Source organism: Magnolia sinica, chromosome 15 (genome assembly GCF_029962835.1).
Source record: "Magnolia sinica isolate HGM2019 chromosome 15, MsV1, whole genome shotgun sequence".
Taxonomy (NCBI): Eukaryota; Viridiplantae; Streptophyta; class Magnoliopsida; order Magnoliales; family Magnoliaceae; genus Magnolia; species Magnolia sinica.
In genome coordinates, this window is record NC_080587.1 from 59,342,611 (window position 1) to 59,486,789 (window position 144,179).

At 39.3% G+C, this 144,179-nt stretch overlaps 1 protein-coding gene across 2 annotated transcripts; it reads right to left on the minus strand.

Annotated features, from left to right (window-relative positions):
* Window positions 1–19,830: 19,830 nt before the first annotated feature.
* LOC131228193 (uncharacterized) lies at window positions 19,831–117,682 on the minus strand. 2 transcript variants are annotated; one of them, XM_058224057.1, is made up of 11 exons: window positions 117,373–117,682; window positions 97,087–97,155; window positions 96,684–96,779; window positions 96,360–96,484; window positions 74,118–74,313; window positions 73,171–73,346; window positions 65,551–65,680; window positions 43,237–43,397; window positions 28,787–28,863; window positions 28,589–28,703; window positions 19,831–20,215 (listed from the first exon to the last, which is right to left on the minus strand). In XM_058224057.1, exons 1-11 carry the CDS (start codon window positions 117,640–117,642, stop codon window positions 19,990–19,992), a joined length of 1,641 nt encoding a protein of 546 aa, XP_058080040.1. In that variant the 5' UTR covers window positions 117,643–117,682; the 3' UTR covers window positions 19,831–19,989. The 2 variants fall into 2 exon arrangements, with proteins under 2 accessions (XP_058080040.1, XP_058080041.1); XM_058224058.1 differs by having other exon boundaries at window positions 97,087–97,145; window positions 117,373–117,512.
* Between the last annotated feature and the right edge of the window lie 26,497 nt (window positions 117,683–144,179).

A 144,179-nucleotide genomic window follows, 5' to 3' on the forward strand; every position in this document is an offset into this window, starting at 1 on the left:
GTCGATTGACGGATGATTAGATCGACAACGCGCCTAGTTTTGCATAATTGCGCGATTTGTTTCCTATTTCAGGCGTAACACTATATAAATGGGTGTAATGTGGGATTAGGATAATCTTAAGTGATCGAGTGACTTGTTTTAGAGAGAAGCTAGGGTTTTGAGAAGTATTCTCGCATTTGTAAGTCGATTATATCTTTTGTACTTTCGTTTTCATAGTGGATTGTCTGTCGCTTCATGTCGTGGTTTTTTTCGTAAGAATTTTTTCATGTAAAATTATGTATTTTTTGCGTTGCTTTGTTTGCGCTTGTTTCTCACTTCTTTGATTGGACTCGTACTTACTTCCACAGTCTCCCAACAAATGGTATCAAAGCTATACATTGGGATTTGAGTTTAAATTTGAGACATGACGATGAAAGGATCAAATGTGAAGTATGAGATAGAAAAGTTCACCGAGAAAAATAACTTTCAACTATGGAATGTGAAGAAGAAACGCCTTCTAATTCAGCAAGGGCTACAACATGCACTCCTTGGTATAGAAAAGCGTAAATGATGAAGAGCAGGAAGAACTTAATTAGAGCACGATAACCTCGATTTAATTATATCCATCCGACGATGTCTTATATAATGTCATTGATTAGATGACCACCGTCCGGCTTTTGACGAAGTTAGAAAGTTTGTACATAACAAAATATCTTTCAAATCGTTTATAACTAAAAAATAATAATTCTATAATCTGAAGATGCAGAAGAGTAAGACTTTAATGAGCACATCAGCATGTTTAATTAGTTGCTTTACAAATTAACAAGCATGGAAGTTAAGATGAATGAAGAAGATAAAGCTCTAATGTTGTTGTTGTCTCTTCCAAAATTCTACAAGTATCTGGTAGATACTCGGTGTTGTGGTAAATATACCTTGGACATTGAGACCATTATCTCTACACTTCAATCGAAGCAGTTGAGAAAGAAAAATGATGGCGATGGATCTTTTACTAACGTAGTGTTTGTCCAAGACAAACGATTTGAGCAAGAGAAGAGAAAACCTCGATCTAAGTCTAAGTTAAAGGTCGAAGGGAAGATGAAGTGATGAAATTATGAAAAGTTAGGACATATGAAAAAGGATTATCAAAATCCTAAAACCTGAAAAGTAGAGAAGTCATATAATTCATCGAGGGAAGCCAACATAGTAGAATCTAGTGATGAGGCGGGTGGTTTTGATGTATTGACCACATTAAAATCTGGGTATCTCACCAACGAGTGAATTTTTTATTTGGGAACTTCATACCATATGACCTCTCACCGGAGTTGTTTCACTAGTTACAACGCGTACGAAGGTGGCCAGGTGTTTATCAGGAATGGCATTTCATGTAAGGTTGTTAGTATCGGATCGATGCGTATCGAGATGTTTAATGAGATGGAGCGTATCCTGACGGATGTGAGACACATTCATAATCTAAGGAAGAATTTGATATCTTTGGAGGCTTTAGAGGCACTTGGGTGTAAATTCATCGGGTTTGATCATGTCCTAAAAGTTTTAAAGAGGTCACTCATTGTTATGAAAGCATAACAAAATGGTAATATTCATAAGCTGATCAAGAATATCGTATCTTGTGAAGTTGCAGTATCTATAATAAAGTTCACATCGGCACGTTTGTGGCATGCACGTCAAGGCAACATGAGCGAACGTGGTATGAAGGTACTTTCTGATCATTATTTGATTCATACATTTAAAAGTGTAGATTTTAATATGTGTGAGCATTGCATATATGATAAATAGTCACGGTTGTCTTTTAAGTCTACAGAATATATAAGTAAATGTATACTTAATTATGTGCATTCGAATGTATGGGGGTCATCACCTGCAGTTTATGGGGAAGGATCGTCATTCTTTGTCACATTCATTGAAGATTTCTCCAGAAAGGTATTGCTTTATTTTCTGCAAGATAAATCCAATGTTTATGTCACTTTCAAGATGTGAAAGGTGATAGTAGAAAAACAGTCAGGGCGGAAGTTGAAAATCTTAAGGACAAACAACGGGGGAGAATTTACTTCTAGCGAATTTAATCAGTTTCGCAAAGATAAGGAGATAGTGAGGCATAATACAGTAAGTCATACACCAGAGTATAATGACATAATAGAACACATGAATCAGACTCTCTTGGAGAGATGTCAAAATATATTGAGTAATGTTGTATTGGGCAATGAGCTATGGTATGAGGCCATTAATATGGCTTGTTGCGTTGTGAATCAGTCCTCGTCTATTATCACATATTGTAAAATTTTAAAAGAAGTTTGGAGTATTGGTCATGATGTAGATTACTCAAGGCTGTGAGTATTTGGTTGTGATGCTTACTTTCATGTATCATCAGTTGAGAGAGATAAGCTTGACTAAATGGCAAAAAAGTACACTTCTGTGGGCTATGATGATGGTGTGAAAGGATACAGGGTTATATAACCGAGTCACACAGAAGATCACAATTAGCCATGATGTCAGGTTAATGAAGATTACTTATTCCGCAAGGGTAAACACAAGGAAATGAAAAAATAACATTGATTGATGTTGAAATTGATGAGGGTAAGACACTAGTAGAAGCTAAGCTGCAGGAAGAGGTACAAGAGCAGGTGAAGTAGCCACCTGTGAGGAGAAATTCACCAAGAAATCACAGCTTACCGGCAAGATATAGAAATGACTCGAATGTTGCATTCACTTTCATTGTGGATGAGGGGAGATCTGTCTATCTTTCAAGAAGCATTGAAAGACACAAATATTGAGAAGTGAATGGCGGCGATGTAGGACGAGACAGACTCTTTGTATAAGAATGAGACGTGGGAGCTGGTGGAGCTTTCCCTTGGACGGAAAGCGATCGGGTGCAAGTGGATTTATAAAAAGAAATAGGATAGGTACAAGGTGAGATTTGTTGCGAATGGATATATTCAGAAAAAAGGCGTCAACTTCAGTGAAATATTCACATCGATTGTCAAGTAAGTATTTATCAGATTTTTGTTGGTGTTGGTTGCCCAATACAACCTGGAACTAGAACAAATGGATGTGAAGACTTCTTTCCTATATGGGGAATTGAAAGAGCATATTTACATGAAGCAACCTAAGGGGTTCGAGGTATAGGGGCATAGAATAAGGTTTGCAAGTTAAGGAGGTGATTGTACGGCCTAAAAAAAATTTGATTCTTTTTTGATGAGTATGCGGTTTACTAGGAGTAAATTTGATTATTATGTCTACTTTAGATCACTAAGTGATGATGAATTCATTATACTAGTATTGTATGTTGATGATATACTTATTACTAGTCATAACATATCTGAGATTAACATATTGAAGGTTCAGTTATCCAAGACATTCGAGATGAAAGATCTGGGGGATACAAAGAAAATTCTCGGCATCAACATATAAAGAGACAGCGAGAGGAGCAGGCTATATAGTTGTTTCAGGTAGAATACAATGAGAAGGTCTTGGTCAAGTTTGGGATGGACTAGGGTAAACCGGTTAATACACCCCATGCTGCTCACTTTCTTCGGAACGATATCCTAAAACAGATGAAGAAAATCAGTATGTCTCGTGTGCCCTAATTGGGCACAGTTGACAGTTTAATGTATGCCGAGATCTCTACGAGACTGGATATTTTGCATGCTGTCGGTGTTGTGAGCAGATACATGTCAAACGACGGCAAGAACCATTGGGAAGCGGTAAAATGATTACTTCGGTATCTATAAGGTAGGAAGAACTACATCTTAACATTCAAAAAATCAGGAGATAAACTTGTAGGCTATTTGGATTTTGATTACTCTGAAAACATGGACAATCAAAGATTGAATTCTGGTTACTCATTTGTATTAACAGGTGGAGTGATCAGTTGGATATCGAAGCTTCAATCTGTGGTAGATCTTTTCACAACTGAAACCGAGTATATGACAGTGACGGAGGTATTCAAAGAAGTTATTTGGTTGAGAGGAATGGTGAATGAATTGTGGCTTCAATAGGAGGCCGTGTCGGTAAATCGTGACAGTGAAAGCATGATCAATTTGGCAAATAATTATGTATACCATTCTTAAACTAAATATATTGATGTTCTTCATCATTTTATTTGTCAAGTGCTTGAGGAAGGTTGTGTTACTCTTGAGAAGATTCGCACGAGCATGAACCCATCAAACATGCTTATGAAGGTTATTCCTTTAGAGAAGTTCAAATTTTGTTCGACTTCTCTGAGCTTGGCATTGAAACAATGAAGATGGAGTGTGTAGAAAAAGTGATTACGATGTTAATACTATAATGGAGATGATTAGGGATGGAGGATGAAGCTTGGAGTAGTAGAGCATGAGGATTAAATTTACGTTGGAGATTATTGAAATCGGGTGCCTTTAATCTATGATGAAATAGGGGTCATCGATTAATTGACTATTATTGATGAAAATTTCTTAAAATTTTTAGTTTGCTCGTTAGACACTTTTGAGCATGTTCGATTGATCGAACATGGAGCCTCAATCGATTGATGGTTAAATCAATGGTGCGCTCGGTTTTGCGTAATCACGCGATTTGTTTTCTATTATGGGTGTAACACTATATATATGGGTATAATGCTGGATTAGGGTAATTTTAAGTAATCAAGAGGCTTGTTCTAGAGAGAAGTTAGGATTTTGAAAAAGGGTTCTCATATATATAAGTCGATTCTATCTCTTGTACTTTTATTTTTATAGTGGATTGTTTGTCACTTTAAGTTGTGGTTTTTTTCCACAAGGAGTTTTTCACGTAAAATTGTGTGTTATCTGTGTTTCTTTGTTTGTACTTATTTCTTGCTTGTTTGATTAGACTCGGTTCTTGCTTCTGTAGTATCCCAACAAGCAATGTGCATCCTGTGGAAAAGTTATCGTGAAAAAGATAAACAAGCCCAAATTTGAGGGAGATGAAATACCCATTAACAAATTTAATGGACTTTTTGTATAACTAGGGTTAAAAGCATCCCTTAGATTCTTGTGCTTTGTGGACCCACTATGATGCATGTGGTATATGAACTATGTTCATCCATTTCCCTAGCTCATTTTAAGACAATGGCTTGAAAAATAAGGCAAGTCCAAAATTTAAAAAGGCACATAAATTTTGCAGTCTCATGTTTAAAAAATTTAGCTGGTAAAACTGATGGAGTGGATTAACACAAACATCATTGGGGCCTACAGAGCTTCCTATAACCCAAGTTACAAAAAATTCATGGCTCACGGTCCTCATGCACACATGTTAAATCTTAACCATAAGATCATTAGGTCATAAAAAGTTTTAGGGCATTAATGGGTTAAGTTATTATTTAATATTGCTAATGTCTCATCTAATAATGAATGTATTATAGGTGATATTTCCTTCAAAAAGTTTGATAACTATAAAATAATAATGTATTAGAAGAAAAAGGCTTCATGATTATACAACAATGAAGTTAATCATACAACAATGAAGTTATGTCTAAAAAATAATTGTGTGGATAACAACCATTATTCTCTTATGTATACCAATATAGAATGAGGACTGATGGACTTATAAGAGGTTCATAAATTATTTATATTTATGATTAAAAAAAGTTAGTGTAAGGACTACAAAATTCATTCATTTTTTTTTATTATTTTAAATTCAGAAGGAGCATTTTTCTATCCAAATGGCATTCCATTCCAATCATAATGTCCAAATGGAATGGTTAAGGCCGTCTTCTACTTGTCTTCTAGTTTTAGCTTAATTTGAATTTTTCATAAATCTTATTTAATATCAAATTTAAAAGAGACAATGATTTTATAGAGTTATTTTAATAGGTCAAGTTTGTTTATAATTGGATATCTAATCCATTGTAACACTTTATTTAAGGTTTTGTCAATTATTACAAATTTTGGAGCTCATCTTTTAAGTTTAGCTATATTCTCAAAAGTGTTGACAGTTCCATGGTGATGAGCTAGATCTTATAAACCCTTTTAAAGAAGATCTTTTATTTCTTGTTTCCATACTTCCAATAGTTTAGAATCATCTAGATTGGGCGAGCCTTAGTTATGATATTTATCTAATTAAAATATTTAAAATGTGAGAGTCTTCTTTGATGAATTGTATTATGTTAGAAGACAATAGGGATCTTAGAGCAGATTTCTTTTTTCATTTGATCTTAAAAGTCTTTAATATATATTTGGAAGGTTTCAAAATTAAGTCTTTTAAATATATGCTTAATGTAAAATCCTTCTCTTAATCATTAATAAACATTTCTTTTTGTTGGATTGAGTCTTTTAATTGACTTATTATAGAAACTTTTTGACTTTTCACAGAAATTGAAAAGTGATTTATGTTTCAATTCCTTCTTGATTAATGCTAAAATGTTTGATCATGGTGAGGAACGGAGTTCCTAAGAGCTTGTTTGGATTCATGAAAAGCACAAGAAAGGAAATAATGTTTCTTGGGAAACCTTATTTCTAGGAAACTATGGGAAATGAAATATTGCTTTCCTTGTTTGTTTTTCAATAAGATTTTTGTAGAAATTTAAAATTTATTTTCAAGTTTGTTATTTGAAAAAATTAAAAAATTTCTTGAATTTTTTTTTTAGCCACTAGCATGTGTTAGATTAGCACGTGGGATGCTTAGAGATGAATAGTGGGACATGTGGCATATACGACATATATAGATACTTTAAGCGAAATTATAGCATGTGTGAAGTGCTTGAAGTTTTACGGTGGCACATGTTGCATTATACATGTATTGACGCATTTGACATGTGGGCAGTAAAGTTAGATGACAACACTTGTGCACATTGGCACATGCCATATTTAGAGAATTAAAGATGGACAATGACATGTGTAGCGCATTGGTGCATGTGGGGTGCTTTGTGCATGTGGGGGCCCAAGTAAGATTAATGGTGGTACATGTGACACAATAGCACACGTGGGGCGCAATAGAAAATGGATGGTACACATGTGGCACATTAGCACATTGGGAGCTCTTTATACATATGAGGCATGAGATAAGATGGATAATGGCACAAGTGGCATAGTGGCACATGTGGCGTGTAACACCCCATCCATTCTGTACCATTTTCTATACATATCTACACGATGATCGATGCCCTTAGCTAGACCTGGATTGGCTATTCATAGTACACACCCAACTGACCGAAACCTCAAGACCTCGAAACCTATCTCATATCGACTGCCCCGTCGCCGCGATCGTGGAGGTACCACCCGCGCGTCTGTATACTCCGTTAGTGAGATACACTGTGAAGAATCATTAATATATCATGTGCGTAAGGCGCCATGTACTCCATTCCACACATGTGCACAACACATGCATGCACACATGCACATGTCACACATGGGTGAGAGAATCTCTACCCATGTGTGTCATACACCCATACCTCTCCTCTCTCATGTGCATGAAAAGTCAACTTCTCTCCATACCATATCCTATGCATGACATCATCACACCATGCCATCCCATGCTCTTTTAATCCACCATTAATTACAAATCATGAATTAATTGCTATAATCCTAGCCTAAGCTAATATTAATCATATTATCCTAACTTAACCAAATTTTTATCAATTTGTCTACAAATACCTCTTCATCCCTTAGCATTTTACATTTTTTCTACACATAAGAGAGAGAGAGAGAGAGAGAGAGAGAGAGAGAGAGAGAGAGGAGTGATCTTGGTGGGACATCAACTCTATCAATCCCATCCCTTTCATCCATCTCAACCATCCATCTAGTCCATTAAGGTGAGTACACCCACTCTACTCTTGGTTTGTTTTCTTTTTTATTATTTGCATGATTATTAGTGGTGACGATTTGATGTGATTAATGGTGTGGTTGATGAAGATATATGATTGATGGTGAAGATAATTGCAATAATAATGATGATGCTATTAATGGTGTGGATGCATAGGAGAAAACCTATAAATTCAATTTAGTATAGAGTTCATGTGGGACCCATTGATAGTGGGCCTCACCAAAATGTTTGTATGACATCCAAATCATCCAACCATTGGCTCATTGGGCTGGCCAAACGCACCCACACCTATGCACACACGTGCATGTATCAAAAAAAAAAAAGAGACGGGAGAGACGCTACTTGCTGGCAACAGCGTCCCAGCGGTCTAATATAAAGGAGGCAGGGGCTGTGGGCCCACAATGGGCCCCATCCATGATGAATATATTTAATCCACGCCGTTCATCCGATTCCCAAGCTCATTTTACGCATTGAGTCGAAAAACGAAGCCAATCCAAATCTCTAGTAGATCACACCATTAAAAATAGTATTTTAATAGTAATAATCTATTAGGCTCGCTGTGATGTTTCTATACATCGAAAAATACTGAATATTGGGCTTCTTAAATTTGTCTCAGGCGATAAAATCCAACGGATGGAGTGGATTGCCAGGATATGGGCCCCACCTATGAAAAACCATTGAAAAAAAAAATTATATATGCAAGGGGCAAGCTGACATCCAGTGTCATCTGGACGCTGCAGCTACTGTTGCTTGCTGGAACGAGCAGGGACAGTGGGTCCCACCACTGGTCCCACCATGATGCATCTCGACCATCTACGCCGTGCACTTGATGGTTCCCCTTTAAAAATGGGTCACCCCAAAAATCAGCCGTACATGGAACTCAGGTGGCTCACACCATCAAAAAAATAAATAAATATATGAAGCTGAATAAATCAGCAATATTCATGGCTCTGATCATGAGGTATATGTTATATCTAAATCGTCCATCCATTTGGCAAGCTTGGCTTAAAGCTTGAGAAGAAAAATAAGATAGATCTAGCTATCAAGTGGGCCACACTACAAAAGCAGTAGGGATTGAACGTCTATCATTGGACCCCTTTTTGGGTCAGAAGTTTTGGACCAATATGAAATTAGTTTTTCCCTTAATTCAGGTCCTTGTGACCTTATGATCAAATTAGATGGAAAGAAAACATTAAGGTGGGCCCTGTAAATTGTTTAACGGTGAAATCATTATCTCCACTACTGTTTGTGGTGAGGTCTAGATAATCTTTGGACATGATTCATTTTTGGATAATGCTATAAAATTATCTCTAAAAAATATATAATAAATAAATAAATAAATAAAAATAAAAAAATAGATGAACTGTGCAGATATAATAAATATATCACTTTGGGACCCATGTAACTTTGATCTCCTTGAACCGTTTGTACAACTTGGAGCTCAAGCACATAAAAACACTTGCCAGGGTCCACTTGAAATTTGGATGCATCTGAAACTGGGATTGAACCCTCTCAACTTTTGTGTGTGGCGTGGCCCACACAAGCCACAGATTAACTTGATTTGAAGCCAAGAGGCCCATGTAATGTCTACATCAGATCTGCACTGTACGTTGTCTTTGATAAACCATTTTAGTACATGAGCCTAAAAAAATAAAGGTAATCCAAATTTTAGGTAAGCTGCACCACACGAACAATAGAAATTGGACATTTACCATTAAAGCCTCCCTATGGGTCTACCATGATGCATCTAATTTATTGAGTCCATACATCATCCTTGACCAGTCCATTGCATGGTATGGTTTCAAGAATCAGGCTGCTCCAAGGTCCATAGACTATACCACCTGAAATAGTAAGGAACGAACTCTTATCACTAAAATTTTCCTAGGGCCTAGGTTAATGATCCAATGTATATCCATACCATCCATTGACTTCACCGGATTGTTGGAGCGGATCCTAACTTCAAGTGGGTCACACACAACTCAACCTCATGGGAAATCCCCATGGACTCCACCACATAGGACCCATTGTGAATTCCATTGGTGTATGGGCCCAAGAATGTTAAGGCCCATTTTGAGTGAACGCCATGTGGGCCCATTAGTGGTAGCCTTGTTTAGGCCAATCATTGGGCCTCTTCGACAAGAGTTTGTAATATCCATGTGTTGAATGTATGACGAACTGGTATTGTAATTTTTGAAGTAATAATGATTAATCCCTTAAATGGGCTGATTGTGGACAGTCCTTGATCACTTAACACTTTGGTTAGAGTGCGGCCCCAAGTAATAAGATCATGTGACTTGTGTTTAAACCCTTAAACATGTTTAATTAAAACAATTATGTAGACTCTAGTAGTGTGAGGGTGTGATATACCTATTTGGCCCATTAATCATGTGGGTATTTGATGTATGTATAACCACCTAATCATAGGCAATGGTGGAGTATATGTAGTATATGTAGTCATCTAACTATATGAATGTGAAATATATACAAGGCCACCTAACCGTATGAAATCAAGTGGCATTGATGGCCATTCAATAACGTAGGTTTGTGCTTATCGATATAGATACCGCCACTTGAATCACATATGACCAAGTTGTACACTAAACTGAATGTGATGTAGGGTTATGTTACCCAAGCTAATGCTATCAAGGTCCTGGATTCTATTCGATGTGACTTCTGAACCGTAAATGGTATGATGAAATGTGGATCTTAGCCCTTAACCATGTGAAACCGAATATGAGTTACTAACTATGTGACATGTGAAGTGGTTGTAGTATAAGACTCATCATAATTGGTGTAGCCTTGTATTCGTATGTAGGATTATGATTGCTCAATTACGTTTGGATATTTTAAAATATGGACACTAGATCATGATAGTAATCATATACATACTAAACTATGTGAAATTGTGGTACTGGCCGCCTGACTATGTGAAAGTTTAGTAAAGCGGTTACCTCATTAGTGCGGCCCATTGATGTAGCCCACTTATGTGTATGAGGCCCATTGATGCAGCCCACTTGATGCATATAAGGTCCATTATGATATATATGAGGCTCATGTTTATGATCCATGTGCTGAGGCCCATGTGATGTATATGCGGCCCGTATTTGAGGTCCATTATGATGTGTATTCAACTCTTGTTTTAGGCCCAATGTGATGTATATGAGGCCCATGTGATAAGGCCCATTATGATGCATTTGAGGGCCAGGCGATGGAGCCCATTATGATGTATATTTGGCCCTTGTGTGAGGCTATGGGTCCACTATATGTTAGGCTTTATGTGGGCCACTCATTGGGAGTAATGTTGGTTAAATGTCCACATTGACGGGCAATGATGGGTGAATGTCCACAATGTGACCTTCCCTTAGGCTTTGTTAGGCCTATTCTCACCAATTCCAATTATTGATGCCGATTATAAGTATATAACAGCATAGCATCATGATATATGCCCATACGCATCATCTGCATGTTTGTTATGAGAGGTGGTTGACCATTGCATATGTCATTGGGCATGATGTTATGAGACTCCTTGATAGGCGGAGATTATCTCACATGAGTACACGGTATGCCCCGGATTGATGTATGACTGGATTGTATGACTTATGCATCTTGCATTGTCATTACTATACGCCCTAGCGACATTAGGGCCGTAGCCTCCACAGGCATATCGTGGATAGCCAGATGGGACACCGAAAATCTGTTCTAGCATTGAGCTGTCATAGATGGTCCTGGGTGAAAATCCTTAAACCTTCTTGATACCAGAGGACGCTCTAACGTTGAGACCGAGTGGATATATGAGCGTACGAGGGTCGAATGCTAGGAGGCCGCGTCTCCCACTATGTCATGGTCGGTTAAAAAGGGATGTGGCCTTACTCACTCGAGGGTAGGGGGCATTACTAGGCTGAGTTTGAGCAGCTCGTGAATGGGTCCGCTATCGACGTGCCGGGTAGATATTGGCTGACTACTGGCCAGACAGATAGTGTGGTCTCTTCCACTTGCATGGTCGCGCGTCAGTGGGCGGTGATTTGCATGTAGAGTGTACTAGACCCCGGTGATGATCCCAAAGATGAACAGTACTGATATGTGGACTTATTGAGCAGGAGTTGCATACTCATTCATTCATTTATTCACTATCCACTCGAGCTGGTGGTGTGCAGTTATTTGTTATGTATACCTTCGTAATCGCTAGGATTTTGGTTGGGGTGTGCGACTAACCTGAGATCAGGAGTTTATCACATTGAATCTGACTATCCAAATTAGATATGAGATTGGTTTGGATAGAAGTCTTTTGTGATGGGCCCCATAGCCTGAGACACTACGTACTATCATCCCAACTTCACACTCCAGCATGGTCCTTCCATTCGCACGGCATATTGCATTACATCCACGGCATATAACATTTTGGGTTACTATTTTTTTACATTTAGATATGGCTGATGGTATTCGTGAACTCATCATGAATTGTATATTGCATTGCATCCTCGGCATCTGATATTTGACTCTTTATGACTCCTCATTTGCATAGCTGATCTGTATTACGTACTCTGATATTATATGATTATGACATGACAATATGATGATGATGATGTGATTACGGATGCGTGTAATACAGTTATAGCTGTGATATAGGAGAAATGAAAATATGACTTGGTGATGTTGGTAGCATTGACTTGGAGTATTACTATGATGCATATGTATTGCATTGACATTGACATCGGCATCATACCTTACATACTATACGCCTTTCACTATATATGATTTCTTGGTGACATATTTATCTTGCTTGCATGTAAGACACTGCACACACGTGTGTACTTACTAGGCTTTTTGCCTAAGCTTTCTATTTTCCATTTTTTTCAGGGCTGCAGTAACTTGGAAGACTTAGCTTTCTCGATGCATTGCATCTATTTTTCAATTTGGCAATATTGACGTTATGTACCTTTTGTAAAGCATTATACTTGTAACCATCAGGATTTATAATGGAGAGTGTTGCTTGGTATTTTGATGATGGATCATCATGCTCAGGTATTATATATATATATATATATATATATATATATATATATATATCAGTCAAAAATCTTCCTTGTGGTGCATCGAACTTGGGACTTGGTGTATGGAAGTTGAGTGTCAGATTCAGGGCATCATGGAAGTTGTCCGTCCCCGGGTTTGGGGTGTGACATGGGGCATGGTCGAAGATGGACAATGTCTCATTTGGCACATATGGCATATGTGAGACGATTGAACATCGGGGCGCATTTGGGCTTTAACCCTTGAGAAAATGTATTTTTCTGTCACCGTAGGAAAATACATTTCTTATGAGTGTAAGTGAGAAAATAAATGTATTTATTTTTCAACAAAGATAGAAAGTAGGAAATGGTGTTTCCCACAAATTTTCACAAAGAATGACTTAACAAACAACGAAAAGTGAATTTCATAGGAAATATTATTTCCTTTTCCACGCTTTCCATGATCCAAACAGGCCCTGAGATTAAATTTTGAAAATAAAGATAGTTTCTAAGTTTTCTTATTATAAATATGAGCATTGGGAATTTTGAATTCCATTTGAAGTCTTTTTATATTTGTCGTGCTTATTTTTTGAGAGATTTTCTCAAAATACTTCAATGAAATTAGTCATTCTTTATTGTTATTAATATCTATTCTAAAGTTTATTAACCCAGTTATTTCAAGATAAAATCTTTTATCGTAATTATGAAATGAGAATACCATTTATGTATTGAGATATTTTGTAATGTATTTACGAATTCATCGTTCTTTCAATCATCTTTATAGGGTGGTTGGGACGCCATAACTGTTTTTACTTTAGTTCTGCCTTGCCCATTTTTCTTGTTATCAGTAATCCTGCATGCTTTTCCAGAACTTTCTATTTGCATTCCACACCGAACTCTTTTTCATTTTTTCTGCTTGGAAATCTGCACTTTTCATCATACCTTTTTTTTTTTTTTTCAAGAATAGATATGCTATTTAATTTCAAGCATTTATATTTATCCTTTTGGAATATTTATTTATGATTTTAATTCATTTATTTCTCCTTTAAGGTCATAAATGGTAAGATGAGATGACACTCTTCCTACTTGGGTTTTTTTAAGGGCTATTTATTTTTAATTCACTCACGATAAATCCTTATAAAAAGGTCATGTAATTACCATAATATTCCCAATGCAAATGTTGAGAACTTACTTTTTGAATGTTAAAATCGACCAGGGGTATGGAATAAATGTGGGGCTCACCATGATGTATGTGGCTTATCCACACCATCCATTCGTTATCCCAAATAATTTTGGGTAATGAGTTAGTAAATGAGGTGGATCTAAAGCTCAAGTGGATCTCACCACAAGAAATAGTGGGAATTGAATACCTACCATTTAAAACTTCTTAGGGCCCCTAGAAGTTTTGGATCAAAGCTTATATCCATGTTTTACCCTTATCCATGTCTGTGTGACCCTATGAAAAGGTTACATGACAAACAAACATCAATGTGGGCCCTAAGAAGGAAACAACTTTAAATGATAGACATTTTAAGACCATCATTTCCTGTGCTGTGGACCACTTGAGCTTTGGATCTACCTCATTTTTTAGTTTATGCCCTAAAATATTATGGTAAAATGGATGGACGGTGTGGATATGTAACATACATCACGGTGGGGCCTGCAAATTTAAGTCAGCCCTTTTGGATCGATTTTCAAGATGAAAATACTCACGTACTTTCAAACAAGTTCATAGAGTAATAATGAGTTGTTTAATAGTATTTATAGAGGAAATGGAAAATTAAATAGCCCTTTAAGAATTTCATCAAATTGACAATGTTCTATTGAAGTCTTTCCTTTATCTTGATCTCAAGTGTGATGGGGTTTTTGTTAATGTAGTAACTTAGTTAAGTATTTTTTGTCATTTATTATTATCAGGAATTTCATCAATTATGTCTAAAATAATTTATTTTTCAGTTGTGAATAGATGTAAGTAATTGTCTGAGTAAGAGTCTTCAATTGAAGAGTTGCTATCACAACCGCATGGGTCGAAAATCTGCTCCTCGTTTTCTAAAGCTTATTGATTAATTACGTTTTGAACTTTAATTTTAAATTCTTCAATTTCTTTAGACTCAGGAATGTCTTCTTTTAAAAGCTTGTTTTATTTTTTCAAGTTTTGCTTAAAATATTTATTAGCGTAATGGTTTTTTTGTTTGCATTTCAAACAAGTGGGTTTAGTCCTTTCTACACATTTTTGTTTTGATATTTTATCCTTCTTATATTCTTTAGGGTTGTTTTTATGAAATTTTATTTTACTATATGTTTTTTATTAAGCTTTTACCTCTAACTACTTTCAGGGACAATAGGTGTGTAACCAAATTGATAGCAAAGTTTCCTAATTCCTTTTTACTATTCAGTTTTCTTTCTAAATTTGATTATTTATTTTAAAATTATTACGACAGGCTAATCCAACACTGTTAAAATTTTTAATAATTTTTCTTATGAAAAATTATCACAATTTGACTCTATACTCGTTTCTTAACTGATTTCTTACCCTCACACTGAATAAGGGTGGTAATCCTACAATAAACTTCTCTTTCCAAAACTCATGATGAGTTATGTAGAGAGAGAAAATTTGAATTAAGAATACATCCTTATATCATCTAAAGTCTATTAATGTTGGGTATCGAAGACTTATTAGATGTTCCTTAATTTTTAGCATAGGTGTCTTTAGATCTTTCTATAAAATGATAAATTATACTTGTACATAGAGCATAAATAGAACTTCCAATATATTGGCCTGAATCATTTAAAATTGGTTGTCCCTTAGGGTATCTTTTAACCGCATTCTCTATGTAGTCCTTTTGAGGTTGATCCCATCAGGCTCTTAATTGCTTAGAGAAACACAAAGTTATCATTCTAACTATAGCTTTTTAAATTATTTTTTTTTTCATATTTTACAAGCATTAGCATACATTAATCTATTATTATAAAGATTAAGAATCTAATACTCAAAATAGCAATATATATTCTATTGATATAACGTAGAACCATCAAAGCTAAGGCTTGAGGAGAGCATTGGTGTTTCTTCTAATTGAAGGTCAATCGAAGTTGGTTGTCTGTAGTAATTGTTTGAGGAATAAAATTAAGTTTGTTTATTTCTAGTGATTTATTATTAGAGGTATCTTTTTCCGGATCGCTGAACTCTTCTTCTGTTTTTGATAAAGCATAAATCAATTTAGATGATCCCGCCTTATCTTTGGGTTTAGTTATCTAGATAGTGGCTAATCTTGTTGTAATTTGATTAATTAATTCATTTGTTAGTTTCATTGGTTCTCTAGATAATATAATCCCATAAAGTAAAAAGTATGGAATTACCATAGAATTTTTTTTATCTTTTTTAATTTTTTTGAAAAAATAATAATTCAATTCTTCTTTATTTAAAAGAGTTTCAATTTTATTAATTTTTTAATTATAGTTTGCAAGTATATATTTATTATTTTTTTATTCTACTAATTGGGCTACTTAATGACCACTAACTAATCCGTCTTGGTCTTTTATTAAAGAACTATTGCTTATAGGGTTGATTTTTATCTCATCTTTAAATATTTTTAGTGACTTAAATAGTAGATGAATTGCTTCAATCTTTTTATCATCTTCCATTAACAAAGTTTTAAAGATTTTTTTATTTTTTTATTTTTTTATTTTTATTTTTATTTTTTGTCGTGACATTTACCTCAAGTTGGTTATAGGTTTATTCAAACTAGTCAAAGAAGAATACAATTTTCTTTTCTTTATTCATATAGTCATATTATAACTTTTTGATTAATTTCTTTTCTTCTTTAATTTTACTTTTAAGGAATTTAAATCTTTTAGGATTTGAATTGAACTCTCTTCTCAACATTTTCTTATTTATTTTGAACTCTTGTATCTGAAGAAGATTTAAATCAAAATCAACTTCATTTGGTTCTATTGGAGGTTGGTATGCCAGTTGATAGGTAGGATATGCTACCCTTGTAAGTAGTAAATTAGCTTTTAACCTTTCTTTCCTTTTGTTTTTATTAATAGAACAAATAAGTAAGAAGCACTTGAAGAATAGGGCTACTAATATTTTTTAATAAAGCTTTTCTAGAAAATGAGAACTTTATCTCTACTTGTCCTGAAGGATGTTCTATTATCCTTTCTACTCTAATATTTTCTAAATCCGTATTAGAATTTTTAGTTGTTAGAGTCTAGACATCTAAAAGTTTGACATCTTCTCCTTTTAATTGTTTTGAAAAATTTACATTATTCCTTAAGTTTGTCTAAAATAAAGTTATTTTACCATTTTCAATATTTCTGTTGGAATTTGGGCTTAAAGTATTTATTATTTTATAAATGTCTTTTTATTAAGTAGTTGAAAAAAATTCTTGTTGAGACATTAATGAGACCGTTCTTTTAATAATTTTGATCAAATAATAAGACTTGAGTTGGAAAAAAAATTCTCATTTTAGATTTCTTTAAGCGGTGCAATTAGTATCTATCAATTTTTAATAATCATTTTTATATCTGCAAAACTTATTTCTTCTGAATTTTTGATGTATATACTTATTTTAGATGAACTAGATGAAAAAGAGCCAACGGTGGATAATGATCTCAAGACTTTATCCATTTATCTTCTTGGGTTTTCGCGATAAGCCATTTTTATATCAATGTCTTATCGTGGAAACCCAATAATGCCTATCTTCAATAACCAGTCAGGGAAAAAAATGTTGCATGACAAGGGGCCTTGAACTCAAAGAGTATAAGATCATAAGATTAAAAGATAAAGTCTTAACAAATTTTTATAGTTTAGCTTGATGCAAATATAGAATAAGGATCGATATATGTTTTAAGTTTAGATTTCGCTATAGCGTTAGCAACTAAATTTTACTAAAGAAAACTTCCAAATTACAAGAAGAAACACTTACATATATTACACTGTGTAGAAGAGTAATACTCGGACTAGGATTAAAACACTCAGACTTTTCTCAAGACACTTTGGCTTTAGGTTTGGCTAGGCTTGGGCTTTGGCTGAAGATTAGAATAAGTTTGGGTCTGGGTGGGGTGTCTACTGTTTCCAATTGACTCGGATGAGTATTGAAAGTCACATATCAAAGTGATTCAAGGTATGGGCAATGCAAGGAAAGGCTAAGCAGATATTGGTTCAAGTCATCACCCCTAAATTATTTGGATCCATCTTGCACGCTGTTGATTGAAAGGGATAGGATCCTCTAATCCATGAGCTTTTGACATGATGATCAGAGAGTGGGCCTAGATGGAGAGATGGTCCAGATCGAAGTTTTGGAACATCAATGTCTAATGCACGTGATGGGTGTCTTAATACTGCATATGACAACCCGCAGCTTGTTTTTTTCTTTCTATTGCTACTATCTGCCTACCCAAAAGAAAACCGTCCTAAAAATTAAAAGAAGCATCACATGATAAACACGGATGGGGGAATTTGGACCACTCATCAGGTAGGGCCAATCATGATCATGCCTTGGCCAAAAGTTAGGTAGGCACAAATAGGTGGGGCCAACTTGACTCGAAAACACATGGATCTGGGTCCACGAGTCCGAAACAGTTACTAAATAGGCCGGGTCTAGGAGCCCTTGAGATCAACCCAACCAGTTTCCTACTCTGATCGGATTTGTAAATGGGTCCGATTTGCACAATCCTAAAATTGACCTGACCAAGAACTAGCTCAGGGATAAGACTCACCCAAACCCATGTATGTAGTTAATTACACAAGTCCTTTTCCTCTTCTTTGTAAAAGAGTTTATCACCTCTGTAAGTCCCTGCTAGCACCCCATTACAAAGAGAGTTGATCACCTATAGCTGGCTGCATGCGGCCCACTCACGTTGGACATGGTCCCAACATAAAGGTTACCTATCTTGAAATAAGGGCAATCCATTTTACTAGATGGACCATGTACTCCTGTAGCTCATTTGATTTTTAAACCTAGACACTATCAACATATTTTTTGGATTAAATTTCTCAAGACCCCACTATAGTATTTCACCTAGCCCAAACCAGACCCGGATCCTATCCATGATATAAATGGGCACGGACTGAACCCCCTTATACCTGGAAGCCGATTGCGTTGTGCCTGCATGATAATCCGTCCAAGCAGATCTCAGTGGGGCCACTGTGATGTGTGGGTTTTATCTACGCCGTCCATCCATTTTTCCAGTTCATTTTATGATATGAACCCAAAATTGAGGTGGGGGTTGAACTCCCACCATTAAAAACTTTTTGTGAGCTGAAGAAGTTTTGGATCAATCTGATATTTGTGTTTTCCCTTCATCCAGGTCCATATGACCTTGTGTACAGGTTGGATGGCAAATAAACATCATGGTGGCCCCTGGAAAGGTTTCAATGGTGAATTTCATTATTGCCACTGCTACCTGTGGTGCGGTCCACTTGAGCATTGGACCGCCTAATTTTTAGATTCATACCCTAAAATGATCTTTAAAAATGGACAGACGGTGTGGATAAAACCCATACATCACAGTGGGCCCCACAGAGCCCCTGCCTGGACGCTATCCGCTTCTCTTATACCCAGTGGGTCCCCTTATTTTGACTTTCACCCACCCTAGAGTTTAATGAGTTGGTTCTGGGGCCAAAACCAGACCCTATTGTCAAGTGATTGGGCCCAAGCCTCCTCTTGACCTGCCCCAGAGTTGAGTCTGTGACCAAAATACAAAGCCAATTATCAAATGGGTCAGGTCTGAGATTCCCCTCGACCTGACCCATTTGCGCCCTGCTGAAAACTCAAGCCAATCAACTTGTAAGGTGAATACAGACCGCCAGTTGTATATTTCCCAATTGTCGGTTTTTCTCAAATATGTGGTCTACCTCCTACCACACAAGTGATTCAATTTTTGGGCTAGGGCATGCTCGTGGTGGGCCTTACTTGGCAAATGGCCTGGATGTCGAACACATGCAACATCGGTGCATGTGCCACGCATTGCCCAATTCGAATTATCATTGCATGAATTGCTTAGCACTTCTCCAAAACAATTGATCTGGTACTGGTTATCAACTGCACATAAGATCAGAAAGAAAGGGGAAAAAAAAACACCAAACTCCTGAGTGAAATTTAATTTTGGTAACACTGCACTATCATATCTATATTTTTTACCTGTTTTGAAAGGAATGAATGAGATTGAAATGATGGGACCATACCAATCCACTATGTATGTGTATTACAGACATCATCGGACACTATAATCATTCACAGATGTTATTTGTTGATTTAGAAGCAGTGAAAGAGGGTTTCTGCTGTTGTAATAACTTGCAAGAATCAAACCTATCCATCAACGAAGAGAGACATGCCAAAACAAAAACCATAGAAACGGAAATCACAAGCAAGGGATCTGCTCTGCTATGGTGGGCCCACATTGGCACCGACGCTTCTATGCTGACCGATGAGAACCCAGTTCGAGATTGCTTTCGCCTGCAAATTGGATGGTTGTTAGAATGGCCTTCTATCAGATGTAACATAAAGTAAAAAATGTGATCCAGGAAACTAGGTTTATGATTTATGAAATTGGATGCACAGCTTTTGAAGCAGGAGTTTTCAGTTACAATAACCGGATACAACATGGGTATCATGGTTTGGCATGTGAAATTCGACAAATAAAATTGACGCCTCGGGGAAGTATTTAATTGGAGTTTTAATTGGAAGGTTTTGATTGTGGGTTACTTGAAGGCCAAGTAGCTCTCATGCTTGGATAAAACGATTCTTGAGTTACAAAACATTCTAAGAAAGAGGCATGAGGGTGGTCCTGGCTGCTGCCTTGTTTCCTACTTTGAAATTTCAGACTGATTTTCTTTGCTTAATGACAATCTATACCAGTTGCTTGCTCTCTCTCAGCTCTTCTTTTGATATCTTGTGTGGACTGGCTATCTTCATAGTAAGTTGCAGTTTGCATTACTGTTCCAACTTGCCAAATAAATCATATTAGAGGGAGGGAGTGGACTGGCTATCTACATAGTAACTTGAAGTTTTGATGAGGACATCGTGCACACGCACGCCCGCACACCACCACCCCTACGCACGTACATACGCAGAAGGAGGACCCCACCATCGATCTGGCTCGATGACGACGTCCAGGGAGGGCCTCCTAGCTAGAAGACAAGTTTTGGTTCAGAAAAGTGGCCCGATAGTCAAGAAAAGCCCACCATAAGATCTCATGATCGTGGCCCACTCGTCGGATTGGTTTTATATTTTAAGTTTTGCTTATTGTTATTATTTAGAACATCGTGAACGCTTTAGATTTTCTTGTTTGGTTTTTATTTTAGTTTACTTCGTCGCCAAGTAATAGGTGTCGCACATGGTGCGAGTTTTTGAGTATAGGATTTCTCCCTATAAATAGGCACCCCTTGTAGTTCTTTTCATTCATTGAAGTTAATAAAAAAATTCCTGCTTTATTTTTCTGCTCTCTTCGTGAGTTGTGGAAGAATTCAAAAGTTTGTGTCAAGACCTCACATTTCGAAGGGCTAACTACGTGGTGCGAAGCCACATCGATCCCAATTCACCCCCATCTTCCATCATCTTTTTTTCCATCTTCCCCCACCATCCGTACTTCGAATTTATCCTTTTGTTGCATCAGATTTCTTCATTACAGTAGGTTTCCAGATTTCGGTCCGCAGGCGAGCTGAAACTTCGGCGGAGCACCACGCATAAACCGTACATCGGATCAAGCTAAGATTTGGAGATTTTGGAGTCCATCCCTGGCCGACCAAGGCCAAGGTGGCCTTTTTCTGAATAGTGGGCTCCACACACGTGCGGCCGGGATCACACACACGTCCATCTGGACCATTGTTGCTGTCCACACGTAGGATCATCTTTTGGTTCAGGTTTTTATCTTCTTTTATCCTCTCATAGCCGTTTTTTTTCATGAATCCTAACCCTATATTACATGATCCCTAATTGATTTGCCCCTTTTTATCACCTTAGGGTTCCTTGAATTGAAATTAGGGAATCCCTTGGATTAGGGACTGATTTTTATGCATGAGTAGTTGATTTTATTTCCCTTTGACATTGTTTGGTTTATAATTTTATTGGTCCAGTCCTAGCCTGTGTCGGCTTGGACCAGCATAGATTCCCCTTTAATTGAATGTTTGGATTTTCATGTGGGATGTGGAAGTTGTGTGATTGTTTCTGAATTGGTGTGATCTAAGCCTGCAATCTTGCATATCATATTTAATTTTCCATGTCCTGCATCAAATTTGGTATCAAAGCCTAGGGTTCTTATAGGGGAATTCACAACATATTTAGGGTTTACTTTGAGTCCTTCATGCATTCAGTCCATCATATATAGCTGAATTTTAGTAACAGTGTGTAGTCTTCTTCATATAGAGTCTCGTAGGGTCATTTAGTTTTTAGACACATATAGTTGTCATAGAAGGTCCTTAGGTTGAGCAAGTCAGCGTATGCCCACACGTACGGGTCGCGGCTTCGGTTTGCACCCCACACTAAACATGGAGCAACTACAAGAAACAGTGGCCAAGTTAGCCCAGCAAGTTGAGTCCTTGAATAAGCATTTGGAACAACACATAGATAAACGTCTCGAAGAAATAGAGGCCTCCTTCAGGGCAAACCCCACCACTGGGGAGGATGTCCAATCTCAGGCAGTTGGTCGGGATGTTAGACCAAGGAATGGAGGCGGCCAAGGAGCTGGTCATGGGCGCGTACCTGTGCACCCACCCCGTGAGGGACATCATGATCAATATGACCCAGATGCACAACTCCTCAAGGGAGTTAGGGTAGATGCTCCTACTTTTGATGGTCACTTGGACCCTAAAGCTTTTTTAGATTGGTTGGCGGATATGGACTACTATTTTGAATGGTATGATATGTCGGATGCTCGACGAGTCCGATTCGCCAAGATGAAGCTTGTGGGTCAAGCAAAGAGGTTTTGGGCGACGGTTGAGCGAAAAAAAGAAAGAGCGAGGGAACTTCCAATAGTCCATTGGGGAGAAATGAAAGAAACGTTGAAAGAGAAGTACCTCCCTTTCTCTTATCGCATGCGGTTGATTGAGGAGTGGCAGTCTCTTCGACAGGGTTCCATGAGTGTTGCTGACTATATTGAGAAATTCGAAGAGTACTCGACCCGCTGTGAGGTTGATGAGGACCCCGTACTCACCCTTGCTCATTTTAAAATGGGCCTCCGTCCTGACATTAGGAGAGAATTGCTCGCCAAAGACATAGACACTATCGAACAGTTGTACCAACTAGTGTTAGATGTCGAGCAATACCTTAAAGCATCTGTGGGAAGGCGGTTTGACTTTCGCGAATCTGGTACTAAGGCCAACCCCTCTGGGGCTAGACCTAACACGGGATTCCAAAACAAACCTTCCCCTAATGTTCAGCCCAGACCTAAGGATGATAAGGGTAAAGAGATTGTCGGGTCTAGTTCACGTGGAAGTGGGGCTTTAGGTGTCAGGGGTTTGGTCATTTTGCTCACCAGTGTGGCACGAGAGAGGGCACCAAAGTACTCCTTATTGATGGACAAGTAGAAGTAGTGCCCCCAGAGAGTGATAGTGAGGAGGAGGAATATGAGCCAGTCGGAACCCCTAGTGATGAGGAAGAGGGAGCACAAGAGTCTGTGACCCTCGCAATTGTGCGTTGCGCCCTGACTCAAGCCAAGAACATTGATGACTGGCGCCGCAACACGTTCTTCTACACTTATGCAAAATGTGGGGAAAAGAACTGTAAGATGATCGTGGATAGTGGTAGTTATGCCAAAGTGGCATCGACTAGCAATGTGAGTCGTTTGGGCTTGAAGATGGAAGTCCATCCTCAGCTCTATAGAGTCTCCTGAGTTGATGAAACATCCATTCCAGTCTCGCACCGTTGTCTTGTCCCTATTCAGTTTGGATCTTATAACGACACAATTTGGTGTGATATTGTTCTTATGGATGTGGGCCATATCATTTTGGGTAGGCCGTGGCTCTATGACAGGGATGTGATCATATTTGGTCGTTCAAATGTGTGTACATTCTGGTTTGAGGGCAAGAAGGTCAAGCTAAATCCTCTACCACCCAAGAATACAACTGGAAAGGAGTTCACCACACAGAGTGGTGTGAGCGGCCCAAAAGAAGTGAAGGAGTCGAAGTCCAAGTCCAAACCGCTCCATATTTTGAATGCCAAAGACTTTGAGCGAGAGACGGAGGCGGACTCGATGATATACGCCCTTGTGGCTAGGGAGAGTGTACCAGAGACTAGCGTAGAGTTACCCACTGAGGCCATTCAGGTAGTACATGAGTTTCGTGATATTTTTCCTGATGATTTACCGAATGAGCTTCCCCCTATGAGGGATATACAGCATGCCATTGATTTAATCCCTGGGGCAACTCTACCAAACCTCCCACATTACAGAATGAACCCGAAGGAGCACGCTGAGTTGAAGAGGCAGATTGATGAACTCCTAGAGAAGGGTTTCATTCGAGAGAGCATGAGTCCGTGTGCCATGCCCGCCCTTCTTACACCTAAGAAGGATGGCACATGGAGGATGTGTGTTGATAGTAGGGCCATCAACAAAATTACAATCAAGTATCGATTTCCCATACCGCGTCTTGATGACATGCTAGATATGATGGCTAATGCTACTATCTTCTCAAAAATTGACCTCAAAAGTGGGTATCACCAAATCCGTATACGCCCTGGTGATGAGTGGAAGATGGCCTTCAAGACGAAGGATGGGCTATATGAGTGGCTAGTTATGCCTTTTGGGTTAACTAATGCCCCAAGCACTTTCATGCGTGTGATGACCCAAGTGTTGAGACCCTTCATGGGGAAGTTCCTGGTCGTATACTTTGATGATATCTTGATTTATAGCATGACTAAGGAGCAACACCTCAACCATTTGAGGCAGGTTTGTGGGATCCTTAGGGCCGAGAAGTTGTACGCCAACCTAAAGAAGTGCGCGTTCTTGTCTAGTAGTGTGATCTTCTTAGGTTTTATTGTGTCAGCTGAGGGCGTATCGGCGGATCCCGAGAAGGTCAAGGCCATCGTTAATTGGCCTGAACCCCGCAATATTCATGAGGTGCGCAGCTTTCATGGCTTAGCCACCTTTTATAGGCGGTTCATTCGAGGCTTCAGTTCCATTGTGGCTCCCATCACGGACTGCATAAAAAAGGGAGAGTTTCAATGGACAAAGGCCGCCTCGAAGGCCTTCAAGGAGATAAAGGTCAAGATGACCGAAGCTTCAGTCACCCGACTTCCAGATTTTTCAAAAGCTTTTGAAGTCGCATGTGACGCGTCAGAAGTCGGCATAGGAGGAGTACTTAGCCAGGAAGGGTACTCTGTTGCCTTTTTTAGTGAGAAACTGAATGAGGCGAAGCAAAGATATTCCACCTATGACAAGGAATTCTACGCGGTAGTGCAATCACTACGCCATTGGCGACATTACCTATTACTGCAAGAATTCGTCTTGTTCTCAGATCACGAGGCCTTGAGATACTTGAACTCTCAGAAGAAATTAAGCCCCAGGCACGCTAAGTGGGTTCAATTCCTTCAAGAGTATACTTTTGTGCTTAAGCACAAGGCCGGTGTAGAGAATAAGCTTGCCGACGCGTTGAGTCGTCGAGTCGCATTACTCAACTCCATGAGCATTGAAGTTACAGGCTTTGAGCGCATCAAAGAAGAGTATTCTGAGTGTTCAGATTTTGGGGTTGTGTATACGTCTTTATTAGAGAGTCCGTCAGGAGCTAACAATGAGTATTTGATTTTGAACGGATATTTGTTTAGGAGTGACTGCTTGTGCATACCACGCACCTCCCTTCGCGATTTTCTTATCTGGGAGTTACATTCAGGGGGGTCGCGGGTCATTTCAGTCGTGACAAGACCATTGCCCTAATGGAGGATAGATTTCATTGGCCAAGCCTCAAGTGGGACGTGACCAAAATTATAGGGCAATGCCGTACTTGTCAACTGGCAAAGCAGAGGAAACAGAATACAGGATTATGTACACCTTTGCCAGTCCTATTCGTCTCTTTGGCAGAACATCAGTATGGACTTCGTGCTTGGACTTCCCAAGACTATTCGAAAGCATGACTCCATAGTTGTTGTCGTGGACCGTTTCTCTAAAATGGCCCACTTCATTCCTTGTTGTAAGACTTCCGACGCATCTCATGTTGCCAAGCTATTCTTTAGTGAGGTCGTCAAACTGTATGGGTTACCAAAAACCATAGTGTTTGACCGTGACGTGAGATTCATGAGTTACTTTTGGAAGACACTATGGCACATGATGAATACTAGGCTCCAATTTTCTACCTACACCCTTAGACCGATGGCCAGACTGAGGTGGTTAATAGGAGCCTAGGGAGTTTACTTCGATGTTGAGTGGGGGAGCATACCGGGACATAGGACACCGTACTACCCATAACCGAGTTTGCATTCAATAGTTCAATCAATAGGTCTACAGGTCTAAGTCTTTTTGAAGTCGTTACTGGTTATAAGCCTAGGAAACCTATTGATCTTATCCCCATGTCATTGTCTCATAGGCCATCAGAGTCTGCAGAGTCTTTTGCGCATCACATACATTCATTGCATCAAGAAATCAGGCGAAAGATCACTACTAGTAATGAGCATTACAAACTTTCTGCAGACCTACATAGACGTTTCAAAGAGTTCAATATTGGGGACTCTGTGATGGTCCGTATCAGGCCCGAGCGGTACCCTCCAGGGGCCATTCGTAAGTTACACGCGCGTAGCGCTGGGCCCTTCAAAATTATAAAGCGAAACGGTCTCAATGCGTATGAGGTAGATCTTCCACCTTCCATGGGAATTAGTTCCACATTCAACGTGGAGGATCTAGTTGCTTTTCAGGGGACCACTGATACTTTGTTCGGCCCTTCGCCCACCCATCCTGATGTCCCAACCTTACCCTTTGATCCATGGCCTCTTCCCGACCTTTCATCTCAGCCTCTGCCTTCCATACCTAGCCTTCACACACCCAGAGAGGAAATAGAGGATATCTTGGACCATGAGATAATTTCCACGTCGGATGGCGGGTTTCAGAAATACCTAGTTAAATGGAAGTCACGCCCAACTTCGGACAGCACGTGGCTCACTGAGGAGGAGCTTCAGACACTTGATCCAAACATCCTAGAGCGGTTCAGGAGTTTTATTTCGCCAGTGGCGAAATCTTCGCAGCCGGGGAGAGTTGATGAGGACATCGTGCACACGCACGCCCGCACACCACCACCCCTACGCACGTACATACGCAGAAGGAGGACCCCACCATCGATCTGGCTCGATGACGACGTCCAGGGAGGGCCTCCTAGCTAGAAGACAAGTTTTGGTTCAGAAAAGTGGCCCGATAGTCAAGAAAAGCCCACCATGAGATCTCATGATCGTGGCCCACTCGTCGGATTGGTTTTATATTTTAAGTTTTGCTTATTGTTATTATTTAGAACATCGTGAACGCTTTAGATTTTCTTGTTTGGTTTTTATTTTAGTTTACTTCATCGCCAAGTAATAGGTGTCGCACATGGTGCGAGTTTTTGAGTATAGGATTTCTCCCTATAAATAGGCACCCCTTGTAGTTCTTTTCATTCATTGAAGTTAATAAAAAAATTCCTGCTTTATTTTTCTGCTCTCTTCGTGAGTTGTGGAAGAATTCAAAAGTGGGTGTGAAGCCCTCCCTTTTCGAAGGGCTAACTACCGTGGTGCGAAGCCACATCGATCCCAATTCACCCCCATCTTCCATCATCTTTTTTTTCCATCTTCCCCCACCATCCATACTTCGAATTTGTCCTTTTGTTGCATCAGATTTCTTCATTGAAGCAGGTTTCCAGATTTCGGCCCGCAGGCGAGCTGAAACTTCGGCGGAGCACCACGCACAAACCGTACATCGGATCGAGCTGAAATTTGGAGGTTTTGGAGTCCATCCCTGGCCGACCAGGGCCAAGGTGGCCTTTTTCTGAATAGTGGGCTCCACACACGTGCGGCCGGGATCACACACACGTCCATCTGGACCATTGTTGCTGTCCACACGCGGGATCATCTTTTGGTTCAGGTTTTTATCTTCTTTTATCCTCTCATAGCCGTTTTTTTTCATGAATCCTAACCCTATATTACATGATCCCTAATTGATTTGCCCCTTTTTATCACCTTAGGGTTCCTTGAATTGAAATTAGGGAATCCCTTGGATTAGGGACTGATTTTTATGCATGAGTAGTTGATTTTATTTCCCTTTGACATTGTTTGGTTTATAATTTTATTGGTCCAGTCCTAGCCTGTGTCGGCTTGGACCAGCATAGATTCCCCTTTAATTGAATGTTTGGATTTTCATGTGGGATGTGGAAGTTGTGTGATTGTTTCTGAATTGGTGTGATCTAAGCCTGCAATCTTGCATATCATATTTAATTTTCCATGTCCTGCATCAAGTTTGCATTACTGATCCAACTTGCCAAAGAAATCATGAGGGAGGGAGGAAGGACGCCCTTGTTTATTTGTTTATTATTTTTGTATTAGATGAATTGAACAAGAATTGACTGCAAGCAAGGAAAACCTCTTTGATCTGCGAGCAGATAAGAAAGGAAGCAACAGAACATCAATTAAGTGTCTATCAAATTGAATTGCAATCATTAGTCTTAAAAGGTAGACCTAACCAAACTAATATTTCCTTCAGAAGCATTCATGATAAGGGTTTGGGACCAAAATTGCAATTGCATTACTGTAAGTGGACTTGGAAGGAAAATGACTGCAATTTGTGTGCTACTTCCTCGCTAGGAGTAAACAGTAAGTTCATAATGCAACTCACTTGTGCATCCAAATAGAACAAATGATCTGATAACACAGCAACAATCAACATACCGCAAAAAGCTCTTAACTGAGCTCCACAAAGAAGAAACTTGTTTGACCCCCTTTCCCAGAACAGGATTTTCTCGGCTTCTCTTGTTATATTCATCAAGATTGCCTTTGATGGTTCCTGCAAACATGTGCAGCAGAAAACCTGAAGAATCTCTGGTGAAACTATGCAGCAATCCCTTTCAAGAAAATAGCAGTCATTACCCTCTGAAGGAACAGAATTGTCTCTACTGGATGTCTTGAGTGAAGCCAACTTCTCAACAAGTGAACGCTCTGCATCACTGTCATGAACATGATAAAAGTCAAAATACTACTAGTCATACTTGCAGACAAGAGGTGATAAGACAAGCTCAAAGAATATCTGAGACTGAGAGAAAGGCAGTTGATTTTTTTTATTTTTTATTTGAAAGGAGAAGGCAGTTGATTTAACTCAGTAAAATCATTAAGGTGAGCATAAATTGCTAAAAGACCTTCCCCAACCCATCATGGCATCATTAGGCATATGAAAAGCTGTACTGCATACTTGTAATGTCAATCAACAAGCACTAAAACACTCTTGCTGCATGGCTGTATCAGAGCAAGCCATGAACATGAAAACCTGAGGCTGGCTATAAATCCAGCAATTTCTCACAATCACACACTTGCAGAATGGTTTTGATACTCGGCCAAGTCAATCCAATTTTGGAGGTAACTGACATGAGCACATGTGCATGGAGGCTCACTTGTGCTCCATGTATGTCAACTGATACGTTTCATCAATCAGACAATTCACTGATTCATATTCATAGAGGTAGAGTTGGCTGAGTGACAATGATTATTGATGGTAACCAGCAGTAAGTTATATATTTTTCCCTTCTACTCAAGTTTTTCCTACAGACTCAACTGAGTAATGCTGAACTTTGCCTTTGCGTATCGATTTACACAGTTTTAAAAAGTTATTTAGGACCCATGAGCAGAAGAGGAGAGCAAACGGGAACAAGAGCAGGCGCAAGGGAGCAGAGCCAAAGGTTAGGAGCAGTGTTCGAAATATCAGTATCGATTTGTGTATTGCATCCTTGAGACACAGATACATATCGGTCATCGCACGGGATCTATCATTTATATCGCGTAATTTATCGCACTTTTTGGGAAACATGGGGAAACATTGGGAAAATAGTTGAAATTTTCAGTGAAACTTCAGGGATTATAAAAAAAGACCTTAGTCGACACTTTTAAATAATATCTCAAAAAAGAAGGTCACATAATAGGGTTCCTTTGTATAGGGTCCTAAGCTCTGCATTGTCTAATTGAACTAATACAACTATATTCAAATTGAATGCATAACATTTAGAGTGTATGTGATGATCATTTCATCAAACACTCCTAAATACTTCGAAATTAGTCTCAAATGACAGCTGGTTGAAGGGAAATGTCGAAAAGTAATAATATTTTAATATTTTTTAATTAAAAAATGATTTTTATTTTCCAAAAATTGGCAAGGACTTAACAAATCAGTAGATCAGCCCTCATACGTACTTGATTTCATGTTTGGAGTGCAACATTGCAAGTAATTTGGGATAAATTGGGGAAATTTTGAATTTTCCCAAATCAAACCACCTATGCTCGAATTTTAAAATTAGAGTGTATGTGATGATTATTTTATCAAATACTCCTAAATACTTCGAAATTAGTCTGTCTCAATTGACAGTTGGTTGATGGAAAATTTTGAAACAGGACATGGAAAACATGAAGAACCAATGGACATCGAAATCAAAGCTCCAATTCCATGATTTTTCATGCAAAACATGAAGAACCAATGGATTTGTAACCATTTAACACCAATTTAACATAATTTCAATTTTTTTTTTAAAAAAAAAGGGATCAGAAATTGAAAATACTCACCAGATCGAACATGTGGGATATATCGGCACTACCTGTGCGTTTCGTATCACAAAGATGGGATACAAGATATATCGTGGGATATATCGGCTGATGTCGTCGATATTTAAAACATTGGTTAAGGGCACAAAGGGAAGTTGTATATAAACTTAATAGTGATAAACTCATAGGAGATAATTTATTAATATGGGTATTCAAAATCAATATAAATCCAACTGATATAGTCACTGTAATCAATATCCATATTAAACTAATTCTTGACAGTTCCTGTTCAAATCTTTGGCAAAACAGGATTCACAAAACCAACTGAAAATAGCTGGGGCTAGGCTCTGATGATAATGTGACACATGTGGCACATGCATGCGCGCACACATACATGCAATTCATACATACCACAATACACAACTACACAGACACAGATACAAAAACAGCATGCACGCACACACGTAACGCATACACATACCACACTACACAACTACACAGACAGACATTGAAAACACCCACAGACACATGCATGCACACACGTGATATGTGAGAGGATGTCAAATCCAACCAGTGGGACCACAAGTTACAGTCCACCCAGTGGATATCTTCCAACCATTTATGCGCATGCAACATCCAATGATTCAAATAGGTTGGCCCCACCACGAGCATCATCTAGCGCAAAAACTATCCCCATCTAATCATCAGGTGGGCCACACAATAGAAAAAAATGTCCTTTGATAAATAGCAAACTATAAGTGTGGGTGGGAGTACACTCGATGAGTGGCTGTGGCAGCTCTATATGCATGACGATCCAAGATCCTCATGATGTGACCAACCTATTGGACAGGTAGGAGCTCGCATGCACATGAAAGGCTAGAAGTCATATGTGTCTATAGGGCCCTCCCTTCACCACCCCTATGAGGATGGTCTACAAGGTTCATAACTACTCTTTCAACAGGATGCTTACCTAGCCAACACCATCTTACTACGAGAGAGAGAGAGAGAGAGAGAGAGAGAGAGAGAGATGTCCTGATCACTAGGTGCATCACCCCATTTTAGCCATAGGACCCAAAACCACCCCAGTCCATGATTTAGGTGGGCCATACAAAGGGAAAGAGTTAGGAGAGGGACACCCACCCTTGATTTTTACATGGCCCGCTAAGATGTTTATAAGAAATCCAGTCCAACCATTAGATGTGTCATCCCAAATTAGATCTAGGACCAAATAATGAAGCTGAAATGTGATTCAGGTGGGCCACACCAAAGGAAATAGTTAGAGGAGAGAACACCCTTGATTTTATTTTTTTTCAGCATCTACCGTGATGATTATATGTAATCCCCTCCAACCATTTCATGCCGCACTAAAATGAAGGCCCAAGTCCAAAAAATCAGCCCTATCCATGATTCAAGTGGGCCATACAAAAGGAAATAGTTTGGAGGATGGGTGTCCCCCTTCACATCGTTTTCCCTCAAGTGGCCCACCTGAATCACCGATAGGGCTGATTTTTGGGACTTAGGCCTAACGTGGGCTAATGCATCTATGTACAGAATGAATTTCACATACACATCACGGTGGATCCCAACTACGCCGATCAATGCATGTGACCAAAAATTGTTTAATTATGGTCTTTGTATAGGAGACCGACGGGCTACACACACACACACACCAACATGATACTATTTGGTTAGATGACCAAGATATTGGCGAATACCACATATGATTGAGAAAAGAGTACTTATAATGAAATGACAACTATGAAATTAGGTATTACAAACCATGCAATGAGCTACCAGCATCAGCTCTTTAGCTGAGACGTGAGTCATATTAATATCCCTATATAACAACATTGCCCGTTGGAAATAGGGACTCTGCCCCCCATTTTGGGTTAAGCCATCTTTGATTCAGAAAGCTTGTTGATATCCATGAAGTTCCTATCGGCAAGCATTTCCATCCCTCTCCTCCACACACACACACACATACAAACAAACAAAATCCATGCAACCGTGAGGGTGACATCAACGGGTGCAGCTTTGACACTAGTAAAAAAAATGGTCACCATTCATTGTTGAATCAATCTGGTAGAGTTGTTCAATTTCATTAACCTATCATTTTGTATCAAAAAGGTATGATCGACATTCTGATAGTATAACACAAGCACGAAAACCTTTTTCACACACACACACACACACACACGGAAAAGGTACCTCATTGATGGGGACATCACGCGCACACGCATGCCCCCCTACGTACGTATGCAAGGAGGAGGAGGGCCCCACCATCGATCTGGATTGATGACGTGTCCAGGGAGGGCCTCCTAGTTAGAGGACTACGTTTTGGTTCCTTGGAGTGGACCCGATCGTCATGTGAATCCCACTATGGGTTCTCATGATCGTGGCCCACCATTCCAAACGATCTAGTACTTTGAGTTTTGGTTATTAGTATTATTAAGAACACCATAAACGGTTTAGATTACTTTGATTAATTGTTATTTGTAGTTACTTCGTCTTTAAGTAATAGGTTGCGCACATGGCGCGAGTTTTGGGGTATAAGATTTTATTATAAATAAGCACCCCTTGTAGTATTTTTTCTCAATGATGAATGGAATAAAATTTTTGCATTTTCTTGCTCTTCTCTGAGTTATGAAAGCCTAATTGGGTGCGAAACCTTCCCTTCTACGAATGGCTACTACCATGGTGCGAAGCCACACCTATCCTAATTCGCCCCCATCTCCTACCATCCATATGCACCTTTTTCTACAGCCATTCAATCCTCAAATTTATCATTATTTTGCAGTCAATCCTTATTTGCAACAAATTTCCAGGATCCGGCCCTGCAGTAGGGCTAAAACTTCGGCGGAGCACTATGCGCGGACCAGACTTTAGATCGGGCTAAAACTTGGTGGTTGTGTGGCCCAGTCCTGGCCGACCAAACCCTAGCTGGGGTTTTTTTGGTTCGTGGGCCCCATGCACGTGCGGACAACCTTCAGCGCATGTGCGTCAGGCCTGTCCTGCTGTCCACACGCGTGGGCTGGCTTCAGGTTCACTCTATCCTCTCTTTCACTCCTCTCTTACTTGATTTCCCTGACCCTAACCGTAGATTGTCTTAAATTCCAATTTCTTTGCCCTTTTTTCTAACCCTAGGGTTCCTTGAATTGAAACTAGTGAATCCCTTGGATTGGAGAAATATTTCTTTGCATGTGTGGATGAATTTACTCTCCTTTGAGCATTGTTTGGCCTATAACTTTAATTGATCCAGCCCTAGCATGTGTAGGCCTAGACCCGCATAGATTCCCCTCGTTGAATGCTTGACTTTTTTTGTGGGATGTGGAATTTTGTGTAATTGTTTCTAAACTAGTATGATCTAAAACCTAGAATCTTGCATAGGATATTTAAATTTTCATGTCCTGCATCAAATTTGGCATCAGAGCTTAGGGTTCTTATAGGTGAATGCATTGCATGTTTAGGGTTTGGTCTATTCACATTTAGTTTGCATTAACTCTCATCATAGTCTTGTAGGATCATCTAGTCTCATTTAGACGTATGTAGTTGTGTTAGAGGGTCTTTGAGTTGAGGAGTAGTTGTATGCCCACACGTACTAGTCGCGGTTTTGATTTGTACCCTACGCTAAACATGGAGCAATTGCAAGAATCAATGGACAACTAACCCGGCAGTTTGAGTCTTTGGGTAAGTGCTTAGAACAACTTATTCACCATCGCCTTGAACAAATTAATGTGCGCGTTACCCAATTAAAGACCTCCGCCCGGACAAACTCCACCATTGGGGAAGATGCTCAATCTGGTTAGGAGGATAAACGAAAGAATGGAGGTGGCCAGGGAATCGGTTATGGGCGCACACTCGTGCACCTACCCTGTGAGGGACATCAAGACCACTATGACCCCAACGCACAACTCCTCAAAGGAGTTAGAGTAGATGCCCCCATGTTCGATGGCCACTTGGACCTAAAGCTTTTCTAGATTGGTTGCCAAATATGAACTACTATTTTGAGTGGTATGACATGTCGGATGCTCGTCAAGTCCGATTCGCCAAAATGAAGCCTGTGGGCCAAACAAAAAAGTTTTGGACTACTGTAGAGCGAAAGAAAGAAAGATCGAGAGAGCTCCCAATAGTCCATTGTGGAGAAATGAAAGAAACTTTTAAGGAAAAATACCTCCCTTTTTCTTATCACTTGAGATTTGGTTGAGGAATGACAGTCTCTTTGACAGGGTTCCATGAGTGTTGCTGAATACATTGAAAAGTTTGAAGAGTACTTGAGCCGTTGTGAAGTTGATGAGGACCCCGTACTCACTCTTGCTCGATTTAAGATGGGCCTCCGTTCTGACATTAGGCGAGAGTTGCTAGCCAAGGACATTGACACTCTTGAACAGATGTATCAAGTAGTGTTGGAGGTCGAGCAATACCTCAAAGCATCTGTGGGAAGGCAGTTTGAGTCTCGTGATTCTGGCGCTAAGGCCAACCCTTTTAAGGATAAACCTGGCACTGAATATCAGTATAAGCCTTCCAGTAACTCTCAGTCTAGGCCCAAGGATGATAAGGGTAAAGAAGTTGTTGGATCTAGCTCGCGCAGAAGCGAGACGACTAGGTATTTTAGATGCTAGGGGTTTGGTCATTTTGCCCACCAGTGTGGCACGAAAGAGGGCACCAAGGTGTTCCTCATTGAGGGAAAAGTATAAGTAGTGCCCCCAGAAAGTAACGGTGAGGAGGAAGAATATGGGCCAGTAGAAGCCCCTAGTGATGAGGAAGAGGGAGCGCAAGAGTCTGTGACTCTTGCGGTTATGCGTTACGCCTTTGCACAAATAAAGAATACTAACGATTGGCGCCGCAACACGATCTCCGATACTAACACAAAATGTGGTGATAGGAGCTGTGAGATGATCGTGGATAGCGATAGTTGTGCCAATGTGGCATCAAATAGCACTGTGAGCCGTCTGGGCTTGAAACTTGAAGCCCATCCTCAACCCTATAGAGTATCTTGGGTTGATGAAACTCTCATTCCAATCTCACACTGTTGTCTTGTTCTTATTCAATTTGGATCATATAAAGACACATTTTGGTGTGATTTTGTTCCTATTCAGTTTGGGATGTATAAACCTATGAAGCATATTGATCTTGTCCCTATGTCACTGTCCCATATGCCATCAGAGTCTGCAAAGTCCTTTGCGCATCACATTCATTCATTACATCAAGAAATCAGGCAAAAAATCACTACTAGTAATGAACATTACAAATTTTCTGTAGACCAGCATAAACGTTTCAAGGAATTCAATATAGGGGACTGTGATGGTCCGCATCAGGCCCGAGCAGTACCCTTAAGGGGCTGTTCGTAAATTACATGCGTGTAGCGCTAAACTATTCAAAATTATAAAACGAAATAGTCTCAATGCGTATGTGGTAGATCTTCCACCTTCCATGGGAATTAGTTCCACATTCAATGTGGAGTATCTAGTTGCTTTTCAAGGGACTACTGATACATTGTCCAGCCCTTCACCCAACCATCCTGATTCCCCAGACCTGTCCCCTGATCCATGGCCTCTTCCCAACCCTTCTTCCCAGCCTCTACCTCTCATACCCACCCTTCCCACACCTAGAGAGGAGATAGAGGATATCCTAGACCATCAGATAGTATCGACGTCAGACGGCGGATTTCAAAAGATCATGGTCAAGTGGAAGTCACGCCCAGCTTCAGACAGTACGTGCCTCACTGAAGAAGAGCTTTAGAGACTTAATCCTGACATCTTGAAGCACTTCAAGAGTTTGGTTTCACCAGTGGTGAAATCTTCGCAGCCGGGGAGAGTTGATGGGGACATCAGGCACCCCCCTATGCACGTACGCAAGGAGGAGGGCCCCACTATCGATCTGGATCGAGACTCCATTTTGGTTCCTTGCAGTGGACCCGATCGTCATGTCAATCCCACCATGGGTTCTCATGATCGTGGCCCACCATTCCAAACGATCTAGTACTTTGAGTTTTGGTTATTAGTGTTATTAAGAATATCATGGACGGTTTAGATTACTTTGATTAATTGTTATTTGTGGTTACTTCGTCTCTAAGTAATAGATTGCGCACATGACGTGAGTTTTGGGGTATAGAATTTTATTATAAATAGGCACCCCTTGTAGTCTTTTTTCTCATTAATGAATGGAATAAAATTTCTGCGTTTTTCTGCTCTTCTCTGAGTTGTGAAAGCCTAATTGGGTGCGAAACCCTCCCTTCTACGAAGGGTTACAACTGTGGTGCGAAGCCACACTTATCCCGATTTGCCCCCATCTCCTACCATCCATATTCACCTTTTCTTACAGCCATTCAATCCTCAAATCTATCATTATTTTGCAGCTAATCCTTCTCTATAACAGATTTTCAGGATCCGGCCTTGCAGGAGGGATGAAACTTCGGCGGAGCACCACGCGCGGACCAGACCTCGGATCGGGCTAAAACTTGGTGGTTGTGCGGCCTAGCCCTGGCCGACTAGACCTTAGCTGGGGGTTTTTTGGTTTGTGGGCCCCACACACGTGCGGACAGCCTTCAACGCACGTGCATCAGGCCTGGCCTGCTGTCCACACGCGTGGGCTGGCTTCAAGTTCACTCTATCCTCTCTTTCACTCCTCTCTTACCTGATTTCTCTTACCATAACCCTAGATTGTCTTAAATTCCAATTTCTTTGCCCTTTTTTCTAACCCTAGGGTTCCCCGAATTGAAACTTGTGAATCCCTTGGATTGGAGAAATATTTCTGTGCATGTGTGGATGAATTTACTCTCCTTTGAGCATTGTTTGGCCTATAACTTTAATTAATCCAGCCCTAGCATGTATAGGCCTAGACCCGCATAGATTCCCCTTGTTGAATGCTTGACTTTTTGTGGATGTGGAATTTTGTGTGATTGTTTCTGAACTAGTATGATCTAAAGCTTGGAATCTTGCATAACATATTTAAATTTTCATGTCCTGCATCACTCATGGGAGCTTCCCATGAAGTTGAGCCATTTGTAATGATATGTACGGCCCACCATTAGACTGATCTAAGCCATCTATTGTCTTACATTGGGACATAGAGAGAGTATTTGGCACCCAAGCCCTCGTAAAGGCAAACAACATGGCTAAAAATCATCCCTATCCAGTGGGTCACATCATGATGGAGATCACCTTACAGATGGGTTGGACACAAGGGTTTAAAGTATCGTCTGAAACTGGCATGTATTGTCTGATATGTACCAGTATCACCCGTGAACGATATAGCTGTATCAGCCCAATACAGCGGCGATACTGGGCCATATCGGTGGTGAACGATACAATACCTGATACACTGATTTAAAAGCTTGGTTGGACATGACAACTTCTCAGTTGAATGTGGAGCCGTGGTTCAGTTGCAGAGACCATTGGTTTGTTAGCTAGCCGTTGGATTTAACTGCCCCTTGTCAATCTGCCCAAATTTGAAGATCCTGCTCTTTAGTTGTTCACTGTATGATGTCTTGGTGTTTGTCACATGTGGAACTTCACTACAAATCCATGCAAATTCCGAAAACATGATAAGTCTCACATGCACATTGAGTTACTCTTGCATGCATGAACTAGGAACATGCCTGTCCAATTACATTCACATGAGGAATGCTCTTGATTTTGATGTATGACCAAAAGCTATTGGATTGGCATGGAATGCAATTACTATAAGCAATGCATGTTTTTTCCCCCATTGTTGGGCTTGTCAGTCTTTTATCCAACTTAGTCTGAATGGTGAAACAGGAATTGTGTAGCTGATCCCAATTACTTGGGATAAGGCTTAAATGATGATGATGGGCTTGTCAGTCTTTTAACTCTTGAAACTGTATATGACATCCTCAATCTTTTCTTTTGCTCTTTGTTGGCTGAATTTGAACAATGCCTTTATTTGTTTTCATACAACCCTCTGTATTTTGATGTGTGGAATATTAGAACCCATATGGCTCTTTGAATGTCCCAGCCAATGATGCATGCAGGTTAAAAAATACTCACTGATGTTGGCCAGCATTTGCATTACAACCTATGGTACTCATATCTCTCATGCAATCACTGTGTCACAATCCACCATCATGTATTATTGAATAGGACCCCCATGGTCGCAAGTTTGGATGATCAAAACTGTTATTGTGGTGGCTCACAGTTGAATGTGAACCTCGCTTGATGACTGGCCTGGATCCCACAATGTAGTCAATAGGTTGGAATTCTGGCAGCACTCTGGTTAGACAGTTGAGAATATAGGAGTAGGAGCCATCCTCAATCAATGGATCAACTCTATTGATAGAAACAAATTGAATTGATATTTTTATTAGATGATCATCACTTGCATTTTCAATGATTTATACATGCCTTTATGTTTAATGCCATGTCGCATCTTAGTGTTGAGATGAGATTCAATTATTTGAATTTGTCTTGAAATTGGATGCAATGCATAGGCACTTCAGCATATGGACATAAAAATCCTCGAATTATCCCTTTTGAACAATTCAGGGATAGGCATTTGCATTGCTTACACCTTTACAATTATAAATGTCTGTGTAAATTCTCTATCATCTCCTAGTATTCCTCCCCAAATATATGATTCTATGCTGATTCCTTTGTTTTTCTCCATTTAGGAAACTTAATGACATAAAAATCAGCATATAATTCCAATATATCTATAACGGTGCACGGAGAAAACTACTAGAATTTGCACATGTTTGAGTTGTCTACGTCTAGCAATGCAACGATCAGCTCTTGAATCCAGAATAATGGCTATCACTTGCATGTGTTAGGAGTTAGGACTCCTCTACCGCTGTAGGTTCAATTCCCTCATTGTATGTTAGTTTTGTTCTTTGTTGGTGATGCGAGTGATTGGATGGATTGTTTCTTTTATGTCTATAGGTTTAGTGTCTTCGTTGCACAAGAAATGAACTCACACTCAAACATCAATCCATGTAATCAAGGAGTAAGGGAGTCATAGTCACACGTTAATCTATATGATCAAGTGACGGATCTAGAGTCACATGTCAATCCTAATAAAAAACTAATGGACTTCCCTCAATCAGAGGAAGTAGAATCAGCAGACGAAGAAGTGATTACAACTTTGCATCCTAACCAATTCATCCCACAAGCACCCGATGAATTAAAATGCAACTTGGGAAGGAGTTCATTTCAAAGAATGCTGCACATGGATTATATAATGCACATGCAAGAATCTGCAGGTTTAGCATACAAAAAAGTTAATGTTGAAAGTCTCAAAAACTGGTGAACTGCTAGTGAGGATTTTGAGATGTTCGAAAGAAGGGATACACTGTAAGTGCAATTTGGAAAGAACAGATGAGGAAGAGACCAGGAATGATAACAAGGTGTGAATGCCTGACAAAGATTGTTGGCAATAAAAAGAAGAGTGTAGATACAAGGGCTCTAATCAAGTTTGTAGAAAAACATAGTCACAAGTTAATGACTCCAACAAATCTCATTGTCTAAGATTTGCATAGAATGCATCAAATTCTCAATTGAATGTGATTGAAAAAATGAATGTTTAATCCAAATGGCATTACTACCCATTATCCACAAAATGGCTTGAACTACACCCATTGGGCTTTTTGAATGACCAGTAATGCCATCTGGACTTAAAAAGAGTTCCCTGTCCCAATTCCAAAGGCAAATGGATGAAAATTTCAAATCATTTCATCGCCAATTATAATGATGACTTCATGATATTTTCAGAATCTGTGCAAGAGCATCACCAGCATTTAAATGAATTTTGGCAACTGGTCCAGAATCATCAGCACATAGGGCCAGTTCCAATTCTTCCATTTGTTCCTGAGTTGTGGTTACATAAGCCACTTTTGGGGTCATTCATCATCAATGGCCATTCTTGTTCTAGGCCTCAGTGTTCGAAATATCGGTACCGCGCTATGTATTGCACCCTTGGGATATAGATACGTATCGGTTATCGCACGGGATATATCATTTGTATTGCATAATTTATTGCACTTTTTGGGAAACATGGGGAAACATTGGGAAAATGGTTGAATTTTCCAATGAAACTTCAGGGATTGTCAAAAAAGATCTTAATACACAGTTTTAAATCATAACATTGCAAAAAAAATTGCACACAATAGGTTTCCTTTGTATAAGGTCCTAAGCCAAGCGTTGTCTGATTGAACTAAGGCAACTATATTAAAATAAAATGCATAATATTTATAAATGCATCTAGAGATGTATGAAAACACAATTATTATTAGGGCAAAAAAATTCTAACACCTGATTAGTGGACACTTAATTGTTAAAATAAAACCATTAGACACAATTATTATTATGTGGGCCACACCTCAATGTGTGCGTGATATATCTACACTGTCCATCCTTTTTGCCAATTCATTTTAGGACATGGGCCCAAAAATGAAGCAGATCCAATTCTCAGGTGGACCACACCACAAGAAACAGTGGGCCTTAGGAAGTTTTTAATGGTGGATCACACCATAGGAAATAGTTCTTAATAACGATTGAAAACCTTTTATGGCCCATTAAAGTTTTAGATCAAGCTGATATTGCATTTTCTTTCCATCCAGATATGTATGACCTTATGGATGTTCAATAAACATTATTGTGGACACTAGGAAGCTTTTAATAGTGGAAGTTCAATGATCACCTTTTCTAGTGGTGTGGTCTACCTGAAACTTTTATCGGCTTCATTTTTTGGATCATATCCTAAAATAATATGGAAAAACATATGGATGGCATGGATGTATAATACATCTATCGAGGTGGGCCCTACGGTCAGGGCCCCACCCACATCGCTGGTGGGGTCCTACTCCCCAAGTTGGGTGTGTACGCATATTTCCAACGAAAGTGTAAAGTTCCTACACTGAGATGCCAGGTGGGGCCACCGTGATGTTTGTGAGAAATCCAAACTGTCCATCCATTTTGTGAGCTCATTTTAGGTCATGCGACCAGAAATGAGGTGGATCCAAAACTCAAGTGGGTCGGACGAGAGTAAATGTCGGGGAAAGAGTTTCCCACCGTTGAAACCTTCCTGGGATCTATCTTGATGTTTATATGCCATCCAAACCATTTATAAGGTCATTCCTACTCAGATGAAGTGAAAACACCATAAACATGGCTTGATATGAAACTTTGTGGCCATACGAATGTTTCAAACAGTGGTCATACAAAATTTGAACTGTAGGAAAGATAATGGGATGCGACTTACTGTAGAAAATCGAGAATTAGAAGGTTCTGGGAATCAGGAAAACTTCATTTCCTTGGTAGGATTTTCTTAAAATGATTGATTTTGATTAAACCCTAGACACAAAATTGGCACACAGCTGTCCTCCAAATATCATGATGTCGTCAATAATCATTTTTTCTAACACCCAATTGAGAATTTCAGTTGCCAAAGCAGTCCATCTGAAATTGTTTAACATATAGTTAATTCGTCCTGTTGAAGTATAGATTTGAAGTGTAGAAATCTAAATTTGGATTATAGAGGGTTCGTATTCGTAAACGCTCATTTTGAAAACACCACAACATTATTGGGGTATTTAAAATGATAGAGGGTTTCTGTTCTTAAACCCAACTTGTAGGAAAACTACCTCGTTATCCATCTCTCAATCTCAATCGATCGATGGATCTCACTCTCAGATCTTGATGATTGTAGAAATAGGATTCGTAAAATTGATACCAAATAGTTCTGACAAAAGCTAAGATGATGAGGAGGAGGATGTGTTTTTTTTTTTTTTTACATGTGTCTGTCGATTTCTCGATCTCAATCAATCAATGAATCTCACCTTGAATCTTGATGATTGTAGAAACAACATTTGCAAAACTGATAGAAAATAGTTGTGAAAACCTTACGATGATGATGATGAGAGCGATGTGTTTCTAAATGTGTCTGTCAATCTCTCAATCTCAACCGATCGATGGATCTCAACCTTGATGATTGTAGAAACAGGGTTCGTAAGACCTACACTAAATAGTTTGTGAGCCATGATGATGATGAGAATGTGTTTTTACATCTCAATCAAGATATTAAAAAACAGTTATGTAACAGCCATTGCATAATAGTAATGGTGGCAGTCATTATGCATTATGGGATCGTAATGCCGTTATGGAAAAATAGCCCACAATGGCCCATTACAGGGCTGATACATTTTTATTTTTTTAAGAAAAAGGAGGGGGGAATGGCCTTTATGGCCACTATCGTAACAGCAACGACACTGCCGTTGCTGTTCCATAGCCATTACCATTACTGAATACCTTGATCTCAATCAATCGATGGATCTCTCTCTCAAATCTTGATGACTGTAGAAATAGGATACATAAAACTGATACCAAATAGTTGTGACAACGCTATGATGATGATGACAAGAATGACAAGTGTTTTTACATGTGTGTGAGGTACCCGGAGCCGGTCAGACAATTCTTTTGCCCATTTAGAAGAATGTGTGTGCGTGTGTGGCATCAAATGAGCAGGGTCACCCCAAATTAGAGCTACCAAGTTCATAGGATGCTGCACTTTGACTTACTGAGCAGTTAGTCTAAAGACCTACACCCCTTTTTATACACAGGAAGCACATGCCAATTTATACAAATAACTGTGGGAACCAAACCCACAAGACAATAAAATAATAACTAACGTCCACAAGACAATAAAATAATAACTAAAGTAAATTAAAAAGCGCTGGAAAAGAAAGGACCGCTAAAGAAACATGCCAAAACAACAGGTTGAAGGCCCCAAAGATAATGCATTTTAAAATCATATAAGAGGGGATGGCAAGGGAAAATAACTTAAACCTGATAGTTTTTGGGATCTCGATGCTCACAATGAAATTGTGATCGCCCCGAACAGAAGGTTTTCTAATGTTTGGAACCCCCATAAGAGGCAACTTTATAATCTCGCCTGGCTGTATCCCCGAAGGAATTTGAAGATCTCTCAATCCCTCAATTGTTTCCACCTGAGATCAATTCAAGCTATCATGTCAATAAATAAATAAATACCAATTTTCTTTACAAATAGGAAATACTTTTAGTTCCTAACCAGAGTCCAAAGAGGTAATGGTAATTCAAAACCAACCTAAAAAACATTACAATCTTCTTTAAGTCATTCTATGTTCACCAATCCAAATGATGTAGAACTAAGCAAACTAACAAAATCGTGAAACATTATCTTTTAATCAGAGCTCCTAAGTTCAGTAGAACACATGCTTCATTTTCAATCATTACTTACTGTGACGCAGGACAGCCCTAATTATGATGCATGCTCTTGGAGATAATTAAACAGCGGAAATAAAAGGAATAAATGATATAAAATTCTAACAGTAATCATCATAACTGAGAAAATCATAAAGGAAATATGCAATGGAGCAGGCCATCACTACAACCATGGAGTATGGAATTCAATTACTACTTAGGTTGGATCCGGCGAGGGATGAGACCTCCCGATCTTGCATGGTCACACCCAATCGATCAATGAAGATCACTAGTCCGAAGAACCAAGAAGTTTCTCGGATTAGGGATTTGAGAATTTGGAGATTTAAGGTTTAGATCGGTTCTCAAGATTTTTGATCGAAAAGGAATTAGCCAAAACTGAAAAATAGAAGAAAGAAAGTTATTACCTTGAGGAAGTTGGAGGGGCACAAGAAGAAATTAGAAGAAGAAGATCAAGGAGAGAGAAGAAGCACCATTAGAGAGAAGAGAGGAAGGAGGCAACCAAATCAATAGTTAAATTCGAGTTTAGGGCTTTACCCCACTTAAATAAGCAAATAAAGACATAAAATTACTAAAATACCCCTAGAATAAGCAAATAAAGATATAAGATTACTAAAAGACCCCTAACTAAGTCAAAAAATGCGCAAATAACATAAGTATGGGAAAGTTTGGACGCTCGGTCTTCTTTCTCCAATCTTCCTTCACATGTGTCTTCCCTAAGTGGGGTCTTCTATATGTCCAATCACATGTGAAAGGTCTTCAGCTCCTCAATAGTCGCCTATCCACAAGGACGACACTTGTGGTTGGCGCTTTCTTCGTTGGTACACCTTGAATGCACTTGTGTCCGCATCAATTCCCCTCGGGTGAGAAAAACTCGACTCCGACGAGTTGAAACTTTTGTAGCGCTCAAGTAGATCTGGATCAATACCCTGCAATGCGTCGCCCAACAGCCACGTAGATTCAGACGATGATTTGTTTTTCCACTTGACAAGATACCTTTGGAAACCTCCATCTCTCGTGGATACTATCTCGTCATCCAAGATTTCCTTAATTGCTTCTTTATGGGTAATGGGTGGAGGAGGGGGTGGAAGGGGTTGGGTAGCAAACTCAGAAAAAGGCCATGAAAGGGACGATGTATCAACAATGGGAGTATGGGCACGGACTAGATCTTCCACATTAAAAGTTGGATTAATGCTCACTTATGTCCTGCGTCTCATGTTGTTCGTCTTTTTTTTGATGGTGTGGTGCGTCTCCATGGGTTACCTAAAACCATAGTGTCTGATCGTGATGTTCGATTTACTAGCTATTTTTGGAAGACACTGTGGCACATTATGGGAACTCGTTTGTAATTTTCTACTGTTATATCACACTAGATATTACAAAAGGTTGGGTCCAACGCGTATCAGGTTGACCTTCCATCTGAAATGAGTATTAATCCAACTTTTAATGTGGAAGATCTAGTCCGTGCCCATACTCCCATTGTTGATACATTGTCCCTTTCATGGCCTTTTTCTGAGTTTGCTACCCAACCCCTTCCACCCCCTCCTCCACCCATTACCCATAAAGAAGCAATTGAGGAAATCTTGGATGACGAGACAGTATCCACGAGAGATGGGGGTTTCCAAAGGTATCTTGTCAAGTGGAAGAACAAACCATCATCTGAATCTACGTGGCTGTCGGGCGACGCATTGCAGGGTATTAATCCAGATCTACTCGAGCGCTATAAAAGTTTCAACTCGTCGGAGTCGAGTTTTTCTCACCCGAGGGGAATTGATGCAGACACAAGCGCATTCAAGGTGTACCAACGAAGAAAGCGCCAACCACAAGTGCCGTCCTTGTGGATAGGCGACTATTGAGGAGCTGAAGACCTTTCACATGTGATTGGACATATAGAAGACCCCACTTAGGGAAGACACATGTGAAGGAAGATTAGAGAAAGAAGACCGAGCGCTCAAACTTTCCCATACTTATGTTATTTGCGTGTTTTTGACTTAGTTAGGGGTCTTTTAGTAATTTTATGTCTTTATTTGCTTATTCTAGGGGTATTTTAGTAATTTTATGTCTTTATTTGCTTATTTAAGTGGGCTAAAGCCCTAAACACGAATTTTTAACTATTGATTAATGAAAAGCAAACCCTTTGGTTGCCTCCTTCCTCTCTTCTCTCTAATGGTGCTTCTTCTCTCCCCTTGATCTTTTTCTTCTAATTTCTTCTTGTGCCCCTCCAACTTCCTCAAGGTAATAACTTTCTTCCTTCTATTTTTCAGTTTTGGCTAATTCTTCTTCGATCAAAATCTTGAGAACCGATCTAAACCCTAAATCCCCAAATTCTTAAATCCCTAATCCGAGAAACTTCTTGGTTCTTCGGACTAGTGATCTTCATTGATCAATTGGGTGTGACCATGCAAGATCGGGAGGTCTCATCCCTCGCCGGATCCAACCTAAGTAGTAATTGAATTCCATACTCCATGGTTGTAGTGATGGCCCGCTCCATTGCATGTTTCCTTTATGATTTTCTCAGTTATGATGATTACTGTTAGAATTTTAGATCATTTATTCCTTTTATTTCCGCTGTTTAATTATCTCCATGAGCATGCATCATAATTAGGACTGTCCTGCATCAAATTATCTGACGTCTTCGAACATGGGAGGAAATGCGCCATTTTAGAAAAACGGTCCACAACGACAAAAACAGAATCGTGCTTTTTTATAGTCTTGGGAAGCCCGAGCACGAAGTCCATACTAATGTCCTGCCACGGAGCATGTGGCACTGGCAATGGCGTGTACAGCCAAGTATTTTGCTTTCTTTGTTTTGCCAGCTAACATGTTCGACACTGCCCTAAAACTTTGGCTACGTCTCGCTTGAGGCTTGGCCAATAGAAACGATCTTCCATGAGGGCAATGGTCTTATCACGACCAAAATGGCCAGCTATCCCTCCTGAATGAAGCTCCCAGATGAGGAATTCACGAAGGGACATACGGGGAATACAAAGTCTCTCCCTTGAAAAGAAAGCCATCTTTAAGAACATATTCACCCATAATATGCTGTTAACTAGAGAGCGACGCGTAAGTACCCCCAAAATCAGGACATATAGGGTATTCATCTTTCAGTTGCTCAAATCCGACTACCTCTACACTCAAGGAGTTGAGCAACGCCACTCTCCTACTAAGGGCATCCGCTAGTTTGTTTTCAACTCCGGCCTTGTGTTTCAAAACAAACGAATATTCCTGAAGAAACGATACCCACTTGGCATGCCTTGGGTTGAGTTTCTTCTGAGAATGCAAATATCTCAAAGCCTCATGGTCAGAAATTAAAACGAATTCTTGCGGTAGGAGGTAGTGTCGCCAATGTCTCAGGGATTGCACTACCGCATAAAATTCTTTGTCGTAAGTGGAGTATTTTTGTTTTGCCTCATTCAGTTTCTCACTGAAATAGGCCACTGGGTGTCCTTCTTGACTCAACACTCCACCTATACCGACACCAGACGCATCGCACGCCACTACAAAGACTGTAGAAAAGTCAGGTAGACGCATGACAGGAGCTTCCACCATCTTGCCCTTAATTTCTTTAAAAGCCTTGATGGCGGCTTTAGACCACACGAACTCTCCCTTTTTCATGCACTCAGTAATGGGAGCCATGATCGTGCTAAAAACCTTAATGAACCGACGATAAAAAGTTGCTAGGCAGTGAAAACTTCGCACCTCATGAATGTTCCTTGGTTCTGGCCACTCAACTATGGCCCTGACTTTTTCAGGGTCTGCGCGCATCCCTTCAGATGACACTATAAATCCTAAGAACACAACTTAGTTAGACATGAATGCACATTTCTTAAGATTAGCGTACAACATTTCCTTCCTAAGGACACTATAGACCTTCTTTAAATGTTCAAGGTGTGATTCCTTAGTGGTACTATAAATAAGAATATCGTCAAAGTACACCACTAGGAATTTTTCCATGAACGGCCTCAAAGTTTGTGTCATCACCCGCATGAAAGTACTTGGTGCGTTAGTCAAGCCGAAGGGCATGACCAACCACTCATACAACCCATATTTCGTCTTAAACGCCGTCTTCCACTCATCTCCTGGGCGTATACGAATTTGGTGATATCCACTCTTGAGGTCTATCTTAGAGAATATAGTGGACCTGGCCATCATGTCAAGCATATCATCAAGTCTAGGTATAGGGAACCTATACTTGACAGTAATTTTGTTTATGGCATGGCTGTCCACACACATGCGCCACGTGCCGTCTTTCTTTGGCGTCAACAATGCAGGCACGACACACGGGCTCATACTCTCTTAGATGAAACCCTTTTGCAGAAGCTCATCAATTTGCTTCTTCAACTCTGCATGCGCTGCAGGGTTCATCCTGTAGTGAGGAAGGTTCAGTAGAGTAGACCCTGGGACAAGATCAATGGCATGCTGTATGTCCCTCATAGGTGGCAACTCATTCGGTAAGTCTTCAGGAAATACATCACTGTATTCCTTCAGGACCGAGGTCACCTCACAGGGCAACTCTGATGGAACCTCAGGTGTAATTTCTCTAGCCACAAGGGCATACACCATAGAATCCTCCTTAGCCTCTTTTTCAAACTCTCTTGCGCTGATTATATGTAAAGACTTAGGTTTGGACTTCCCCATTTCTCTATGCTCACTTGCCTTCTCATCCTTCTTCTTCTCTAGTGTATTCTCAGGTGGCATGGGATTAAGTTTGATCTTTTTACCATTATACATAAAAGTACACGCATTCGAACGGCCAAAGATCGTGACATCATTATCGAATAGCCACGGTCTACCTAGGATAACATGTCCCACATCCATAGGTAAAACATCACACCACAGGGACTCTTTGTATGACCCAAACTCGATGGGTACTAGACATTGCTGGGTAATAGGTAGGGATGTCTTGTCAACCCAAGAAACTTTATACGGGTTTGGATGAGGTGTGGATTTCAGTTTTAAGCGATCTAAGGTGCTAGTGGAAATCACATTCTGACAACTTCCACTGTCCACTATCACCTTACAATTCTTTTCACCACACTTGGCAATAGTGTAGAAGATAGTGCTTCGACGCCAGTCAGCACTACTTCTAGACTAAGCTAACACACGCCTGACTACTGCAAGCGTTGCTTCTCCATCCACTTCTTCATCAGTAAGTCCTCCTTCAGGGTGATACTCTTCAACTTTATAATCACCCTGGTCATCTCCACCCTCGTGGGACTCGCCTATAACTAAGGCTCTCCCACGGCTCTTCGTAGGACACTGATTAGACATGTGGCCAAGGTTGCCACACTCATAGCACCTCACTTGGCTCATGTTGCTAGGACCGGCACCAAGAACTCCTTTGCCCTTGTCCTCCCTAGGCCTAGGCGGAATGGTCGCCTGTGCCCTAGGTTGATTACCAATATTAGGTCTAGTTCCTTGGGAACTAGATCTAGCATTGGAGTCTCGGGACTCAAAACGACGAACGACAGGAGCCTTCAGATACTGCTCTAACTCCTGCACGACTTGATATGCTTCATCTAAGTCCGTTAAGGGCCTAGTAATAAGCTCGCGCTGAAGATCCGCACAAAGGCCCGTCTTAAAACGCGAGAGCGTTACTAGAGGGTCTTCTCGGATATCACATCGCATCACATACTCTTCAAATTTAGCGATGTAGTCAGCGGCAGGCATTGACCCTTGGCGTAAGGATTGCCATTGGTCAAGGAGCTTTTGACGATATGAGAGAGGAAGATACTTCTCCTTCAACTTTTCTTTCATCTCATACCAATGTGTGATAGGGGCTCTACCAACTCTCTCTACCCTACGCTCGGTGTTGGTCCAGAAGAGCTTGGCTTGACCCACAAGCTTCATCTTAGCAAACCGCATTTGACGGTTTTCTGACATGCCATACCATTCAAAGTAGTGGTCCATGTCAGCAACCCAATCAAGAAATGCCTTGGGATCCAAGCGCCCATCAAAACTCGGGGCCTCAACTCTCACACTCTTCATCGTATGCTCATCTGGATCATAACGGTCTTGATGACCACATGTGGCTCGTGCCTCTCGCACCACACCACGACCGTTACCACGATCTCTATCCTCACTACCACCACGTGTGACAGCACGTTCTTCAATGATTCCTTCCACTTGGGAGTGCGCATCTTCCCCCACAGCAGGGTTTTCCTTTTGGGACGCCTCTAGTTGCTCCACTTTAGTCATGGTGGTGGTAATTTGGTTCTCAAGACGGGCAAAATCACGCCTTTGACCCGCTTCTAGGGCGGTTATCTTTTGTATCAATTGAGCAAGTTGCTCAGATAACTGCTCGTTATTCATGGTAAGTTGAAGTCCGAAACCTCTACCTCTTCTCGTGGGCATACAATGAAGACTTGAACCAAACTCTACCTAACTAGACTACTAGGTGTTATAACTTTCAAGATGAATGCGATGAATGCAAAACTACTATGAACTGACACAATTAAGTTGAAACAGGAAACAACTCAAATCTGAAAATTTTCCAGATTAGGAACTTTCTAAAATTGGAAAGTTTCTAAAATTGAAAACTTTCTAAACCTGAAACTTTCCTAAGTTAAACCTAAAAATCAAAACCCTAATTTGATAACTCGATCTAGACAAAAACCATGCAAGCCTAGGCTTTGATACCAAATTTGACGCAGGACAGCCCTAATTATGATGCATGCTCATGGAAATAATTAAACAGCGGAAATAAAAGGAATAAATGATATAAAATTCTAACAGTAATCATCATAACTGAGAAAATCATAAAGGAAACATGCAATGGAGCGGGCCATTACTACAACCATGGAGTATGGAATTCAATTACTACTTAGGTTGGATCCGGCGAGGGATGAGACCTCTCGATCTTGCATGGTCACACCCAATCGATCAATGAAGATCACTAGTCCGAAGAACCAAGAAGTTTCTCAGATTAGGGATTTGAGAATTTGGGGATTTAGGGTTTAGATCGGTTCTCAAGATTTTTGATCGAAGAGGAATTAGCCAAAACTGAAAAATAGAAGAAAGAAAGTTATTACCTTGAGGAAGTTGGAGGGGCACAAGAAGAAATTAGAAGAAGAAGATCAAGGGGAGAGAAGAAGCACCATTAGAGAGAAGAGAGGAAGGAGGCAGCCAAAGGGTTTGCTTTTCATTAATCAATAGTTAAATTCGAGTTTAGGGCTTTACCCCACTTAAATAAGCAAATAAAGATATAAAATTACTAAAATACCCCTAGGATAAGCAAATAAAGATATAAGATTACTAAAAGACCCCTAACTAAGTCAAAAAACGCGCAAATAACATAAGTATGGGAAAGTTTGGGCGCTCGGTCTTCTTTCTCCAATCTTCCTTCACATGTGTCTTCCCTAAGTGGGGTCTTCTATATGTCCAATCACATGAGAAAGGTCTTCAACTCTTCAATAGTCGCCTATCCACAAGGACGACACTTGTGGTTGGCGCTTTCTTCGTTGGTACACCTTGAATGCACTTGTGTCCGCATCATACTGCCTTCCAGGATTGGCGCAGAGATAAAAACAAGGAACTATTAGATTCCTTTACATTGTATTGTTTATGCTTAAGACTACACTTAGGGAAGTTTTTAGGTGTCAACGGATTACATGCTATTCCGTTTGGCTTTTAAGTGGTCATCAGTAATCTTTTTACAGGTAAACAGATTATGTGTTTGGCTAACTTGTAAAGTGTTTATAATGGATAAAGTAGGTATTCATACAGCCCCTGTAATCCGATTACCTGTAATCCCTTTAGAACTTAAGGATTTTACAGGCATCCAAACAGCCCCTGATCAGTATTTCTTTCTGATATATAACCAAGTGGCTCATTCCCACTCCAAGTGGCTATCTTCCATTCTTGAAACTTGGCTTCAAGGACTACAGAATGAATCAATCACATAAGCTTGGCAAATATCATAACACTAAATTGCCTTTTAAGGTAAAAGATCTTACGATCAGCAGCTTTACTGTGATAAGCAAAATTTTTAAAAATCATTGATCAGCTAAAAAGTAAAACAAATGGAAAAAAAAAAGCATTTGTCAAAGATACGGTCATGCAATTGTATAGAAAAGAACAATAAGATAGAGAGATTAAGGAGCTGAATTGCAGCATGATTTCCGAGCCATTCATCAGGTGGGTACCATCATAAAAGAGACCTGGCCCGCAAATCAGGTCAATCTACCTAGGTGGGCTGCACTTAAGGAAAGCAGACATTGGAAATGACCAATGATCTATATTCAACATACAAATGTCGACCACCTAATTCCTAGATCAATCTCATGTTTGAGCTTAATTCCACAAGTAAACCGTGCATAGAGAGATTAGAGAGGTGAATCATAGCAAATGTGCCCATTTGGCAGATGTACAGGAGATCCGAAACATGTAACAAATGGCATCCAACATGAGCAGTATTCGAAATTCAGGATCTTCCTCACATCATGTGGAATACACATGTTTATTGAATATAGGTCATACGTAATGTCCTCTCTAGATGTCAATTTTCTTCATATAAGTGTGGCTAACTTGATGTCTGGATTGGCCTAATTTATGGTCCTAGGAATGTCCATGCTTGGTCACAAATAAAGAATGGCCTGGATCACTCACAAGTGTACAATATTGGCATGTGTACCATGATTCACCTCATCCTAGATCTATCCACAAAGGATCTCATTGTATTACACAGTGACAGGTTTAAAATTCTGAACCCATCAAAAGGCTTCCAAGGGTGTTGGTCCAAAAAATGTCCCCTGTTTCTTATGGACAACATCAAGACTAGGAAGAATATTAATTTCTTAAAAGCTTTTTAGGATACATCAAAATCTTGGACCTTTTTGGTCAATAACAATGAAGCAAACCATTTCTAGTCCCTTACAGAATTACTGATTAATTCAAGAATAAATATGATTACACAATTGAATACCCTCATAATTCGCTCGTTGGACAAAACAGTTGAAAAAACTGGTTTTGTTCCTCACACTGGTAAGGGATGCAAATTTATAACAGTATCTGCCAACAACGTGCCAACAGGCCCCACAATGGTGCTTTTGCTAAGGGGATGTAGGGATTCAAAAAGGGGTGGAAAGAAAGCCTTAAAAGGGAAGATTTTCTCTTTGTAAAGCCTTAAAAGGGAAGATTTTCTCTTTGTTGTGTTTGGATGATGGGATATGAAGGGAAGATTTTCACTTTGTTTGGTTTGAATGATGGGATATTAATGCAGGGGCATTTTCACAACGGGCTTGGGTGGGGTAGCCCGTGGGATGCAGGGATACACTCGGGGTGGGTGACCCATGTGATTTGGGGCCTAAGGGAGAGGTCTCGTGTTCGAGATTCCTCACCAGAGGTGATTAATGCGCATTTCACACCGGACTCGGAGTGGGGTAACTTATGGGATGCGGGGACACACTCAGGGTGGGCGGTCCATGTGATTTGGGGCCCACGAGCCCACGAAGGGGGGGTCGGCCGAGGTCCTAACCCATGAGATGTGGGGCCTGGGCTTTAAGATAAATGGATTAATTCGCCATACTCTAATAGTTTGAGCTTTTAGAGCAAGTGGTTAATTGTCCTGCATCAAATTGGTATCAGAGCGGGAGGTCTCGTATTCGAGACTCCTCACCGAGGTGATTAATGCATGGGCATTTTCACACCGGGCTCGGGTGGGGTAGCCCGTGGGATGCGGGGACACACTCGGGGTGGGTGACCCATGTGATTTGGGGCACAGGGGTGATTAATGCGCATTTCACACCGAGCTCGAGTGGGGTAGCTTGTGGGATGTGAGGACACACTTAGGGTGGGCGGCCCATGTGATTTGGGGCCCACAAACCTACGAGGGGGGTTCGACCGAGGTCCTAACCCATGAGATGTGGGGCCTGGACTATAAGACAAATGGATTAATTCGCCATACTCTAACAATTCGAGCTTTTAGAGCAGGTAGTTAATTATCCTGCATCAAATATGTCAAGAGTTAGTGTTTGGATAATGAGGAACAAGATTAGTGGTCGAAACCTTTTAAAAAATCAAAAATTTAAAAAATTTAAAAAAATTGTTAATATGGAGAGACGTACTTGGCAAGTGTGAACCACCTTCTTTAAAAGAAACATGTTATGGAGGAAAAAGTTTCCAACAAGATACCCTTCCCACCGGTTCCATGAACCCAAATGGAAGAAATGAGATCAGTTATGGAATCCCGTTCCATAAGTGGCTACTTTCACAGAATGAAACAACCCCTTAGATTTACCTTTAGTCCCAAGACCAGCTCAAAACAGTGCAAATAACCTTTAGATTGTCTACTTGAGCAAAGGAAGCATTACACAACACATACCATTTGCAAATAAAAAGCAACAAATGCACACCTCTATATTTCCAACTCTAATGTTGGACAACTAACAAATCTACTCAGCTTAACCAATAATCTACTAAGGTAGAAAATTTCCCAATTATCTTTTTGAGATTGTCACTATGTACAAAGAGGCACCTCAATTTGGAACCTAAGTGTCAAGATATTTGAAAGAGATGACTTGCAGCTTGGAAAAGGTGATATTTGTCCTTTTCTGATAGAATGAGCTTGTTAAGAGCACTCTATCCAATATGCTAGTGTACCTTTTGTGACTGTCCAAAATCTCTGTCCATTCTCTAAGAGCTCAAAAAGTTCAAAGGGATTTCCTTTGGTAGGGAAGGGGTGACAAACACATTCATTACTAAGATGGAAGGATGATGAGAAAACCAAGTAGGAAGGCAGTTTAGGGGTGGGAAGGATTAGAGAACGAAAGTGACTCCTAAGCAAGTGGTCGTGGCGGTTTAGGGAAGAGCCCAATGCACTTTGTAGCAGTGTTCGTAGTATCGGTATTGTTATTTGTAGTATCGGTATTGTTAGAAGTATCATTCGTTAGGGATACGGAAACATGTATCAATATCTCCAATATTATCATTGATGCCCAGAAATGTATCACTAATTAAAGGAAACATTGAGGAAACATGGGGGAAACGGTTGGATTTTTCAGTGAAACTTCAGGAGATGCTAAAATACAGATTTATTTAGGAACAAAAAAAATTGCAACAAGGATGCATACATAATAAGTTTTCATTTAATGGGGGCCTAGAAGCATGTATTGTAGTAAGAAATCAATGCAACAATAATCAAAATGAGTTCATTTTATACTAATGATATCATTAGAAACACAATAATCACTTACAATTGTTTCTAAATCAAAGAAAAAGTCATACTTCCATCCATCCATGCATGCATGCATATATACATACATCCATACGCGTCTATCCATCCATCCATAAATTAAAATATCCATACACTAATACATTCATCAATCCATCCATCATGCATGTGTAAATACAAACATGCATCCATACATGTCTATCCATCCATCCATCCATACAGCCATAATACATACATTAATACATCCATCCGCACATACAGAAATACATCCATCCATCCATGCATTCAAACATGCATCCATCCATCCACGCATATATACATACATACATGCATACATGATCCATCCAACCATCCATCCAACCAACCATCCACCCATCCAACCAACCAACCATCCATCCACATACATACATACAACCATACATGTCTATCTAGCCATCCATGTATACAAACATGCATCTAAGATCCATCCATACATGAGTAACACATCCATCCATAACACACTATTTATCCATCCATCAATGCACACATCCACACATACATATCATACATCCATACCACGCATACATAATTATGAAATAAAATAATTGTTTCTAAAAGTAAACTGATTTTTTTTTAACTCCAAAAAATATATTTTTATTGAAAAATGCAACAGATCACTCGTCAACTTCCATCCATAAAAAGAAAATAGTAATAAGTTTTTCATGAAACAAAGTCATTATGATAATAAAAAAAAATGGATTTTATTTTTATTTATTATTTTTTTTTTTTTTGCATTTATAAAGTTTTAAATAATTAAAAAAATCCAGAAATTAAAGAGTGGTCAAAATCCACTCCCCAACCAAATCTTTAAAAATAATAATAATCATAAAATAAAATAAAATTTCTAATTTTTACATATTTAAGCATGTTTTCCCCCCTTTCCAAAATTTCCATCAAATTGAGGGATTTAATTATGAAAATGGAAGAGTGGTTGAATTCCACTCCCCAACTAGATCCCCAATTTATTTATTTTTTAAGGCTAATTTTTATTCTTTTATTTTTGCAAATTTACTCACGTTTTCCCCATTTCCAAAAATTTTCCCCAAATTGAGGGCTTTGATTCATGAAAATGGAAGATGAGTGGTCAAAATCGACTTCCCACAAATCCCCAAATTTTTAAAACAAATTTTCTTGTTTTTTTCTTCTTTTGAGTTTCTTTATTCCTTTCTTGAGTCCAGCCTACCAAGCTTTTAATCTACGATTTCTCCCCCAAATGTGAGGCTCGATCCACAAGGAAGGAAGATGAGTTACCAAAATCCACCGGCCCACTCCAATATGAAAAGTTTCAAAGAAAACAAATGGATTTTCTTACTCTCTCTTTTTTTTTCCCTGAATTTCATACTATTTACGCACAAGGGGCTTCAACTTATATCGGCGATAATATCACCAATACAATAGGACCCTGGAATTTATACAAAGGTGATTTATGGGTGATATTTTTGAAATATTGATAACTTAGCATCAAAATTCCCAGATAAATTTGCATAGCAACCACAATGATGGTTATATTCTTGATTCTTGAGCAGAGAGAGGCAGCAAGTTGGTTTGAACAATGCCAAAGTGGTGTGTCAAAGATTAGGTGTTTGCATGGACAATGGCATCATCATAAGCCTTATCCCAACTAATTGTGGATGGCTTGTGGACAATGACACTTGATAAAATCTTCATTGTAGACCACCTTAAGAGCAAAAAACAAAGGATCCCTAGGCATTTGTTGTGTGTGCACAGAAGATGAAAGAAACCATGCATCGCTTATTTATCCATTGGGACATAGCAAGATGTATCCAGGGCACCTTTTCATATACAAATCGATGTTCCAAGTTACCAAAGTTGGGGGATGGGTTCTTTGGTGATTAATCCATTGTGTGTTATATGGGTGATTTGGATGGATTGGAAGGATCGCATTTTTATGACACAGGCAATCCTGTGCCAAAGATTGATAAAAAGATAACAGGTAGTCTAATTAAATGGGTGCTTCTAGATCCATTAAATAAATAAATAAATAACAGTGCTTGTATAAAAGAATCTTAGGGGATCCCAATGTTAGATATGCTAAGTTGTTAGCATGAAGCGATCAATAGCAGCCCAGGGAGAGAGCAAATCATTGTGAGATGGAAGAAACCACTGGACAGGCGTTTGGAAGATAAATTTTGATGGATCTTTCACAGGAAACCCCGAAAATGTGGAGTTCGAGTTGTCCTAAGAAAAGACAAGGGCCTGGTCATATGTGTTTCTTTGTCCAGCTGGTTAAGAAAGCCATCCATAGCCGAAGCTAAGGCTTCTTGGTTAAGCCTTGTGTATCTTTTCTAATCATTTCCCTAGGTTGCTGATTGTGGAAGTTGACACACAAAATGTCATTTCATGAGATAACTCTAACTACTCCAAGCCTTGCAAGCAGATTTTTTTTTTTAATTTTTTTTTTCAAAGAGATTCGAGATCTCACCACCAAGTTAAACATCTCGTTTTCCTTGTTGGTAGAGAGGCAAGTGATGTAGTCAAGGTATTCCGTAAGGGCCTGTTTGAATTTTCAATTCAGTGGTAAATACCAGGTAAATGGGTAATAATTATTTCACCTGATATTTACAGCACTGTTCCCAATGCTTGATTTGACCGGCTGCTCTTTACACACAAAAACCGAGAAGGCCACAAAATATTCGTGGGTCCCACCGTGATGCATGTTGATTATCCACACCGTTCATCCATTATGCCAGTTGAATTTATGACATGAGCCAAACAATGAGGCATATCCAAAGCTCAAGTGGACCATGCCATGGGAAAAAGGAAATCGAACATTTACAATTAAAAACCTCTTGAGGCCACTATTTCGTTTGTTGTGGGCCACTTGAGTGTTGGATTTGCCTCATTTTTTGGATCATGCCTCAAAATATTTTGGTAAAATGGATGGACGGAAGGGATATATAATACACATCACATTGGGGTCCACAAATTTAAATTAACTCTTTTGAACCGATTTCCAAGACAGAAGTTCGTTTGAAAATCAAACGGGTGAAATGGTAATAATTACCCATTTACAGGGGTAATTACACAAACTCTCAAAAATCAAACAGGCGCTAATGGTAACAGTGGCCGTAACAGCCACCACCGTTACCTTTACAATATGGGTTGTACTTGTTACAGCAGTTAAAGTCTATCTTATTATTATTACTATTATTTATTGAAAGAAAACTTGAAAAAACTTGTATCGGCCCTGTAATGGACTGTTACAGGACCATTATGGGGCTGTTACGGGGAGCTTAATAGGCCATTACAGGGGCTGTAACGGCTGTTACAGGTCATTTTTTCCATAACGGCTGTTATGACGCTGTAACGTGTAATAGTTGCCACAGTTACCTTTATGTAACGGCCTTTACGGCCGTTACGACACATGATGTTGTTGGCCGCAAGGCCCTTTGCATTTGGAATTCATTCCCACTTTGATTTTTTTCTCTAATGGAACTTTTCGTCAGCAATCATCATTAAAAAGGAATGTCAAATGCACAGCCAGTAATCAAACCTTTACAAGATCATCAGAATTCTTGTATCAACTATCAAGTCTAGATGACTGATGAAAAAATATGTGTAAAGGCAATCCTAAATAGCTAGGAAAAGGCTGGGATGATGATTATAATTGGTAACAGATCCATATCCACAAGCAAAGATATACAACAAGTGATAACTTGCTTGCCTTGTCCTCCTTACAACACATAAATCTAGTTAGGGCCTATTTGGATTTGTTGAAATATAAGTTAAGGAAACATCATTTCCATGAAAATAACATTTCCATTGTTTGTTTTTGTAAATTTATTGGAAATGTCATTTTCATTTCCATCTCATTTTCTGAAAAATGCCCCTTTTTGTTTCCTGGCCTAGACTTGAGAAACGTCCTTTTGAAGAAATTGAGGGAAATGAGAAGAAATGATCTGTCTATAAAATGCCCCTATATGGGAGTCACACGTGCCATCACTCACCTTCTAAGTTCCCACATGCAACCATCCATCTTCAAATGCCCCACATGTGCCAATGCGCAAACATTGGCTGCATGTGCCGACATCCATCTTAAAGCACCACACATCTCATTGGGCCACGTGTACAACATGTGCCATCACCCATCTTTTAGTGACCCATGTTTCAATGTGCCACACACCTCAATGTGCCATGTGCAACATGTGCCACTCTCATCTTCAAATGCCCTACATGTGCCACATGTGCCACATGGTTATTGTTGATCTTTAAGCACTTCACGTGTGACATGCGCTAATGTTATACAACATGTGCCCCCAACCACCTTAAAATGCCCCACAAGTGCCAATGTGCCATGATCCATCTTATAGCACCATACACCTACTAACATTGATCCATGACAGTCTAAACTAGAATGCATGTGTGAGCACAGAAATTATCCAGCAAAATAAACTTAGCAAATCAATTGAAATATTCAACATTCCACATCATAGTAAAGTTAATAACAAAGGAAACATGCAATGGTTGCAGACCATCATTACAATCCTGCGGTACCGTATTCAAATCATGTGGGGATTGGATCCGATAAGGGATGAGACCTTCCTATCTTGCATGGTTTCAATCCAACAATCAATGCAGCTTCTCTAGTCCAGGAAATCAAAGGATTTCTAGAATAGGGACGGTTGGAAAATCTGAGAGAGTTGGGATCAATTCGCAGATTTTCAGGGTTAATAGCAATCAAAAAATACTAGGCATAGAAAGAGAAGAAGAAGGTTGGAGGGCTAGAAATAGAATTTATAAGAAGAAAAGAGATTAGGGGAAGAGAAGAAATTAGCACAGAGAGAGGGGAAGGAGGCACCAAGCTTTCATTTTAAAAAAACATTCTTCGATTTAGGGAAGAAAACACCCTATTTATAAAATTCGGATTTAAAAGAAAATGACTAAACTATCCCTATAACAAAAGAAAAAAAAAACACGCAAAACAAAACTTTGTAAAAAAAAATCCCGCGTAACATATCAGTCTTCTAACTCATCTTACACATGTGTCCTCCTAATGTGGGGTCTTCAATTAATCCAGGGACACATGTAAGGTCTTTAAAATCCTCCTTGGTTGTGCCAGGAACCATCATCGAGCCATAAAAATTTATTCATCGGCCGCCTTCGTCTTTAATAAACTTTGAAGGGTCTGATGTCCTCATCAAACGTGCCACATTTGTGACATGCACAACCACCGACATCAAGTGTGTCAACATGTCACACCCAACGTGCCACTCATCTTCAAGCACTTCACATTTGCAAATGTACGGCATGTGTTGCCACTCGCCATCAATGCTTAAGTGCACATGTGCCACATGCGTTAATATCATGGCGTGTCGTAAAGGCCGTTACGTAAAGGTAACAGTGGCAACCGTTACACGTTACGGGGTCGTAACAGCCATAACAGTCGTTATGGAAAAAAATGACTCATAATTGCCGTTAACGGCACGTTACGTCCCCTATAAAGGCCATAATAGCCCTATAATAGTCTATTATGGGACAGATACATGTTTTTCATACCTTTTAATCAACATTACAGGGCAGATACAGGTTTTTCGGGGTTTTTTCAATAAATAAAAAAATAAAAAAGAGAGACCGTAACGGCCATTATGGGGCTGTAACAGCCGTTATGCCCCGTATCATAAAGATAACGGTGGTGGCCGTTATGGCTACCGTTACCGTTACGGAGCACCTTAGTTAATATGCCACATGTGCAATATATGCCACAAGTTCTGTAAATGGACCACGCTTGGGCCATGCAAAATCAAATTTTTGAATAGGCCCAGCTCAAATAGTTCGTTTAAAATTCGGGCCGAAGCCAACCTCAAGCCCTGCCCGTTGACAGTCCTAGGTGTCACCATCAATCTTAGAGCATCCCACAAGTGCAAATGTCCATATGTGCCAATGTATCATTTGTGACAATGTGACCCACGTCATTATCCATTTTCAATGCATATGTGTCACCTTCCGTCTTTGAGTAAAATTTTCATGAAAATTTCCTTTATTCCAAACAACAGATTTAGAAATGAAGGAAATTTCAAGAAAATCTTGTTGAAAAACAATAGGAGATGAGACGACTTTTCATTGCTCACTGTTTTCTAGAAATGGCGTTTCCTGAAAACAACATTTTTAGGCCTATCCAAGTGTTGCAATTGAAGATATCGACCAAACAAAGGGTTCCAAAATTCCAATTAAAGATCTATATCAAATCAAGGGTCTGATCGGACTAACAGATCCAATCAGGTCGCCAAAAGAATGAACCAACGGTTTGAAGGAGCAGAATGTCTGAAAGATTTTAGATTGATTAGTCTATTGAAGGGGTCGTATAAAATATTAGCATCCAATTTTGCTGGGTTCTTGGGAATGTGATACCAAACTCTCAAGGCACCTTTGTGAAGGGGAGGCAAATTGTGGATAGTGCTCTTATAGCTCATGAATGCATCGATGCTTGTAATAGAAAAGGTAACAAAGGTAACATCTGTAAGTTGGACATCGGGAAGGCATATGATCATGTCGATTAGGATATTCTTGATCACATGTTTGGATGTCTGGGATGTGGGGAGAAATGGAGGGCTTGGATTCAAGTTTGTGTTCGATCGGCTAATTATTCAGTGTTGGTAAATGGTGTATCAGAAGGGTGCTTCTCTCCTTCTAGAGGTTTGTGTCAGGTTGATCCATTGTCTCCTTGTTTATTTGTGGTGGTGATTGAGGCTTTTGGAAGGATGTTGGAACAAGAGGTAACAACAGGTTTGGTGGAAAGCTTTCAGGTGGACAATTCTAATTTTCAAATTTCACATCTTCATTAATGCAAATGATACTTTGATCTTATGTGAAGCAAATGAATCAAAAGTAGATAGCCTTCGGGTGATTATTACATGTTTTGAGGCGATTCCAGGGCTGAAGGTTAATATTGATAAAGGTGAATTGTTGGGGGGTGGGTCTCTCAAAGGTCAAGGTGGAGGGTTCTATAGCTCGCTTTGGGTGTAGGGCGGGTTCTTTTCTATCTTCTTATCTAGGTCTTCCTTTATGTATTGGTAAACCAACCAAGCATTTTTGGAATAAGGTGATCAAAAGGTTTGAAAGAAAATTATCATCCTGGAGGGGGAGGCATCTTTCTTTAGGAGGTAGGCTTACTTTAATCAAGTCGGAAATGTCAAATCTTCCGGTTTGTTTTATATCCATCTTTAAATGTCCAAAATCAATTGTGGTCAAGTTAGAGAAAGTTTATCATAACTTCCTATAGCAAGAGGTGAAAGAAAACCATAAATTTCACTTCTTAAAGTGGGAAGAAGTGTGTAAACCACTAGACGAGGGGGGAGCAGGTTTGGGGTGTTTCGAATCAATGAATTTGACATTGTTAGGAAAGTGGGTTTGGAGGTTTGGAGTTGAAGAAGGTAGTCTATGGAGAGTAGTGTAGGGTAGGAAGTATGGAGTTGAAGTTGGGGATAGATGAACAAAATCTTCTTCTTTGTATAGGGCTTCATCATTATGGAAGTCGATGAATTTCGTCAAAATGAAGGTGTGGGAAGGGGTGGCTTTTCTTTGGGTAATAGTAAGCGATGTTCAGAGTATCCCCGATATTATCGAAATATCATTGATATTATCTCTATCTCCAACATGGCGATACTAATAACACTAGTAGCAATACCGAAAACACTGGTAGTATCAGAAATTCCAGGCATCGACGATGTATTGCCAAGAATCACCAATCTATCAATATCATTAATGCATCACCAATATTTTCGATTATGTAAATTCTAGGTGTCACTTGTATTGCCAATGTATCAATATCTCCAATGTATCGCCAATATTTTCGACTATGTAAATTCCATATGTCACTTGTATTGCTAGTGTATCGGCAATATTTCAATAATATTGCCAATGTATCAATATCGCCAAAAATCTATGTCAATTTTTTAATGGGCGCTTGGTTGTATGCAGTGATCCAATTATCAACAATATTATCATTAACACAACATGGGTGATATTGAGATCACATTCTTTCATTTCCTTTCCAGTTTTCAACAATTTCTTGGCGAAATATTGTGTTGTCGATGTTATAAAATACTAATGTTTCAATGAAAGGTTGGATGGTTGGATGGTTGGATGGATAAGATGGGATTGATGGGATGGTTGAACTGATTTGTTACAACATGACATGCTTTTAAGCCCCCCCATTTAACTTATGATGTATGTATTCTTTTTTAATTTTTTTATTCTTAAATATGCAAATATGTGTATTTTAGCATCTCCTGAAGTTTCACTGAAAAAATCCACCTTCTCATATTTCCCCGCATTTTCGGTTATCGATGATATTATCGGTGACATCGATATTGTTTCCATATCCCCAGCCAGATTGTAGCAATACTGATACTTCAAACACTGATGGTAAGAAGATTAGGTTTTCGGAGGATCGGTGGTTTGGGGATCAAAAGCTAAATGTTTTGTTCCCTGGACTAGCAGGTATTTCCTTAGAGCCAAATATCTCGATTGATCGCTGTTTCTCTATTCATGGTGAGGATATTATTTGGGTGCCTCCTTGTAGAAGAAATTTGAATGATGAAGAGGTGGAGTTGGTCAGGTTGTTAGAGATACTCCCAAATTGTTGTCCATCCATTTTAGAGGCTGATTCGATGGTGTGGCTTAAAGAAAAATCTGGTAAGTTTTCGGTAAAATCCTTATTTATGATGATCGATGGAGATCAAAAAGAGCAATTGGAGTATCATACGACAAATGTTTGGCGTTATGGTGCTCCTTCAAAGGTGGCGACTTTTGCTTGGTTAGTGGGGAGGAATAAGGTTCTCACAATTGATAACTTGCGTAAGCATCACATGATTATTTCAAATGTATGTTTATTATGCTTTCAAGATGGGGAATTGGTTAATTGTCTCTTTATCCATTGTTCTTTTGTTACGATGATACGGGAAGGTTTCTTCAAGTTATTCGGAATCACGTAAGTTGTTCCAAGTTCAATTAGTCAGTTTTTCTTAGCTTGGCACAGAGGGGGTAAAGGTAAAGTTGGAAAGTGGGTTTGGCACTTGTGTCTTCTAGCAGGTTTATGGAATATTTGGTTGTTTCGTAAATCAAAGGGATCGATTTGCGGAAGTTTTCAATAGGGCAAAATTGGATTTGGAGTAGGCGTAAGCATCTAATGTATTAGTCTCTGATCAATTTCCCACGTTGCGGTCACTGTTGTAGAGGGTCTTTGATTGTATTTTATTTTCTTCTCTTTCGTAATTTTTGGCTTCGGCCTTTCTCAATTAAATGATTATTGTTTCAAAAAAAAAAAAAAAGAACCGACGGGACTATAGGGCCCACACGTCCAACTGGCTACTTTTTCTAGGGTTTAACCTTTGAGCATTCAGTCAAGCTGATCACCCTTTTTATGTGGGCCAGCTGGCTTCTTGCTTCCTATTTCGTTGTTGCGTGCAGGCCTTTAATAAAATTCCATCATCCTTCAAAAAAAAAAAAAAAAGGAATACAATTTGGCAATTGAAGTATTATAAGGACTTTAATCTACATTGGAGTCTTTGTTAGATTTAATTAAATTCCTATTCTGTTACAAGTAAGATTTGGTGGGATTGGTAAAGGAACGCTAGTATCACTAGGAACTAAGTGAAGGGTTTTTATGCTGACAAGGATTTTGTGAACATAAGGCTATATATAAATAGCATATTCATAAACATATAATGAGACTATTCAATTGATTGAAAAGAACTTTTGTTGTGTTTTGCAATGAGATACAAATCCTAAAAAGTGTTCTCATCTAGAGAACTATTGGTATGACTCAAGTTTGTATCTTGTGGTGAGACATCACAATTTCCCCTTCTTCTATCTTCTCTTAACTCCTCCGTTAACTATTTCAAGACTGCAAGAGTGCAACCTCTCTGAGAACACAACTTCTATGTATGCAGACTTTATTCAAAATATACTCCACTGCTCTTATTCCCTCTTGCCCTAGTTTCTTTATGGAAGCACAAAAAAAAAAAAAAAATTCACTTGTTTCAAATTTTGATTTGCTCCATATTTACTATCACAATGCATCAAGAAATAATGCATTTCTACAACCAAGCATGTTCATAGATAGAAAAACATTAAGAAGGGTTTAAACGAAATAAGAAATGCATTTAGATGAATAAATCATCTTGTACTAATTTAGAAGTTCATTTAAACTAGCAATCGTCTCACACTACCACTCCACCCATATAGTTGAACCTCATCACAAGCAACTTCCCACAAGCAGAAGACGGAAACTAAAGGATTTCCCACAAATAATACATTTAATGACCAAAGATCAAAACAAGAGCTTCAAACTCACTTGTATAACTTAAAATATAGAGTTTGATGTAATCAACCTCTGTAATAGACTATTAGAAAGCACTTGATTGTAATGAACCTATGTAATAGACAATTAGAAAGCACTTGATTGTAATCAACCTATGTAATAGTCCATTACATTGTGCTGTAGGAGTTTTCTGCTCTAATTGCCGGACCCTAGGGATAAAGGAGGGATCAGTCAGGTTGACAGCCGGTATCAAACTTATGCAATAACTTTTAGCCAACCTCAATTAATTGGGATAAGGCTTAGATGTTGATAGATGATGATTATGATGCCAGTTTTAAAATAAAATAAAAAATAAAAAGATCTAGAACACGATGCATCTCTTGAGAAATGCAATACTAACTATATTTACCTTGACTACAGTGCCTAGTATCGCCTCAGTATAATCGATACTAATCTTTGAGTAGAGATTAAGACCTTCCCTCCAAATTCCACGTTTTTCATTCACATGGATGGATAGATAGAGATCGCCCACTTTGCCCCTACACGGTACGAAATAAATAATGTCAACAACATTTTACTGACAAAAATATTCTGATGACCACTGTATAGCTATATCATTCATTGGAGACATATGAAGCAGATATAAAAATGAACTACAGTAATCTAAATGCAATGCATTATAAGTATAATGCAAGAATATTACATTAATAAAGGCAGAATAAAACTAATGTGAAGTGTAATTGAAAATGTTTACTTGAAAGATCAATAAGAGCCAAGAGTCAACTAAGAAAATTAGAAGACAGGCATTAAACAATATCCACAAGAAAATAAAATGTCAATGGAAACGGAAACACTAGTTCACAGTAGTAGTCTAATAGAAACAATGAAACTAATAAAAGAAGCAAAATAATGAAAGAGAAAAGCAAAGATTGCAAATTTCTTAAACAACAGAGCAATGCAAAAGAACCAATAGACAGTATAAAGAGGTAAGTATCAGGAAACAATAGAAATTCTAAAGGTAACACATGCATCGAATCTTGTTGCTTTCCAATAACAGTTGAATAGATACAGAACATATACATAAGTATATACATATGCAGATATGCCCAGATGTATGTATGTATCTCTATATCATATCCACTTTAAGCTTCAAGCTTCGATCGGTGTTCTGAGCATCAGTATCGTTACATGCAGTGTTCGCAATATCGATACTATCGGCCGATATCATCGGCATCGCGGTCTGACAATACGAAACTGCCCAGGAGTATTCAAAAAAAAAAAAAAAAAAATCCCTAATATCATGCAATATCGCAATTTATCAGCGATATATCGTACGATATCGTGTGTTTTTCTTTGTTTATGATCTAGATATCGGTCAATATCTTTGGCGACATTAGGTGACAATCCTGTCTACCATTCCAAAAATTCGAATATATATATATATATATATATATATATATATATATATATATATATATATATATAGGAGAAAGATCTCTCTTACCTTGTTACTCAAGATCCGCCTAGATTTGGTGGGCCAATCACGTTCGACAGTGCTGGATCATGTAAAAAACCTATAACCCCCTTTTTGTCATCGAAGAGAATTGCTTCAAAAGGAAACCAGATTTCCGCCAAGGTTTTTGGGATTTTAATGGATTCGAAGTCTCGAAATGAGGCATGAGGGCTTGCAAGTTTGTGGCTTTAACGGATGCAAGTTTGTGGCTTTAACGGAGAAGACGAGGAGAGCTTCAAATAACTCTCTCGCTCTCTGCCTTAATTAAGGGAGTGGATTTGGTGCGACCAAGGTGTCCCGTATCGGTATCGGTTAGCGTAACGGTGCCCTCCGAAACCGATACGGATACGGGGGCGTAACGGCGATACGGGGGCGTAACGGCCCGTAACGGCGCAATTTTTTTTTTTTGCTAAAAAAATATGAAAAAATATGGATTAAATCCAGAATATTCTAAGCATTCCAAATATGCATTCATTTATAAATTGGAACATGTTTATGGTAGTGTAACGGTCCACTCTTTGGTAAGAAGTTGTATCGGCCTGTCTGATTAATTTTTTAACCAGGTAACTTGAATTTGACTAAAAAATTCATATATTTAATTTTTTAAATATGTAATTTATATACTTAACATCTTGATATCATTTCTCCCAATAGTTCTTTAAAAAAATGAAATTAAATTCAGGTAGATGGCGTTGCCAATTTGGGGCTGACTTGGAGGACCAATTTATTCTCCAAATCAGCCTCAAATTTATGCCATTTATTGTCATTATCCCACTTATAAATTGGTGGATGTTTTTTGGATAGTGAATCATAAAAAAAAATAAAAATCAAAAGGCCCTATTTTTAAAAATAAAAGTTCACAAATTAACAATTAAAACTATTCAAATAATTTAATTTTGGCATTGTGAGTTAGCAATTGCAGTCCATAATTTTATTTTCAAATTTCAAGTTAATATATGTCTCGTGTACAATTTTTTAAGGCTTGAATTAGGAGAGACTCAGATGTAAAGTGCAACACACATCTCAAAGTTTTTTGGGCCTCACCCGTGATGAATGTGTTATATCTACACCATCCATCCATTTTGCTAAATAATTTTAGAGCATGAGCCAAAAAATGAGGCACATCCAAAGCTCGGGTAGATTGCACCGTAAGAAACAATAATAATTAAATGTTCACCGTTAAAAATTTATTGGGGGCTAAAAAAGTTTTAGATCAAGCTAACATGTGTGTTTTCCCTTCATCCACGTCAATGTAACTCAATTAACAGTTTAGATTGAAAATAAACATTACAGTGGACTTTAGGAAAATTTTAATGGTAAGTATTCTATAACCACTATTTCCTATGGTGTGGTCCACCTGAGATTTGGATATTACTAATTTTTTGAATCCTGACTTAAAATGACGTGGCAAAATGGATGGACGATATGGATAAAATATATACATTACGGTGAGGCCCACTCGGGTCTGGTCTGATTGGATGGAAAATAAACGTTACCGTGCCCTAAAAATCATTTAACCGTGAAAATCATTATGCCTGCTGCTATTTTGGTGTGGTCCAGATGATCTTCGGATATACTTCATTTTTTCGCTGGTGCTCTAAAATGATCTCTGAAAATAGGTGAACGGTGTAGATGTAATAAATACATCACTGTCGAGCCCATATAACTTTGATCTCCTTTTGAACCGTTCGTACAACTCGGAGCTCGAGGAGTGTCAGCGCTCGTCTTTTGCGTGACACGTACCCACGGCAGTCAGCCGCTGTAAATTAAAAAAAAAAAAAGGAGAGAGGGAAACGAAAAGAAAAAAAAAGGGAAAGAAAGAAAAGAAAAAGAGGGAAAGAAGAGATTGAGAGAGAGAGAGCGAGAGAGAGAGCGGGAGAGAGAGGAAGAAGAAGAAGATCGGGAAGCAGCCGGGCGCAGCCGCAGCCGCAGCCACAGTCGGGCGCAGCCGCAGCCGCTCGAGAAGAAGAAGAAGAAGAAGAAGAAGAAGAACAAAGAGAAGAAGAAGAAGAAAAGAAAGGAAAAAAAGGTATGGTTTTTTTTTTTTTTTGTTTTTTGTTTTTTTTTTTTTTAAGGGTCCTGATTCCTGCTACTAACGGCCGTTACGCCCGTAACAGCCGTTACGGGTACAAAATGGGACATCGGCCGATATGGCCCCGTATCGCGTAACGGGTCCCACCGTTACCGTTACGTATCGGCCGTTACGGCCGATACGTAACCGATTTGGCATACCCTGGGTGCGACTTGACTGCACCGAATACGGTGCAGCCCTTATGGTGGGGCCCACATTGATGTATGTATTGTATATCCATGCCGTCCATACATTTTGTCAAATCATTCTATGGCATGATCTAAAAAATGAATTAAATCCAAATCTCAGGTAGACCATACTCTAAGAAAGAGTGGTATTTCAACCTCCACCATTAAAAATTTGCTAAGGCCCACCAAATGTTTTTGTAATGTTTATTTATCATCCAACCTATTGATAAGGTCACTGAAATGTGGATGAAGGGAAAATAACAAATATCAGGTTGAACCAAAACTTGTGTGACCCATTAGCAAGTTTTGATGAGCAATCACAATATGGTCGATTTGAGATTTGAATTTGCTTCATTTTTTGGGCTCATGCCCTAAAATGATCTGTAAAAACGTATGAATGGCTTGGATATATAATAAATATACCAAGGTGGGCCCCACCATAAGTGTCGCACCGTCTTGGGTCAGGCCAAGGCTGCACCTAATCCTCTCCCTTAAAAAATAATCAAACGATGTCACCAAGTTATGTGGGCCCAACCATGGTGTATGTGTTGTATCCACACCGTCCATCCATTTGGAGAGATCATTTTAGGGCATGAGCTAAAGATTGAGGCAGATCCAAAGCTCAAGTGGACCCCACCACAGAAAACAATGAGAATTGAATGCCTACCATTAAAAATTTCTTAGGGGCCACAGAAGTTTTCGATCAAGCTGATATTTGTGTTTTCCCTTCGTCCATATCCGTGTGAACTTATGAACATGTTGGATCTCAAATAAACATTATGGTGGGCCCTAAAAAGGTTTCAACAGTGGCCGTCACTGTCCCCCACTGTTTTCTGTGGTGGGGTCCACTTGAGCTTTGGATTGGCCTCATTCTTTGGCTCATGCCCTAAAAAGATGTCTCCAAATGGATGGACGGTATGGATACAACACGTATATAATGGTGGGTCCCATAGTCAGGGTCCCACCCACATTGCTGGTCTTTCGTGTTGCAGGTGCAGATTGGGTACTACCCAACTAGAGGTGGGCACGGGATGACTCAATCCGGCTAACTCGACTCGTCCGACTCGTTCCGATCCGACTTGACTCGAACCAAATGGGTGAGTTGGTCCAAACCGAGTAAGCTTCACCCAATCCAAACTCAAACCGAGTCGAGTTCAAGTTACCCAGTAACTCAACCCGACTTGACTCGAAACTCGATCCAGTTAGACTCGACCCGACTCTCCAACCCTACCCCGACCCGATCCCAACCTCTCTCTCTCTCCCTCCCTCATCCTCCTCTTCCAAGCCCGTCAACCACCCACCACCATCACCCTCCTCCACCTCCTCCTCTCTCTCCTCTCCGCTTCCTCCCTCCCTCATCCTCCTCCTCTTCCTCCTCCAAGCCCGGCCACCACCATCACCCTCCTCCTCCTCCTCCTCCTCCTCTCTCTCCTCTCCGCTCCCTCCCTCCTCTTCCTCCTCCAAGCCCAGCCACCACCATCACCCTCCTCCTCCTCGTCTCTCCTCTCCAATCCCTCCCTCCCTCATCTCTCAATCCGACTCGGTCCGGATCAATCCGGGCTAGACCGAACTCGGATTGAGTCAGGCATACTGGACTCAGTATCGAGTCAGATCAAGTTCGGGTCAGGCCTATTTCAAAACCAGATCGAGTCGAGTCAACCCTAACTCAGTCCGACTCGACTTGATGCCTGGCTCTATACCCAACTCCATCAAAAGTGAGAGGGGATTAGGTAAAACCCTAGATCCACCAAGGTGCATGGGACCCGTGGGGCTCACCTTGATGTATGAGACTACATACACAACGTCCATCAGTATTGAAAACTCATTTTAGGGCATGATCCAAAAAATGAAGCAGATCCAAATCTCTGATGGACCATAGAAAGGGAAATAGTAGTAATTGACCATTAAAACCTCCTTGTGGACCACAAAAACTTTAGATCAAGATGACATTTGTTTGGTCCACCTAAGATTTGGGCAGGCTTCAATTTTGGGATCATGCTCTAAAATGAGCTTTGAAAATGGTTGGAAGGCGGCCCCAAAAATGAAGCATATCCAAAGCTCAAGTGGACCACACCACAGGAAATAGTGTCAATTGAACGGCTACCGTTGAAAAATTCTTAGGGGTCACCAATGTTTTGGATCAAGTTAATATTTGTGTTTTCCCTTACGACATGTATGTATTGCATATCCACACCGTCCATCTGTTTTTACAGATTATTTTAGGGCATGGTCCCAAAAATGAAGCAGAAACAAGTTTCAAGTGGACCACACTACGAGAAATTGTGGTCCACCAGTGAGGTTTGTTTGCACACTACCTCATATGGTCCCAAATGTTGCCTTGTATGCACGGTCCCAAACAGTGGTGCACCAATGAGGTTTCAAGTGGACCACACTACAAGAAACATGGTCCCAAAAGCTAGAAAAAAGTGGTGATTAAACACCTTACCATTGAAAACTTCTTGGGGCCCACTATGGTGTTTGTTTAACATCCAGCTGTTGATTAGGTCCACTGGATGTGGACATGGGGCAGGGCCCACTCATGAGGCGAATTTCGAGTTCAAGTGGCCCCCACTACAGCAGGACAATGGGAATGAATACTTACCATTGAAAACCTTCCCGAGGCTCACCCTATTGTTACCTATTGTGTAACCTGTTAAGGAGGTCACTAGGGCATGGAGGTGGCCCATGCCCCAAAACAAGTTGCATGTTATGAACGGTGCACATCTCAAGCATTAGCGTGCATTAGTGCAGATCATATATGTCTTGATACATTTATAAATGTTATGCATTCAATTTGAATATAGTTGCATTGTTTAGTCAGACAGTGCATAGCTTAGGACCCTATACAAAGGAAACCTATTATGTGCACTTCTTTTTTGAGATGTTATGATTTAAAAGTGTATTAAGTTTTTTTTTAACAATCCCTAAAGTTTCATTGAAAAATTCAACCATTTTCCTAATGTTTCCCCATGTTTCCCAAAAAGTGCGATAAATTACCCGATACAAACGATATATCCATGCGATAACCGATACAAATTTGTATCCTAAGGGTGTGATACATTGCGTGATACCGATATTTTGAACATTGGTTACATTTATCAATGACAGGGGATACAGAAACATGTATCAGTAGCGCCAATATTATCACCGATACTTAAAAATAATAATGTTGTTTGAGGGAAACATTGGGAAAAAAAAAAGTGAAATTTTTCAATGAAACTTTAGGAGATGTTAAAAGAGACGTTTACACATGTAGGAATCAAAATGTTGTAAAAAAACAATTACACATAATAAGTTTCCAGTTTATAAGGGCCTAACCATGTGTTATCGAAAAATCAGTATAAAACAAATATGTAAGTTTTGTAGCTAATCAATAGATTGGCCAATACTCATTAATATATAAAATTTCCATATTAATTAACTGTGAAGAATACATTTTTTTCCAATATAAAAATGGAGAAAATTAGGATTTTCCCAATTATATGTTTTTTTTTTCCGCCTCAAATCCATGTCAATGCATGAGAATCATGCATAGACATGGATTTCCATTGCAATCCATGCTAACATTTTGGAAAAATAAAAAAAAATTTAAAAAATGAAGCTTTTATGGATTTTTCATCACCTTTGAGTTTTGGCCCATCTTCCTTACGAGTCGAGATTTCTTCCCAAATGAAAACTTTTATTCAAGAAAAACCAAGAGTGATCGAAATCACCTAAATAAAAAAAAAAAAAAGAGGAGACTTTTTGGGCTTTTTGAAAATTTCCCAATTTCCTATCAATTTCCACGTATTTACATAGGTTTCCCTGGTTTTTAGGATATTATCGCTGGTATTGGGAATATTGTTGTTGGTATTGAATATATTATTGATGGTAGTGCCGATACCAGCGGACTTTTAAAAGGGATTCTTCTCAAAGTATCGTTTATATCAATAATATTGCCATGTATCGCCAAACTTCATGAAAGTATCAACGATATTTAGAAATTTTTATACTTACAGAAGTTTAGGTATTGCTGACCTGGCGCTACCAATAATATCAGCGACATTTGGAACACTGCCTTCAATACAATTCCTAAATACTTGTACAACTTCACAGTATACCCAAAATATGCTCTTAAACACTAGATAGTTAATATGACAAGAAAATCATCTCCCCTTAGAAACTCAACCAAGCTTCCATGCTTCAAACGTACTCACTATATATAGAGAGCTGTTGAACAGTGAACTTTCATGGACATGCCGTGACCAAAATGCCTACCTTCTTTTATCGAAGCTTCCTTCTCCTTGAATTTGCATGGTGACTCCATCATTAACACCAGCCGGGATATCTATTTTGAGATTCCGCTTTGTTTGTATTCTGCCGTCACCTTTACACCTTTGGCAACTTTCAGTGATTATTTTGCCACCACCACGACATTTTGAACAAGTAGATACCTAGAAATTTATTAGAACATCTATATAGCATATGTCAACACCAGAAAGTAGAATGAGAATAAATAATGGTTGAGCAGTAATCCATAACAACGTAAGAAAACCTCAGACAGAATTTGTTACGAATGGTTGGGACAAGGCTATGATGATGACAACTATTATTTAATATAGACAACAAATTACTATCACATATTTGTCTGGTAACTAGTTAGTATATAGCTGTAGTTATTATCATTTAATAGTAAGTCTATGTATATCATAATTACCATTGTCCAATATCATAAATATCAGACCGGAAAATGAATAAAGAATGCATCTGGTTCTGTTTTTCTCTGTCCAATAGCTTGAACTGTAAGGGAAAATTCTGAAATGTGAAATACAAAATGAAAATGAAGAATTATATCAATTTCAACTTTAAAAATTATGAAGAAGTTAAATGAGGAAACATTAGGAGACGCTCCGTAACTTCAAAATACTTCAAGAATTCCCTCATGCAAAATATTTTCTTTTAGCAGCACCGTACGCAGAAGAATTAAGAAAAGAAATCTAAACAAAATAAAAGATTCTAGCATTTACATTTTTTCAAGAGTAAGGTAAGTGAAAAGATTATAATTTCTTTATTCATTACCATTTTCCAAAATGAAAAAAAGAAGAAGAAGAAAAACTTACCAATTGGAAACAAGTAGAAAGTAGAACTATACGAAAAATAATCAAAACTCATTTTTCATTATAATCAAAGCACCTGCTTATGCTTTAGTGAAAATCTCAAATTACCTGAGACACTATCCCAAATGGTGTTCTCTGAGATTTCATCACACCTCCCCTACCTCCACAATCTGCACATGGCTTTATGCATCCGCTAGATTTTGCACCAGTCCCATTGCAATTATCACATGTTTCAAAACGGGTAACTTCAATTTCCTGTTGTCCTCCAAAAACGGATTCTTCAAAACTCACAGATAGGTCATAACTGCAACATGAAAGATATTTCAGACGTCAACTTCCAGAGAACAACCTAAGCCTAACTTTGCCAGCTGAAACGGACATGAAAATTCATATTATCAGACGCAAGTTAATGTCTACAATTGGACACTGAAAAATTAAGCTTTGTGGGCATACGTAAGCCATATCACCTATAATCAACATACTTCAAAACATCTCTACAAAGGATAATGTTTAAACCATCCATTAACACTATGTTAAATACAAAAACTCTGGTCTGAGATATGACCTCAAAATTGGAACCTGTTAAAAGAAAAGGAAACAGGGGAATAGCAATATAGATAGACAATCGAGAGTGGATTGGGCTAAGAAGACCAATATCATTCCAATATCCATAAAAACGAAGGCCTGGAGTTGGACCAGCGAGTTGCATCCTTGGATCTACTTGAGTGCCAAAAAAGTGTTTTGAATTTCTCACAAACATAAAAAATAGCTAGATGGATGTTAAGACAATATCAAAATATGCATTGGTACTCAGGCAAATGGTGACCAAGAAAGCATGTCAGCATGTTGTCAGAAATCAGAGCTAAGAACTTTGACGTGATAGTGAAACTAATTTTGAATCATTTTGCACAAAGCAGTAGTCACCTCAGTTTTGTCCTGAAATGAATACAGCTGGATTGTAAAAGAATAGTCTTCATAAATGTGATTAGATAACTAAAACTAGTATGAAATACAATGTGCACCCTGAGATATATCAGAGAGAAGAATAATATTGTAAGGAGAAGAACACAGCTTTTTATTATTTTAGGTCAAACAGATAGGGAAACTTTTCCCTGAGAACCATCCAGTAGAGAGGATAATCGTGAGCATGAAACCTTCTTAGGGCCCACTGAAGTTTTGCTCAGGCTGATATTTGGTTTTCCCGTACATCTTGGTGGGACTAACCTTATGAACGGGTTGGATGGCATATAAACATCATGGTTGGCACTCCTCCCTCCCTCTCTGGATGGATGGATGGATGTATGGATGATCAAAACCATCCATGTTGGGAAATATAAGCTATAAGAGTCATCAAAATAAAATTAGGTTGAACAAATGGTTGTGCCCATCACAAACTATAGAGAAATTCAGAACAAAGGAAAGAATTTTCAATGGCTAACATTCAACTCTTAAAATGAAAGGCTAGGATCATCTACTAAGCATTATAATTGGGAAATAGTTTATCAATGATAGTAGAGAGAATACAGACAAATAAAATCATGGGACCACTCAGCATGTATGGCCTAGAGAGTGGCAAAATACACTTGATCATGAGTTGCAACCAGTGTTTGAAGTATCGGTATCGCTACAAGTTTCGCTGGCCTAGGATACGGAAACAATATCGATGTCAGCGGTAATATCGCCGATAACCACAAATGCAGGGAAACATGGGAAAAACAGTGGAATTTTTCAGTGAAACTTCAGGAGATGCTGAAATACACATATTTGCATAGTTAGGAACAAAAAATTGCAAAAAGAATACATACATCATAAGTTAAATGGGGGGTTTAAAAGCATCTCATGTTGTAAGAAATCAGTCCAACCATCCCATCAATCCCATCTATCCATCCAACCATCCAACCTTTCATCCAAACATAATTATTTCAAAACATCAACAATACACGATATTTCACCAAGAAATTGTCGACAACTGGAAAGGAAACAAAAGAATGTGGTATTGAAATCATCCATGTTGCATTAATGATAATATCGTCAACAATTGGATCACTGCATACAACCATGCACCCATAAAAAATTAAAAATAATAATAATAATAATAATAATTGAAATGGAATTTTTTTAATAAACAGATTTTTGGCGATATCAACAAATTGGCAATATTATCGAAATATCGCTGATACATTGGCAATACAAGTGACATCTGGAATTTACACAGTCAAAAATATTGGCAATGCGTTGAAGATATTGACACATTGGCAATACAAGCGACTCCTAGAATTTACATAGTCAAAAATATTGGTGATACATTGGTGATATCGATACATTGGTGATACTTAGCAATACATCGCCGATGCCTGGAATTTCTGATACTATCGGTGTTATCAGTATCGCTACCAGTATTATCGGTATCGCCAAGTTGAAGATAGAGGTAATATCAAGGATATTTCAATAATATCAGGGATACTCTGAACAATGGTTGCGACAAAGTCAAAATGAAGGCCTGTGCAACAAAAACTTTGGGTAGTGGGGTGGGGATGCACCTTGATGTATGAGTGACAGCCCCTCCGTCCATCACCATTCATGTTAAAACATGAGTGCAAAAGTCAAGCCAATCCAAAACTGAAGTGGGCCACACCATAGGGAATGGTGGGGACGGGGGCATTCACCATTGAAACCTTCATGAGGCCCACCATTATGTTTATATGCCGTACAACCTGTTCATACGGTTAGTCCCACCAAGATGAAGGGAAAAACCAAATATTAACCTAATCAAAACTTCATTGGGCCCTAAGAAGATTTCAATGGTAGGCATTCCATCCCCACTTCTCCCTTTAGTGTGGCCCAGTAGAGTTTTGATCAACCTTCTTTTTTGGCTCACGTCTAAAATGAGTTGTTGTAGCAAATGATGGACGGAGTGGATGTCACACAGACATCACAGTGGGACCCATTGAGCCTTTTGTTGCAAATTCACATCCCCACATCGAAGTGAGAGAGAGAGAGAGAGAGAGAGAGAGAGAGAGAGAGAGACGTAAATGGTAAGGGATTTATTAGATGTCGTAATGGGGAATTTAAAAAATTCAAGCATGCGGGCCGAAGTTGAGTTGTTTGAAATTTCCATGTGTATGTGTGTCCACCTGGTTGGACCACTAATTCACTATCCAACCAAGAGATATTTTTCTTCCAATCATGTTTGTGCAACATCCAACCCATCCAAAAGGTTGGTCCTGCCATGAGGATCACCTTGTGAATAAAATAAGGATAAATAATTTTAACAGCCTAATCCACCAACCAGGTGGGCTACACCTGTATTTCTTTATTCCATCAACAGATTTCCATTGTTTTTCAATGGTGTGACCAGTGTTCGAAATATCGGTATCGCATGCTTGGGATACAGATATGTATCTGTTATCGCAATGGATATATCGTTTGTATCGAGTAATTTATAGCACTTTTTGGGAAACATGGGGAAACATTGGGGAAATGGTTGAATTTTTCAATGAAACTTCAAGGATTGTTATAAATAAATAAAAAGACCTTAATACACATTTTTAAATTATAACATCTCAAAAAAAAAAAAAAAATGTACATAATAGGTTTCCTTTGTATAGGGTCCTAAGTTATGTGTTGTCTGACTAAACTAATGCAACTATATTCAAATTGAATGCATAACATTTAGTGTAAGTGATGATCATTTCATCAAACACTTCTAAATACTTCAAAATTAGTCTCAATTGACAGCTGGTTAAAGGAAATTTTCAAAAAAATAATATTTTATTAATTTTTAATTAAAAATAATTATAATTTTCCAATAATTGACAGGGACTTGAGAAATTAGTGGATCAGCCCTCATACATGCTTGATTTCATGTTTGGAGTACAACATTGCAAGCAAATTGGGAGAAATTAGGGAAATTTTGAATTTTCCGCAAATCGGATCACCTATACTCAAATTACGAAAGTAGAGGGTTTGTGAAGATCCTTTCATCAAATACCTCCTAAATACTTCGAAAATTAGACTCAATTGACAGCTGGTTGAAGGAAAATTTTGAAAAAAAAAAATATGGAGAACATGAAGAACCAATGGATATTGAAACCAAAGCTCCCACTCCATGATTTTCCATGCAAAACATGAAGAACCAAAGGATTTATAACCATTTGATACTGATTTAACATAATTTCAACAAAAAATAAAAAAATAAAAAATGATCGGAAATTGAAAATGCTCACCGAATCGAACATGTGGGATATATCGACACTACATATGCGTTTCGTATCGCATAGGTGGGATATAGGATATATCGTGGGATATATCGGCCGATATCGTCAATATTTAAAACATTGCATGCCACGCGTTTTCCATTATGGCATGTAGGTCGAAGATGCACTCCATCCATTAGAAAGGCACCACTATATTGATGCTCTATACTAAAAAATTAAGTTGATCCATTTGGTCAAGTGGGCCACAGTTTGCAAAAAAAAAAAAAAAATTTGTATGGCTCTAAAACACTTAGATGAAGTTTTCCAACACATCTACCTATTTCCAATATTGGGGCCCACCTTCTCAGTTGGCCAGATTAATTTTGGGGAAAACATGGTCGCACCAACCGGTGGATGCATTTGATCTCGGACCTCCATGCCATGATGGCACATGTGTGGAGGTATACGGCTCTACACTCTTATGAAACTAACAAACCTTACAACATGAGAGAGATGATGAGGACATCACTTCTCGTACACCCTTGCGTATGTATCAGAGAAGGCGGGCCATACCGATTTCCCTGTCGCTAGACGAGTATCCGTGATCGTGCTAAAGACCTCATGTGCATGTGCGAGAATCTAGAAGACCCCACACTGGAAATATGCATATGGGCTACTTTATGGAGTGATCCGGACTGTTGGATCGGAGGGACGTGACATTTGGGCCATTGGATCACGTGATCGAACCATTGATCACGTAGTGCCCACACTAGTTTTTCATAGATTTTATCAGCTTATAGGATTTAGTTTTGTTTATGTTATGTTTAGACACTATTATGAGCATTTTTAGTTGATTTTAGTTAGATTAGGGCTATTTTCATCAAATTTCACAAAACAAAGTGTTTATTGTAATTTTCGAACTTTCTTGAAGCTATAAAAGAGGGTGGGCGTGTGACCCTCTCCCTCATTGGATTTTGTGATAATAAAAAAAATAAAGAAAAGCTCTTACTTTCTTCTTCCATCTTCATGCTATTTGAAGATACTACCATGCGATTTGGAAGGCAGATTGGTGCGAGGCTAATTTTCATCAACAGAGGTACGAGGTCTCCATCTATCCCCTCACCATCTTTCTCCAATCTCGCCCTCAATACATTCAATCTTATCATTCAAATCCACAATAATGTCTTCGAGATTAATCACTCTCCTTTGAGCCACTCACAAATAGTGAAACAACGATGACTTATTTTTAACGGGGTTAAAAGGTCATATTTGTTTGCCACAGTCAATGAAAGTAATGTCCATGTGTGGTGGCACAACGGGTTTGTACACCACTTTACCTCACAATAATGAACCCTATTCCTCCGCCCTTGTGAAAGAATCTAAGATTGCACCACATTTTTTGAAGAGATTAGATTGCACCACATTGATCATAATGCTTCACGGAGAACTTTAAACCATTAGTGATCATGGGAGATTAAACCTTTATATTGATGTAGAAGTACCAAGATGGTATGATGGGCTTGGAATGGAAATAACAAGATGGTAGGATGGACTCAAAATGGGAGAAGCAAGATGTTACGGAGGGGCTCCTTCGCACAGAAGTTACGAGCATTATTGCCAACTCAAAACTAGAGGTAGTCTTCTACTTAAGCTACAATTTTAAAAAGATGGGAAAGAGTCAGTACACACCATTATGAAAGGGGGAAAGAGAAAATGTGAAGAATATGAATGATGAATGTGGAAAAAGAAAATGGGAGGGAGCCCTTAAATATATGAGTTAAGAAGGATTGGAAGAGTTTATCTTCATTTTAATTTGAAGAAAGTTTTGGTCGTTATAAATAAGAATTATCCAAATTCGGTAGTTACTAATATGGTTTATTCGCAAAGTTTGAAAAATGAAAAGTATGCCCTACACAAACACCTCAGTACTAGTACTAGGCATTTACCTCCTATACTAATAACCAGTAGTAAGTTACTAATATGGTTTATACACAAATCCAGTTTTTAACGCGAGGACAAAACATGTTCGTATTGATTACACTTTATATGAGAACGCGATGCTAGAAATGAATTAGATGTCCTGTATGTGTCAACTCATGATCAAGTGACTGACATTTTCACAAAAGGATTAAGCATCAATCGTTTTTTAATCTTGAGAAACAAGCTCACCATCATTGATCGGATGGTTGGATTGAGGAGCAGAATTAGATGACAATGAATTCAAAATCAATATATCTTTATCATGTGTATTGGTTGTAGCAGATAATGCAATTGGTTTTAATCAGCGTTTGAAATATCGATATCACGTTACATATTGCACCCTTGGGATACGAATACATATTGGTTATCACATGGGATATATCAGTTGTATCACTTAATGTAATGCAGGGGCATTTTCACACCGAGCTCGAGTGGGGTCGCCTGTGGGATGCAGGGGCACACTCGGGGTGGGCGGGGGCGGGGCCCATGGGAGAGGTCTCGTGTTCGAGACTCTTCACCGGGGGTGATTAATGCGAATTTCACATCGGGCTTGAGTGGGGTAGCCTGTGGGATGCAGGGACATACTCCGGGTGGGCGGCTCATGTGAGGCGGTACCCATGTGATTTGGGGCCCACGAGGGGGGTTCGGCTGAGGTCCTAACCCATGAGATGTGGGGCCTGGGCTATGAGATAAGAGGATTGATTCGTCATGCTCTAACAGTTCGAGCTTTTAGAGCAAGTACTTAATTGTCCTGCATCATAATGTAACGTTGTTGTTGGAAACATGGGGAAACATTGGGAAATTGGTCGAACTTTTCAATGAAACTTCAGTGATTGTTAAAAATGACATCAATACACACTTATAAATCACAACATTACAAAAAACAAGTGCACATAATAGGTTTTCATTGTATGGGGTCCTAATCTATGGGCTATCTAAATGCATTGATGAAAGTATATTCAAAGTCTATTCATATAATTTGTAAATGTAAGAAGAGATGTGAAAACACAAGCAATACATGATCAGGTTAAATGCATGTTTGATTTTATGTTTGGACACAAAGATTGCAACTAAATTGCAAGAAATTAGAAAATTTTGATTTTTTTTTTTCAATTTTCCACAACTCGACCCATCTCCAAATCTCGAAATCAAAGCTCTCAATCCAAGTTTTTTTCATGCAAAACATAAAAAATCATGGTTTTCTAATAATTTGACACTAATTTAACATGATTTACAAGGGAAAAAATGATCAAAAATCGAAAATTCTCACTGGATCGAACATGTGAGATATATCCCACTACTTGTGCGTTTCGTATTGCACAGGTGGGATACGAGATGTATCATGGGATATATCAGCCGATATCATCAATACTTAAAACATTGGTTGTAATAGATGATGATGTAATCTCTTTTGAATGCAAAATCTATAATATATATAGATAGATACTCAACATGTGAGAGAAACCCAAAAATCTCAATTGTTCCTTTAGGATCCACGTTGTACAAGACATCGAGCCCATCTAACAAGTGCACCCCATCATGATGATGGGACTTGTTAAAGCACAAGAGACTACCATCACGACAATGGGACTACACAAGAAACTACATTGTGGAAATTATGTTATATCTATTCCATTAACAATGAGAAGAATATATAGAAGAACTGGGAGATCCTAGGGAGATTTGTAGGATCTGGAGGGATCTTAATAAAGACACCTCTTAACAAGTAAGAAAATAACCTAATATAAGATATGCGCAGAAATGAGTAACTTGAGTTTGAAATATACGATGAACATTTATTTTTAAAACAAAAGAAAAATGCAAAGGTAACATAAGGCGAGCATGAGGTGATGGAACGATGAGTAGCATGAGGGAACACATACTTTTGACGACTTCTGGGATATAAACCATTGGCACTTCTAATGTCTGGTGAATGATCTAGTGGCATTGCCAATGCTCAGGATTTCACCCATTACTCTTGTAGTGGATACACACTTTCAACAGTTGAGAGTTCAACCGTTGCTTTTCCGATGGCCCTAAAAGTTCCGACAATAAAGAAAATAGGTCCAACCATAAGGTTGACACAGTAATAGGGTCTTGTCCAAATGCCCAGCATAAATGAGTCCAATCCAAACGCTCAATATAAAACAAAAAACACATCGTGTCAAAAGGCCCGATACGGTGAAGATACATTCTCGAAGGCATATGGCGGAGATGACAATAGAGACAGTGCTTGACGATGGACAAAAGGTTACATTTGCATAGAAATTGATGCATTTTCGGAATACCGAAACAAGAATCGTAACTTTCACTTTTTAAAGGAAAAGAAGAGATTAGAGCAGCAAGTGTGAGGGCAAGACAACAACATCGTTTGGAGGTGCTGCGAGATGCGTGTAGGAGCGATTGCAGGATCTAAAGGTGCATCGTGTTTCCTGCACCCACAGAGCACCTCTAGACTACCAAAGGAAAAGAGAGAGAGAGAGAGAGAGAGAGAGAGAGAGAGACAATGGATTTCTATGGATTAGGCGATGTCGGTGGGAGATTCAAGGCGGTATGCAATAGATCGGTGATGAAACGACAATGGATTCCAGTAGCAATGACGACAGGTTTGGATAATCAAGGTATTATCGAAAACAGGTGAGATGACCATGGCCTTTATGGTGACTGGCATCGATAGAGATGACGAGATCTAGGTGCTGGCAACCATGGAGATGGGCGGCGATCGCCATCGTGCAACAAGACAACAATCGAAAACAATGAGGATGGGCTGCCGACAATGGGTTCCGACGACAAAAGCAGCAAATGGTTGTTTTATGGGTGGGTTCGAAGTGGGTTCGTGATCAACAGATGGGTTTCCAACGTCCAATCTAGTGATTTGCATATGCGATTCCAATGCTAGATGATGCACAGTAGCTGATTTCAATGGGGATGTGTGATAGACGAAAGGGGTCAGTGGGTGTCAGCAGTAATCGAAGATGGTGATTTCGCAAGCTAAAGGACGGTGTAAGAATGATTGCAGGATCTGTAAGGTACACCATGTTTCTTGCACCCACGGAGCAACTTTAGACTACCAAAGGAAATAGGAAGGGAAAAAAAAAAAAAAAACGAATTCTTGCGGATTAGGCGATGTCGGTCGGAGATTCGAGGCAATATGCAGTAGATTGGTGATAAAATAGCAATGGATTTCGATAGCAACAACAACAGGTTTGGATAATCAAGGTATTATCGGAAACAGGTGAGATGACCATGGCCTTTATGGTGACTGGCATCGATAGAGATGATGAGATCCAGGTGCTGGCAACCATGGAGATGGGCGGCGATCACCATCGTGCAGCAAGACAACAATCGAAAACAATGAGGATGGGTTGCTGACAATGGGTTCCGACGACGAAAGCAGCAAATGGTTGCTTTATGGGTGGTTTCGAAGTGGGTTCGTGATCAACAGATGGGTTTCCAACGTCCAATCTAGTGATTTGCATATGCGATTCCAACGCTAGATGATGCACAGTAGCTGATTTCAATGGGGATGTGGGATAGACGAAAGGGGTTAGTGGGTGCCAGTAGTAATCGAAGATGGTGATTTCGCAAGCTAAAGGGCGGTGTAAGAATGATTGCAGGATCTGAAGGTACACCATGTTTCTTGCACCCACAGAGCAACTTTAGACTACCAAAGGAAATAGGAAGGAAAAAAAAAAAACAACGAATTCTTGCGGATTAGGCGATGTCGGTGGGAGATTCAAGGCAATATGCAGTAGATTGGTGATAAAATAGCAATGGATTCCGGTAACAACAACAACAAGTTTGGATAATCAAGGTATTATCGGAAACAGGTGATGATGGTGGCTACTATGGTGACTGGCATCAATGGAGATGATGGCTCGCGTCGCTGCTCGAGGAGGGATTGTCAGGTTGATTTGAATGAAAAAGATAATACGGATGATGATTTTGTACCACGAACACCAGTTTGAGATATTTTAGCAATATCAAAGAACGAGTTAAACAAAAGCTCGGTCGCCTGCACGAGATGGGGATTAGCCCTTAAAAACTTAAAGGCCACAAAGTTATGACCCAATGATGATTTTGTTCACCTTCATTTGGAGATCTTTTAAATATCTAAAGAACTGGATTAAATCAATTATGATGGGCCTAGCATAGTATTAACGTGGGAGATCAGTGACCCCACCATTAAAAACTTTAAAGGGCCACAAAATTTATCAAGCTATATTTGTGTTTTCCTTATTTCATGTCTTTTTAACTTTAAAAGTGGATTTCAAATACACATTATGATGGGCCTTAGGATAGTTTCGAAGGCTCCACTACAGATTTTTATTTCCTTCATTCTTTGGTTCATACCCTAAAATGATATCTAATGGATGGAGTGGATATACATCATAGCTCAACCTGTCAGTGTCTATCTAATCCGCGTCCTCTCACACCAGCTGTATAGCTGCTGTATTGACATCAACAAGTTTTGTGGGTCTGATCACAAGGTATTTGTTATATCAAGACCGTCCATCAATTTGGTAAGCTCCTCTTAAGGCTTGAGACAAAAAATAAGACAGATCTAACTATCAAGTGGACCACACTGCAAAAAGCAGCGGGAGATTGAACGTCTACCATTGAAACCTTTTTTGGGGTCACAGAAGTTTTGGATCAATATGAAATTTGTTTTTCCTCTTCATTCAGGTCTTTGTGACCTTATGAACATATTGGATGGAAAATAAACGTTATGGTGGGCCCTACGAATTTTTTAACAGTGAAAATCATTATCTTCGCTTCCATTTGTGGTGTGGTCCATATGATCTTTGGACATGATTCATTTTTTGGATAATGCTCTAAAATGATCTCTAAAAATAGATGAACGGTGTAGATATAATAAATACATCATTGTGGGGCCCATGTAACTTTGATCTCCTTTGAACCGTTTGTACAACTCGAAGCGTCAGTACTTGTCTTCGCACGACACGTACCTGCAGCAGCTATAATATAGCTGGTGTGTGGTACACCAGCCAATCCGCTTCCAATTTAATGGTGGGATTTAATCATTGTTGTTTCCTTTGGTGTGGTCCACTTGAGATTTGGAACTACCTCATTTTTGGGACCGTGTTCTGAAATGATATGCTGAAATGGATTAATGGGGTCGATTTCTTGCATATATCACGGTGGGCCCACGGAACATTGCCTAGTAGCCACCTCGTTATTTACGGCATGATAAAACACATGCCATATGGTGGTACCACAGAGTCCTTACACCACCAGGAGGACTGATTTGGCTAGTGATGTTGCCACTGTCAAGATGGCTAGTGGTTGGTGCTATGTGGGCCTAATCATGATGTATTTATTTGATCCACGCTGTCCATCTATTTTTTCATATCATTTTAGATCTTGATCCAAAACATCAGGCATATATAACTCTCAGGTGGACCACACCACAAGAAATAGTAGCAATTGAATGTCCACCATTAAAAACCTCCCAAGGTTCAGTGTAATGTTTATTTGACATCCAACCTGTTGATTAGGTTATACAAACTAGTTTGATACAAAATTTGTGGCCCTTGAGAAGTTTTTAATGGTGTGCATTCAATCAACACTGTCCTGTGATGTGGTCCACTTGAGATTTGAATCTATCTAATTTTTGGACTTATACCATAAAATGATCTGGAAAATTGGATGGATGCGTTAATATGTCAAACAAGTGTCATATCCAAGCCATCAATCACCAAGTATACTAATATATTGATTCCATGTCCCAAGAAAGGTGTACTTTTTTAGTTCATTAACTTTTACATGATCTAATTATTATGTGTAGAGCTGGGCAAAACAGACCTGATCCGGTGGATCGGACCCGATCAGAACTGAACCGACGGTCTGGATCGGTGCGAATCGGGTAGCCCCATCCAGATCCGAAATCTGTTCGGGTCAAGTTCGGATTGGCCTTGATCCGACCCGACCCGACCCGAAAACCCAATCCGAATGGATCCGGACCGATCCAATCCTACCCGATCCGGAGTAGTTCTTATTAATCATTCTACTTTTTCCTGTGGTATAGTCCGCTTGAGCTTTGGATATGCATCAATTTTGGGTTCAACCACTAAAATTATCTGCAAAAACGAATGGACGGCGTGGATAAATCACACGCATTCAAGGTGGGCCCCTACAGAGTTTACTGTGTACAATAACAGGTGATTTGCTGGTCTACCGCACACAACTATGTAGCTGGCTGTGCACTAGCTGTAGGTACGTGTCGTGCCAAGACGAGCACTAACGCTCCTCGAGCTCCGAGTTGTACGAACAGTTCAAAGGATATCAAAGTTACATGGGCCCCACAGTGATGTATTTATTATATCTACACCGTTCATATATTTTTAGAGACCATTATAGAGCATTGTTCAAAAAATGAATAATATCCAAAGATCATCTTGACCACACCACAAATAGCAGCAGAGAATGATTTTCACCGTTAAACAATTTGTGTGGTCCACATGATAGTTAGATCTGTCTTATTTTTAGTCTCAAGCCTTAAGACGAGCTCACCAAATGAATGGACGGTTTGGATATAACACATACCCCACCATCAGACCCATATAAATTGCTAACCTTAATACAGCAAGTCACACTTGCGTGAAAAGAAAGTCACTGCACGAAACGTGCAGTGCACGTCAACATAATACGTACAAAGAAATCGAGATACACTTCTTTCATAGTCATGTAAGGCCCACCTTGATGTATATGTTTTATCTAAGCCGTTCATCCATTTTGACGTATCGTTTTAGGCGTTGAACACAAAAGTACGACATATTGAAAACTAAAGTGGACCGCACCATATCAAACGATCTGAATCGTACCCAACCCGATCTGACTCGGTTTCCTGACTGAGTCGGACTCGGTTCAGGTCAAGTCAATCAAGCATCGGATCGGTCCGAGTCTGGGTCATTTCCTGATTGAGTCGGACTCGGTTCAGGTCAAGTCAATCAAGCATCGGATCGGTCCGAGTCAGGTGACCCAGACTCGGTCTCGGATCGGATCGAGTTCGGGTCAGACTATTGGAATTTCGGATCGGACCGAGTTAGGTCCAATCCGATCCGATCCAGACCGATGCCCAGCTCCAATTATATGTTAGCTGCATTTGTATTATATGAACTCATTTTGATTATAATTGGAGCGATTTCTTATGGCAGCGTATGCTTTTTGGGCCCCATTAAATGAAAACTTATTATTTAATACATGTTTTTATAATTTTTTTATTCCTAAATATGCAAGTATGTGTATTTGGGCATGCCCTGAAGTTTTACTGAAAAATTCCATCGTTTTCCCCATTATTTGCCATTTTTTTCGCATTTCCAGTTATCGGCGATAACTATATTATATCTTTATCTCCAGTCAGCGAAACTTGGAACACTAGCAGCAGCATCAATGTGGTGGCAAAGATGAGTAGAGCCATCTCTTGTAGTGGCAGGGATGGGGTTTAACAACGACAAAGACAAGATCTAAAGATTGCGCGTGGGTTTAGCAATAGCACTTGTGCCCTGCACCGGCAGTTTGCAGTATAGTTGGTGATAAAGATGGACCCGATGACAACATGTCCACCGGAAGAGACTTCAGGGTTCAATGGCGGTGGTGGCGCAGGCTTTGAGGTGTGAACAGATCAAGAGCCTTAGATCGGGTACGAACGGAGTAAGAGCACCGGATCGAGTGCTCTGATACCATGTTAAAGCCCAAGAAACTACATTGTGGACATTGTGTCCTATCTATTCCATTAACAATGAAAGAAAGTATAGGAGAATTGGAAGGTCCTGGGGAGATCTGTAGGATCTAGAGAACTGCTAACAGATACACCTCTTAATAAATAATCTAAGTAGCAAGACCAATCTACTCTAACAGGACTCACAAAAAATACACAAAATATAGCTAATCCAATCATTAAAGACTCACCAGAAATCTAGCCAGTCCAATCATTAGGTGGGTCCCAACACTTGAATTAGGAGGCTTTTTATGCAATTTTATATTATTTTCTACCATGTGGCCCACCTAATGGTTGGGTTTGCCAGATATTTGGGGTGTTTGCCCATCGTAATGTAGCATACCTCTAGAACAAGTTCGATGTCATGCACATACCATGTGGGCCCACTCGATTAAGACAATGACATAGATGAAAGAAGCCCTAGCTCACTCGTGTAAGACCCGTAACTTCGCAAGACCTTCCGTATGCTTCTACTTTGACAACGGCATGTTCTTGGTGGACTAGATCGACGAGTTTTGATCGTTACCCTATTTTTGTATCGCAATACCCCAAGACTTCCACCCTAGTGACCGTGCAGGCGTTACGATTCCAATGTCGCGCGGCATGCCCCATTTCGGTCCCTAGATTAGAAGTTACAATTTTGGTACAATCCGAGGTGGGCCGCAACACACGTAGGCCCCACTTGCACAAATCTCAATGTTGTTAAATCAATCAACCCATCCATCACTCATGTCACTCTCTCCCCATAAGTCAAACAAGCCCATGCCTTTCTCATGCAACCCATACCCTTACCTATGCTAGCCATCATTCTTTTTCTCCCCATTTTACCCCTCTTTTCATAATTCTCTATCTACCTAAAAATCTCTACCACAAAAACACCCCAAGTCCCTCTCATTTCTACCATTTTCTAGCAAGAGTAAAGAGAGAGAAACAAAGAAAAGAAAGAGCTTGTGAGAGGATTAGGATTTAGGAAGGATTAAGAGAGTAAGAGAAAAGATTGATTAGAGAAGGTTGGGGGTGGAGAGGAGTTTGGTGGACCGTATGATCACCGATCCGAGCCAATCCAACCGTCCATCCTTCGAAGTGAGTGCATAGGAGGGTCAAAACCCTCCATTTCCTTGTGATTTTTCTATTTTAGTGGGCCCACAAGGGTGGGACCCAGTTTGATCATGTATGGAGTATAGGGTGGACCCCATAGTGGCGGGGGCCCACCCCGATGGCCGAATATCTTTCCCTTCCTTTCCCTTTCTTTTCTTACTTTCATGGTATTGTGGGATCCACAAGTGGGCCACACTGTTGGAGAGCGTGTCTCGCACGATATCACAGCGTGGACCACCTTGTGTGGCCCACTGTGATGTTTAATTTCTATTTAAACCTATTGATTTATGCAATCACACTTGGATGGTAAAAATACACCAAAATTGATATGATCCTAAGCTCCTTAGCCCACCATGATTTGACCAGTCTGATGGACGTTGTAGATGTATCACGTGGACCCCACATGCATACTGTATATATATATATATATATATATATATATATATATATATATATATATATATATATATATATATATATATAAATGAAAGAGAAAAAGGGTTTAAACGCTAGACATTCATAGCGTCAAAGATGCCGGAACTGTCCAGTGTCTAGACGCTAGGAACGTAAGGAAATGGTTGGACCTCCACTCGTGAATCCCAATATGATGTATGTGTTTAGTCCACGCCGTCCATCCGCTTCCTCAGATCATTTTAGGCGTTGAGACAAAATATGAAGTCAATCCAAGTTTCAAATGGGCCACACCGTGAGTTGTAAGGGGCTGAAAAGTTCTAGCGTCACCAACTCCCCTTGCATGAGAGGTTTGGAGTGGATTCCCACTCGTGGGACCCACCCTGATGTAATTGTTAAATCCATGCCATCCATATGTTTTGTCAGGTCATTTTGACCACTGAGCCTAAGTAAGGGGCTGATCCAACCATCTAGTGGACCACACCACGACCGGCGGTGGGGCTGGGAGCACCCCTCACATCAGGCATGCGAACGAGGGGTGGGGCGTCCCAGCCGTGGACCCCACCTTGATGTATATGTTTAATCCACACCGTCCACCATCTTCTCCATATCATTTTAGGCAATGGGCCGAAAAATGAGACAAATCGAGTCTCGAGTGGGCCGCACTGAGGGAAATAAATTCCCACTATTGAAATTTTTTAAGGCCCGCTGTGATGTATGTATGCCGTGGAACTTGCCCGAGTCTGGACTCTTTGAGACCACGGAGAGCTGGCCGATAATATGGATGGAGGGGATCATCCAAGAGTGGACCCCGGTAGTCAGAAAACAAAAATAAATAAATAAGTAAAACCAGTTCACATGCATGGGCGATGCTGCCCAATGACGTGAACCTTTGGCCAAGGAGAAGAGCTTCATTCGTGGACCCCACTATGATGCATTGGTTTAATCAACACCGTTCACCTGTTTCTTCAGGTTATTTTAGGCCATGATCCTGAAAATGAGGCAGATTCAATTTGTAAGTGGGCCGCAGAGAGAGAAACAATCCTTTGCTGTTGAAATCTTCCAAGGGCCATTGTAGGATCCATGTTCGTCCAAATCAGTACAACTAAGGTCCATTAGACCCCACTCGAACTAGCCTACGCAGTGGACAGAGTGGATCATTCTCATGGGGCCCATTTTGATGATGTAACCAAAACAAAATAACAAAAATATTTTTTTTTCTAAACATGCCAACAGCACCAGCTGCTGCGCGGGCAGACGCCCAACTTGGGGCGTGGAATGAGGCCCACTCATGGACACCCCATGATGTATGTATTGTATCCACTCCGTTCATCAGGTTTACTAGATCAGTTTAGGCCATGGGGCCAAATCTCAGGTTGATCCAGATCTCAGGTGGGTCGTACCATAGGGATCTGTGGAGCGAGAACCCCGTTAGACTTCAAATTTCTTGGATATGGGGTAGATATGGGATCCCTTGGATTTGGGACTCCCTGGGACTTGGGACTCCCAGGTTTTGGGATTCCTTAGACTTGGGAATCCATGGATTCGGGATCCCTTCGATTTGGGGTTCACTTGGGATTACTGGATTTCTGTAATCCCTTGGCTATGTTTGGCACATTGGATTCAAAAACCCTATAATCCTGGGTTTTAAAGTGAGGTGCAATTGTAGGATTTGGAATTAATTATTGAATCAATTATAAAATCCTTAATTAGTGTATGTATGTGATGTTGACACTATGGTTATAATACACCCATTGAAGCATATACCTTGCATGAATGATGAAATCCCAAGACTCCAATGGGCCATAAGCATTGGATCATATCCTAGTGACTTACCAATGACCTGTAACCACCGGTTCACGTTAGCAACGATCAGACGGTGCAGATCATCTTATTAAAGTAATTAAGTGATGTCGTTGATAATATGATTATTTTGGGACATCATCATTAAGCCATGTGCCCAAATAGATTGGTAGCCCAATGGCATACATGTTGAACATGTGGGTGTACATCCGAGTCACTCCTAGTGGACTCCGCCTTGTTATATGTATTTTATTCATGCCTTGCAGGCTACATGAGGAGCTGATGTCAGTCTAACGTGGGCCACACCACAGACTTCTATATTTCTAGTGGGGCCTACCATTCAGTTCTCACTCTCTGTATATGATGTACAATTAAGGCCGATTATTGCCTTATATGTCTGATAACATGCTAGTATACTTGACCTAGTAGGACATACCGAGAACATGCTTAGTATAATGATATCATGCCTAGATATATGCCCATACCCATCATTTGTATGCATGTTGTGGACAATGATTGATCATAGCATATGCCTTTGGGCTGAGATACTTAGGGAACCCCATATGAGATAAGATTGTCCCACATGATCGCGTGGTACGCGCATGTTTGATGCACGACTTAAATAGTATGACTCATGCATTCTGTATGTCACGATCACTTTACGCCCTAGTGACATCAGGGTTATGGCCTCCACAAGCATATCGTGGATGGTCGGATTGAATACCGGAAATATGTGTTCTATCATTAGGGCATTATGGATGTCCTTGGGTGAAAGTCCCTAAACCCTTGTAGTACCGGTAGGATGCTTCAATGCCGAGACTGAGTGGATAACATGAGTGCCCAAGTGTCGAATACCAGTAGGCCGCGTCTTCCACTGTGTCGTGGTCGGTTGAAAAGGGATGTGACCTTATCCGCCCAAGGGTATGGGGTTATAAGCTAGGTTGAGTTTGACCAGGTCGTAAATGGGTCCGCTATCGACGAGTCAGGTGGGCATTGCCATACCACTGACAAAGCGGATGGTGAGGTCTCTTCTACTCACTTAGTAGTATGCGTCATGGGCGGTAGCCAGTGTTAGAGTGTATTAAACCCCGATTATGTTTCCTATGACAAACTATTCTAATATGTGGACTAGTTGAGGATCAACATGTTTGCATTGCATCTCTAGCATATGACATTCGGCCACGTAGGCCTTGCATTGCATAGCCTTGGTATTGCTAACATCATTTATGGACTTGTCAGTTTAGCCCTCCATCATTTCCGCTTACTTTAACATTTGTATGCTTGGCACATGCATTGCGGGCACACACACGCACTCTCTAAGCTTCGTAGTAAATTTACGCACGTTTGTTATGTGCAAGTTATCATAGACCGTAGCAGCATTAAGGCAGGAGCATGTGCCCGACCTTTTGGAGTTTTGTTATATCATGTATTTTCCTTTTAGCATTGTATTCAAATATTATATTAGTGGATATGTGGTGATGATGTTTTGTGACTTGGGTACACTTGTGGTAATGCTCCTTTATAAATAAAAAATAAAAAATAAAAATAAAAAATAAAAAAATAAAAAAAACCTGAAAATCCTTCTTGTAAGATCCCAAGATCGGAACCTGGCGCATGGGAGCCGGGAGCCGAGAATGGGGTACTACGGAGGCTGTCGGCACCGGATTCGGTGGCCGGGAATTTTCTGAGCCCAGTTCCTGAGTTTGGAGCGTGACAACTCGACCACAAGCCATTTGGCCTTCTGAAAGACCTCTTCTGAAGTACAAGATCTATCCTTAAAAGATCTATTGTTTAGGTCAAGCCAAACTGACAATAGGCTGAAATACCACAAAGTATAAATTCCTTTATATGAAAAGGCATCACTTTAAAAACACCAAAGAGAAGGGAACTTCCACCATATCCTATGAGCAAAGTTACGATGAATGAATAAATGATCCAGTAATTCCACATAGCCTTAGGCACAACGGTCACCTGTTTAGAATGATTATTTGCCTCTTAAGTTGTCAACCATAAGCACCTTGTTTTTCCAACAACCATGCAAATACCAAAACACGTGGTGGCCAAAATATTTCCATATACTGTGGATAGGTCCTTCATATTAGATAACAAGTCAGCTTGAATACATATGTAAAATTATTTGACCACAAAGTGACCTGATTTATCTGAGTTCCACGACCAACAATCTCTCACATCCCCATAGGGGTGGGTTGGTTTTTCAGGAGCTCCATAGGTGCTACATATTCCTCTAACTCATTGGAGAGATTCCTTTGAGAAAAGGGTGGCCAAACCAAATTGTCAATAGATTGAGAAATGCATTGGGATATTAAGTCATTATCTAACCAACCTATACAAGCAAAGGAATTACATACAAGAGGCCTCTTCCCGCATCACATAAACATATTTTCACTCCAAACACTACTTTAAAAGGACCAAAGGCCCTATATTAAGATGATTGTCATGTGAACCAACCACCATCATCAAACCTATATTTGCAAGCTCTCTCTCAGCCATAGAGTATCCTCTTCCAGCCCAAATCTCCATAACCATCTCTCCCAAAAGGGTGAGGTTCATTAATTTAAAAGATCAAAAGCTAATCCCACCTAAATCCTTCAGCTTGCACACCTCACCCCAATCAACAAGATGAGATTTATTTCTGTTCTCAGCTCCACGACAGGGAAAGTCCTCTGAAATCTTTCTAACATACCCACCATAATAGTAGCGCATTGAAACAGATACATAGTATAGCAGCCTTGGCTAGAGCAGACTTCATCAAGGTCGTGCAACCTCCCAAGGACAAGTGCCAAACCTTCCAACCTGATAATTTTCGCTCTTCCAAAAACCACATCCCATAAATGCGTAGACAGTTTACCAATACAAAAAGGGACTCTGAGTTATGTAGAGAGAAGTTTCCTTGATTTGCAACCAAAGACCAAAGCAAAAGCATAAATTTATTCATGACTCAAACACACACCAACAATTCACTTTTCTGAATATTAATTTTCTGCCCTGAGACAGCCTCAAAACAGTCACAGATCTTGCACAAATTATGTACATGAGATTAATCAACCTTGCAAAATAACAACATATCATCAGCAAACTAAAGATGGGATATCTGAAAGTTTGCATTTTTTACCAAGAAACCTTTGAGTAATCATTTCTACATAGCCCAGTTCAACATTTTGCTAAGAGCTTCTGTGACCACAACAAAGAGAAAGGGAGAGGAGATACCCTTGATGCAACCCTCAAGATCCCTTATAAAACATTTAAGAGAACCATTTATGAGGATTGGGAAGTGTGCCAACCTCATGCGTTTCGTCATCCACTTCCTCCATTTTAACCCAAATCCTATCCTTCCAAGCATGTAATTTGTGAAGTTTCAGTCTACATTATCATACACTTTCTCCAAATCTAACAATCAAATAATGCCTGGTTTTTCAGTCTTTTATCATGAATAGGTACAATCATGGTCTATGAGGGTGACATCTAGATTGTCTTCTAAACACAATATGCACCTTGAGACTTCGAAGTAATCCCCCCAGTATAAACAGTCCAAATACAAGAAAGTTTTCCGAAGTGTGCCAACCTAATGCGTTTCATCATCCACTTCCTCCATTTAAACCTGAATCCCATCCTTCCAAGCATGTAATTTGTGAAGTTTCAGATTACATTATCATACGCTTTCTCCAAATCTAACATTCAAATAATGAATGGTTTTTCAGTCTTGTATCATGAATAGGTACATTCATGGTCTATGAGGGTGACATCTAGATTTTGTCTTCCAAACACAATATGCACCTTGAGAGTTGAGACTTTTTCCAATATTGGTATGTGCTTCGGATTAAGCTGATAGGCCTATAGACTCTTAGGCTTCTGCACCCTCTGTTTTAGAACCAGTGCAATGAAAGTCACACCAATATCCTTAGAATTTCCCACTCTCATACAATTTTGAGATGAAAGCAAGCACGTCATCTTTGACGTCCTCCCAAAACACTTAAAAGAACATCACCAGGAACCCATCCAGACCCGGAGCTTTATCCTTACTGGTGCTCTTAATTGCTTCCCAAACCTCATCCTCCTTAATGGGTCTGTCTGCACAATCCGTATTAGCATCACCAATTTGGTCAAAAGCCAAGTTATCCAACTTTGGTCAATTCCATTCCTCTTTAGATGGGGGCTCCTAATAGAATGTCACTATAGCATGACAAATGGCACCTCCCCAACAACAAGGCTATGGTACGGTTACATCTTCTAGCACTAGCGATACCATGAAAAAACTCAGTATTTCTATTCCCTTCTTCAAGCCACACCAGCATAGATCTTTGCCATCCTTGATTTCTTCTGGTTTGTTCATTTCAAACTCAATCATTATATCCAGGCGCTCATTACTTCCAGCTTCTAATAGAGAAACTCTCCTCTTTCCTATTGATAGCTTGAATGGCTTGCATGATACTAGTCTTGGCATTTTCTTGGGTCCCTAATCTATACTTAATTCCTTATTTCACTTCTTTAACTGGACTTTAACAAGCTTTGCCTTCATCAGTAGTATGTGCCCAGCCAACCCTTGGAAGAGAAAGAAGACCATCACTCTCTTTTCTTGGTTCCTATGACTGCAAAATCAAAGGGCAGGTTTTGGTGAACCCAAAATAGATTTACACCAGAAATTCCAGGTATGATGTGTATTCAAGCCTAAGACCCCAACTCTATTTTGCATCATTTGCCATGAGTGAAGTTCGCCAATCCATGTTGATGCCATAATAGCCATACATGCAAGGCAAAGTGAGTCCGAGATATAAAGCATGCACAGCGAATGGCCAAAAGCTTATCAGGATCTTGAACACGTAGTTGATAGCATTCAGAGATTTCAATTGTGAAGGAGAATGTACTTGTGGGAGGTGTCTTCTAAGGAAGACATCCGATATTGTGTAGTAAATAACTTTTCCAGAAAAAAAAAAAGTGTAAAAGAAGATTATAGGGAAATGGGAAATTTGATCCATCATACATGAAAAGGTTTATCTATGAAACACATGATTGATGTAAATTCACATTATAGAACAAAAACAAGAAATTCATGATTTCAAAGCCCAAAAGCTAATAATAGCAGATTTACAGCGAGAATATTACCGAATGTCTAGGCTCTGATTGCGACTATTCCTTAAATTGAAGTTAAAGCCCCCAGAATCTCCTGTACCTCCAAAAAGCCCATTCGACTCGCCAAAAAAAGCATCAAAGACTTCGAAAGGGTCCACCTAGAAAAACGTAGAATTATATTCATAAAACAGGAATGATTTTTTTGTAGATATTAAAACAAAAACAATATAAGATTTACATGAAGTAAAACTAGTATATCACTAAATTGAGCATGGATATAGTTTACACGTGTACAAACATGAACAAGAAAGTGTACTCATTTAGCTGTTATGGAGGGCTTTAGAGGTGAATACATACCCCTTGGGGACCAACGCCGGATCCACCATAATCTCCCTGTAAACCTGCCTCACCAAAGCGATCATATAAAGATCTTTTCTCATCATCTGATAGAACCTACAGAAAGAATTTGATGCCATATGACAAAAAATGGCAAATGAAAAATTAATACATCTTTCTTTAATGGAAATAGACTTATAATCTGATGTGGGTGCCATTTATTCCACCATCGATGTCGCAAACAATACATCTTCAAGTGTAAGTGTGAAAATACGAAATTCCTAATGCACAATTAGAAATTTGAGAAGCATGCTACGTGGAACAAACCCAAGTTATATTTTCAAGAGAATCACGCAGACCACTATCATGCTGTTCCGGATACAAACGACAAGCAGAAACGGAACATAGGAGTATGAAAGGATACCTCATATGCAGCACTAATCTCTTTAAACTTTTCTTCTGCCCCTGAGCTCTTGTTCATATCTGGATGGTACTGTTTTCAGAGTAGATATCAACAATGGAAGCTAATATAACTTCAACCATCTTAGAGTTGAAAAGAAAGCAGTAAATAAAACAATGATAACAGAATATATTTCTTGGAAATTCCAAGAGGACAAAATGTCAGAGCCTCTTCTTCTTTTCTTTTTTCTTCTTCTTTTTTTTTTTTGGTAAAAAAGCAATAGCAAACGCTAATGAAGACCACAGGTAATATGTAAACTACAAGAGCATGCGGCATAGGTTCAGTTTCTAGGGATAAATGCTAATCCCACAAGTGCATGGGAAAGTGGTGTCAGCCAACACACACTTTGAATTGACTCACATGAGGTGGAACCGACACATCTGGGTCTGGCCTTTATTTTGTTAGGCCTACTAACTAGGGAAGCATGCTTCTTACAATTTGTTGTCTCGTAGCATGCTCTCAAGAAGAATCAAGGGATATTGAAGAAAGTTGGCAAGCATTTTTACCTCAATCAGTTACACCAAAATCGTATTAAAAAGAGGGGGAAAAAAGGTTATTACAAGGACAGGAAGCTATTGTGGAATTGTAAGGGGGGTCGAGAAGCCCCTTCTCTCTATCAAGGATGTTGACTTCACCATATCCTTGTTTAGGAATAAAAGAGAATGGAAGGGGGGACTTCTTACACCCAGTTTGTCAGCTCCAAGGATAACTTGAGAACACCCCTCAAACACCTCCCTCATCACGGATAATATTCCCAACCATGTTATGCCAAATCGGCTACACAACAGTAATGATGTGACTTGTTACACAATACGGAGGTGTAACGGGCCACCCTAAAAAGGCACCATAGCGGACCGTTACAAAGGCATAACATTACAGTCTATTGTCATGGCTTAACAGTGCGACAAAACACATTTCCAGAGAAAAAAAAAAATCCATTTTTCAGAGAAGGGAAAAAAAATTCTCTCCTCCTGTGCAAGTAGAAGCAAAAGCATGCATGTCTTCTTTACAACCATGTTTTTAAAAAAGGAGAACTTCCGTCCAACCAGCTGGACTATAAGTTACAGTCCACCAGCCAATAACCTCCAATCTTTTATGCGTGTGAGCCATCCAATCCATCCAATAGGTTGGCCTCATCACAAGGATCACATTTACAAAAGTCAGCATATCCACTCATCGAGTGGACCAGAGTTGTATTTTGCTATTCATCGATGACTAAAAGTTATTGTCTATGGTGGGCCCACCTGATTGAGTAGATATGATCATATGAATGATTTTTGCACTATGTGATCCTCATTTTGGGGCCAATCTATTGTAAAGGTTGGATTCCATATGCACTTAACCAGATGAAAGCTATATGTTTGGGTGGTACACTATACTCTAGCATACGATGCTTTACATACATGCATTCAGATATTGTACACATGGCATGGATTAAATCAAACTAAACCAACTAATATATGCAACCCACTGTTGTTAAGTCATAATCCCAAAATCAGATTGTTTGGATGATCGTAACCATTGATTTGAGGACAATTGTTTGTTGAATTAGGACCACTAGATATTTTTACCTTTACCTTCCAATAAACATCCACCAATCTGATAGTCAGATGATGAAAATTTGAGGGAGATCAATAGTGGGATGTGCCATAAATTGCATGAATTTCGGATCGATTTGGAACCATTCAAGCGGTCCTCCAAATCGGCAACATATTCATCAAATTTTAATTTCAATTTTTTCCTAAAATTCTTGAGGGAATGATGTCAATTGGTTAGGGATGTCCATTAGTGGGATTAGTACCATAGGTTACATAAATTTGGGGCCGATTTTGGAGGCATTCGAGTGGTCCCCTAAATTGGCAACACTATTAATCCGAATTTAATTTCATTTTTTTCTTATAATTACTTGGGAGGAATAATGTCAAATCCTTTGTGATATGCATTAGTGGGATGAGTGCCATAGATTATATGAATTTCAGGCCAATTTGGGGGCATTTGAACGGTCCCCAAATCTGCCGTATTATTCATCTGAATTTAATTTCAATTTTTTCTTAGGGATGTTGTCAAATGCTTAGGGATGTGCATTTATGGGATAAGTTCCATAGCTTGCATGAATTTCAGGCCAATTTGAGGTTGATCTAGGGCTGTCAGATCAGTGAAACCATCAAACAGTGATTACAATATCAATAATACCAGCTGATATATTGGCTGAAATTATCGATATCGCACATGGGCGATACGAAACTAGGTTGGAATGCCACCAAGGTGTCCCGTATTGGTATCGGTTGGCGTAACGGTGCCCTCCGAAACTGATACGGATACAGGGGCGTAACGGCCCGTAAGGGCGCAAATATTTTTTTTTGCCAAAAAAATATGAAAAAATATGAATTAAATCCAAAATATTCTAAGCATTCCAAACATGCATTCATTTATAAATTGGAACATGTTTATGGTGGTGTAAAGGTAACTTGGTGAGAAGTTGTATCGGACTGTCTGATGAATTTATGAACCAGATAACTTGAATTTGACTACAAAATTCATATATTTAATTTTATAAATATCTAATTTATATACTTGACAATTTGATATCATTTCTCACAATAGTTCTTTAAAAAAATGAAATTAAACTCAGGTAGATGGCGTTGCCAATTTGGGGCTGACTTGGAGGACCAATCCATGCCCCAAATCAGTCTCAAATTCATGCAATTTATTGGCATTATACTACTAATGAATTGGTGGACATTTATTGGATAGTGAATCATGAAAAAAATCAAAAGGCCATATTTTAAAAAATAAGCGTCTACAAATTAACAATTAAAACTATTCAAACAATTTGATTTTGGTATGGTGAATACCAATTACAGTCCATAATTTAATTGGTAAATTTTAAGTTAATACATGTCTCGTGTACAATTTTTTTAAGGGCCCGAATTAGGCGGGACCCGAATTGTGAAGTGTAGCACATGAGTGTCAAAGTTTTTTGGGCCCCACCCGTGGTGAATGTGTTATATCCACACCGTCCATCCATTTTGCCAAATAATTTTAGGGCATCAGCCCAAAAATGAGGCAAATCCAAAGCTCAGGTGGACTGCATCATAAGAAACAACAATAATTAAATGTCCACCATTAAAATTTTATTGGGACTACAAAAGTTTTAAATCAAGCTGACATGTGTGTTTTCCCTTCATCAACGTCAATGTGACCCCATTAACAGGTTAGATGAAAAGTAAACATTACAGTAGACCCTAAGAAATTTTTAATGGTGAGCATTCTATAACCATTGTTTCCTATGGTGTAGTCCACCTGAGATTTGGATCTTACTAATTTTTTGGATCATGATTTAAAATGATGTGGCAAAATGGATGGACGGCATGGATAAAATATATACATCATGGTGGGGCCACGCAACACATGTACAAAAAGCCTACCACGCACATTTATTTGAAAGCGGATTACGCTGTGTACCTCAATGACGTACCTGTATTAACGTCAATAAGTCCTATGGGTCTAATCATGACGTATGTATTATATCTAAACCGTCCATTCATTTGATGAGCTCGTCTTAAGGCTTGACACTAAAAATAATACAGATCTAATTATCAAGTGGACCACATTGCAAAAAGCAGTGGGGGATTGAACGTCCACCATTAAAACCCATTTTGGGATCACAGAAGTTTTGGATCAATATGAAATTTGTTATTCCCCTTCATTCAGGTCTTTTTGACCTTATGAACAAATTGGATGGAAAATAAACGTTATGGTGGGCCTACGAATTGTTTAACAGTGAAAATCATGATCTCCGCTGCTATTTTTGGTGTGGTCCAGAAGATCTTTGGATATGATTCATTTTTTGGCTAATGCTCTAAAAATAGATGAACGGTGTAGATATAACAAATACATCACTGTGGAGCCCACGTAACTTTGATCTCCTTTGAACCGTTCGTACAACTCAGAGCTCGAGGAGTGTCAGTGCTCGTTTTAGCATGACACGTACCTATAGTAGCTATATAGCTATAGCTGGTGTGTGGTACACCGGTCAATCGGCTTCCGATATCAAACGAAAAAGACAGGAGAGAGAGGGCTTCCGATTTCAGACGAAAAAGACGGGAGAGAGAGGGAAACCGAAAATCTAAAGAGGGAAAGAAGAGAGAGAGAGAGAGAGAGAGAGAGAGAGAGAGAGAGAGAGAGAGAGGAAGAAGAAGAAGAAGAAGAAGAAGGAAGAGGAGGCCCGCAGCCGCGGCCGCAGCAGGGCGAGAAGAAGGAGGAGGAGGAGGAGAAGAAAAGAAATTAAAAAAAAGGTATGCTTTTTTTTTCCCCAATTTTTTTTTCTTTTCTTTTTTTTTTTTTTTTGGCCCATAACAGCCGTTACAGGGTGTAACGGGCGTTATGGCCCGTAACAGGCGTAATGGCCCCATAACGGTCGTTACGGTCACAGAATTCCGTAACGGCCGTTTCGACCCCGTATCGCGTAACGGTGTCGACCGTTACCGTTACGTATCGGCTGTTACGGCCGTATTGTAACGAATACGGGACACCCTGAATGTCACAAATTGTTGGTACCAGACAATGGATTTCATTGTATCGTCAATGTATTGCTGATATCGCAATGTATCGCGAGATATCGGCGAACTTCTCTATCAAAAAATCCTTGGTATCGACAATATCTGTCAATATAGATAGATATCTCGTCGACGCTTGATAGGAACCGCACCCACTTCGTCAAAAACCCCCTTCTATATCATTTTTTCCACTTTTTCCTTCAATCGTCCCTCTTCTAAATAGATTGTTGGTGGATATCGGCCCCATCCTTCGCAATCTTTTGGGAGAAAAACGTAGATTTCAAAGCCAAATCAAGATTTGTCCGGATTTGGGGTCGATTCTCATTCAGTGAGTGTTTTTGCATTTCAATCCTTTCTTTTTTTTGTAAATCATACAAAATCAGTGTCAAAAGGTTAAAAATTCTTGATTTATCATGTTTTGCATGAAAAAATAAAGGGTCTGAACCTTCGATTTCAAGATTTGAGGGTAGGTGGTTCGATTTGGGAAACTAGGAAAAAATCGATATTTGCCCAATTTCTCCTAAATTGGTTGCAATCTTGCACTCCGAACACGAAATCAAACATGTGTAAGGCCTGATCTACTAATTCATTAAGTTTTTGTGATTTTTCAGGAAAAAATAACGATAAATTTTTTTTAAAAAATCGAAATTTCACTTCTAATAACGGTCAATTGAGGCCATTTTCACAGTATTTAGAAGTGTTTGATGAAATTATCATCGCATACACTCTAATTTCAAACTTTGAGGGTAGGTAGCCCGATTTGGGGAAATTTTGGGAAAATTCGAAATTTCCCAAAATCTCTCAAATTGGTTGCAATCTTACACTCCAAACACAAAATCAAACATGCATGATGCTTGATCAATTGATTCATGTATTTTTTATGATTTTTAGAAAAAAAAATATTTTTTATTTAAAAATAATAAAAATTTATTAAAAGTAATTGTTTGTCATAATTTCTTTGTGTAAACGGTCAATTGGCTACATTTTTTTAGCATTTAAAGTTGGTTGGTTATTATTATTTTTTGATAATATAATTACAAATTTATTTTTAAAATAATTAATCAATATTAAAAATTATTGATGTAGAACCTGCCTTTGCTAACACAATGTTCTTTTGCAAGTAAAACATGTTAGGAGGAAGAGGAGAGATATAGCCTGATATTGGATGGAGATATGGCCAACATATTGCCGATAATCGATTTGTGAATGTTTGTAATTCGTGTGGCCACATGTCGAAGAGTGAATGGGTAACCCACTTGAAGGAACATTTAGCGGGAGGGTATCGCAACATTGTGGAATGTTCTAAGTGCCCACTGGATGTTATAGCGGAAATAAGGGCTTTGTTAGAAAAAAAAAATGTGAACATAAGAGACGACCGAACTACACGGTAGAGGGAGAACGGGGATGAGTTAGGGTGGGCACCATATTCAGGTGGGGATGAGTGGATCTAGATGAGGAAGATGATCCTGATTATAGACACGCAATGGAGGAGTCCATACGGGATCAGTGGGAAATGGATCGGCAAAGGCGGTAGGAGGCAAGTAGGCCCAGATTTAGGGGGTCTACACATGAGCATGGTGGGGAGACTAAAGTAGGGGGAAGTGGGGCGGGCCTCAGTGGGATGGGGGATAGTAGATCAAGGGGGAGTTCTAAAGGGGTGAAGGAGGATAGTAGGAGGGGAAGAGTATGGAGTATGGCCGTAGCAGTAGCATGCGGGAACCGGATCTACCTTCATATCCGAGGATGTACAAAGAGGCGGGTAGGACAGAAGAAACTTAAGGAAATGTTTAGTCGAAAGGATGTGAGGAAGAAGGTGGGAAAGTTTATAAGAAAGTTTTTTTTATCTATGATCACATTTCCAAGAATGCTGCAACAAGCCCGCACTTCAAGAATGTGACAAGTGCATGTGGGAGTGAGTGTGGTGTCGCCCACGCCATGTGAGATAATGGGGAAATACTTGGATGATGACTACACAGAGATGTAGTGTTATGTGGACGAATATCGTCAATCATGAGAGATCTACACCTGCACCGTGATGTGTAATGGTTGGACTGGACCAGCAAGGCTGTCGGTCATAAATTTTATGGTCTACTGCAGAAAATGAACAGTGTCCCTAAAGTCCATAGATGCCAGTACTTAGATTAAAAACGCAGATTACATCTACAAACTGATGCACGATGTCATGAAAGTTGATGGAAGGAAGAATATCACACAATTTGTTACAAACAATGGGAGTGCATTTATGAGGGCAGGAAAGGATATAATGAAGTACCATATATATTGAACCCTCTGCGCAGCCCATTGCATAATCCCATGTTGGAGGCGATCAGAGATAAGCCTTTTAGTGAAGGCCATTATTACTAACGCACAATTGATGACAACATTTATATACAACCACACATGGTTACTAACCAATATACGCGTGAGGTGTGGTGGGGATATAATGCACCCCGAGGCGACGTGGTTCACCACAAATTATATCGCCCTAAATAGCCTCCTAAAACACAGGCGAGGCCACAAGAGCTTTTCAACTCTAGGGAATACACATATTGGAATCAGAGTGGAAAGAGAGTAACTTGGAGAATTGAGGAGCTTATGTTGAGCAACGCATTCTGGGAGCACGTGCACAATGTGGTGGCTATTTTGGAGCCCATTTATGTAGTGTTGAGGACTGTCGATAATGAGACATATCCGTCGATGAGATCGTTGTATGTGTCCATGCAGTTGATGAAAGACGGCATCTAAGCTAAAGCCCCCAAAACATAAATAGGTGCATGCAATAATCAACGACCGTTGGAAAAAGACTCTTTCTCACCCACTTCATCAAGCTGGTAAGTAGTTACATGATTTAGCTTTTTTGTCTATATGCTTCAATACTTTGCTGCTACTTTGCATAGAATGTATGGGCTATTTTATTGTACTGAAATGTAAACATTTGCATCATGTTGGGTTTCAGCGTACTTCCTGAATTCCAAATACCACTACAGTCAGAGACTCCTTGAAGAAGGTTGTATATGAAGTGTATGATAAGTCATTCCCCCATTGTTCGAGGAAATGCATCGTCCATAATGAGGTCAATATGTTTCATACTTACCTTCTCTCAAACTTCATTAAAACTTTTATACTTACACTTAATGCTAAATGCTATCAACAGATTGTTAGATTTTGCAATGTTGTTGGAATGTTTGGGTGCGAGGCCGCGGTGAGATCAAGAAGTCAGGTGGTGGTATATGACTTGTAGCATTAATTACTTCTTAGAAATTTAAGCTAATTTTCATATTTTTGTAGTAAATGTAAAACTAATGAAAAATTTAAATATTTCGCTGGTGAATAATTGATGAGGACATCCAAGCACCACACCAAAGGAGGGTTCAGTCAATCTCCTTGTGGCTAGACAACCATTATATGGGGCCCATTTGGCCTAATTCACATTCCTAGCCACGTTAAGGACCCCAAGTGCATGTTTGTGCATCTTTGAAGACCCCACACTAGGAAGATGCATGTGGGCTACATATAGAAGCTTGATGGACACATCAAACCATTAGATCAGGTGGACACAATGATCAGACCGTTGGATTTCGACCATGGACCATTCTGGCAATTGGATCATCATCATCAGACATCTTGATCGTGAACCGCATGGGCCACGAAATAGTTTAGTTGTTTTGTTTGTTTACACGTTTTGTTATTTTTGGTATAACTCATATTTGTGTTAAGATTAGGGAGTTAAGAATAACTTTTAATTCATTAAGAATCTTTATGTTGAAAATCTTATCTGAGAGCTGTTGTAAGATGTCTTAAATCTCACCGCACAGCTCGACCAGTCGGGGGGCTGGCTCGACCGGTCGAAGGACCGGTCAAAGATCCCTTCGACCAGTCGTAGCCAGCTCGACTCGAAGTCCAGCAACAGGGTGTTTGGGATTTCTGGGACACTCGATCGATCGAGGGTCAGGCTCGACTAGTCGAAGCCCCGGCTCGACCAGTCGAAGGTTACGCAGATGGTGCGCGGATTCTGCGTGGACTGTGTAAATTTGATGCGGTTTCAGAGAGGTGCATAAGTAGAGTTCCCTAAACTATAAATAGGGGTCCCTAGGGCCTTTCTAAGGCATGCTAAGGTTTTCTAAAGGTATTCCAAGGGTTCCTAATAGGTTTTAGGGTTTCTAAAGGGTCTAGCAAGGGTGAGATCGAGGTTGTTCGAATCGGGTAAGTCCTCTCTCTTTGTAATTTCTATTTTCATAGTGGAGATCTGTCGCTTTTTGCCATGGTTTTTTCCTGCAAGGGTTTTCCACGTTAAATCTGTGTGTTGTCTTGTGTGTGCTTGGTGCCATTGAATTGTTATCCTAGATCCATATCTGTGTGATTCTGCAGCACAAATCCCAACAAGTGGTATCAGAACAATCGTTGGGGCACAGATCTAAATCTGAGGGATTAGCAATAATGGGACGTACTAGGTATGAGATTAAGAAGTACTCAGGGAAAGATAACTTTGAGTTATGGAAGATCAAGATGATCAGTTCCTTAATCAATCAAGGAGAAAATGGTGCTCTTGAGGAGCGAAAGTCTACTATGACTGATGATGATTGGAATACTCTTGATAAGAAGGCCTTATCATCGATCCGTTTATGTCTCACGAATAAGGTTCTCTACAATGTCATGAAGGAGAAAACTGCGACTAAGTTGTGGGTGAAGTTAGACGATGTCCATGCGAAAAAATCCTCTGAAAATTGTCTATACTTGAAGCGGCAATGGTATAACTTCAAGATGGCAGAAGGTGGAGATCTGGAGGCTCACGTCAGCAACTTTAATAAATTAGTTTGCAAATTGTTGAATATGGAGGAAGTGATGAAAGATGAAGAACAAACATCTATGTCGTTGAATTCTCTTCCGGTATCGTATGAGTCATTCAAGGATACTATGTGCACCACAAATAAAACCCTGAGTGTCGACACCGTTCTCTCAGCCCTTCAAGGAAAGGCCACAAGAAAGCTAAACGTCGACACGGGTATATCTTCTGATGCACTATTTACAAGGGTAGGAATTCCGAACAAGGTACAGGTTCTAAATACAAATCTAAGGGCAAGGGCAAATGAAAGGTAAAGTGCTGGAACTGTGGGATGGAAGGGCATGTGAAGAAGGATTGTGAAAATCCTAAATCAAAGAGAGAAGAATCTGAGGCTTCATACAGAGAGGCCAACACTGCCACGTCAGATGGATTGAGTGGATGTGATGGTGATGTTTTGTCTGTGTCTACGATCAGACGATCATACGATGATCGTAGGGGCGAATAGATTCTAGACACGGGCATCCTTTCACATGACTCCTCATCAGAGTTGGTTCACGAGCTACAGGAAGTGCGATGGTGGACAGGAACTTATGGGCAATGACAGTACCTGTAATGTTGTAGCTGTTAGTACGGTGCGTATCAAGATGTTTGATGAGATAGAGCATACCTTGACTGGGGTGAGACACGTTCCTGACATGAAAAAGAGTCTGATTTCTCTCGGTGCACTCGAGGCTATAGGGTGCAGGTTCACAAGTATTGATGGTGCTCTTAAAGTACATAAGGAGGCACGGGTAATCATGAAAGCGCAACGACTCGATAATGTTTATAGGGTGATAGGGAGCACTTCGAAAGGTGGAGTTGCAAGGGCTGTAGCGGATTACATCTCTGCACGTGTGTGGCATGTTGGGCATGGCCACATGAGCAGGCAGGGCATGAAGGCTGAGACGCGCGGATAGGGATACAGAGCGGGTGGAGTAGCCACCTGTGAGAAGAATCATATAGCATAATCGCAGGATATTGGCGAGGTACATGGACGACTCCAATATCGCAGGGGATCCTTCTATTCAAATGGCTCTAGGTGAGCCTGGTGCTGAGAAATGAAAAGTGACTCTATGGGTGATGTGATAGACTCGTTGTATCAGACCGACACATGGGAGCTAGGGGAGCTTTCAGTGGACCGGGAAGCGGTTGGATGCAGGTAGATCTTCCGGAGGATACAGTATAGATACAGAGCGAGGTTGGTAGCGAAGGGTTATGCTCAGAGAGAGGTTCGGCTTCTCAGAGATATTTGGGCCAACGGTATAGCGTGTCTATTAGATTTGTGATTGGCGCTGGTTGGCCAATGTGATCTTAAGCTAGAAGGATGGATGTGGAGTCTGCACTTCTACAAGAGAAATTGGAAGAGCAAATCTACATGAAGCAACCAGAGCGGTTCGAAGTTAAAGGAGCTGAGAAAAAAGATTGCAAGAGGTCGTGGTATGACCTGTCGTCTGGGGGCAGTGGTTTGATTCTTTCATGGTGAGTCAGGAATTATATACTGATGACATGTAGATTGTCAATTATGACATGTCTGAAATCAATGTACTAAAGACTCGATTAAGTGGGACATTCAGGATGAAGGATCGGGGGACTACAAAGATGGTTCTAGGCATTGAAACTAAAAGAGGAGCAAGTTTTGGTAATCACAGGTAGAATGCCTTGTGTAAGTATTGATCAAGGATGTGATGGACCAGATAAAGCCGGTGAGTGTTCCCTACACGTATCTCCTCAAGTTTTCCTTAGAACATGTCCCAAAACAGATGAGGAAAAGCAGGATGTCTCATGAGCCTTATTCGAATGCGGTTGGCAGTGTATGTCATGGTCTGTATTAGACCGGTTATTTCACAAGCAATCGGTGTTGTGAGCAGATACCCCAGCAAGCAACATTGGATGGCAGTGAGATGATTACTTCGATACATTCGAGGTAATAAGATTACGTCTTTCCTTTTGAGAAGATAGGAGCAAAGGTGGTTGAGCACGTGGATTCTGATCCGGCAGACACGCTCACCTAGAACGTTCCTGCAGAGAAGTTCAAGTTCTGTGCAACCCCTCTGGGCTTGGCGATGGTGAAAAAGAATGACGAAGTGTGCACGAGAAGCTATGATGCAATGCAGAGATAAGAGAAGAGATTAAGAAGCTACACGGTTGAAGATTGAAGACATGGTGGAGATTGTTGTAAGATGTCTTAAATCTTACCGCGCTACTCGACCAGTCGAGGGGCTGGCTCGACCGGTCGAAGATCCCTTCAACCAGTCGTAGCCGGCTCGACTCGAAGTCCAGCAACGGGGTGTTTGGGATTTCTGGGATGCTCGACCGGTCGAGGGGTCAAATTCGACCAGTCGATGGTGACGCAGATGATGCGCGGATTCTGCACGGACTGCGTAAATTTGAAGCGGTTTCAGAGATGTGCGTAAGTAGAGTTCCCTAACTATAAATAGGGGTCCATAGGGCATTTCTAAGGTATGTTAAGGCTTTCTAAAGGTATTTCAAGGGTTCCTAAAAGGGTTTTAGGGTTTCTAAAGGGTGTAGCAAGGGTGAGATTCGAGGTTGTTCGAATCGGGTAAGTCCTCTCTTTGTAATTTCTATTTTCATAGTGGAGATCTGTCGCTTTGTGCCGTGGTTTTTTCCCACAAGGGTTTTCCACATTAAATCTGTGTGTTCTCGTGTATGCTTGGTGCCATTGAATTGCTATCCTAGATCCATATCTGTGTGATTCCGCAGCGAAAATCCCAACAAGAGCACCATTCAGTAAAAGGTCTTTTCTGAGACTACAAAGGGTTGGACATCCCCACCCTACCCATGATGCATGTTATGAATGAAAGAGATTTTTCTCCTTTTGCGTCGAGATTGAGTAAAAAAAAAATCATCATGTGATTCGATTGGTGGTGCGAAACCACAGGGAGTGATGCCCTAATTATCTTTTCTACTTTTCCCTCTTCTCAACAATGTATTATCTTCCTTCTTCTCTTTTCTTTTCTCTTTCTCCACTTTCCCCAATCTCTCTCTTCTTTGATCTTTTGTCTCCCTATAACCCACATCCAATCAAACCTTAACCCATCCAAATCCCTACTCAACCAAACCGTAACCCATCCACCTCAACCCAAACTACCTCGGACCCAAACCCGTGTCTGTATGACCATTCGGACACACATGTGGGGTTGTCCGTATGGACAGTTCCCTTCCCCCTTGTCCATCTTGCTTCATCACCTCCATTCCCCTCTATTCATTGTCTCCCTTATTTCAATCATAACTCTAAAACTATGACTTAGATTCTAGAATCCCAAACCCTAATCCACAAACCTTATTTTTCAAATTTTGATTCTCAGCCCCTTGATTATCAAAACCCTAGATATCCAAATTCTAAAATCCCCAATTTTTCCAAACCCAAATCCTCAAAATCTGAATATCCCTTGTCCAAATCATAAATCCCTAATTCCCACAACCTAAAACCCATATTCCCAATTCTAGAAACCCTATATCCTAAAACCCTTAACCCAAAATTTAAAATCCCAACCCAAAACCTCAACCCTAATGTTCCAACCTTAATTCCTGTTAAGCCTAGATACCCCAAACCCATTTACCACATTCACTAGCCTGTAAACCGCCCTAACATGTCAAAACTCGTACAAGACACATGATTTCCATTGAATTCATATTAAACCCTATGCTAAGATGGGGGTTATATTTCACATAGGTCCTGGTTAATCAGTAATTTATGAAATTCTCATTGCGAGACTGTCATAGGCTTGAATTTGGACATGTCATGAATCTGAAATTTCTTAATGTATGGAAAATTAGCTTTATTTTGTCGTTTCATTGCTCTAGTTAATCTGTCTTTTAATTTCATGACATTCTATTAGATTAGATCATTCCGTCTTGCATCAATGATGGGTCATATATGGAATTGATTACGAGGTTTTGTAGTGGCTAGCTATCTATGTGCTTGCACAAATGGTGCCCTCCTCACCTTACGAAAGGAATTGGAACACATAGCGCAACAGATTAGGGTACGAGAGGCTTCAGAAGCTAGTGTATGGTCACTATGACATAAAGCTACGAAAGAGCTACCCCACATGGAAGAAAGAAGAAAAGCACAGGACCCATTAGTCTTGATGACAATCGGACGGCATGCATATGCTAAAGTTAAGGACAACCCATTTTACGAGTGGGTTAGGTCGAATGACTTAGATACTTTCGATGGGCGACCAGAGCCATATGCGACAGCGAAGGCAGCGGCACAGGATTGATGCCGACGCACATGTGCAGTAGGCTAGATCTCTTGACAAAGCTTTCGACCCATTGACAAGGAGTTCAGAGGGCAGCGCCCAATAGCCACTATCCCGCGAGACACGTGGTGGTGAGACCTTATCCGACACTAAGACCGAGACAGAGAGCGATGCGGGTGATGGGTCTGGTGATGGTGATGGTGGTGATGGTGACTCCAACGACAGTAGCGACGACAATGGTGGCGATGGGGATGGTGGTGGCAATAGCGAGGCTCTTGGCCCTTTCACTAGGGAAGGGGATTTTGATCATGCCACATAGGACCCTGACCAAGGTTCTCATCCAAGAGAACCACGGTCCTACTTTGTTTATAATAAGACATACAAGCGTCAGAGGCTACAAAAGAAGCAAACCGAGAAGCTGTTAGATTTCAACAAGCTATTGGCAAAATGCGTCAGGGACACAGGCGTTCGTGAGAAGCGGGGTGGCTCTAGATCTGGATCATGGTCACAGGAGGGTAGCTCGAGTTCTGTGTCACAGTATGAATATGGATCACACACATAGGAGGGTAGCTCGAGCTCTATATCATAGTATAGTTATGGATAAGGACCTGGTTGATATGCAGCTAGTGACTCTAGTAGTTATGGCACATCATTTTTTTATTACAATCAAGAGTTCACTTCCACGTACAGGCACGAATATCCACAACCAAGATATGGGTAGCAATATGAATACTCAGAAGCCACATATATGCCCATCCCAAATCCATATCAGCCACAAACTGTGACGATTACGGAGTATCCACTAATGGGCATATTGGTTCAGTTTGGAGAGGATGAGTACTGGCATTATGTCAGAGTATCTTCACTAGTACCATTCCACTATGACCTAAGCACGGTACTATCAATTTGTTGAGCAACAACACTATTCCCAGCCTTGTCAAGATGAAGATGATGATTACGAGCCACCGCTCAGCTCTATATGGGTCTAAGCCACAACCAGACACATCAGTCACAGGTATATTTCTAAATTTCTACCTCTTCTTTTGGTTTTTAATGTATTGATTGTGTTTTCATAAATGTTTGAATACATTTATAACTATTATGAATTCACTTTAAATATAGTTGCATCAGTTCAGTCAAACAGTGCATAACTTAAGATCATATACAAAGAAAACCTATTATGTGTACTTTTTTGTGATGCTATGATTTAAAAGTGTGTATTGAGGTTTTTTTTTTAACAATCCCAAAAGTTTCATTGAAAAATTCGACCAATTTCCCAATGCTTCCCCATGTTTCCCAAAAAGTGCGACACATTACCCGATACAAACAATATATCCCGTGTGATTACCAATATGTGTTTGCATGACAAGGGTCCAATACATAACGCGATACCGATACAATAAACACTACTTTAGACTACATAGGAAGCTGAAATTACTTGAGTCAAAAATCAATGTGGAAAGGGGATGTGCTTGGCGATCAAGAGGCGGAGTTCGACAGAATGGTCGAAGAAATTCATAATTTGGATACATTAAAAGAGGCTGGTGGTTTGTCCCCAGAAGATATCATTTTCTCTGGTTTCTCATTGTAAAGAAGAGATTAAATAGCGCCAGAGATCGAGAGCGGTGTGGCTTAAAGAAGGGGACAAAAACACTAGATTCTTTCATAGGATAGCTAGTGATCAAGCCTAAAGAAACAGAATATCAAACCTCATTGTTAATGGATCAAGAACTTCATACCAAATAAAGATTTGCGACTCTATAGTGCAATTATACAAAGACCTATGGGATGTCGAGATTGGACAACTTAAGAGTTCCAAGAGCTAGCAAGTGCAGATTCTTCCTCTTTAGAAGCGTTGATTATGAAAGAAGAAATAAAGGCGGCGGTGGGTTCCATGTGTGGAGATAAGGCACTTGGGCCGAACGGGTTTCCTATTCTTTTCGTTCAAAAATTTTGGCATGTGGTGAAAAAGGATGTGGACTTTATTGCTGAATTTTTCGAGCATGTTTGTCTTTCAGTCAAGCTAGGGGCTTCTTTTAGCACTTTGATTCCTAAACTGGAGGGTGCAAAAAAGATCAAAGACTTCAGGCCTATCAGTTTAATTGACACTCTACATAAAATTTTAGCCAAGATCCTCTCCTCTAGATTCAGAGAAGTCTTGCCAAAGATCATATCAGTTAATCAAGGAGCTTTCGTTGTGGGTGGACAAATATTGGAAAGTGCGCTTATTACTCACAAATGTGTTGACACAAGGTTCACGGAGAATAGAAGTGGGATTGTATGCAAGCTAGACATCAAAAAGGCTTACTTACGATCACGTTGATTGGAGGTTTCTAGATTATATGCTTCTTAGATTGGGCTGTGGCAAGAAATGGAGGTGGATGAGGGCTTGTGTCCAATCAGCTTGGATCTCCTAAGGGCTTTTTTGAGCCTATAGGGGCCTTCAGCAAGGGGATCCTTTATCCTTGTATTTGTTTGTCGTGGTCGAAGAAGCCCTTAGCATGATGCTCCAAAAAGGTAATGGACAATGGTCTCTTTAATGATTCAAGACTTTAGTTTTCGGCCCCTCTTATTAGCCACCTATTGTATGCAGATGATACATTGCTTTTTTTTTGTGATGCGGTGGAGATGTCAGTGGATAACCTTCGAAAAATTACTGTCTATTTTGAGACGATCTCAGGCTTGAAAATCAATGTCTGCAAATCAAAAATGTTGGGTATTCACGTTAGTGGGGACGATTTGTGTCGGCTAGCGAGCATATTTGGGTGCAAAGTGGGATCTTTTCCTACATAGTATCTCGGCCTACCTCTCTGCATTGGAAAGCCGACTAAACACCTATGGGATAAGGTGATTGAAAGGATTGAAAGGAAATTAGCAAGCTGGAAGTGTAGGTACTTATCCTTTGGTGGGCGTCTAATCCTCATTAAGATGGCTTTCTCCAATATGCCAGTCTATTGTATATCTCTCTTCAAATGCCCTAAGGCAATGTTGGATAGACTTGAGAAGTTGAGAAGGAACTTCTAGAGAGACGCATCGGAAAGTAGGAAATCCAACCTTCTTAAAAGGCACGAAGTCTGTAAACAGTTAGAGGCAGGAGGGGCTGTGATGAGGACATCATGTCACATACACCCTTACGTACGTATCAGAGGAGGAGGCGAGCCGCGCCGACTTCCCTATGGCTAGGCGAGTACCCGTGATCGTGTTGAAGACCCCATGTGCATGTGCGAGCATCTAGAAAACCCCACACTGGGAAGATGCACATAGGCTGCTTTATGGAGTGATTCAAACCGTTGGATCGGAGGGACGCGACGATCGGGCCATTGGATCGCATGGATAACGTGATCGGGCCATTGATTGTTGATCATCCACATCGGTTTTAGACTTTATCATATTTTAGGATTTAATTTTTGATTATTTTGTGTTTTGGACACATTATGAGTGTTTTTGTTGATTTTATTTAGATTGGGGCTATTTTTGTTAAATTCACAAGACGGAGATTTTCATAATTTTTGAAACTTCTTGGATCTATAAAAAGAGGGGGGCGTGTGAACTCTCTCCCATTGAATTTTGTGATTTAAAAAAAAAAAGGCTCTTGCTTTCTTCTCCCATCTTCATGCAATTTGAAGATACTTCCATGCGATTTGGAAGGAAGATTGGTGCGAGACTAATCTTCATCAATGGAGGTGCGAGGTCTCCAATTATCCCCACACCATCTTCTCTTTCCTTCCCCATCCAGGTATTTTCTTCAGATTCTTAATTCTCTCATCCCAAATCTTCGTCTTCCCTTAAACCCAACTTTCTCATACCCATCCACAATCCAAACCCTAACCGACCTAAATCCATCCGCCCACGCCACAAGTGTGACCATATGGCCACACGTGTGAATCCCACCTACCCCCTTTGGTTTCCCACCATCATTATATCAAAACCTCTTTCTTCCATCCCCGAAACCCTAACCCTAAACCTAAAATTCTTAATTTTCCTACTTTCCCAAATTACCCAAACTCTAATTTTCACCCTAGGTTGTATTAGGTTTTCTATTTTGAAATAGACTATATCATATGCTAATTAAATGTCCCTACATCCATTAGATCCTAGTTTTTTTTTATTTCATGATCTTGAGTTACGATGTTGGTAGCTTAAGCTAGGATTATGCATGGTTTTCTTTTGATTTTCTTGATATTTGTGATGATTACAGCGATGTTTATGTTTTTTTGTTAAATATCTTAATTCGGCTATTTGATCTCACATATTACTTAGTTCATGCATCGGTCCTACATCAGGCTGGCCTTAGAAGGTTGGGCAATATGAATGTTGCTCTTCTTGGGAAGTAGATTTGGAGATTCGGTACGGATCCTAAAAAAATGAGGGAGGTCATAGCTAATAAGTATGGAGTGCAAGAGGGAGACTGGTTCGCGAAGAGATCCTCTTTTAACAAAGCCTCAAGCAGTTGGAAGGCAATTGCAGCAACGGAACATATTTCGTAGGGGTATAGCTTTTTCACTCGGAAATGAGAAACGTATCCGATTTTGGATGGATTCTTAGTGCGGGTGAAACACGCTTCAGGATCTTTTTCCTTCAATAGCTTGCCTTGCTCACTTCATTCTCGTGGAGGATTGTTATTCTTCCCTTGGTAGTCAAACTATTTGGAGCCCTCATTGCCAAAGGAATATGATGGATGATGAGACTATCAAACTTACAAGGTTGTCGAACCTTATCAAGGACTTCAGCCCTTAAGTTCTTGATTCAGATTCCATGATTTGGGCAACTCACCGTTCCGGCAAATTTTCAGTTTGATCGATTCACGGGTTGATTTCTTCATCTCCTCATTTTGTTGGGCTATCACATCCTTTTCATCCAATGGTTCTATGGAGCCCCTCCTCGTGTGGCAACTTTTGTTTGGTTGGTGGGCCGAAAAAAGGTTCTTGTAATTGATAACCTTCAGAGGAGATCACTAGTCCCCCCTAATATTTGTGTCATGTGTATGGCTAACATAGAGTTCGATCACCTCTTCCTCCATTGCATGTTCGCTAGAAAGGTTTGGGATCACTTCTTGAATGAGCTTCACACAGACTGGGTCATGCCAAAGTCCATGGAGGAAGCGTTGTGGGCATTGGCATGGGGTAGAGTTGGAAAATCCGGTAAAACAAGCGTTGTGGGCGAGGATGTGGATTGCATATTGACCCTTCCAATACAGACATCACTACTGGTCGGTGCTCTCTAAGCCCCCACATGATATATGTGTTTTATTCACATTGTATATCCATTTTGTCAGCTCATTTTAGGGTATTAGCCCAAAAATGAGGCAGATACAAACCTCAAATGGACCACACCACAAGAACCAATGATGATTAAATGCCCATAACTAAAAACTTCCTATGGCCCACCATGATGTTTATTTGATTCCACCAGTTGATCAGGTCACATAGACTTAGTCGAAGGGAAAATGCAAATATCATCTTGATCCAAAGCTTCATGGCCCCCAATAAGTGTTCAATAGTAGGCGTTCAATCCCCACTCTTTCTTGTGGTGTGGTCCACCTAAGCTTCGTATTTGACTCATTTTTGGACTAATGCCCTAAAATGAACTGGAAAAATGGATGGACAGCATGGATGTCACAAGGACAAAGAAGTGGGCTCCACTGATGGACGAGCAAGTTGGGTGTTTGACCGGTAAAACAGAAGAAACAATGATTCACCATGGGTAGAAATGTCCTCACTAACATTAATGGCTTTTTACTTTTTGGAAGCATAATTCAAAGTTTTTTTTTTTTTTTAGAAGGCATGTGTTCGTATTCCCAAGGGTAAGAAGGTTTTTAAAAAAGGCCCAAAGTAGGCGGTGATCGGTCCATAGATTAAACCTTAGGCGGTTATATGAAAAGAAAAAAAAACTATTTTTTAATATGACTAAATCTTTGAAAGTCATTCAGGAAATGATCATCTTACTAGACAATGTTGTTGTGGTTGGCAATATGGGAACCTAATGAGTACAATTGTTCAAAGAGCAGTACATTACATCTTGCTAAATCAAAATCCATTAATGGACTAGACTATGGTGATAACTCATTACGATTATTAACATGAGGCGCATGGCATATAAGCAGCAATCCAGATATTCCAGACCATCTAATTCGGGACCCCATTGTGAATACTACATGGCAGCATCACCCAAAATTCACAATGATCAAATTAACTAATCTGATTACTCTCATTAAATTTGGACAACTGAACATTTTATTTTGAACCATCCATTTGATAGCCATTTATTTGAAGGTTATGATCCTTCAATCAATGTGATTTTCATGCAACGCACCATTCAAAAGGAGCCCTGCGATTTGGACCGTATGGGATCAGCATTCATAAATGCCACGTATATGGTGGATGAAACACCAAAACTTCCAAAACAGTGGGAACCCATCACCATAAGAATGCACCCGATGAATTACATCTTAGCATCGAATCAATTTGCAACAACATCGCAATGACCCAAACATTGTCCAAGCAGATGGGCTCCACCCGATAAACATCCCAGATATCAACACGCGTGCAACACTTTGCATTCATAGAAATTAAAAAAGAATAACAAACGATTAATAGGAATTTGAACAAATTTCAATAGAAGGCTTCGAATCAAATCGACGCACCTTACGAGCAAGGTTTCTGTAAGAGCTCTTGATTTCCTGCAGCGTCGCATTTCTGCTGAGATTCAACGTCGCATAGTAATCCCGACCCGCCGAAGTGGCGGCGGCGGCAGCAGCAGCAGCAACCCTAATTCTGCCGGTGCGGCAGCTGCGGCGATCGAATTTCAAGCGAACAGGGTTTGGAATGCGTTTGGCTGTGGTGGAAAATCTGGAACTTTCCAAACTGATATTTTTCAGGTTCGGATTGCCGCAGGAGAAATGGAGCATGATCATCGCCGGAGAGGGCTTTTTCAAGAGAGAAAGCTTAAACCTCTAAAAACCCTTCTGGTATTAGAAGGTAGATGTTACAGTAGTGCCACGGGAAGGGGAAACCGATTGCCTACGGCCCCTGCCACCAGCCAATGGCTGGTGGTCGGTGCCTGTGGGCCCCACCATGATGCATATGTTTCATCCATGCCGTCCATATATTTTTCTAGATCATTTTAGTTTTAAAAAGAAAATGAGCTATATCCCAATCTCAAGTGGACCACATTATAGGAAACGGTGTTGAGTAAGCATCGACCATTAAAAACTTTTTGGGGGCCATAAAAGCTTTGGATAAAGCTGATCTTTGTTTTTTCCCTTCATCTAGATCTGTATGACCTAATCAACAGATTGGATGTCAAATAAACAGTACAGTGGGCCTTAAGAGGATTTAATGGTAGATATCCAATCACTATTATTTTCCTGTGGTGTGGTCCACTTGAAATTTATATACCTCTAATTGTTTATGTTGCATATAAAATGATATTTAAAAATATATGAACGGAATGGATGAATCACATACATTATGGTGGGGCCCACATAGCACCGACCACCAAGCCCGTGCTGGTGGCAGGCGGAGTAGCCAATCCGTTTCCGCGGGAAGGTCTCGGTCTCGGACTCGGACTCGGACTCGCCAGACCCCTACAGTACAGACATCCCGTCGGTGCTTTGGCCGCACCATGATGTATGTGCTTTATCCACTCCGTCCATCCATATTATCAGCTCATTTTATTGCATAAGCCCAAAACTGAAGCATATCTAAATCTCAAGAGTACCACACCACATGAAATAGTGGTAATTGAATACTAATATTAAAAACTTCCAGAGACCCATTGTAATTTTATTTTCCATGAAAATACGAATATCAGCTTCATCCAATGCTCTCATGCCCAAGAGATTTTTAATGGGAGCTGTTCGATCATGATTGTTTCCAGTGTTGTGGTCCACTTGAGATTTGAATCTGCCTATGCTCTAAAATGAGCGGCACGGATTGGGTTAGTCCCCACCGGAACCTGGTTAGAGACAGACGGTTATATCAAGGGTTCTCTGAGGCCTACCGTCTGGTATGCGTTTTTCATTTTAAGACATAACTCCGACAAGAGACCGATTAAAGACTCTAAATGAACAACAGGAAGCAGTGGGAGTTGAACTCATAGTGTTAAAACTTCTCAAGGTTCATTTTGATGTTTATTTGCCATCCAACCGGTTTATTTATAAAGGCTACGTAGACTTGCATGAGAGCATAAACGTGCATGGAAGGGAAAAATAAATATCACCTTAGACCAAAACTTTTGTGAGCTCTATGAAGATCTCACTGGTAGGTTTTAATTCCCATTGCTTCATGTTGGGTGGTCTACTTAGAGCTTTTAATTTCTTTTTTGGCTAATACCTGAAATGACGATTCAAAATGGATGGATGGCATGTATGAAATACAGACATCACGGTGGGCCTCATGTCTTATCCGGAATGCCCCGATGCACCCCCACTGTGACCTTAGCTAGAGCTGGATGGTCATGTCAAGGGATATGTGGAGCCTACCATGATCTATCTGTATGTTTTATCCATAATATTTATCTATTTTGAAAGATCCTTTTAGGCAATGAAAGGAGTTACATAGAAGGTTGAGATGGACCACACTACGTGAAGTAGTGAGGATTGAACTCTTGAGCTGTTTGATTTCTCAATTATATTGTAAATGGGCATTTATTATTTACCGTAGCATTTGTTAGCATTTACATTCTATCGATTCATATTGATTTGACATAATGTTGACAGCATGCCCGTTTGAAACATTACTAGTGAAAAAAAAATATATATCATATGCTAATTATCCATGGGGCCCATTGTTATGTATGTGTTTGATCCATGTTGTTCATCTGTTTTTTCCACTCATTTTAGGGCATAATACGAAAAACAAGGTAGATCCCAAGCTCAAGTGGACCACACCAAAGGGAAAAAGGAGACTTGAACACTTACAGTTCCATTCTTCTTGTGGGCCACAGAAGTTTTGGATCAAGTTGATATTTGTGATTTCCCTTCATCTATGTCTATATGAAGTGATGAACAGGTTGGATGGTAGGTAAATATTTCTATGGCCCCTAGGCTCATTTTAACTATCAATGGTGGGCATTCAATTCTCCATTCTTTCCTGCAGTTTGGTCCGTTTGATCTTTGGATCTACCTTATTTTTTGGATCATGCCTTAAAATAAGCACATTGAATAGATGGACAGTGTAGATTAGACATACACATAGTGAAAATCAAACAAGCAGTGTTACAATGTAAATGCATCTCTTTCAAGCACGTGAAAATCAAACAAGCTCTTACAGTTGAGAACTCCCTACTGCTTATTATTTACCATCCAACATGTTCAGGAGGTTACACAGCTGTATGGAGGGTTGATCCAAAACTTTGTGGTCCCCGTGAAAGCTTCCCGTTAGGCTTTAAATTCCCACGCTTGGTGTGGTTCACTTGAGATCTGCCTTCTTTTTTAGCTCATGCCTCAAAATCATCTTCTCGTCTTTTTTTAAATGGACAGTGTGGATAAAAAATATGGCCCGCCCGTAGAGCTCCTAACGAGACCGTTTGTAGGAACGAGTATCCAGCTTCCCTTAATTTTAGCAGCTCTTGAAGTAGTTCACTCCGAATCTTATGTTGGAACTACCCATGATATCTGAAGTTATGGGACACGTAAGGAACTGCCCCATGATATCTGAAATTGTGGGACATGTAGCAACCGAAGCTTGATGAAAGCTTTAGCTATAAATACACACAGTTTGGTTCTCAAACTCACTAACTTAATCCCCTTCAGTTTTACACCATCTAATTAGAGTGAGTAGAGTTTTAATTTTTTTATTTTTTATTTTTGTATGCTTTACCAATGTAAATCATGCTTAAAAATTGAATCTAATGACATAAAAATTGCCTGTGAGCTAAAATTTTAATCCAAGCAGATTCAATTATTCTTTATGATAGAATTTATCAAATTATTTACTTAATACATAATTTTAAAAGGTATATTATGATTATAATTTGATATATATTTTATCTTAGGTTAAACTTTATGATAAAACTATTACTTTTTTTTTTGTATGCTTTACCAATGTAAATCATGCTTAAAAATTGAATCTAATAATATAAAAATTGTCTGTGGGTTAAAATTTTAATCCAAGCAGATTCAATTATTCTTTGATAGTTTTATCATAAAGTTTAACCTAAGATAAAATATATATCAAATTATAATCATAATATACCTTTTAGAATTATGTATTAAGTAAATAATTTGATAAATTCTATCATAAAGAATAATTGAATCCGCTTGGATTAAAATTTTAGCCCACAGGCAATTTTTATGTCATTAGATTCAATTTTTAAGCATGATTTACATTGGTAAAGCATACAAAAAAAAAAATTTTAAAAATTAAAAATTAAAACTCTACTCACTCTAATTAGATGGTGTAAAACTGAAGGGGATTAAGTTAGTGAGTTTGGGGACCAAACTGTGTGTATTTATAGCTAAAGCTTCCATCAAGCTTCGGTGGCTACGTGTCCCACAACTTCAGATATCATGGGGCAGTTCCTTACATGTCCCATAACTTCATATATCATGGGCAGTTCCAACGTAAGATTCGGAGTGGACCACTTTAAGAGCTCCTAAAATTAAAGGGAGCTGGAGTCTCGTTCCTACGAACGGTCTCCGTGAGAAACGGTCAACAGACCGTCAGTCCACCTCCATGTACTCATGGTACATTTATGCCGGCCATCTATTTTTACCACTTATTTTAGCATATGGTCCCAAAATTGAAGAGAAAATTTTTTTTAAGTAAACCACATCATGGGAAACAGTGGTCATTGAAGACTCACCATTAAAAACTTCCTAAGCATCCACTACAATGTTTATTGAACATCCAACCTGTTGAGAAGGTCACGCAAACCTAGATGAAAGGAAAAACAAAAAAAAAAAAACAAAAACAAAAAACAAAAACAAAACCAAACAAAAACAAAAATCAGCTTGCTCTAAAACTTATTTAGCCCATAAAAGGTTTTTAATAGTCAATAACTATTGTTTCTTATCGTACGGTCCACCTGAAATTTAAATTTGGTTCAATTTTGGGACCATGGGCTAAAATAAGCTGTAAAAACATGTGAACAATGTGGATATGCAATGCATATATCGAGGTGGGCCCATATGGTTAAGGTCTCACCACATCGTTGGTTTTGGGCTGTAACTAAGTTGCGCTCTTTTTTAGATATTTAACATATCAAACGATCAAATTGATCACTGAAAGCCATATGTCAATTACGTTTGTCTCTACCTGCTATCTGAGCCCTCTTAACAGCAAAGTGGTACACAAATCTATATAGTTTGGGGTCATTTTGGGTTACACATAGGTTAGTTCTGTACCATTCACTTAGCACTGATATTCAACTCGCCCTACCATCCAAATTGTGGGTCCATTGCAGATGGTGCAATTTTATAAAATCACAGTGTTTAAATAATCCTAACTATTCAATTAGTGCTATTAAATGGATGGTTAAGAATAAAATATTAATTATTCAAGTTCGAAGTAAAAAATCTGATGGTTAATAATATCATATGAGTGTTGCTTTTTGATATGCTCCCTTGGGCTAGCAATTTGCGGTTTGGAGCTAGACCGCAAGCTCTCTTTATGTGAGTTCTATGTTGAACCGTAAGATTTTGTTAACGGCAAAGATATAACCCACTGTTCCGAAGGAGAGAGGAATGTAAACCAACTCACTCACATGTATGCATACCACACGGATACGTCTGTTTTTGCTCTCCTTCTCTCGTCATCTTTATTTGACGCTCTATACATCTCTCTTGCAATCTACCTCTCTCAAGCCAATTCCATCTCTCTCACCATCTCGCTTTCCCACCATATCTCAAGCGCAACAGCTCTCTCTGGCTCCGGCAATGGCATCATCGGCCAGAGATGTCCAACAGCGGCAATGGGAGCAACAGCGGGAGCCACCTCTCTCTTAATCTCCTCTCTTGCCATCTCTCTCTCTCTCTCTCTCTCTCTCTCTCTCTCTCTCTCTCTCTCTCTCTCCATATTTTGTTCTAAAATAGCAACATAAAATGTATGCACAATGCTAATTAGAGCTCTGTGTATGGCTACATATGTGAGCAGCCAATCATCTTTCGTCATGTGTCGTAAGAATCATCACTGCCAGCTAAAACAACAACCGTGACCTTTTTTTCCAAGCCACTACAAAGTATATGGCCTCTCTCATATTGTCACATGTCACACTATAGTTTTTCTTGAGGCACAATATCTTGTGGCAACAACGTTTCATGTATTTCACAATCTCTTCTTACAGATAACATCAGTTGTGAAAATTTCTTTTATAATCTTTCATAGGTGTTGCCACATGTCATCATGTGTAAACACCTTAAATCACTATAGATCACTACATAGAACCTCAAATACGAGTCACTGAAGAGAATATACAAAAATTGGTTCAAATTTGTGAGCTTTTAAGAAGATCACAATGAAAGGAGATTTAAAAAACTTGATGACTACATCATCTATTTGTAGGAGCACAAATTTAATATAGGGGAAAATGATCATATGTCCTTTACACAAGCCAAACATAGTGCCACTTTTCTTAATGGTTTTATGCTCTGAAGGGTGAGTTAAGATCCTTGAAAATAACAAAGTTTGAGACCTTGTTGAATTGGCTAAAGAGATTGAATCAATTGGTTGTATATGAGTATTTAAAAGTAAGCAAGATTCTAAGGGTAATATCAAAAGATAAATATCCAAATTAATAGATAGGGGGTTTAATCAACTTAAAGACATTGATTTTAAAGAGAAATTCTCTTCAGCATAAAAGAAATACTCTTTTAGGATTATAACGGCATTTGTGGTTCATATGAATTTAAAGTTACATCAAATTGATGTTAAAATTGTGTTCTTCAATGGAGATCTAACCGAAAACATATATATAAAGTAACTAAAATATTTTACAACCAATTGCTTAGAATATCTAGTCTACAAACTTAAGAAATCAATTTAATTATGAGCTAAAACATGCATCACGTCAGTGGTACTCGAAACTTCATGAAGTGACTTTTTCATTTGGTTTTATTGAAAACACTGCTAATGAGTTATTTACGTAAAATCAATGGAAGAAAATTATTAATGTTGATCTTGTAGATCGTTGATAGTTTATTGACCAATGGTGACATTTAAATATTGTATAAAACTATATATCTATATATATATATATATATATATATATATATATATATATATATATATATATATATATATATATATCTTAAAATTATTAAATGAAAGATCTTGATGACGTTTTTCTATTATTGGCATTGAGATGTGCCACTACAAGTCATGTGGATTACTTGGTTAGTTATAGAGTTTCTATATCGAAAAGATTTTTGAATGGTACAATATACAAGATTGTGCTCCTAACTAAGCTTCAGTGTCCTAAGAATAACATATAAAAAAATTGAATGAAAGATATTCCTTACACATTAGTAATATGGGGCATCATGTATGCTCAAGTTGATAGGATTTCCTCTCAGGCTCGACTAGTCGTGAGCCTCACTCGACCGGTTGAGGGTGGTGCTTGACCAGTCGAGCCCTGACTTGACTCAAAGTTCAGCGACTTTAGGTTTATTTTTCCTATGGTGCTCGACCAGTCGAGGGAGGTGCTCAACCAGTCGAGTGGGTTGCTCGACCGGTCAAGGACACTGCTCAACCAGTCAAGGCTATGCAGATTTGAGTCTAGATCTTGCGTGGACTACGAAAATCTGAGGCCCTTTCGTAAGGGGTTCGAAATGGAGTTGCCTAAACTATAAATAGGGGTGCCTAGGGCTTTTCTAGGCAATGCAAGAGGGTTTTCTAAAGCTTTGCAAGGGTTTGTCAAAGGGTTTAGGGCTATCAAAGGTGAGAGAGAGAGAGAGAGAGAGAGAGAAAAGAGAGAGAGAGAAAGCTTGTGGAAAGGAGTCGATGTCCTCGTGATCAATGAGATCTCTCCGTTTTCTTTTTTTATTCTCTTATTGTTTATCCACTCTTGCGTGAGTGAAGAAGGTTTGATCTAAGCGGTGTGTGCTTGTGATCGGTTGTAACGTTCTACTTCATAGTAGATTGTTAATCTGGACGAGGACTCATGGTTTTTTACCTCTTTGAGGGTTTTCCACGTAAAAATCTCTTGTGTGGTGTGGTTTATGCTTTGATTGTTTTCATTGCTTTATTATTCCATAATTCTGGTGTTTTGGGAGGTTAGATCCTAAGGTTTTGTGTAAGGCCCAACACAAGTTTGTTGGCGCTTGGATATTACTTTTACAATTGAAATGTTGGGTAAATATCTTCGTAATTTAGGGATGCACTATTCGATAACCATAAAGAAAATATTGTGTTACTTACAATGGACAAAGGACATTACACTCATATATGAAAGATTTAATCATCTGGAATCGGTTGGATATACAAATACAAATTTGTTGACTTCCTAGATAATTATAAGTCTATATTTGATTAGGCTTTCTTGATGATTCGTGGAGCAGCATTATGAAAAAGTATGAAATAGTCTATTATGGTCTCAACTACTATGAAAGTGAAATATATAGTTTATAACAATGCCACGAATCAGGTGACATGACTTCAATTTTTTATTGGTCATGAAGTTGATCTCTTAACTATTAAGAATTCTATGACAATTCAATTGCAATTACCTTATCCAATAATAATAATTACTCATCTACGTCAAAATATATTGGCAGAAAAATACTTTTTGGTGAAAGACATGGTACATAATCGTTAAGCATCTCTAGAAACTCATTAACATGAAATAGATGATAAAGGATCCACTCACTAAAGGCTTTCTATCAAACTATTTAAGAAACATATAGTTGATCCCAAAGATGTATATGAGTAGTATAAGTTTAGTTTGATCCTATTTATGTATAGAAATTTATAGATTTTATTTATTTATAATTAATTATTATTTTATAGAATTTATTTTCTTCTTCTCTTTTAATGTACTCATGTGTTATGAGTAAGTGAAAATTTTTAATTTCATTAGAGACATTAGTGTTCTTAATAGAGATAACTGAACCACTTAAAAATAGGCACGTGTGACCACATTAAGCATGCAATCTCTGTTAGTGCCTCAGTCTGTCAATAATGTATGCTAGTGTGTCTTGAGTGGGTTGAGCCCCCATTGAAAGACAAAGATGTGCAACATCAAGGCATGAAGACAGGCAAATTGAGGTGCCTTGGTGAAACTAGCCCTAGACCCATTTAGTTTCAAAACAAACTACCTCCAGATGATACATCTTAATACGAAAACCCTTCGTGTTTAGAGGCTCAAAGCAGCTAATAATTAGAAAAGTAAATTAGCAAAATTAAAGCTCTATTGAGTTGTCGATTCAATCGATAGCTCCTGTTGAATCGATCGAAAGCGGCTAAAACTGTCCAGCGAGTAAATCAGTTAAATCAGTGAACTGTCAATCGAATCATCATCGCATTCAATCAAATCGACAGGTAATCATTATGTATCTGTTGGAACATTTTCTTATATAATGGGCACTCAAACCTTTACAAATGAGATGAATTTTTAGTGATTTTAGAGGTCCTAGGCATATAACTCCTATCTATTACTTCTAAGCTCTGATCCAAAGATATTCATGTAATCTTCTTTGTGATTTATCACTCTAATGAGCATTCCAATTTCCATTTGAAGATGTACATGTTCTCTTGTATTCTCCAGAGGTTAGACATTGATTATATAGGTAAATCTTTATGTCTATCATTCTCTAGAATGTCCATCTAGGTGAATCCCAATTTGGAACCAACTATCTCATTACTTGTAAGAGATTCCACCACTATCCCATTACTTTGGCATCTTCATAGGTACATCATTGCAAGGTAGCCAATCGTAGGAGCTAAAGAAGATCTAATTCAAAGATCGAGGGAGCTGAAGAGAAATTACATCAAAATTGATCGAGCATCTCAAGAAAGGCGCTATCAACAACACTCATCCAAATTAGTAAGAGTTTATTTTAAAGTCCATTGTATACTCAATTTTTGTGTAGATTTGATTAGGGTTGTACATCGAGCTAAGTTGAGTCTAGGTGGGCCAAGCTTAGCTTCACTTGTTCGTGCTCGCCTCGAGCTTACCATTGGAGCTTAGCTTGTTTGCCAAACCTTTTGATGCAAGTTTGAGGCAAGCTTACCTCGAGTCGAGTAGAGTCTGCTCCCACCTCAACCAACACCCAATCCGACCCATCCCATCTGCCAGCACCCACCTAACCTGACCCAACTCAACAACTAACACCCTTCCAACCTGACTCAACACCCACACCCGACCTGACCCAACCCAACCCAACTCGACCTGATCTAACACCCACACCCGACCAAACCCAACACCCAACACCTGATCCGACCCAACTAACACAACCCACACCCGACTAAACCTCCAAATCAAATATTCAATTAATATACATATATATATATATATATAAATATAATAATAATAATAATAATAATAATAATAATAGATAGAGGTACCTTGTTGTGGGTGCTGAGAGAGAGAGAGAGAGAGAGAGAGAGAGAGAGAGAGTGGCCAAGTGCAGGCCGCACTACTGATAGAAGCTGAGTCGAGCTCGGGTGAGTGGCTAAGTGGAGAGAGAGAGAGAGAGAGAGAGAGAGAGAGAGAGAGAGAGACTATGGAGCTTGGGCACAAGAGAGAGGAGCTCGGGAGCATCAGGTTGGGTAAGGAAAGAAAAAATGGTAAGAAAAGGGACAGACGGAGAGGGTAGGGTAGGGTTTTAAGTTTTAAGTTTTATTTTATATATATATATATATATATATATATATATATATATATATATATATATAATATTCGAGTCGAGCCAAGCTCAAGCTTCGATCCGAAACTAGTTTGAGTCGAGCAGAGTCAAGTTCCACTATGCTCGACCTCGGCTCTTTTTTAAAACGAGTTGGGTCATATGAAGCTTGGTTCAGCTTGATTCATCATTCAAATAGAGTCACGCTAAGCTAGATTGAGCAAAGTTGAGCGAGCTTTTCGAGCTAACTTGGTTCGTATACAACTCTAGATTTGAGTATAGAGTTTGAAACTCAAACTTAATTAAGTCTTTGTGTGAGCCACTGGCACGGGTGTTTACATGTAGGTTATTGGGAAGCCTATAAAAAATATTTTTAAGTCTTTAAGTGAGCTACCAACGTAGGTGTGTATATTTAGGTTTTAGTAAGCCTATAGAAAACCTTTGTAAGTCTCTGTGTGAGCCTTCAGTGGGAGTATACTCAGTTTCTTTGTGAGCCTCTGGCGAGAGTGTATATAAGTCATTATGTATAACCAAAAAAGTTTAGTGGTAAACCTATAGAAAACAATTGTAAAGGTTAATGGTAAACCTATAAAAAACCATTGAGATGGTGAAATCCAGAAAACTCGATTTTGAATTTGTCATGCGGGAGTGTAGGGATTTAGCCGAACCACCATACATCTGTGTGTTTAAGATTGTTAATGTGTATGCAATTCTTTTTATGCTTGTGATTTAATTCGTTTATTTTATATGAATGCATAAATAGTGTGTATGACAAGTATTTAATTCATTGTACACTAGATATCTCAATCTCACATCTTAGACTCTTTGCACATATAATTGTTTATTTCATAGTTTAGGATCTTGGACCCATTTAGCCATGTGCCTTAAAATTGAATTAATTCATAAATAAATTTAAGTAGTCCTATTCAACCCCCCCGTTAGGAGTTAGCTATAATTCTAAGCTCCATAAGCTTCGCATCATGGTGTTGTGTTAAATAACCACGGAATTACAATCTCCACACCACACTTTCATGTCTTAAATCTATGTTAGCTGGATTACTAGTATTCCTCACCTTGATTTGTTTTACTTCAAAAAGATTTAATGTTCTGATAACTATATGGTTTAATATTAGTGATTTAGATAGACGATGTTTGAGAAGCGTTACTTATATTATCTAATAGCAGTGATTTTAAAATTCAGTTAATATCCATTAGGAGGTTTAAAATAAATATGTTTTATAAGATATTAATTTTTAAAAAGTTTGGCATTGATCAATGTGGCTCATGTGGGAAAAAATAAGATTTTTTTAGGCGGGCCTTACATGATCAATAGCTTAGATAATCAAATCTATTAATTGTTGGACTATTTCGATTTGAACATACCGATGGACCCCGTATAAATTGTGTTAATTCAAATACATAAGAGTAGTGGTGCTTTCCCTATGCCTGCATATGCATGGAACTTTAAATGGACATAGATTTTTTAAGTGTTAAGGACTAGTAGTTGTGATGGGTTAAACTACCCTACCCTTATCCCTTATAAATATGTAACACTTGGTCCCCTTCTCTACTTGTATAGAAAATCTATTATCACATCATAGGCATCTAGAATAGTGGAAAGTGCAAAAGATCAAGTCCATCCTCAATAATAAATTTAAGTATGTGATTAAGATTAATTTTTGTCTTCATGAATCCTCATTTAAAGAAACTATAACTATTAAATATGTGCATAGTTCCCTAATATTTATATTTGTTAAATAAAGTGATATATTATTTTGTAAATAAAGTTGATATAATTTTCTACTTTAAGTTGGTGTATCTTAAATTTCTTAAGAGACTTATTTTTATGCTTAAGAGGATATACAAGTGTACTTAGAAAAGGCAACCGATAAAAGTAATAAACATAATATACCTCCTCACGATGATTTAAAGTCTCACATATCTATATGAATTATTTCAACGAGGTTAGAATTTCTTTCTATAATATTGAGAGATTTACTTTTTAAAAAAAAAATTAAAAGCATATTTCACATTTATATATTATGTTACTATTAATAACTTTAATTATTTTATAGTTTTATAACTCACATGCCCTAGTCCATCATGCCATATATCAATTGAATTAATCATGTAACAAAAGAAGATGCTTTTTTCAATCATAAACATTAAGTTTCAACACTCAATCATATGCATCTCTTTTCCATAAAACATTTTTCTTTGATATTACAATTTAATTGATTCAATTACTAACTTGAAGCTAGTATTTTTCAGAAGAAAACTAGACACCAAACATTTCCACATCTCTGATGCATGATACACACTAATGAAGGTTACATTTCCCCGGAGGTGAACTTAAGCTCTATATTGCCTCTTCCTATAGCTTAAGTAGTAACATATGTTCCTAGAATAAGCTTTGCACCACTTTTCACCAATTCGCATGTTTTAACGGAAATCTTGACATTTGAGACATGCCTAGAAGAGTCGGTGTCCACCCACCATCCATTGCTCTTTCCATCAAAAGCTACATTCACTTTAGAGACCATAGCCACGTAGTGTTCTTTAATGATATTCACTTGAGTCTTTATGCTGGAGCTTAAGACTTATGCTAATAAATTTTTTGATTGGACCCCTTCTTGGGTGTTGGTACTGTCTTATAAAGTACGTGGATTGTCATTTAGAGTTAGTTAACTCATGGAAGTAGGTGATTGGCCTGCCAGCAAAGGTAAAAATCCTACACGATGTCTAGGAAAATACTAATGATTTACATACCTAGTCAATAATAGTGCTTAATACTGAATAAAAAGAATGTGTTATTCATTGATGAAAGATATAAAGTTGTTAAGAGTAAACCCACTCTATATCACAACACAATGATGTAAAACCAAGCCAACAACAAATCCAGATCAAACCCTGGGTGTTAGAAATTTGGATCTAACACTGCCGCCAATCCATGCGCTTTACGAAATCATGATAAATGAAGATAGAACAATATAATAATGTCTGATAACCAAAATAAAAAATAAATAATTCACAAACACACGAAGTGGCTTCGATGCCATTGAGAAAATCAGGAAAAATTCAAAAACTTTACTGGACAAATCTGACTCTCAATCGATGTTATCAAGAAGATTTCGATGACATCGAAACTTATGTTTGTCATCGAAGGGACCTCAATGCCATCGAAAAATTCAGACCCAAATCCAATTTTGTTTAATATGGAATTTACATTCCGATACGTTTATAAAAAGGTTTTTAAAAAATTACCTTATTAATCTATGTAATTACAATTCTCTTGCCTTCCATCATAATGATCATGCAAGCAAGCAGGTGGGTGACTCGAGTGGGCCCCATTGTGATGATGATGCAAAATTCACCTCGAGCACTAAGTGTGTCACCTCACTTTAGGCCAATGGCCCAAAAAGCTCCATCAGTGATTCAGGTGGAACACCAAACACATGATTGAAAACAGTGTATAGGCCATCCCTCACCTTCTAAACAGTTTTAAATTAGTGCGGACCATGCAAATCATAGATGGGTATGAATTTTGGGCCACAAGCCTAAATTTTGGGTGGAATTTAATGGTTAGAGTGGATTTTATATAATTATCATAGTGGGTCCTATAAAAATCAAGGGTAGGCATCTCTGTCCCAAATGCTTCCTTGGTGTGGCCCACCAAAATCACAACTTGATTTTTTGTTTCTTGGTCTAATATGGCACTAAATATCTAATGGTTGGAGTGGATCTTACATAAACATCACGGTGGTGCTTGTTAAAATTGAGAGTTGCATCCCATGCCATTTTTTTCTCAATAATCTATTATACAGGAATGCTTGCACTTACTTTTAGCAGGGCCCGCAATTATGTGTATGATAAATCCATTCTGACTATTAGATAGTAATCCTAATTTAGGTCTAAAACAAAAAAAAATAAAATCAGGGCTAACTTGTGATTCAAGTGGGCCACACCAAAGAAAATTATCGGAAGAGAGACATGTACCCTTAATTTTTATAGTACCCACCATGATTATAATATAAAATCCACTCCATCCATTACGTGGCACACCAATATTTAGGCATGGAGTTAAAAAAATCAGGTCCATCACTGATTCAGGTGGAACATTCCAAGGGAAATAGTTTGGAGGGCCACCGTTGCCTTGTACACTGTTTCCAATCATGTGGTCCATTATAATAATAAGTGGGGTGATTTTTGAACCCTTGGCCTAACATGCGGTGATACACCCGGTGATCACTTGGAGTTTAAATGAACATCATGGTGGGGCCCACCTAAGCAGCTAACCCATTTGCTCGCCCACCCCAGCCGTTAAAGACAAGCGACGAAAGGTAGTGGATGATAATTCCATTGATTAATGAGGTAGCTTTTTGAAAAAAGGTATCAAAATGTAAATTCTATATTAATTAGTTGTTTATAAAATTTCCCTTTTTATTCTGGTCATAATCATCACAGGAGATTTGGACCGTTAATCACAAAAAAAAGACTGCACCATCGGTTAGATCTTGCCAAAAAACTCTAAGTTACTTACCAACTCTGGATCTAAATCAGCTTACAAATAGCCGTTTAAGGATCCTTAATAAGATACACTTAATCTTATAAGAGAAGTGATTTGGGCTTATAATCCATCCCCATCTGCAATTGGGCATGAATGTGGGCCCATTTAGGCCATTTAGATACCCTATTAATGGCTTATAATGGTAACTGCCTTCCAACATATATATATATATATATATATATATATATATGACCCAAAGACTGGATTCACAAAAACCATCTGAACGCTGAATTAATGGTTAATGGGCCTGAGCCCATATTCAGGCCCTCTTTACTATTAAGGCCATTGATAGCATTTAGACAGCTAGGTTAGCCATCTATGGGCTTTTGCTGAGAGCATGTCCGACACAATACATCTTGCCATAAAAAATGGCGAAAATGGAACAAAAAAGGACAAGCCCATCTACCAGACAAGCAAGCCCATTTCCCAAAGCCATCTCTCTTCATCTTCATCTCTTTTTCTCTTCAATTGGATTCATTTATATGTAAGATTTTGGGCTGCACGTTGGCCTATAAGCCCAATATGTCAAAAGTCTAAAAAACGAGTCGAGCCATTTAAGCCTAGCGCCAACACAAGCCCAAAACGCTCGTCATCTCTCTTCTTTTAGGGTTTCATGAAAAGCAATCTTGGTTACTTGATAACTATGACTGTCGGCTATCTTGGCTTCCAGCCAGGGGAAAGAGAGAGACTCGTGAGAGCAAAGAGGCTATAGCCTCTATCGCTGCCGGCTGTGATAGTGGCTGGGGCTTGAGTATTAAAGGGAAGAGGGAGAGAGGGAGAGGCGTGATCACGGAGGTTGCTGCTGCTGTTGTTGGGGCTGCCTGTGCCGATGACATTAGTAGAGAGAGAGAAATTGAGAAATCAGAAACAAAGACATAGGAGGAGAGAAAAAGAGAGAAGGGGCAGTGGCATAGATGTAATCGGTGGGTCATCACGCGCATTGAAGTAAAAACGTATTAATTTTACTCCATTTTCTATTAATCCCTCGTTGATGTATGAATACACGTTGATACAGAAGTTTAAATGGGATGTAGTTAAAAAAAAGTTAGAAAATATGTAAATGAGGATTGATAGTTTATAAATAAAATGAGAACATTAAAAATAAAAATTTGGAAGGAAATGGAAAGGAGCTACTTACCTTTTGTGATTTATCCACCTAAATCATTGATCTATTGTTGTTCTTCTCTGATTCCACTAAAAAATGTCCCGGACGATTGGGCCCACAGATCTGACTATCTACACGATCTCAGGACTTTTGCAAAAGCTGAAGATGTACAATGCGTATTGGGTGGTTGGTCTGAACATTATGGGAGTAGTCTGATTCTACAAAGTCTGATTCTACAATTATGACCCCAAATCAAATTATGATGAAATGACTTTGATAGTTAAAGGCGGGTTATAAGGACAAACTAGGTATGAAACTCTATTTTCTCTCTCTGGGTCTTAAAACTACTGAATATCTTTTGCGAGGAATCCTTATCCTTGTTTAAAAGGACAAATCATTGGGAGTCATCTCATCTCATCTACTCTCATTGTATCCTAATCTCATCTATATTGAATTCTTGAATTCATTTGAATTTGTTAAAATTCAAAAAAGATTATAACAGATAAAAAACTTGTGCAGGACCCACCCACTAATGGATGCTCACCACATGACCAAATACGATTTTTGCGTGGCCTCATCTTTTATAGTGTACATGACCCAATCAAATATGACCATTGTGGGCCTTATGAACTGGCGTTTCCATTGCCTCATCGAATCTCGTCTCATGGGAGTGCCTTTCCTCACCAGAAGTTTGGTGGACCGTGAAAGCAAAGGGTTCGGTGACTAGGGTGAGCCCCACTATGGTATTTATGTGAAATCCACCTCGACTTCTAGATGGGTCACCTGATGTTAGTCGAACAGACCAAGTATCAGTCCCATCTGTGATTTAGGTGGATCACATGATTAGAAATAACATATAGGGCCACACTCACTCTTTAAATTGTTTCCCTACGTGTGGCCCACTTGAATCATAGATGGGACTAATATTTAAACTCTAAATCTAAATTGTGCCTTGACATCTAATGGTTGGAGTAGATAATTCATATAATCATCATGGTGCGCTCTGTAAAAATCATAAAGATTTCTCTCTTTTAATTATTTCTTTTGGTGTGACCCATCTAAATCATATATTAGATAAACTTTCTTTGCTCTAGGCTTAACATAAGATTACACATTTAATGGACAGAAAAAAAAGTATGTTTGAAAGTTACTTGGTTAGGTACTCACTTCACAAGGTATGCCTTTACAAGGTAGTTTATTTGGGCCTTTGATCTGCCTTCGACTAAAAAAAAGCCGAACCAACACTCAAGTAGGCCACACAAGATAGAAAGATGAGAATTGAATGTCGACCATTGAAACATTCATGAGACCAAAGAAGTTTTGAATCAGGCTAATAATTTTGTATTTTCAGTTCATCCCAGTAGGACTGACTTTAGGAACGGTATAGATGTCATATGACCATTACGGTGAATTCAGAAAGGTATCAACGGTAGACATTTTCCTATTCAACTTTTCTTATCGCGCATCTCACTTGAGTTTTGAATTTAAATCGCATCTTAATCTGATATGACAAAACCGATGGACGGTGTGGATTTTTCACAAACATCATGGTGAGCCCCACTTAACTTCCTGTCTAGGAAGTTCCTGCCAAAGGCTTTTGGCAGCAATCCCCGTCCGTGAACGGCCTACAAATACTTTACAAGTCCTTTTCAGCCATCCATTTATTTGGCAGCAACAAGCCTCACGTTAGGTATATGATGTTGTGATCGATGCAATAGCCATCCGCAATCAATCGCACACGTGTTGGCGTGTGGATACGCTGCTTGCGAGCTCAGCAATGCTCTTTAACAATAGTTTATTTTATATTCAAAGCAATAGATCAATGGTCTGGATCAAGAAACGATGGCCCCCACTTACCAGACTCGAAACCCAAGTATACTTGGAAAAAAGCACGTCACGTAACAGAGGGAAGTAAGGCATTTCGGTGACTCCACCATTTAGGCGCCACGTGTATATGATGATCCATGGAGTGAATTCGGTACGGCCCTGACCGTGGGGCCTACCTTGATTTATATTTTGTATATCCACCCCGTTCATCCATTTTTCCAGCTCATTTTAGGGTATGAACTCAAAAATGAAGCAGATCAAAAACTCAGGTGGACCATAACATAGAAAACAGTGGTTGAACAACCACCATTGAAAACTTCTTAGGGCCCATCGAAATTCCCACCGTTTACTTTCCATCCTACTGGTCAAACAGACCTGGATGAAGGGAAAAAATATATATCAGCTTGATCCAAAACTTTTGTGGCCCGTAAGAAGTTTTTAATTGTCAATTACCACTTTTTCATGCAGTGTGGTGCACCTGAGATTTCGATCTGCTTAATTTCTTGGCTCATGCTTTAAAATGAACTAGAAAAATAAATGTACGGCGTGGATATACAATACATACATCAAGGTGGGCCCCATGGTCAGGGCCGCACCAAATCCTCTACAGATGTTCCCAACCAGTCAGCCTATGGGCACAGCCTTTGGCTGGCCACTAGTCGAAATATGCTTTGAATGGGCTGTCTTTGACCAATGGCCAATGGGGCTTTTCTTGTTTATAGGATTCATCCATGGAATTAAAAATCAAATATGTTAGACAACTATATGCTTTAACTTTGTTCTGTTTTTCCTATTATATATTTTAAAACCATTAACCATTTTCATTTTCCACTCTTTTTAGAATGGACATGCTATGTGTAGCCATTGTATGGTTGGACCTAGCTATGTGTAGCCATTGTATGCTTTACCCCTCATCTTTGATTTACCTTTGGATCACGTATGCCACGTGAACAATTTCCCAGTGTCTGCGTATCAAGGGATATACTCTATCAGAGTATCAAATAACTCCTCGCATGGGAATTCTAACAGCATGATCGACTGATCAGTGTCCTTATGCCTTCCATAATGTAGTTTTTTTTTTAGCTTGTTAGTACACACTCCATGCCTTGCAAACTCAGTAAACTTTGGGGCCATCATGATGTATGTGTCTTATTCACATCGTCCATCTATTCCATCAGCTCATTTTAAGCCATGAACACAAAATTGAAGCATTTCAAATCTCAAGTGGACATCAGACTGGAAACACTGGGGATAATGGTGTCCACCATTGAAACATTACTAGAGCTCAATGATATTTATTTGCCATGTAACCTATTCATAAGATCACATAGACATGAATATGGGAAAACACAAAAAGCTTGATCCAAAACTTCTGTAGGCCCCAAAAGGTTTTCAACGGTGTGGTCTACTCGGGCTTTGATTATGTTTCAATTCTAAACTCATGTTAAAAAATGAGCTGGCAAAATAGATGAAAACCATGGATAAGACATGCATCATGGTTGGCCCCAAGTTTACTCAATATACCGAAGTATGCCTCATGTCCCATGGTGTATGTCTTATCCATGCCTATTTTACCAGCTCATTTTAAGGCATGAGCCCAAAATTGAAGAATACCCGAGGCTTAATTGGGCCACACCATGAGAAATAGTGGGGATAATGATACTTACCATAAAAACCTTTATAGGGCCGACAATGATGTTTATTTTTCATCTAACTTGTTCATAAGATCACAAAGACATGGAGGAAGGGAAAACACCAACATCGGCTTGATCTAAAAATTTTGTGGCCTTCGAGATGATTTTAATGATAAGCATTTAATTCCCAAGGTTTCTTGTGATGTGGCCCATGTGAGCTTTGGATATGCTTCAATTTTGAGCTCATGCCCTAAAATGAGTTGGTAAAATGGATTCACAGCCTGGATAAGACACATATATCATGGTGGGCCACACAACTACATATACTAGAGCATACTTAGTTGTCCCATTATCCGGAATTTAGGAAAAGCTTGGGAGGTTTTTTTGGGATATTATTAGAAATTCCACGAAAAGTAAAATATTTATTATAAAGGGGTTTCTACCCAATTTTTTTGAAAGTATATGATATACCCATAACATGAGTGGACTCTGCATATTTATCAAAACGTCCCTGTTACTATATGAATGGAGGTGAAAAGTCAAAATTACCCTTCATGAGGAGATTTAAGTAGGGCTGTACATCAAGCCAAGTCAAGTCGAGGTGGGCCAAGCTCGGCTTGACTCGTCCATGCTATACTCGAGCTCACCCTCGAGCTCAACATTGAGGCTTGGCTTGTTTGCCAAAGCTTTCGAGTTGAGTTCTAGTCGAGTTAGTGGTTCGAGTCGAGTTGAGTTTATCTTGAGTTGAGTCGAGTTTACCTCAATAGGGTAAGGGAAAGAAAAAGAGGGAATGAGGACGGGTAGGGTCGGGTAGGGTTTTTTAGTAAAAACTTTTAAATTTTAACTCTTTAAAAAAAAAAACAAAAAAAAAAACTTAAATATATATATTATATATATTTAATATTAATATAATATATATTATTAAAATATATTACTTGAGCCGAGTCGAGTTGAAATACACCATGGTTGAACTTGACTTGAACTCAACTCGAGCTTTAGTAAACAAGCTTGACTCGCCTTGAGTCGGCCTTTCAAGCCGAGTTAATTCGAGCCGAGTCGAGCCAAGTCGAGCGAGCTTTTCGAGCTAGCTTGACTCGTGTACAACCCTAGATTTAAGCAAAAAATCAAAAGCCCTGACTTTTCGCTTAGTGCCGAAGGGAACTATGCGCTCAAAGAACCAGAAGCTATGTTAGCTCTAACTTCGTTGTGTTTCCAAAAATTCAATCTAATTACTTGTTGTGTGACTTAATTTTAGATGTAGGTATTAAAAATAACTTCATCCGTGATTTAAGTGTGTAGACACCCTATCTCAGGTCGATAAGTTGATTGAGTTTGAATCGATGGATGGTCAACAAAACCTCAATTCTAAGCGTCAGCCCTAGAGGCCTAAACTCTATGAACTCTAGTCTTAAACCCTAGAACATTGAGTCAACTCACTTAGTTAACTTACTAAGTCAATTCATCCAATCAGCCTACCCAGTACAACAACCCAATTAACTCACCTAATTAAGCTTAACCAATCCTGAACTAAAACCTAGAATCAAGCCTAATCAGAGTATCATGCAAAACCTTAACGCAACGTCCTTTATAGCAGAGCTTCCACACGACTGACAGAGGCTGCCTACCAAAGAAGGTAGTCCACGTGGCACTTTTCCTCTTTGGGGTGTTGTCCCTCATGCATGTAGAACCCCTCTTTTCTGGACTCTAAGTGTGTGACTGATGTATATTTATTTCAATGCATATCTCCTTACTCAAAATTTACCATTTTATTACCTTATCGAACACATGAGATAATGCTATGTGGCAATCTTAGCAATTCAACTACTTTTTGTCCCTGGACTTGGCAAGAATTACAAGAAAATCAAGTTTGGGTACTATAAATAACCCTCTCCCATTTTCATTTCAAGCATCCAATAAATTTAGGGAGCATTTACTCTCATTTCAAAGCCTCCTAATCTCTTAGGGCCCGTTTGGCCGGGCGGATTGGAAGGGATTGGATGGTATTGGAAAGGATTGAAAGTTAAATCCCGGGGTTGGCTAGGCGTGCCAAACAACTGGGTGATTTGATCCCAATCCCATGGATCTTAAGACAATCCACTGAACACCATCATTACCTTTAAATCCCATCCAATCCACCCTAATCCGTTCAAATTTGCCTAGGATGTGTTTGGTTCAAGGGATTGGAAGGGATGGGAAGGTTTAATCCTGGGATTGGATGGGGGTGCCAAACAGACTCGATATAGCAATTCCGGGATATAGCAATCCCATGGATCTTAAGACAATCCACTGACAGCACCATCATTACCTAGAAATCCATGCCATCCACCATAATACCATTCAATCCCTTCCAATCCACCCGGCCAAACGGGCCCTTAGCACCTTAGCCATCCAATCAATCCTCCACCAAGGGGGGAGAGAGAGAGAGAGAGGTATTAAAAAGGTTGGTCTCTTTGTTTGGAAAAGAGATATGAAAAGGAGGAATTCATTTTGAATTTGAAAATTTCGAAAAGCTTATCAGGCGGGCTAACATGCTTTTTGATACCTAAATCCAAGTTCAGCCCATTTAAGAAACAGGTTCAATTTTAAGTCCGAATTTAGCCCTCAAATGTGATACTCTAACCCAATTCAGACTTGAAAGCCCGTTGGGCCAGCCCAGCCCATTTGAAAGCCCTAGACATAAACTAAGATTGAGGCCATTCAACTCATCATATGGGCTACATATGTATGATGACTATTGACCATTTACCAATATTTTCCATTGCATGTAGCGGCACTCTAGATGAGTTTGACTACCCTGATTTTTGGACCATTAAATATATACAGTGAAACCCACTTGATGAATGATTCAGATCTTACCACATGTCCCACTTAATTTTATATAGCTTCCATTGCTTCACGGCATATATTTGTTTATGGTAAGATGCGGATGCAGAGCGCAGGTGCCTGATGCAAAAGGTTTTAAAGAGTTTTTATAGTAGGAGACGGTTCCCGGCAGGGACGCGGATTGCGTTATACCCACGCCCGTCTCTGCCTCTCTGGCCATGAATGGGCAGTTACGTGGGCGGGCCCACCGTATCTGTTTATCCATTCCGTTCATTCATTTTCACATATCATTTTATGGCTTGATCCCAAAAATGAGAGGGATATAAATCTCATTGGACAACACCACATGAAAACAATAGTGATTGGATATCCAACATTAAAATCCTCTTTAGGCCCACTATACTGTTTATTTGACATCCAATCTGTTGATTAGGTCATACAGGCCCAGATGAAGAGAAAAAACAAAGAACAGCTCGATCCAAAACTTTTATGGCCCCCAAAATGTTTTTAATGGTTGACCCTCATTCAACACTGTTTCCTGTAATGTGGTCCACTTGATATTTGGATATACCTCATTTTTTTACTCGTATGGTAAAATGATCTGTAAAAATAGATGGACGGCATAGATGAAACAATACATCATGGTGGGGCCACATAGCACCGACCATCAGCCATTGGCTGGTGTCAGGGGAGTAGCGAATCAGTTTCCGGTTTATCCACGCTGTTCATACACCACGTATGACTCTTGCATTTAAAGCAACTTGCTTTTAATGTGTCCTAAGCTTATTATTATCTTGTGTGGTATACTTGAGTGCTGGATATGTCTCATTTTTATTAACTTACCTTAAAATGATCTAACAAAAGGAATGAACGGCATGGATAAATAAATACATCAAGGTGGGCCTGCCCACGGAGCTACCCGTCCGTGGCTTGGGGCGGGGTGATAAGTACCAGTCGCAGCTTCGCAGGTGCTACCGATTCTTCTAGGAGGAGACATGTGGACGCGGATTGAGTCCTGCCCCCGCCTGTCTCAAGCCCCAAACGGGCAGTTATGTGGCGGGCAAATGAACACAAAAATGAGGCAGATCCAATGTTCAAGTGGGCCACACCAAAATGCAACTGGCATCCGTGGTATAGTCTATTTAAGCGTTTGATGTATTTCATTTTTTGTATTTATACTTTAAAATAATCTGAGGAAATGAATGGATGGCATAGATAAACAGATACAACAAGGTGAGTCCGATCACCAAACTGCCTATTTGAAGCTAGAGACGGGCGGGAGCAGGGCGCAATCCGCTCCGGAGATTTTGAAGGCGCGCTTTCAAAGAGACATGCAGAGAAATAGATAATCGCCAAATGTGAGGAGCCAACCACACTTTTCTTTATGGTCCCCAACTCGACTTTTGGATTTACCAGCGCGTGGAACCAAACGTACAGATGGATGTTACAAAATAATCAGAATAGGTCCCATGTAACATTTATTGGAGGGGGCTTCATACGGGCTACACGCAAAAGCTAAAAGAGGTTTAGAATGATCAACACGTAGAAAAAGAAAATTGAAGGAACATTAAAAAATCCAAGCTGTTCGTGGACGACAGGTACGACAATTTCCTGTTAAAGCCTTTCCAAGAAGGAAATCAGATTGCGTGCAGAGCTACTCAGCACGCTCTTACCGGGCTGAGTAAGAATGTATGTGGTTTATACACGCCGTCCATCCCTTTTTTCGGCTCATTCAAGGGGTTAGCCCAAAATTTAGTCATATACAAAGCTCTGGTGGGTCATACCTCGTGAAACAGTGAAAATAATGATTTCCACCGTTGAAACCTTTCTGACCCCACATTGATGTTTACTTGTCATCCACCCTGTTCATAAGACCATACAGATATGGATGAATGGAAAACACAAATATAAACTTGATCCAAAACTACTGTGGCCCTCGAGAATTTTTCAACAGTAGACTTTCAATTCACCCTGTTTCGTATGGTCCATTTAAGCTTTAGACATGCTTATTTTTTAGCTCAACCACTAAAATTATTTGGTAAAATAGATGGAAGGAGAGGATAAAATAAATAAATTATGTTGAACATTATAGAGTTTACTTAACTGAGTTACTGGGTATGCAATCCACTTGGCCCACCGAGCTGTTTATGAGAAATCCACACCGCCCATCCATTTTGAGAGCTCATTTTAGGACATGGGGTGGATGCAAAACTCAAGTGGGCTGCACAAGAGGAAACAGTGGGAATTCAATGATTACTGTTTGAAACATTTGCATGGGACGAATTTTCATACCTGACTAAGATTTTGGTGTTTTCACTTTATCCTAGTGGAAATGGCATTTTAAACGGTTTAGATATAAACATCAAGGTAGGTCAGGAGAGTTTTAATAGTAGTAAACTCTTTCTCCAGTATTCTGTACGATATGAACACTTTAGTTTTGGATTCATCATTTTCGGTCTCACAGCCTAAAATGATCTAGAAAAATGGATGGATGGTATGGATTTCTCACAAACATCGCAGTGGGCTCCACCTAGCATCCCAGCCCAAGATCTTCCTGCCAGAGACTTTACCTAGAATTTAAAGGCTTCTCCTAAAACGAAGTGCATGACAAAAATGTAGGGATATAAATTTATTATACATTTTAATCACATTTTGCACTTTCCATATATGGCCTCTTGGGAAATCAGATTGCGTGGTGTACCACCGCCCTCCCTTTTCTCGTATCATTTTAAGATATTTCACAAAACTTAATTTGTATACGTAACCAAGTTATGTGGGTACACCATAACGGATGCTGATGGCGAGCAACCCGCCCATCTATGCTGTCCATCCTTCTTTCCTGTCATTTTTAGATGGGTGCACAAAAATGAGGCGAGACCACACCAAATAATAAGACTGGATTACATTAAATACATAAAACATTAAATGACAGTTGCATTAAATGCAAAAGTAATCCTTGGTGGGGTCGACGTAATCATTAGATTTATCTCATTTTTGTGCATATATCTTAAAATGATACGAGGGAAGGGATGGACGGCATGGATAAATAGATACATCACGGTGGACCTGCACACAAAACTACTCATTTGTGGCTACATGTTCCACTGTAATGTATGCATTAAATCCCGCTGTCTATCCATTTGGCGAGGTTAGTTCATGCCAGAGCACCAAAAAAAAAGAAAAAAAAGAGATAGATTAAAGCTCAAGTGGACCACACAACATAAAACAGTGGGGATGGGACGTGTGCCATTGAAAACTTATTCGGAGCTGGAAAATTATCGGATCAATATGATATTTGTATTTTTTCCTTCATCCAGGTCTCTATGACCTCGTGAACAAATTGGAAGACAAATAACAATCATGGTGGGCCTACGAGGATTTCAATGGCGGGGATCATTGTCCTCACTGTTCTGGATGGTTTGGTCTATTTGAACTTTAGGTCTGTATCATTTTTGTGATCATGAATTAAAATGATCTGCACAAATGGATGGCCAGTGCGAATATAACACATACCTTAGGTGGGGCCGCGTAAGTACTCGGTGACTTCAATACACCACTCATGTCAGTGGTGTGTGGACGTGTTGGGCTAGAATCCTCAATGAACGGAAACGGATTGGCTACTCTCCCTGCCACCAGCTCCGTGGCTGATGGCCGGTGCTCTACGAGAGCACCATGATGTGTGTGTTTCATTCATTTTTACATATCATTTTATGCTTAATCTAAAAAAATGAGAGGGATATAAATCTCAGGTAGGCCACGTCATATGAAAACAATAGTAATTGAATATCTACCATTATAATCCTCCTAAGGCCCATTATGCTATTTATTTGACATTCAATCTATTGATTAAGCCTTAAAGGCCATGTGAAGAGAAAAAATAAAGACCAGCTTGATCTAAAACTTTTATAGCCCCCAAAATATTTTTAATGGCCGATCCTCATTCAACACTGTTTCTTATAATGTGGTCCACTTGAGTTTTGAATATAACTTATTTTTGGATTCATACCGTAAAATGATCTATAAAAATAAATGGAGGGAACGGTTGAAACACATACATCATGGTAGGGTGGACATATCACCGACCACTTCCCATTGGCTGGTGTCAGGGAGTAGCTGATCCGTTTCCTCAATGAGCCACCTGATTTAAGGGAAACGGATTGGCTACTCCCCGGAACACATTACGGGAAACAAACAGTGTTGTATGAACCTTGGCCATTAAAAACCTTTCGGGGTTATAAAAGTTATTTTGCTTCATTGGGTCTGTATGACCTAATCAATTGATTGGATGTTAAATAAACAGTACATTGGGCTTTAGGAGGATTTCAACGGTGGATATCCAATCACTATTGTTTTCTTGTACTGTGGCCCACCTTAGTTTTATACCCTTATCATTTTTTACATCAGGTGCTAAAATGATCCGTAAAAATAGATGAACGGAATGGATGAAAAACATATATCAGGTAAGGTCCACATAACCGACCATCAGCCAGGCAGGGGGAGTAGCCGATCCGTTTCCTACATTAAGGAAGCGGATGGACGGTGTGGGTACGTGTATTGCGAAGCCGAGTGCTGACGCTCTTTTAGCTCCAGGTTGTACAAACGGTTCAAAAGGAGATCAAAGTTATATAGGCCCCACATTGATGGATTTATCATATCTACACCATTCATCCATTTGGAGAGATCATTTTAGATCTTGATCCTAAAAATGAGTAAC

Bases quoted from the DNA above. Each gene is read 5' to 3' on its own strand.
- LOC131228193 (XM_058224057.1), bottom strand. From the start codon at position 117,642: ATGATCATGCTCCATTTCTCCTGCGGCAATCCGAACCTGAAAAATATC. The intron at 96,485-96,683 runs GTATGTATTCAC...ACGTTTTTCTAG, and splicing joins CCGGCGTTGGTCCCCAAGGG to GTGGACCCTTTCGAAGTCTT. The intron at 74,314-96,359 runs GTAATATTCTCG...TTCATGTTGCAG, and splicing joins AATCAGAGCCTAGACATTCG to TTATGACCTATCTGTGAGTT.